Source organism: Saccostrea echinata, unplaced genomic scaffold (genome assembly GCF_033153115.1).
Source record: "Saccostrea echinata isolate AGI-Se365-2 ecotype Australia unplaced genomic scaffold, CSIRO_AGI_Sech_v1 ptg000009l, whole genome shotgun sequence".
In the NCBI taxonomy this organism is placed as follows: Eukaryota; Metazoa; Mollusca; class Bivalvia; order Ostreida; family Ostreidae; genus Saccostrea; species Saccostrea echinata.
The window spans coordinates 7,463,104-7,607,282 of record NW_026889758.1 but is presented as its reverse complement, the minus strand read 5'-3'; the positions used below and the strand labels follow the sequence as shown (position 1 = coordinate 7,607,282).

Genomic DNA, 144,179 nt, shown 5'->3' with positions numbered 1-144,179 from the left:
CAAATAATTTCAATTCCCAAATACATGTTGTTTGAAATTCATATTTATATGAGTTTTCTAGCCTATATTTTTTTAAATGGACACGTAAAAGTCATAGAAGACAGAGATCATTTTTTCAGGGGACGGTCATTTGATTCTAGAGGGGCAAAAATTGTCGAGTCAGATCATGCCTTCATATGACAAAATATATTTATTTCTAGGATGACATTAGCTATTTTCTTTTGTTCATTGAAAAATGTTTGACAATCAAAAACAGGGAGAGGTTGTCCGAACTAAAAAGAAAAAAAAACTTTCTTTTTTATTTCCAAGATTGTTCAGCTCCTCCATCCCCCCAACACACGCATGCACATACCTAACAGAAATCAAATATTTGTCCCTTTATATTTTTTTTTAAACACTGGACAGAAATTCTGATTTATATAAATTTCAAACTATTCCGAAATTGACTTATTGTCTGTCTTCTGGGTCAATCAGTGACACCGTGCCTTCTAGCGTAGCTGAGGTGGATTGAAAATGAATTTCAAACTAGAATTTCAATCCAATGTTTTCTCGGACGTTCGTGTCGAATTGTACCCGCCCATTCCATTGTCTATCATTAGATGTTTTCATTGTAACAGATGGAAATGATGTATGCTGCATATTTCCAATTTTGCCAGTTAACTTAAATACGCATGCTTAAATAATTTATTAATGGCTTTGACACGACGGCTTCACTTCGATGTACTAATGAATCCTGGGCGGGGCATTTATGTCCTATGGACGTATCTCTAGTTTTTTGTTGTTGTCTTGTGTGTGTGTGTGTTTTTATTTGTTTTGGGTTTTTTTTCTTGTTTTTTGTTTCTTATCTCATCACCTACCTTGACCTTGATGTTTGAACTACTTAAAAAATTTTAAACCTTGGCCGTAGCTTTTGCACCTGAAGAGACAAGGCTTTCATATATACATTAACCTGTGACGTCATTTCCAAATATGAGTTTCGACGTCATGACCTAGACCTTGAAATTTGACTTCAAAGACTTTAATCTTGGTCATGGCTTTTGCACCAATACACAGTCAAGGCAGGACAAGCCTTTAGACAGTTACAACACGCCACAGATCACTACACTGCTACTATAAGACCCCCTCATCGGGGAACAAGATTTCTCTCTGACTTTGTATGTTTTCTCCAGTTAGGAAATTAGAAATGTGATTGTTATTCTGAAAAGTATGCAGGCACGTAGTATTGCCTCTGAAAGTCAAGGGCCAGCCAAGGAAATAATTTGGGGAAATTTTTACAAACAAGAAAATCCTATTTAGTTGGGGTCGGGGTTATTCCAACTTTTTTCGACAAGAAAATTTTAAAATACATTACCGTCCGAGAATACTAAGCTGAGGCCAACCAGTGTTTCAATCAACATTAACAGTAAAAAAAAATGTCTGACAAAGGGGTCAGTCCTTGCCACTGCATGCCTGAGGATGGTTTACTGTTTTGAAGTTTTAGAATCAAATTTTGGTAATGTCGATAATGTACACAGAATAATTAAACCTGTTACATTTAGCTTGCAGTGAAGAAAGGGTGTCGAACCAAATTTTTTTTAAAACACGTTTTATGTGCAATGTAATGTTGTGCTTTAATATTTGTAGTTTGTCATTAAAAGTTAGCCCTGACTATCAGACTGTTTAATTATCAATGTAAGACTTTATTTTTAGTATTTGCACATTAAACACGATATGCATTTTCTGTTGATATCCCTTAAAACATCAACTGACATGAGACATCACACTATCATTTACATTATTATGATTGCCTGCAATATGACTTAGAATGTCAGCAATACTCTCAGTCTGTCAGTGTCATATAGTATCTGTCATGACTTCAGAGTGATCAACAGATTATACATAAACAATGGAAGCACATGATTGTCTATTTGTGATGTGGTGGCCTCAAGAAGGGAAGTTACTGCGATGATTCCTGCCACAGACAAAAAGTGATTGTGTAATACTCCACCTGGAACTAACAAAAATATATTGGCAATATATTTTAATTATCCAAAATACTTGAAAAACTTTTATATTTCCAAGCAAAGGATTTAACTTTATCAGGCACATTTCATACATCTATAGCAATTGAAATCAATTATAATCAGTGTTAAGTCTTTTGCACATAGATCAGGGGTCAGATGTCAATAATCTGACAGGTGCTCCAACCCAGCCCACCCCCTACCTGACTGAAATCTGCTGTTATAGAACATTCTACTCTGTTCTGCTCACTAATGGTGCAGAGTGCACAGTACAATACAGACAATTTTAATTAGAAATCTTTTATTTCATCAACTAGTGACTGATTCTTTAAACATCACACAATAGCACTTTGACAGATATAACATTTGATAACATTTGCATCCTAATATTTGTACCTAAAAGACATTTACAGACACACTCTAATAGTATATCATCTCTCTCTCTCTCTCTCTCTCTCTCTCTCTCTCTCTATATATATATATATATATATATATATATACTTACTGAAATGACCTAACATGAAGATAAAAATGAGCTGGAATATTATGGAAGCTACAGTTCCTTCAATTGACTTCTGACTTCCTATAAAGGTGAAAATACAAAACATGAGTAAAATCAACAGATTTGACTACCAAAAATACAATCTCTTCCTTATTTACATACCAAATATCTTATGCTTTCCAAATGCACTGCCAACAATAGAAGCCATAGTGTCTCCAACCCCAATGGACAGAACTCCAGCAAACAGTGGGAGGACATCACTGAAGTCACACCCTAGTAAACAGAGAATGGGCAACTGAAGTCTAAAGCTGTCATGAAAATAAAATTACATGTGGTACAATGGACAAAACTCCAGCAAACAGTGGGAGGACATCACTGAAGTCACACTCTAGTAAACAGAGAATGGGCAACTGAAGTCTAAAGCTGTCATGAAAATAAAATTACATGTGGTACAATGGACAAAACTCCAGCAAACAGTGGGAGAATATCACTGAAGTCACACCCCAGTAAACAGAGAATGGAAAGTTGGGAGTCTAATGCAGTCATGAAAATAAAATTACATGGTACATGTATAATGGAAAAAAACACCAGTTAACAGTGGCAAGACTTTATTTAAGACACACCCTGGTAAACAAAGAATAGAAAAGAAAAACTGAAGAACAAGTCATGAAAATTAAACTAAACATATCTATTTATTCAAATCCAGACTATATAATAAACAATTATGAACTCTTTCGATGGTGAATATTGTTTGAAAAATATCAATATTGATACTTATCTGGTGAATATCAAACCATATTCACCATGGAAAGAGTCCATAATTTTATAATATTCTATAGTAAAAGAATTATTGACCTAATCTCTTACTCCATATGATAAATCAAAATGTTCATCCTCAGCTGCATATCTGATTTTTCAATAATCAAGACTTACATGTACATAAATATTTACAACAACTTTAGATCAGAAAATTTTCTTGACAGCTTATTTTGGTGATATAACTATTAGGTATATTTATCTGAGATGACTATTTGGTATATTTATATGTGATAACCATTTGGTATATTTATATGAGATAACTATTAGGTATATTTATAAGAAATAATTATTTGTAATATTTATATGAGATAATTATTTGTAATATTTATATGAGATAACTATTTGGTATATTTATATGAGCTAATTATTTGGTATATTTATATGAGCTAATTATTTGGTATATTTATATGAGCTAATTATTTGGATATTCATATGACAGACAGAATTTTTTAAGCATTCTGGTTATTCTTGTATATAATCTTGATGAAAAAAAGATATGCAAGAAAAACAATTTTCCTGAACAGACGGTCTCACGTACTTATGCAAAAATAAAGTTCTCCACAATAAAAAATTATTTACAGTATTTGAAGGGAATTAAGTAAAATGTTACAGATTTATAAGTGATTTCATCAGATGGTGTACAGTGATATGTATATTTTTATTTATCATATTTTTCAATGGTGATACTGTAATGTGTCCATTACATAAAATAGATATTTTCACAAGTGTTATTTTACAGTGCGAATGTACATATGTATATTAAAAAATCCAGTCTCACTGATGAAATGCAAGAAAAAGTGAACAATATCATATTCCATACACTCCCACATTGCTTGACAATGCTACACATAATGAATGGTAATGCTATGCATTAATGATTACATCCTCTTGTTTTATTGCTATTTGTGAAAATCAATCTCATCCAAGACACAATTAAATCAAAATGTCCTAAGAATGCACATCTTTCCACATAATTTCATATTATATCCTCTATATATTCATGCATTCACAAATGTAGTTTCTACTGATAATGTGTGTTAATTTACAGCAGCATACCGGTACTTGTGTACACATTGGAAAATATGCTATATTTTAATTTTGCCAGTACCTGGTATATGTCTTCATATATAAATACTGGGTTATCCCTAGTGTTAGCTTACATTGGTAGGTGTGGATCCAGAGAGGGAATGAGAGGCCACACAGAAGGTATATAGGGGTCAGGACCAGTCTTCCTTCATCCTGGGAATCCAGAAACACAGAGTAACACTTATGGAAGAATGGACCAAAAACAGGGACCTCCAGGAGTCTCAAGGTCTGAAAAAAGAATGTGTTCCATCTTTAAAATATTGTACCAAGAGATATAGCTGTAATCAACAAATGGGCAATAAATCTCAGTTACTTCAAAATAAATGTATGCACTCAGAGACCTACTTGTATGTATTTAGAAATCTATGCTGACATTATACAAAAATATTATTAATTGTCAATTTTAAAACATGCCAGACACTTTTCCAAACTGACAACATGAGAACAGTGTTTAATAGTCATGAAATAAACAAGTAATAATAGCAAACATATTTATTTTATTCATCTTCAAAAATGTAAAAATAATACACAGATCTGTACAATTTGTACAATAATGCAGATCCACAGAAACCTCAAAACTTTCATATTTAATGGCTGGTCTGCCACCTGGTGGCCAGTTATGACAAATATGCATTCTATAACTTTCTAATAATAACCATCGGCATATAAATACATGTAACTAGATATTTTGATCCATATTGCAAACATGACAGGATGAGATCTTCAGTAAGTCAAAGAAAAATTAAAGCTACAAAATAGTATGTACCATCTTTGTTCAAATTTATTAAAAAAAGTAATCCTCAGGAAGCTAAAAATAATCAGCTTAAAAAAAATAGGAGATCCATGTTACAGGAAGAGTAAATGTTCTCAAATTTCTACCTGTTGAAAAGCTCTTATCAAGGGCAGCATTCAATAGAATAAGATAACACCAAATCAAAAGAAAAGGTGAAGGTTAAAAAAAAGGTCAAGGTCTCAAATTTATAGCTGCTAATGAGATTTTGTGAAAAACAAATTCTTGCCGCTATTTTAGAAAACTATCTCAATAAATCTGCTAGGGATATTCAAAGTTATAAGAAATAGGGATGGTATCTCAAAAAATTTTGTGTTGTGATATATCACGATTTTTTTCCAAAATATCAAGATAATATCATGATATTTTTACAAGCAATTTTTACAATGATTTTATACATGAATATTCATAATTTTTCCTAAAAATATGCTGGAAAAGCAATTTTACTTTTTTTCATTATTTTTTTATTTATATAATATAAAGCTTGTTTGCTTGTCAATGACACAATAACCTGTAACAACAGAAATGCACTACTGCATGTACATGTTTCAGTGTTTGAATTAAGTTGCATGCTGGAAATCATTGACAAATTTATGATCACAGATTTTGAGGATAATCTGAGCTTTTCAAACAAAAGTACAAATTTTGATTTAAAAAAAAGAACTTTTCAGTCTTTCAGTGGGTATCAAGACATTAATTATTTGTACCTCTGCTATGATCATGCATCCTAGAGCCACCCAGGAAGCTGCAAACAACAGTGTGGCATCATATATCAATCCTGGTACATATACACCAAGTACTAGGAAATGGAACACTTTCCGTACACTCGTTGACCTACTTTTGGACGTTTTATTGTTCTGGTTTATCACAGTAATGCAAAGACTGACGAGCACAAGAAAGCTCCACCAACCAAGTAGATAAACCTATAAATAATGGTTAGCAGTACAGTGCTTGTAAATGATAAATCGAAATAAACAAATATGATTGAGGTACAACTTTCTACCATTTACAGGTACATGTATTAATATGCATATATAATTGTAATTGTTCATTTAAATTCAATTCAAATTACAGGAAACACTCATAACAGGACTTACCCTGGCCTGAGATTGAGTCAGAAACAGAAAAATTGCTCTGTAGGGCAGTGGTGTACCAAACAACTTGATTAAAATTGGCAAAAGAACGGCTACAGCTGCCAGACCATAGGACAACACAAAACGCAGACCACTGTTATTTATGCGGATCACACAAATAAAAACAGTCCCTGACAAAACTCCTACATAAGCTAACTGCAAACAAAGAACAGGGGAGACATTTACCAATGTTAAGTTTCTAAATGTTTTTGACTTTGCTTCATGAAAAAGTACTGCTTTTCTTATAATGACTGCTGAATTATAAGACAACTTACAAGTGGTATAGAAAGACTTAATGGTAAACTTATGCTTTGGACACCTTTCTTCAATGCCTGTAAAGAAATATGAATCAAATTTAGTGTAAGTTAGAGAATGATCTTCTCTCTATTTAAAAAGATAAGAATACAATATTTAAAGGTTTAACGGAATTGTATTTTAAAAAGATACTGTGACTTAATTTTTTGTTTGGAGTCTTAATTCTCCGGAATTGATTTTGTGGAATCACAATTTCTGTTCCATCCGCAGGTAGAAAATTATGCGGATCATTTGGATTGCCATCAAATACCTTAGATGTACTTTAAGTAAACTGTGACTTTTTGCAAAAAATTTGTGATAAAGTGTAAACTAATACCATGAGGAAAAAAGTATGTCTACAGTATCTTAAAAAAGGTTTTTCTCTTGCCTTGTATGAGATAACCAGAACAGGATAAAGAGGAATGATCAGTGTTTGTAAACAAACAGCAAGCTCTCCCTCAGTGAAGGACTTAGGAAACACAGCTGGTATTTTACCAAGCAGAATGTAGACAACAACACATAACAAAACAAAAACAATCTGTTCTGGTCTTCCTGGAATAGATAAGACGGTCAGTATTGTCAGCATTTAATTCAAATTGCAAGAAAGTTTGAAAATTTCTACAGCATTTTTTAACATCAGAAAATATGAATATAAAGAATTATACCTTTAGAGAGAAAGTCTTCCCTGAACCAGTAGAGCAGTCCAGCACATGTTAACTGAGTGATAGAAGACGGATTAAAATGTACTAAAACCAACACCACAGAAACCATGGCCAACATCACTGGCATATTATCAACTTCCTTCTCTGTGTAAAAAATATGTTAATCATTCAAACATTATTCTACATAAAGGGCAATTCATATTGAAGAATTATGAAGGTTTCATAGTCTATTTTCAGAACTTTTTTATAAGCTTAAAATCAATGAATAAATCTGTTTCAAAACCAAGAGAACATAAATATATATATATATATATATTTACATTTGCAAATGTTTTCTTTTATATAACACTATTAAAAGCAACTCGTATCTATATCCGTATAAACACGGGTTCCTCGCGTCATAAACGTTTGACATAATTTCTCAGTGACGTCGTAAAGGGTCGACGCGCAATTCAGTGGATCAAACACGTGCCGTTAGGTTTGAAAAATAAAACTATTCACGCGTTAAAGATTATAATCAGGCAAATATCAAATATGAATTAGTCACAAATGTAAATATAAGTAATAAGGTATCATTTTAAAACATCTATCGGGCTATAAATATGGGTTGGTACGAGATCAAATTTACCATAAAGCCCTTTGGGCTTTATGGAATTTGATCTCGTGATCAACCCGTATTTATATCCCGATAGATGTTTAAACATAGGTAATCAAAGATTACGAAGCTCACCTCGACGAATGTTATCTACATGTAAGGCAAATTTCACATCATATTTTTTTCTAGTTAGGGTACATCCCAAGATCAATATCCATGCAAGTTTGATTTAATTATAGATCTGCTCAAAAAACTTTTGACCTGTTTAGTAATCAAGAAAATTTTGGTCAGTTCCAACATCCAAAGCAAGTCTGGAAGTTTTCATCCTTAGATGCACCATCTATGCAAGTTTAATCATAACAGGCCATAATATTATATAGCTACTCCAAAAAATTACCCTGGTCACTCATCTGGAAAATGTACGTCAGATTCAGAATCCAAGGCAAGTCTGGAAGTATCCATCCCTAGATACATCATCCATGCTAATTTGGTTAAAATATGGCTAAAATTCACTCATGTGGAAAATCTAGGTCAGATCCAGCATTCGAAGCAGGTTGGTTAGTGTACATCCCTAGATGCATCATCCATGCAAGTTTGGTCCAGGTAGGGCTTATAGTTACTTGGGAACAAGACTACTCCTAAATCTAAACCTGGTCTCACATGTGGAAAATCTAGGTCAGATCCAGCTTCCGAAGCAAGTGTGGTAGTGTCCATCCCTGGATGCATCATCCATGCAAGTTTAGTCCAGGTAGGGCTTATAGTTACTTTGGAATGGACCTGCTCCTAAAACTTTAACCTGGTCACTCATCTGGAAAATCTAGGTCAGATCCAGCATCCGAAGCAAGTGTGGAAGTGTCCATCCCTAGATGCATCATCCATGCAGGTTTGGTCCAGGTAGGGCTTATAGTTACTTGGGAATGGACCTGCTCCTAAAACTTTAACCTGGTCACTCATCTGGAAAATCTACATCAGATCCAGCATCCGAAGTAAGTGTGGCCATGTCCATCCCTAGATGCATCATCCATGCAAGTTTGGTCCAGGAAGGGCTTATAGTTACTTGGGAATGGACCTGCTCCTAAAACTTTAACCTGGTCACTCATCTGGAAAATCTAGGTCAGATCCAGCATCCGAAGCAAGTGTGGTAGTGTCCATCCCTAGATGCATCATCCATGCAAGTTTGGTCCAGGTAGGGCTTATAGTTACTTGGGAATGGACCTGACGCCGGGGGTATAGCATAAGCTCATCTCGACTTCGTCGAGGTGAGCTAAAAATGATACCTTATTTCTTAAATATATATATATATATATATATATATATATATATATATATATATATATATATATATATACTCTGTAATTATGTACATAATGCACCATATGTGAGTGACCTTATGACTTACGTAAAAACAAGTTTGTTGTGAAAGCCAATGGTATCAGTAAACTACACCATAGTCCAGGATCACTCTTGCTTCTGTACAAACAGCAGTGTACATGTAATTGAAATTCAATAACATACCTATACAGGGCATAAATTTAGTACTAACTACTTAAACAATATGATTAAGAAGTAAATCCCTTTTATAATTGATCTTGAAATTTAGCATTAATGCATGTAATTGTCTGTTTAATCTTTATATACTCCTGACCCTTGAATTTCAGTTTAAAGAATATTTGAATATTTTCTAATTTTAAATTAATATCAGAAATAGTTAATCAAAAATTGCAAAGCTAATCATTAAATATTATACTCATTTCATTGATGTCATGTACATGATGTTATGTATATACATGTATTTTATACAATCTATTTTCTATTCTCGTATTTATCTGTCTGTGAATATGTTTCATAGAGGACCACAGTGTAAACTAGTCACTTGTTACTAATTGTGCTATCCTGTCTGAATAAGAAAAATTATTATTATTACCTCAACGAATATTAAGGGTGCAACGATAAACCGTTTGACGGTATATCGCGGTATATTTTTCCACGGTTCAATTCACGATACGCTAAACTGATATCGCGGTTCGGTTCAATCGGTCCAGAAATATCCGAATCGTCCGTTTTGTTTCCTTGTCGCCGATAACGCATTAACGGAAGTTAAACTCATCTCCAGCATTTTACAGACCTCAGATTTAACACTGAGAAGGACTTAATGTGATTATATGTTATAGATGTTAAGACAAATGATAAACCCTTTAGATCTAAACGTATTCTTTGGTAATACACGATATTTCATCATGTGTGTATTTCGATGAGAATTCACTGTCTTGTTGACTAAAACGTGTTAACACGAGAAATATGACAACTGGTTTTCTACGTAAATAAAAGGAATAAAAGAATGAATGTCTTCCTTTTTCATTCCAATTTAAAAGGAAGATTATTAGGAAAGGTCCCCGTAGTTCCCTGTAAATGTTCATCATTTGGTTTAGAATTATTGTCAAAACTCAAAGATCATAGATGTACCCAATAATCCAATTCAAGTTAACAAAATTTTATTTTAATTATTATCAAAAAAATATGAACATTTTATATAACCCTGTCAAGTTAAAGAAAAAATATGGTGACAAACTTGGAAGACTTTTTAACCTTGTCATGTATCGTGATACGTATCATATCATTAACTGAATACCGTGATACGTATCGTATCGTGAGGTTAGTGTATCGTTGCACCCCTAACGAATATAAGTAAGGCAAAGTCTCACACAAAATGAAAGTTCTGGTGGTGTGCATCTCTTTATAAGATGGTTTATTCATAGGGCTTTTAATTACTTGGGAACGGATCTGCTCCAAAAATTTTAACCTGCATGGTCACTCATCCTTTAAATTTAGGTCAGATCCAGCATCCAAAGCATGTCTGGTAGTGCATTCCTACATGCTTCATCCATGCAAGTATGGTCACCACAGGGTTTATAAATTTGTTTCTAAAACTTGAAGCAGGAAGCTGATGCAGAAAGTATAATAGAGGCTTTATATCTCTGCTTTGTCAGGGTGAGCTAAAAATGAAATGTTGCTATTGAATACTGCATTTTACGTTGGAATCATGTGGCAAGATTTTTCTGTAAATGATTTTCAAATAATGGTATAATTTTACCTGTAAACCTGAGATTGTTCGGTGGTGTCTGTAGTCTCTGCGGCCTTTCTATGAATGACTGGGACAATTTGATGAAGGGACATAAGAAGCATTAAACAAACTGAACAGCCTGTCAAGAACAAATTGCATGCAAGAACATTGTTTTAATTTAACCCAATAAAAAGAGGATTACATGTACTTTCTTAAATGTTGAAGAAAAAGAACAATGAAGCATAAAAATACATGTATTTTGAATTAATGCTAATTACGGTACACCTGCTTAGCCACCTATGAATGATGCATTAAGAAACATACCCAGAGTTTTTAAGTGATGTGCATCATTTGTCGACTGTTGGTTCCAGAAAAAGCATATGTAACTGTAAAACCCAATGATCACGCCTGCCTCAACGATTTTGAACACCATTTCTTCACAGAAAGCGACGTAGTAATGAATTTACGCCAATATTCAGGAAAACATAAAGTAACATGCGCTTTTAAAAGCCTTACTCAACTTCTTGCAGTTTCAGTTTGAATAAAAATACACCAAAATTCAAACTGGAAGCTTACATTTAGAAGTAAAAAGGAAAAAATTAAATTGTTTTGAACAACATTTAAATATCCGGAATGCTTGAGACAGTGCTACGGCATATTGCAAGGACGTAACCACAGGTGCTTGAGGACAGGACCCCCCCCCCCCCCAATAGACCCCGGGCTTTTTCGACTTCTTTTTATAAACTATCTTTTAGTAACATATTTGTGATATATAATCCATACCATCAGCCCGAAAAATTACGATAAACAAACATTTTGTAAAAATTCGTAACCCACTCTAGATCGCTAGCCAAGGGTTTCTGATACGCTTACTCTCCTCATATGAGGAGAGGGTTTATTCCCCGAACGTCTACTCCCTAAAACAACTATTTAACTATCACACTCAATTAAGAGGCCCTCTAAGGGGTCCAGGTAGATTTTACCTGTGTTACCTTGATTTAACAAAGTAGTATAGTTTAATATGTAAATTTTCATTAGATGCTGCCCCCTTACTTTCTGTTGCTGTAAGGTCGAGCGCTGGCGAATTCCAACACTTGAAAAAAAATCTACAAACAGTTAGAGAAAGTCCACCCCTTCCCATACACAAACACACAAAATAGGATTTTAAAGGGTTTTTTTAAATTATTATTTTAATTTTGCTTGTCATATTTCTTTGGGAGGTCGACCCTTCCCCACTGTTTAAACCATAGGTACCTCTTTGTTTGAAAGCAATATCTAAAGTTAGCACCGTTTTGTTTACATCAAATTCAGACACTTAGTATCATTTTTGAAAGAGGAAGTGGGGGGGGGGGAGAAAATTTTTTGACAACTTACTTTTAAAAATATTGTCCACAACCCAATTTTATTGGGGGGGGGGGTTAAAATTCAAACTAAAGAGTTTTTTTTTTCCCAAAAAATTAGGGATGTCAACGAATATTCGAACATTCGAATATTCATTCGATGAGTTAATATTCGAATATGAATTTGAGATTCGAATATTCGGTGGTTTTCAGATTTCACAAAAAAGGTAATAAATTTTAATTAGAACAGTTCTGGAATTATCCCCGTTTTATTTACCAGCGATCCCCTGATTCCTTTCGCTACTTTCTTGTCTTATAGATCTTCCAATTTTTTTTCATTTTGAGTAAGGTATAAAGAAATAGTAAGGTATATAGAAATAAACAAGGACTATTAATGTATGATACAAAAAGTACTTTCAGTAGTTTAATATGATCGGATCTAGAACCGAGGACAACGAAATGAAACCTTTTTGAATGTCTAAGAGACGTGAAGGATGTACTTATGAAAATAATTTTTATTGATCATTGAATTACATCTTTGATAGAATCAGCCTGTAATATTGTAAAGGGCTCATTTTCAGAATAATGCATCAATAACTTGATTATCTCGGGTTAAATATGATTTTAAAAATTTAAAATCATTATCGGGAAATTAATGAGCTAGGAAAATTGTCCATGGAATTGTTTGTTTATATTGTCAAAACATTGTATCAAAGATTATATTACATCTTTTATTAAGCAGATAATTGTAATTAATTACGTGTTTTTGAATCTGAAGAGTAAACGACAATCTTGCCCCTGGTTAAACCACTGGTTCGTTGGTTTGAACTTGTATAGATATCATTTGTTACATTTATATTTCGGTTGTATACACTTAAATCAATCATTTATTTCAAACATTGACAGATGTCAAATGTAGAATTCCTTATTGTGCGCCTACAAAAGTCTATGTCCAATTTTACTTCCAAATACCGACGCAAACCTGCCATGAGAGTATAATGATGTACATTTGAAATTAACTAAATTTTATTTATTTTATCGAATATTCGAATATATTCGAATACTTTCATTGAATATTCGAATATGAATAATGGACAAAATTGACATCCCTACAAAAAATCGTATCTTACGCTTCTTGATAAATTTTTACCAAAATAATTTATATTGAGATTTGAGTTTCATGATGCAAACTAACAAAGATTTTGAAATCATTCATTGTTATAATATTTAAAATTTATGCTCTGAAACAGTGATTAAAACTAAATTAAATTAAAAAGTATCTAAAGCAAAATTTATTTAACTCTTTATAAGATATATTGAAAAGAAAAATGACATATGATCGATAGATTTTTCCTGTTTTAAAAAGAATGCTACTTACATGTTTACCGAAATTTTATTTAGCCAATCTTTAAGACATTCTCTGAAATATGGCTTAAGTATGGAAAGATTGATATTAACTTTAATCAATTTTTATGAATTTTGGGTTTTTTTGGGGGGGAGATAATGCAAAGATTGTTTTAATTGCAAATAAGATCCTTTAGTGTTTAAAGTTTGCCGTAAATAAATGCACAATATCAATATATAATAAAACATGTCAAGAAAAGTCAGATAAACTTATTTTATTTTTGCTAAAAAATATTATTTATGGAAGAAAAACGCATTATTTTTAGCATTTTTTTTTAATCAATGGATAAAATCTTCAAGATTTTTATATTTCCTCTGAAAAAAAATCATGTAAAAAAATTTATATATTTAATCAATTTTCCCATGCTGAAAGCATTTTTTCAGAAGAGATGCCTTAAAGATCCCAAAATTAATGTTGCTGTAGAATTCCTCCTTCAATAAATACAGGTATAGTTAGTTCATAAATGATTTTAAACTCTACCTGTACCCCTTAGAGGGCCCCTTAATTGATTGTGATAATTATGTTCCCCAAACGAAGTTTGGGAACATATTGTTTTTACTCTGTTTCTTCTTATTATTATTATTAAGTCTTCCGTTCACAACGGAAGACTTATAGTGATTGTATTGTTTCTTTTTATTATTATTATTATTATTCCTCCCAAATTTTGTGAGCGCGATTACTCAGAGATGGTTGGATAGATTTTCACAATTTTTCACATGATAGTAGGCTGATATATGAAGTTTATATAAAATTCCGTTTTTTGAAAAATTCACTTCCGGTCCGAAGTTACGGCCGAATTTCCAATTTTTAAATGGACTTTTGTCCGGAATTTTTCTCGGAAACGGTTTGAGGTAAAGATGTGAAATTTACAGGGGTATTAGATCATGACATTCTCTTTGTTTCGAAGTTGTTTTCGTGTGTTTCCGGTACTTCCTGTTCGAACCGGAAGTGAACTTGTGTTTGGTCAATTTTCAACTTTTTTGTTTTTTAATATTTTTTCAAGATATTATTATGTATAACAGAGGTTATTCTACAAATACTAAATATATAATTTGTTTTGAAATCAGATTCCACATTTTGCAGATTTTCGGTACCCTCATTTTCCCTATTTACCTAGTGTGTAGACAATGGGCAAAGAAAGATAACTATGACTTGTAAGTGAGAATAGAACTTTCGAGATAAAGGCGGAAATAGTATCGATGACGTTAGAGACATATACACTCTCCATATCAAAATATTTAGACGTTCTATATTCACTCTTCAAAATTTAAGAGGACGTTGGTTACCGCTTCCAGTGCATGTAAAGTTTGAAGTTGCCAGTGTAGTGTAAGTCTGTATTGACAGTTAGTTAATTTACACATGAATATATCTAAAAAAATTAATATATATATGTTAGGTAGCTAATTCAAGTAAATATATTATAAGCACTGAATATACATTTATAGTGATGGACAGGCATGCAGTTTTATCTATTTCGTATATTAAGTTCAGAATACGATAGTTATAAGCCTTCTATAATGCAGACGATTTATTATTCTCTATGATCTGAATGCGAAATTATCCCGATTTCCGAGTTTTACTTTCGATATTAAAAAATATTACATACACTCAAAAAAGGAATTAAGCGATAGAAAATTGTAATACAGTACTGTTTTAAAGCCTTTATAAATAAATTGATATCTGCCACTTAAAGAAAATCAATCTATAGATTATATTTGGTTATTACATGTATATTTGATAAAAAGTTGAATTATTTATGACACATGATCTATACTCTATATACCCAAGGAGTTATAAAAGATGTGAAAGGCGATTCTTGGATTCTTGTGAAATACTCAAAGAGTTAAAAAAAAAATATGTGAAAACGCGATTCTGTGTGAAATAATGCTTCGCTATATCTTTCTTTTGAAAAAAAAACATGATAAAAAATTGCACAGGTCTGTTGATATGTGGGATGAGTATACCTGAATGAACACAATTTTATGCAATTATATATAATTATGTACATGCAACTGACCTGTTCTTTTCCTTATAATTCATAAAACATAAAACTATCTAATTCCTTTGAAGCCGCCCCCGCCCCCCCCCCCCCCTCGGTCTTGATTAATATTTGGAGATGTTAGTGCAGCTAGGCATTTGAATTATATAATCGTTTTAGATTTAAATCTGGAACATGTGGTTATAAATACATTACATGTATACAGAATTTCATATTCTATAATGGTAGATTTGTCATTATGATACTGAAATGTTCAATTTACATGTCTGAGAGAGAGAGAGGAAGAGAGAGAGAGAGATTCCCTCTTAATCCCGATCCTCCTTTCCATTTACATAGACCAAAAATTAGTTCTATATCAGTGACACCCATTCTTTATTAAATGTTTTTTGATTTCATAGTCAGTCATGGTCACATCCTGTATATTTTTCTGCTTAAAAAGTATTACACGAAGTGCACGTGTGTTGACCTGTCAATCAAAATAACCTGACGCTGTATGCACTGCAAAAAAGTAGCCTGAGTTCGAAATGATCTTGAAGTATGATCTTTAAGTACATCTGATGCAACAAACTTGTGAAAAAATAAAATAAAATAAAATATCGCGGTATAATAAACTTCGATTGTGGGACGTGGAGACCGGTCCTTGGGATGAGATCGTATAAATCGAGGTCCCGTGTCGCAGAAGGTGCTGGCACAAAAAAGATTATTCACTGCTCAATGGTGATAAATGCCAAAGTATAAGTATACTCCGGCGAGCGGTGGCGTCTCCATGTGAGTGAAAACTTCTCGACAGGGACGGAAACAACATATAATAAATCAATCAATTAATCGATTGCTTAATAATTACTGTTATTGAATAATCTTTCTTATAGGTATGCTGTCAAATCTTGATAGCTGATAGTACGGTGTTCGTTCGTCTGTTTGTCTTAGAAATGATTGCAAACAATTTTTTTAAATTGCTAATCATCCTTGCTCTATGATATACGTATATCTCTCATAGGTGCCAAATGCATTATACAAGATTGATCATGAAAATCAAAGTACCATAAGTACTGAAAGGACTTTTTTCCAGTTATTTTTTCTTTCACAGTTAATATGATATGTATGTTTTTGACACAGAAAAAAGCAAATTCTTACAGATTTAGAAGAACGGAAGACTTTTTTGTTGCCATGGCAACAAGAGTCTAGTTAAGGTCTTCCGTCTGCAGCGGAAGACCTTCTTGTTTTTCTTCGGTCTCTTTTCCACTGTTTTTCTTATTATTTTTTTTCTTACCGATTTTGTGCACGCAATTTCTCGAAAACGGTTTGCTCGATTTTCATGAAACTTTCAGGCCTGATAGAACATTAAAAAATCTTTATACATATTTTTTTATTTTCAAGACGTCACTTCCGGTCCGAAGATTTTTGCAATTTAGTTATTTTTGGAGGGTCAGTTTGTCCGCAGGTTTTCTAAGAAACCACTCATCATAGGAACATAAAACTTTTAGGGAAGACAGAGCAATATATGTAGATCTGTAATATGTAGTTAACTTTCACCGGAAGTGCCACACGTCGACGCTCGCTATGGCCTGAAAAAAGTCGTATCGAAAATTTCAAAATTTCGAACACTTTCTGTACGATATCTTTTTACGTAGAAATATTTTGTTAAAACATATATAACAAAAGTTGTGCAGAATTATAAGATCTTTTAAATGATATCTCGAAAAAAGGGCTGGCCCCTAAAATAAGGAAGCTAAAGGGGCCAAAATATTTTTCCTGATATCTCAAAAGTATTTAGAATTTGTAATACTTCAAAGAAGCAAAGTTGTTCAACATGACAAGTAGCAGCTTGCGAGATCATCAAAATACATCGGATGACGTCACTTCCGGCCAAACAGGAAGTAGTAGAAAAAAGCTTATTTTCACAGATATTGGTACAGTGCTGCTATCCCACAAGTTGACATGGGACGGGATTGGATAGGATTCAGGATTGAGGATTCACGATAGAAACATATAGTAGTTAATCCAATCCTAGCCTATCCTATCCTATCCTGTATCCTACAGCCTTCAGATTGGAGTAAAGGTTAATTCATATTTCAAAATAAATTACAATAACGCAAAAGGACATAAAACGTTTACAAAAGAAATATTTATAAAATCACAAAAGAAAATAAACATTTTTTTCTTAACACACATTTATTCCATTACCTTCGAGTAATATGGCGTACGATCTAACCGTGAACGATTACCGGAAGAAGTTTCGCATGTAAACAAAGAAGAAAAGATCGTATTTCTTCAGCATGTTTGGATGATTAACTCGATTCCTACTTGTGTTACAGTTCAATAACATGTTTCTCTGTTAAATGTGCTCTGTTTGTCTGGATAATTCCACTTGAACCGTCAGCGGCGGACTACAACAGATCATAATCGCAGTTGTTTGGTGCAAGACCATGTAAGTATACTACACACTGTAAATGTGTGCATGTTTTTACATATCTCTCCCTTTAAGCAATGTTTTAATGACTTGAACTATCAAAATTTTATTCTATTGTAATATACACAGAAATCGGATGCGGAAAAAAGAGGTTGTGTAGAAAGGGGACGGGTAGGGGGGTTAAATATTTACAAATACTTTGTCACATGATCAGATGTATTATACCTTTTTCAGTTTGTTATTGCTATATAATCATTTCCCTACTGTGGTTAAAAAATATTTTTTCTTATCTGATCGCAATTTAAAATAATTAAATGCAGAATCATCATGATCATTTCTTATGCTACTGTCAGGTCTGGTACTAGATAGAACGTTCTATCGTTAAAATGATATTATCCTACGGACCCGGTTTAACGATAGAATTCGTTCCGTGTATTCGCAATGTAGCAAAATAAACACGGGCGATAACTCGTACTCTGTGCATTTTCTATGAACAATCCAGAGAGTTCCGAATGTCAACATGGCGTTAAATTTGAAGCGAGGAAAAAACGATGAGAAAATGAATTGAATTTTCGTATTTATATGGATTATTTTTTAGGTTAAAAGGCATATACAATGTCAAAAAGGTTTGTTATGATTAATTTGGTAGTTATTTTCAGTGTAACTCCTTTTGTATTCTTCAATACCATTTCGGAGTGGATCCACTCCGATTTGCTACATTGCAAGTCTATGGGACGTATTCTAACTGTGGCGAGGGCTTGTCCCGAGACACAGTTAGATTATTCTAACTAGTCTAGTACAATCACTAGATTTTGCTACATAGCTTGAATTACCTACATAGCTTTATTTACCTACCTGGAGTAGCTTTATTTACCTACTAACTCAAGCTTATTTCTTAAAGAAGAATTTTTCCCAGAAAGTGTAGAAAGTTGCACTTTTATGCAGTGATAATTTTCAACTTTGAACTCATCTGAAAACAATTCATGAAAAAAATAACTCTTGGAGATGTGTCTTTTTTGCGCAATTGCAATCAAAGTTCTAAAAGTTTTGGGGCTACATACAACAGTTAATTTGTGACCTTACAATTACTTCTTGAGTGTAATAATGAAGAAAACCAGTTTTGGTTAACATGAGCACAATGTGAAGTAATCATACTTATCCATCGCGCACAAGGTGTGTACAGTTACTCAAACAATGGGAATACATATTTTCCTTAAAAGTGATCAAATACAGCAATGTTAAAACTATCTCTGCGTTAGATTGCTTTTTAAATGTTACCGAGAATAAATATTAGTAGACATTTTCTTGTGACTTTTTGTCATTTTAAAATAAAAAGCAAAATTGTGAAAAGTTGCCTTGAAATAGCTAAATAAAGCTACCTGAGGTAGGTAAATAAAGCTACGGTAGGTAATTTTAGCTACGAAGCTAAATGTACTGATTGTATTGGACCTGACTGTGTATAATAAGCTCACTCAGCACTTGCATGTACATTGTATGTATGACCTATTGTGAGTTAATTTAAACATAAAACATGTAACATAAATTAATCATTTATTATTCTTCTTCATTCTAGAGAATGGTACCCAATTTTGCCTGCCCTCATCAGTCATCACAATATAATGGAATTTTTTATTTGGAAGTAGGTATGATTAGATTATTTTTTTTGTGTTTATGCATGTATCATTAAAATACATAAAAATCATTATCTAAGTTGAGATAAAGTGTCTGCAGATTTTATGAATAAGTGATTTTCTTCTTTTTAAAATGTTGACAGTAAAACTGAAATTAATATATAATTGTTCTGGTCATCATGGTCATGTTATATGTATTTTCATTTTTTTTATATATTCAAATTTTAAGCAAAAAATGAAAAGAAATTAACAAACAAGATATTAAATAGATTAATACAAGCAGAAAATAGAGAGAAAAAACATGTACTCATACTAGTTAGCAAGTCGATGAGATGAAATGAATTATAATCTACAAGTAAATTATGTAAATTATGATTGTTTAATTAGGAAATGAGTTATGAATATGAAGTTGCAGTATAAGATTTGATTTTGCTTGATTTCTTTAAAATTAATGCATTATTCTGGGAGAGAAAAAGGTGAAATCAAGAACATTGTACATGGAATGAGAAAGATAATCACAATCAAATACAGTTTTTATGTATAATGTATATGACAAAATTTACAATATACATGCATATAATGGTGTGTGTTTTTTTTCATCAGGACAATCCTGCAAATATGCAGCTGTACAAATTGCACTTCATCTCATCTGCTGCTGGAATAAATAATGAAAGATTTTCAAACCAGTGTCCAAGAGCCCCCTAGAGTCTGAAATGAAGGTGTTCTTTATTAAGGAGATCAGTGTGTGATGTATTTGTTTTCTGTGCATTGATGACATTTGTGAAACTGTTTGGTTACTTTATGACCATCTCTCTGACAACTACTTTGACATTTGAAATTCAATTTGAGCGACACACAAGCAGACCAAAAAATATGCATGTAAAACATTATACAATTGTAATAAGACATTGATAAACTTCAATTTAAACAAACTAGATGTACATGTATCTTTGAGCTTGGCATTGAAATACATGTATACTTTACATGGACACTTTAATGAATTTGTCTCATGATAATGAACATTCAATTGTTATACATTGTAAATATAAATTGTAGATAATATGTATTTAGTCCAATATATATAATTATATTTATATTCACTGAAAAAAGGAATTACCCTGAATAAATATTGTGAACTTGGTCAATTATTTTTATTCCTCATTTAGACACTGAATAACATTCAAGATCAAATGTCAAGGTCAAAAACAAGATTTACTTAAATCCTTTGGGTTATAAATACTGTAACAACTGTGGACTCTTATGCATGTTTTATAAGATCTAAGGAATATGTGTGAGCTGACCACAATAATTATTGCTGTCAACCTGTCTGACTATGAAGATTTAGGAAAATGTTTTCTGTTAAACATAAATTGATGAATTTCTCACACATAAATATTTTTTTTTAATTAAGATACACTTGTACGGCACTGAACTGACCATAAATAGAGAACAAACTGAAGCGAAATAAGAAATTTTGACATTTTGAATATCTTGATTTTTATTTAGCAAACATGATGAAAATGTTGCATGTTTAAAATATTCACATGCAAATAAATGATGAACTGAACATTTCAAACAAGAATAATAATAAATATAAAACAAAGAGCTAGGTTCACTTTACGCATAAAATGGCTCTTAGGTATACCAATTTATTGACTAACACCTTATGTTCCATTTCAAACATCAAGATAAAGTAGAGACTTAGTGCTTTCATTTCCTATTAAATTTTTTCTCCTTAAAGTCCAGGTCTTGGAAAACAAGCTTTATGGAATTGCAATGTTCTTGAATTTTAAGGCTAACAGGATATTTAAGTACTTTCAGAGAAGAAAAATAATATGAGCGCACCCTCTGATCTAAAAAATAAAATATGTCTTGTAATCCTCAGAAATGGTTCTATCAGTAAATAATTGCATATTTTAGATCAGAGATTGCGCTCTATATTAAATATCGAAAAAATAGCTTTAAAAATTGGCTGTTTTTGTAGAATTGTTCAGGATATGAGGAAAATGACGCATTTCATGATGTCATAATGCATTGACTAGCCAGAAAATTACCTCATTTTTGGTAGAATCACAATCGCCAAAGGTCTAAATGAAATGTAATGCATTGTCAACTAAAACTAAGCAGTTTCAGTTTTTTCAGAAATTCACAGGGCCAAAAAAGACCCTAAGTGAACCTTGTTCTTTTTATCATACATTTAAAATTGAATATAATATTAAAGACAATTTTAACTTATTTAATAAATGAAGTCAACATATTCTAGATCTAAATTTTGACTTGTCTGTTCTCGGTTTATGGTCTTGTCATATCTTGAAGTTCTTATTTAAATTAGATTTATGTCAAAAGCAAAATCTAATATACAGCTGATATAGGTGCAGTTAGATCTATATGTTATTTTCGTGATGCCCAGTTAAGGGAAAAATAAAGTTTTGCATAAATTTTACATGAACAGATGAAACATACACTTGTTTAAACATCAAACAAGTCCTACTTTTGTCATTATTTTGTATGTGTAGACATGATAGAGAAATTATTTCTTCAATGGGTATGGTTATAATTCAGTGTACCTACCCTGTATGAAAGATTTGGTATTCATGGTCTAATTTTTATAAAGAGTTTAAATTTTGTTCCTTTTGTCTACTTTATCATAACATTAGAAAAGTATCTGCAATCTTTATTGTTTCCCCCTTTTTCTCTCTCTAATTTTAACTCCATTTATTTTTCGTAGAGAACAAATTCGAAAAGAAATCACAAATACCTTGGCGTCTCCTGATCATTGTTAGTATGTAAAATTAAACACAAATAAGTTTAACTATATTTTTTCTTCAATTCTTCCGAAGTTCCAATTTCTTCACATGTTCGCTAGATCAAGTAGTACTTGCCTACGTTTTATTACAATCCTTTTGTTTACATTTTTACTGGTTACTCGCAAATTAATTCATGAGAGGTGTCGGAAATTAATGGATGTCGATCTCGATTATTTTTTCTCCATTAAAATTTATTACATTTAAATTAATTACATAACTATAATTGATTTTTACTTGATGGTCATTTTATAATTTTTTTTCGTTTTGTCAAATTAACTCTTTAATATTAAAAAAAAACTGAGAGCAGCAGGATAGGATAGGATAGGATTAGACTGAAATCACAGGATTGGATTGTGGATGCAGGTTTCACGATAGGATAGGATAGGATTGTCAACTTACAGGATAGCAGCACTGTATTGAATTGAATTATGCATGTCACAGAGGACGTCAAATTGTATTTCCTGTCGAGTATCGTCTCTTTTGTCAACTTCCGGCTAAACCAGAAGTAACTATAAAAGATGTATTTCTGCAGATATCAACATAAATTCAAATGATTGAATTCAACCAAGATTTTTTACCCAATTTTCTGTCGATTGGGTTCACTTCCGGTCAAAACGGAAGTAGTCTTCATTTGTTTTATTTAACGAAAATCAGCATAAAAATCATAAAAAACTAAATACAGATCGACATAATTTTTGGTCTGGAGGCCTTCTTTTTAACGAATACTTTACTTTCATTTATCCATCTTACAAGCAGTGCTTCTGAAAATCGGATGGAAGACCTACTCGTTGCTTTGCAACGAGCTTTGCTCTAGTTATTATTATTTTTCTTCCTGGGTACTTTTTTGTCCGTGAGTGATCTCCGAAACTACACATCCGATTGAGGTGAAACCTTTTTAGGGTTAATAGGAATGTTATGTAGATTTGCGGAACGAAGGTCATTTTGCGCGCACGTGCATGCACGTGCGTGCGCGTGCAATGAGTAAAATGACCAATATACTTGATATAGCCATAACTTTCATATCTTTTGATGAAATACTTTGATACTCAGAATATAAGGATATATTAATAGTGTAGACAAGATGACATGGTCAGAATGCGCATGCATGCGCGTGCGCGCATGCGCATTGATTGAAATAACCAATATAATTGATATAGACTTAACTTGTACATTTTTTGATGAATTGCTTTGAAACTCAGAATAAAAATATATATTAGAAGTGTAGACAAGAAGACTTGATCAGCGCACACATGCATGCACGCGCGTGCACGTGCGTGCGCGTGCAATGAGTTAAATGGCAAATATACTTGATATAGCCATAACTTTCATATCTTTTGATGAAATGCTTTGATACTTAGGATATCAAGATATATTAATAGTGTAAACAAGATGACATATCAGAATACACACGCATGCACGTGTGCGCATGCGCAATGATTAAAATAACCAATATAAAAGATATAGACTTAACTTGTACATTTTTTGATGAATTGCTTTGAAACTCAGAATATAAATATATATTAGAAGTGTACACAAGATGACATAATCAGCGCACACATGCATGCACTTGCATGCACGTGCGTGCGCGTGCAATGAGTTAAATGGCAGATATACTTGATATAGCGAAAACTTTCATATCTTTTGATGAAATACTTTGTTACTCAGAATATAAGGATATATTAATAGTGTAGACAAGATGACACCGTCATCATGGACATGCATGCACGTGCGCGCGCTTGCAATGCGTAAAATAACAGATATACTTAATATAGCCGAATTTTTTAAAAATCTTTTGATGAAATTTGAATATAAAGATGTATTAAAAGTGTAGACAAGTTGACATGGTCATTTTGTACATGCATGCCCGTGCGCGCGTGTGTAATGCGGAAAAAAACCCCAATATATTTGATTGCCTTATTTAATGAAGCTTACAGGGAATAAGACACCAAAAGGAAGTCGGGGAGCGTTTGGGGAACATCTGTAACGGTCTCCGTTACAATTAATACTAGTTAGATGTTGGTTTAGTCCAGTAGACATTCGGGGAACACACCGAGGAGAGTAGCGTATCAGAAACCCTTGGCTAGCATCATCTTCGCTACCCCTGGCTAGCGAAGATGACTCTCTCTCTCTAGAGTGGACGTAACAACCATTTAAAATTATTTGTGTCAGTGTATACTTTTAAACTAAATATTTTCAAAAAATAATTTCTATCATTTCTGTTTTAAGGACCCTTTATACACTCAAGCAAAATATATTTTAGACACTGAGAAAATTATAATATTGAAAGAAGGGATTTTCCTCATATTTCTCTACGTGCTCCTTCAGTGAAAATAAGCGACTTTATTTTGATAACAAAATACCAAATAAGCAAATCCAAAGAATTGTGGGTCCCCGCTGTCGGTGTCTTAGTGGTTGGGATACAGTTATTAATGGCATATTGTAACTGTCTTGTCTGTGTGTCCTGTCTTGTCTGTCCATCATATAAAATACATATAATCCAAAAGATCTTGTCCAGGGTAATGCACGTGTGAAAAAAATATAAAAACAGCGTATCTTCTGAAGCAAAAGTTACGGCCAAAGATAAAACTTTTTTTATAAGTAGGTCAAACTTCTAGGTCTAGGTGAAGGCCATGAAGTCAAAAATGATAGTCCTTTTTGAAAGGTGTTCTCCCAGGTATGCAAATGTAATTATGAAATCTGTATCTTTTCTCATTCAAACGTTATTACCAATGTTAAAAATTTTGAAAACTATTGTAGGTAACACTAAAATGTTAAGTTATGAGGTCAAAAGCCATATTACATTATGTGTACTTTTGGAAAGGTCTTGTAACCAGTGATGCACGTGTCAAATTTGAATGCCCCAATTTCTCTCATTCAAAAGTTATCTCCAGTATTAGATTTACTGAAAAGTAGGTCAACCTTCAAGGTCAAGGTCATATGGTAAAAAATATAAGTAAACTTGGAAAGATCTTGTCACAACTTCACTCACAAGCAATGCACATGTCACATACAGTGTATGAAGACCCTAAGTTATCTTCTCTCGTTCAAAAGTTAGGACAAAGGTTAACGTTTTGTGACAAGGCAGACTGACAGACGAATGGAATGTAATGCCCCCTCGCTTTCGCAAAAGCGGGGGACAAAAAAAAAACCCCAATGGTATAGGACATTCTGAGAGGGGGCGGGCGGGAATGAAAATTTAAACTTGAAATTTATCTGGTATTAGTTATGTAGCCTATGTATTGGAAGATATATACGAGTTTATTGGTCTGTAGAGACGACTATAAAGGGTTAGGAGGTGAATAAAATACATGGCCGTAGGAAATGGGGGGGGGGCGTGCCCCCCCCAATGATTTTGCCGATATATAGAATACTATAGAAAATATAGCTACTATATGCTTGTCCCCCCTCAATAATAACGTCTGATGACCTTCTTTTTTTCTTTTTTTTTTTTTTTGCTTGTCAATGAATTTTGGTAGTTAATAATGCCCCCCATCTGAAAATGTATGGTTGTGCCCCCTCAAAGTGAAATTGCTTCCTACGGGCCTGAAATATACAGGTTAGTTATAGAATATGTCTAGAATTAGGGGATGAAAGGTCTTTGATTGGCCATGCTGGAAAGTGAGGGAAATATATCCCCAAAGTGTGCAGAAAATCTTGCGCCGTAAATTGCACTTAATTTACATTACGGGATCTGTAGCGTTATGGTCAAAGACTAAAATATAAAACCATTACGCTACAGTTCTGCAGCCAGCCCCCCCCCCAAGAATTAATCTCCTGGGATCTGAGGAGAGGGGTTGTCAATGGATCATACGAACCACTCCCCCCCCCCCCCCCCCCAATGATTTTCCTTACGAAGATAACAATAAGTCTTTCGAACGAAATAATATTTCGTGTAAGAGAAAAATATTTGCACGTCCTAAATATACCACCGTGGACAAGATATAGGGTGACAGCAAACATTTCGATAAATCATGTCGGTCCACAGGTAGATTAAACTGGCGCTAGTCTACTGATGTCAGATTGTACAGAAAATTAAGGTATTTGTTTTTGTTTGTATATATAATAATGTTGTTGTAATGTTGATGCATACAAAAATGAAATTCAGTAGCGGATCCTGCAGGGATTGAGGGTGCACGGACCCCCCCCCCCCCCGGGATTTGCAAAGTTGTCAAGGTTATATAGTAAAATAATTTAAATAGTGACCTTATAGACTCCCTCCCGCGGGAAGCACAGACATCTCCTAAGTTGTAAAATTGTATACAAAAGCAGCTGGTTCATGAGAAGTGTCCATTCGCGAGAAATATCCACCCCTCCCGAAATTTATTTCTTATTTTTGTTCGTTACATTTTTTTTTTGAGAGGGTATCCCCCCCCCTCCTCGGGAAAAATCCTGGATGCTTCCTTGAAAGTAACAATGTACTTTAAAAGTACTACATGTATAAACAATGTTTTCACATATATTTTGCAGAAGCAAAAGTTACGTTGACACAGTTTCTGGCACCTAAGAAATATGGCGAGTCGATAAGAGCTTATACAACAACATGACATATAATTATATGTGCAGTTTGGGGTCTAAACAGAGTGCCCAATACCTGAAGTAGCACTTGAAAAAAAAACTTGAGGGACACCTGAGTGCTTCAGCTAATATAGAGACCCTTGACGATATCAGGTGCCCCAATTGCAAGGGGAAATATAGCAGTGTTTCTTAGTGCAAGGCCTTTACTGCTCGATTCGAAACAAAACATTTTTTAAGAAACATGAATTGCATGTACATGTAGATGTATTGTCTTCAAAATGAATGGAGTATTCTTGATTAATTGTTCATTTCATTATCAGTAATGATTATAGATGTTATAAACAACGGTTAATGTGGAAATATCCCTTTGAAGATCTTGTTAACCTGAATACTTATGACTGTATAGATTTTTCTGCAAATGATTTTATTATTATAGCAGACTCAACCATAGTACTAGCTCATAGAGGCCACCCCTCCCAAGAATTAATGAAACATAACCTATATATTCCTACGTAAAACTTTAAACACACATTGTGGTCCAAACCTATCCCCCTCAGAAGGTGCATGTTTTGAACAAACATGAATCTACACTATGTCTTTTACCCAACCTTTACGTATCAACAATTCATTTGAACAATCTGAATTCCCTTCACCAAGGGATGGTCTGTGGCAAATTTAATTTGGTTGAAATTGGCCCGGTGGTTTCTGGAGAAGAAGTCAAAAATGCATGAAGTTAAAAGACGGACAAACGGATAGACGGACAGACAGACGATGGACAACAGGTGATCAGAAAACCTCACTTGAACCTTCGAATCAGGTGAGCAAACAAATCTGGATAGGCCATCCTCTATACAGATGCAAACAGAGTTTCCACTGACCATAACCTTTGACCTTGCTGAATGAATCAAATTAATATCCTTGTCCTTTATTGTAGATGAAGTACTGCCTAACAGTTGGCTTGCGCCTCTTGCGCCTGATTCGATTTTCCTTCCAAGCAGCCTTTATGACAATGTTTGGAAAATACATTCCTTCTATCGACCAAACCATATTCAGAGAATTCAGAGAAATAATGGCTGACTCCTATCTTAAAGAAGATGACTGGAAGGACACGGTTTACACCTTTGTTCATTTGAAGGCAATGATAAATTCCCGCTTTTTTGACGTTTTTCGGGAAGCGGAGCTACACGGCAAAGCGCCAGATGGTGACGTCATTACTTCTAATTTGAAGAAGAGACGTCTGCTTGAATTTGGCAGACAAGGCAGACCACTTGTTATAAATTTTGGGAGCTGCACTTGACCCCCGTTTATGAAGAAGCTAGAGCATTTCAAGAAATTGATAGCTCGCTTTGGTCATGTGGTAGATTTTTTAATTGTTTACATTACAGAAGCACATCCTAGTGATGGATGGAAGTTCAAAAACAATTTTGACATAAATAATCACGAGGGGATTCATGATCGAATAAAAGCAGTAAAAACCTTAATAAAATATCAGCCAAATTGTCCAGTCGTGGCAGATGATTTTTCAAATAGTCTGAATTACAAATATGGCGCCATGTACGAGCGTCTCTATATCGTCCTGGATGACGTTGTGGTGTATCTTGGAGAGAGGGGACCACAGGGGTATCACGTGGAGGAGGTGGAGGACTGGCTGGATAAATACACGTCATAGATTAATTTGTCATATTTGGATTGCATGTTGAGAGATGAGCCTCCAAATCGAAGGAAATGTATCTGTTTTCTGTTGATTGAACGCGTATTGAATGTTAAATTACGTTAAGTTTCTGTATATGTAGTCAACTGAATGGAATCACAAAATTTAAGACCACCAAAAAGGCAAGTCACAGATATTGAATACTGCTGAAAATTATAACCCGTTATACAGGCCCGTAGGAAGCAATTTCAGTGGGGGGGGGGGGGTCTAAAAATTCCTTGGCAGAAAAAAGGTCATCAGATTATTATTGAGGGGGCACAAGAATATATATAATAGTAGGTATCCTACTGCCATGTTATACATTTGTTCTTTTACAATAAGAATCAGTAGCCCTTTCCACAGAGCAGTAGGCTTAAGAAGGCTTAGATAGGACTGATCTCAAGACCACATGATATACATTTGGCAACGTCCTGGTATATTCTCTGGTTCTCTTTTTGATTTAGAAATATTTTTGAGAGGATGAAAAAGTATATACGTTCATGTGTAAGCGATGGAATTATTTTTACAAAATAACTAGAAAGTATAAGTAATATTTTGCAACTTATCAGTGCAGCATTTTCTTCATCTAATGCAAGTCAAATACATGTTCATTGTATTGGTTGACTATCTGTGGTAGCGCCTATGACAGGGTCCTTGAAAACTTTTAAACAAGGACTTATTGAATGTTGATTGCTATCATATGATTGCGTATATACCTGTAGATCTATTGTACTGTAAATGTTTGGCGTCTGAATAAATATGGGTTGCAATCATTTAGGAAATTTTATATATTATCCTTCATTTCACTTTAATTGGCTTGAGCTGTACAAAGCATACAGATATGTCCAGGACTAAAATTTTATGTCTTTCTTAAACGATGCAGCGTGTCTCTTGATTTTGATGCATTTTCACAGTTTATTCAATAAAACCCCGTCCTAACACCAGAACCCGTGACCGAGGGAAAAATGAAATTCACATTGATGGTTTTAGCCCCACCACTAAGGCCCCAGAGGCAGAGGGATGGTTCAAGAGAAGAAGCTGAAAACGACCGACGCACAACGCACGTCGACAGACAAAAATAGATAGCAATAGGGCATTTGAGTGATTCAGGTGACCTAAATATGAACAAGAGGCCCATGGGCCATAACGCTCACCGGAGTCAATTTGGCCCTGCTGTTCTGCATCAGATTTTTATCCAATAAACCTGTATTCCTATGTAAGATTTTGATCGCCTTTTGTGGCCTGACCCTATAGGCAGGGACCGTGATTTGAACAAAAATGAATCTACACTACCAAAGGATGCTTCCAAAGTAATATGATTCATGGCTTTGCTGTTCTTGAGGAGAGGAGTTTTAATGATTATTCCCTTTATAATCCCTATTGTGGCCCCACCCAATCTCCGGGTACAATAATCTAAACAAATTAATTAACAATCTATACTACCTCAAGAAGCTTTCACCTAAGTTTGATCTTTTCTGGACCAGTAGTTCTTGAGAAGATTTTTCCTAATATACACTGTATTTCAATGTAAAACTTTAATTCCCTATTGTGGCCAACCCTATACCCGGGGACCATGATCTGAACAAATCATAATCTACACTACCTCAGGAAGCTTTCACCTAGATTTCATTTTTTCTGGTCCAGTGGTTGTTGAGAAGAAGATTTTTTAAAAGATTTTTCCAGTATATTTTCATGTAGAAATTTGATTCCCTATTGTAGACCCATCGTACCGCCGGAGACCATGATCTAAACAATCTGCAATCAACACTTCCTCGGGAAGCTTTCAACTGTATTTCATCTTTTCTTGTCCAGTGGTTCTTGATAAGATTTTATCTATATATTTCAATGTAAAATTTTGATTCCCTATTGTAGCCCCACCCTACCCCAGGGGACATGATTTGAACAATTTACAATCTACACTACCTCAGTAAGCTTTCACATAAGTTTCAGCTTTTCTGGTCCAGTGCTTCTTGAGAAGATTTTTAGTGATTTTTCCTATACATTTCAATGTAAAAATTTGATTCCCTATTGTGGTGCCCCGCCCTACCCTCGGGGGCCATGATTTGAACAATTTAAAATCTACACTACCCCCAAGAAGCTTTCACGTAAGTGTCAGCTTTTCTGGCCAAGTGGTTCTTGAGAAGAAGATTTTTGATGATTTTTCGTATATATTTTAATGTAAAATTTTGATCCCCTATTGTGGCTCTATCCTACCCCCAGGGGCCATGATTTGAATAATTTACAATCTGCACTACCTCAGAAAGCTTCCACATAAGTTTCAGCTTTTCTGGTCAAGTGGTTCTTGAGATGAGAGATTTTTTCAAGATTTATCCTGTATATCTTAATATAAAACTTCGAATTTCTATTGTGGTCTCACCCTAGCCCCGGGGGTCATGATTTGAACAATTTAGAATCTAAACCACACTACCTCAAGAAGTTTATACACGGGTTTTAACTTTTCTGGACCAGTGGTTCTTTAAAAGAAGATTTTTATAATGACTCCGTTCTATTTTTGCCTTTTCTTGACTATTTTCCCTTGGTACGAGGCTTGGCTCTTCATTTTAATTGTTTACAATCCCTTTTACCCCAATATGCTTTGTACCAATTTTGGTGAACATTGACCCAGTGGTTCTTGAGAAGAAGTCGAAAATGTTAAAAGTTTACCGACGGACGGACAATCGCCGGACAAGTGATTAGAAAGTCCCTCGTCTCAGGTGAGCTAATAAATGATATACCACGTATATACCTAATTATCTATTTTATTTTAAAATCTATACGATATGAAAACACAAATGAATATGTACAAGAGATAGCAAATGAAAGTACATCATGTCGGATAAAGAAAGCAGAAGTAGACATGAAAACAAGTATACAATATGAGTTTTTATCTTTTACAAATTACCAATTTTCAACTGTCAGAGTGCATGAATAATTATAATATGTCATGTACATGCATTCACTGACGATTGAATATTGTTAAATAGTGAAAGATATTAGTAAATGAATGCATTTTCAACTGACTATGAATTAGAGATAAAATATTGCATGATTCTAAGACTACAGACATATTCTTTTTATTCAAATAGAAATCACTCCCTGTTATTTAGCAAAATGTGATCACCAATGCGACGTTAACATTTATGCGAGTATAATCAGTGCAAGTGACATCGGTCACTTCAGTTTATTTTGGAGTTCCTTTCAATTCTGAGCTATATTTTCCTATGTGTGTGTGTGCGTGTGTTTCTCCGCTTTGCTCGATCATCTTGTATGAAAATTTTGCAAGTCTTATTTGAATCATGCAATATATCAAGTGCATCTCTAAAAAATGAAGAAAAGTTGCAGACGACTATGGTCCCATATTTACAAACTGTACAAAACAGTATAAAATTGTCATGAGTATTCTTCAGTAAGTAGCACTTAGCTCCAGAGTTTATCTCCCCCCCCCCCTCCCAAAAAATCGAAAATGCCCTGTTATTCTTCTTTTCTAATTTAGCTCAATACATGTATACACCATTAGAGTCATACAGCAGTGTCGACAGTCCCAAAGCTTTCTGGTCGCCTCTGCTCGCTATAGCCATTGGTGGTTATCGGTTGGGACTCAACGGGTTCTGATGGGATTTGATATGATTTGTTAGGCATGTTATAGTCCTGAGGTGGTACGGGCGGTGCCTCCTCTCCGTCTGATTCATCATACTCTTCCCCATCAGACACCGGAGCGGTTGGAGGACTTGGGAGGGTGTCAGAATCAGGAGACATTGGGGGAGATGGTAATGTGTCGTCAGGGACGGGATCCTGTTGGTCGTTTTCAATCTCGGAGGGATCATATTGATATTCGTCATCTATTCCAGGTTCTCTGACGATGTATGTGCCTTCATATTCCTCATCTTCCAACAGAGGCGGAGGGGTCTGGTTCAGTTCCGGCTCCTCATCCACTGGCTCATTCTCTACGTCAAAATCCTCCATCGGATCGTCGACTTGCGCTGTTGTTGAATTGACAGACTCATTATCGATTGGCCTACTTTCTCTTTCATTTTCTTTGGAGATTTGATCTAAACTATTTAGGTCGCTTGGTATCGATGATTCTATCACAAACTCTGATTGGTTAGGTGCAAGACTTTCTTGCTCATCAACGTCTATTAAATTTTCTGGTTGGTTTGCACATTCGATGTCATCAGATACTTGCTCAGATGGATTTAGTTTGCTTTGCACTTCCTCTTGCTCTGGTACAGTTTCTTGGATTGTCTTTTCCTTTGTGTGACACGGTACAGTTTCCCCTTCTGGTTGTACCTCGAGAGTATTTTCCTCACTTTCCTCGTCTATCGGTTCTTCAATTCTTTCTTCCAGTACGTCTGGTTGTAACACGTCGTCCTCCGCTGTTTCTGGTGTAGAATTCTCCTCTGGCAACTCTGCTTGCTCAACTTTATCATTCTCCTCCTTTTCAACCGCGACACTGTTGTTGTCAAGATAACTTTCTTCCATTGGTACCTCCTGTTTTGGTGGTCCCGAAGTTGTTGGAATAGCTTCAATGGCGTTCGATTCCACTGCGTCGCTGTGGACAATAACAGTGTTCGTAGCATCTGCTGCTTGTTCCTGCATTTCTATTCTGTTATACTGAACCTCGCTTGCTGGTACTAAAGGACATTGTAACGGCCCTTTGCTAGATTCCAAATCATTTTCGGATCCAGATTTCTGATTTTCATTTGCGGTGTTGACCTGTTCGTTCTCAACGGCAAATGTGACGCATGTTTTATTTTTCAATTCAGTGTTCTTTTCATCGTCAGTCTTCTCGGTTTTGTCCTCGATACTTTTATCTACATTTTTCTTCATGTTACTTTTCTTATGTCTGAAGATCAAGAAGATGATCTTGACAGTTATACATAGCAGTGCAAGCACGCTACAGCAGAAAAGTGTAATGGTGTCTCTACCCCATTCGTCAAAGAGACTCTGTAATTTCCATATTAGTCCGCAGCATATTGCCAGCCATGGGATATAAGGCAGAAGGATATACCTTGTGTATCGGTCAAACACGAAGACGTCCAACCAGAACCATGCCAGTTCTAGCAACGCCATAGCGCCTATTAATGCTAGAAAGATGATTTCATCAGAAATGCCCACTTCATACCTCAGAACCACTCCTAGGTTCATGAACATGACAATTGTCTGCCATGCAGAAATAAATCCAAGACTATTTTGAACGAGAAATCTCACAACCCATATTTCGCTTTGAGTGTCCTCCTGAATAAGTACTGCAAAATTGTTGAATAGTTGTTTTAGAGAGGTGTAGAAGCTGATGTACATGGTGACAGGTAAAGTGAAAACGATGATGAAAGATGCCACTGTGTATTCCCAGTTCCAAAGATACAACCATAGCACCACCGCCAAATTGTTGGCTACCAAAAGACCGTAGATCCGCGGAGGAGTAAGGGAAAGTAGGTAAATACTCCTTCCGCCCTTCGTTTTACGACAGATTGTCGTAATACCGTAAAGAATTAGAACTAGTTCCAATGCGAACACTATGTACCATATAAAGTAGATCGGCCATGGCGGAGTAATCATTAAGGGGTATCTTCTGGAAACATCGCCAGTCGACCGGTGGAATATGCCTGAAATAGAAAAAAACAAATCTTGGATCACAAACACGACAGCTGATTCTATACATATATTAAAATTTCCTAAATATTGCTGATTTAAGATTCAATGTTCGTGCGACTCACCATGCCTAATGGATTAATGTAATTACATTTAAAGGGGATGTGTGCGTGTACATTATTAATATTGTTACGCAATATTCAACAGAAAACATCAATTAACATTCTTGGATGTGTGCAGAACTATTGAAATCTACCACGGGGGCAAGTAATAACCGTTATCTGAGAAAATAATAAGTTCCCTTTGTCAATCACAAACACATCCTGGATTGTAATTTGGCAGCTCTTATCATTAAAGACTTAGATTTACATTGATATAAAATTCTTCTACAATAAAAGTCGGAATAGATGTTAGTCTGACTCTGTTCAAACAAAAAATGACTTGTATTCCTACATAAAAAGCTTCAGCAGTACTGAAGAATATTTGGTTACATAAAATTCAAAATATGAGATACGTTCCTCTCAATGGAATGTGAGTGGAAGGATATGAAATTGACGGAGGGTTTTTCCTGAGAAAACGAGATTTTATAATAATAAAGAATTTCGCGTGTTTTCCTGCACAGTGTAGATTCCCTCATCTGTTTTGTTGCAAAAAACCGTTCATCGTCTGCTAACTATTGATAGACAAGTACAGCTATTGGTTTCAAAAGAAGATGGATCTGATAATTATCGAATGTTTTGATAGGACAGGGATGCAAGAGTGTCCGTAAGCAGATTAAAACTAATCTCGTTTACACAATCCGTGATCGTAATAAAAGCCTGTAATTGGACATTCTATTCCAATTATGGTCTGTCGGCTACATCATTAGCCTCGAGTTTTTGTGGTAGCAATTTTAACGTACCTAAATCCTTCCCAAAATATTTGTTCAGTATGGAGAGCGCTGTCATTGCGGCAAACAGGAATAGGGTGGTGAAGATGAGAGCAATCCTACCAGGCTTAATGGTTGCCATGGTTATCTAGAAAAAATCATAAAAATATGAACTTTACGTTTTTTTCTTCAAGTGCAGAGCACCTGACTTTTAAAGATTTCTCAGTGGTTTACCTGCGAAAAAGAGAAGAGTTTTATACCTTAATGTGGTGCATGTGTTTTCCTTCGTCAGTGTAATATGACTTTAATGAAGATCAATTAAGTGTTAATAAAGATTCGTTAAGTGTGTTCTTATTCTCCTATATACAAAAAGTGAATGTGAATATTTACATCCAAAAATGTTACCAATTGAAAGTTTAATAAATCAAGCTTCAAACTTTTTGGTTTTTGTGAACATACAACTGAATGATTGAGTTAATGACATTAAAAACTATAAGATTTGCTGCCAGAATAAAATTGAAATATTATACAAATTAATTTGCAATAAAGCGTGATGAAGATAACAGAGGATAGACACCGCGGCCAGTCCGGTGTCCTACTGTGACCTTACGACTGTAGTCGCGCCATCCCCGGGGTGACCTGACAAATCACAGCTGTGGGAGGTCAATGTTATCTCCTACATAATGTTTATCCTCCTCCACAGACAGTAAATAATCAACAAAGAGGCAGAAATTCACTAACATGTGAGAGAGCTTATGATATAAATGTAAGATTGGTGAAAGCAGGTTTAAGTGCATTACATGACGTTCTCGTCCGGTTGTCTTTGTGAAAGCAGGTTGAAGTAAAGTTATTAAATCCCCAGGAAACAATTACCCCTACTTCATATAAAACTATATATATAATATATAAATCTCATTCAAAATTAAGATGTAAAGGGGAAGTTAAAGGAGTTCCTTCCTTCCAAATCGCACTCATTAAGCAGTGGTCTAGGAGTGTGTAGCTCTTATCCTCCTAACAGTGTTACACATTGTTACATCAAGGATAATGAAGTAATGCAGGATTTTTTTTTTTTTTTTTTTTTTTTTTTTTGAAGAAAACAAAAACAAAATACAAAAGTTAAGATGTTAGCGAGTGCTATACGTGTTATTGCTGGCGTGAATGTGAACATTACTGATTAACTTTATCTCTTATTTGGTGCATGTTCAGTTAGTTCGATTAGAATTGCAAATCCAAACTGAATGACAGAGACGGCTTGCACAGCGGGACCTGGCTGGGCGAAGAGAGATGGAAGATTGATGAAGGGGGAGATACGGCGGGGGGCATTAGAGCTATATATCGGGCTGTTTCTTCCTTGAGATTTCTTTTTTATCACTTACTTAGATAAATATATCAAATTCTTCCTACAGAATATGACTACCTTGATGATTATCAATTTTAAGGTAACGACGTACATCTCTACAACTTAAATATCACTGTTAAGAAATAACTTTATAGAAAATTAATTTAGAATTATTTCTAAAGTCAGTGTATGATACTTAACTTCACCGTTAATAATCCTCCAGAAATAAAATAAATATAATTTTAAAATTTGTTCAATGATTTGGAAAACCCGTTCTTATGATCTATCAAGCCTATGATCTTGTGACATATATATGTATAGATGATAAACTAGAGTGATTAATAATGAATTAAGTACTGCATTAAGTGAATTACTTGTATAGCGCATAATTCTGTACAACATGCAACAGGACACTTTTCTGACATGTGCCAATATTTTGTTTGTAATGAATATCCGCACGTGTTGAAGAAACAGTACTCTTCTGAGTCACGAGAGCCCCATGGATTCTCAGTCGAATTTCTTTACTTTTGAATTAAACGACTTAACAATTAATAAAAACCATTATTTCGTACGTTATACTTTTTAATCGGACACATCGCTAACAATAAAAAAGAGTGAATTTCTCTTAGGTTTTTATACACACTTTTGCGAACTGAACTTCAAAACTACATATGTATATCAAAGGACTATCCCCATTTCTTTGTGTTTACATATATTTTTCTAATATTCTAACCATGAGAGCTAGTTTGGCATTAGCGCGAAAGTTTCCCAGTAATATAAAGCACAACGAAACAATCAACACACATTTAGGATAAATATTGAGGATAGAACGTAAACAATACAGACCTGATTTTTCTTCAGCGAACTTCAACAAGCTTCACAAAGAAAGCCCCACCGCCGTTTCCTTATCTTTGGCTAAAAATAACTTCTGTGAGGTCGAAGCGCATTGGTGGAGCATCTCGAAGCCACTCAATATACTAAAAGCTTGATTATAAATTCAGATTGGGCATAAGTTTTTATCGCTACACCAAGTTATCAGAGCGAGGAGTGGTGCTCAGCACTCTTGCTTCTGTGGCTGTGTAAAACACTATTGCAACATGTGGGAAGAACGTCGAGCAAAGTCTATATATCATTTGCAAAAATCTACGTGCTATGTTGAAAGTGGCCAGATTTTAGATCGATTTTTCGGAAGCTGTATATATTTCATTCCAAGGACGAAGTTCCCCAGTTAATTTGAATGTCAAATTATTTTTCCTTGGCGTTATTCTGTCTGACATTATAGACCAGGCATGTAGCATCGTTTTTCAAGTGTGTGTGTGTGGGGGGGGGGGGGCTTTCCAGTTACATGGGAGAAAAATAAGGGAAAAAAGGGCAAAAAATACCCAAACTCGAAAAAACCTATTTTGTTGGAGGGAGAGGGTATAGATTCAAACTTTTGTTTTCCATAAGAAAAGTTTTGGATACATTCACATGGGAAGGTTTGTTTATGTCGGAATTTAGGCTGGTCTAAGGACATCGGCCTGAATAGATCAGTGGTTAGAGCACATGACTAGGAATGCAGGGGTCCCGGGTTCGATTCCCGGTCCAGCCATATGTTTTTCATTATATATCTATTTATGAATTTTCTATATTAACTCATTCCTCCTTTCCATACTACAGATGGTGCCGTGGCCTACCTTGTTCAGGCAATATTATAATTATATAAATATAATAAATGTTAAGTCCTGACAAGGTGAACTTGTGTTGTGTCTTCGAGGGCGAAGACTATTTAAGGAGGGAGGAATGTAGGAATTTAGGCTGGATTGAGGACATCGGCCTGGATTGCTCAGTGGTTAGAGCACATGACTAGTAATGCAGGGGTCCCGGGTTCGATTCCCGGTCCAGCCATATGTTTTTCATTATATATCTATTTATGAATTTTCAATGTATATTAACTCATTCCTCCTTTCCATACTACAGATGGTGCCGTGGCCTACCTTGTTCAGGCAATATAATAATTATATAAATATAATAAATGTTAAGTCCTGACAAGGTGAACTTGTGTTGTGTCTTCGGGGGCGAAGACTATTTAAGGAGGGGGGAATGTAGGAATTTAGGCTGGATTGAGGACATCGGCCTGGATTGCTCAGTGGTTAGAGCACATGACTAGTAATGCAGGGGTTCCGGGTTCGATTCCCGGTCCGGCCATATGTTTTTCATTATATATATATTTATGAATTTTCAATGCATATTAACTCATTCCTCCTTTCCATACTACAATTAACATGGGAAGGTTTGACCATTTTGCAACAAAGGGGGGGGGGGGCAACAGCTAGGTCTTTCAATGAAAGTATCCATACAATATTTATATAGCCCAACAAAGAGGATAAAAAGTTGGGGACCCATCCCCATGCTACGTGCACGTGCCTGCATACAGACTGTACATTTTTAGACCAGACGATGGCAACTGAAATCATTAAAACCTTTTCACAATATTACTGAACCCTTCTCAATGCTTTTCACTTATTTTTATTTTTCTTTGAATATTGCAAACATATAATGAGGACATCCACCCCCTCTTTATTCTCCCATGCATACAATTCAATTCAATTAAAACTGTTTATTTACTAATTAAGGGCCCTCATGGGGAAAACGGAAGTACATTGTAAACACCTGTATATTTTGATATAAATGTAATACAATATACATATATACAAAAGAGCAAAAGTTGCATGATTGGTAGGAAAGTCATAAAAAGGAAGAATAAACCAGATAGTTTTTATACATATACATAAGTTCTGAGCAAAAATATTTTTGTATATACATGTACATCATATATATGCATACATACTTATATCATACATCGTGCAAGCCATGAGACCTTCAAACGAAGTGCGCTACATGTATTTTGGTTGATTTGTAACAACTGGTATGAAGAAACACATAGGGTCTACTAACTTACATGTTATATTATATTATATAGTGATTTTTTTAATTAATGCTTCTGATTTTCTTTTAATTGCATGTGTCCTTACTCCTTAACCAAAAACCAATATGCGGTTAGATATGAGATAACGTTTTAGGTATTTTTGAGGCATTTGTGATGGCTAATTTTTAAAAATCATTAATAGAACATCTTTTTTCTATTTATCAACACTAGTCTTAAATCTACATTTGAAAAATACTATACTGAGTATACATTAGTTCAACTTTTTGTTTACTTCCTTATTTCTTCATGGGGGGGGGGGGGGCATATTATTCATGTTTTGCAAGGTCTGAGAAGAATTCGTCTTGTTTATGAATGAACACAGCCATTTTTGTTGTATTTTATATAACAAAATCGATTTTTTTCTATCTGAAAAAAATTATTTAAAGTTATTTTTTCATTAATTTTTTTTAAATCAAACGATTTTTCATACCCCCAAAAATGATTTTTAAAAATATTTGTCTGTTTAAAGTACAAAGTATTTAGAGTCAAGTAATAGGATGTAGAATACATAAAAAGGTAGCTCATTTTCTGATAGAATTTTGTTCTGATATTAGGAATTAAATATATACTCAAGAAATATATATATATTCTGATATCTGAAAGCCCAAATTCATTTTTTTTAATATAACAATAAGTCAAATTCAAATTTTTGATTAAACAAAACAATTAAAATGTTGAAACAGTCCTCATAGTTGGAGTCATATGATTTTCGTTTCCTAATGAGGACTAGTTTAATTATTATTTTATCTTTTTCGTAGATATCTAAGAATAAAAATATGAAATAAATGTAAAATATCAAAAAAAAAAAAAAAAAAGAAAAAAAAGGAACTGGAAAACGCCTACATTTGAATCCACACTTTCCATTTTATGTCCCGTGGCCGCCATCTTTTTTTTCTTTTGGAAAGGGGGGGGGGGGCACGTAAAAAGAATCCTCACATATGTCGACCGAGGTCTTTGAAATCTCTGTAACATCATCTGATTTGTCAGTAGCATATCTCGGTTTAAAATTGATCGTACTTAGAGCATGCTCTTAAGTATATCGAATAAGTTGGAAGACATAAATCCATATTCGGGTGATAATGAAATATTTACTACATAAATAAGGAAAGATGAATATGGAAAAACTGAGGTTCATCTTGTTTGTCATATATTTTAGTTGTTAGTTGGTTCTTTTCGTCTATAGTCAGTAGAACATTCAAATATGAAACGGATGTGACAGACTCTATGGTGTCTTATTTCGGGTTCTATTGAGTCGATATATGAATAAAAGTGAAACATTGTAGATACTAATATATCTGAATGTCGAATTGAGGGCCACAGCAAGTGGAGTTTTTTTTCTTCTTCGTCTTCTTATATTGGAGTTTTTGAAAAAAAAAATTCTGCTCCGTAGGCATATGAAACTAACAAACTTGAAGGTGGATCTAGCACCCCTCCCCCTTATTCTTTTTTTTTTTTGTTTTGTTTTGTTTTGTTTTTGTTCTTTTTAACTTACTCTCAATGTAGCCCCCACGTGCCGATTTTTTAAACATTCTAGTCGAAGAAGTCTGAATATTTGAACTGCGTCCCCCTACCCCCCCCCCCCCCGTTCCGAAATTTCTGGATCCGCCATTGTAAAAACACTAATAAAGGAGATCGGATTTCCAACAGAGTGTTTGAAGCCCATTAATGCCAAAATACCCCCCCCCCTTTTCAAAAAAAAAAAATGTTAATCCGCAAAGAATTTCGGAATTTTGATTTCCTTTCAAATTAACTCTTAACACTATTATTTGACCTGACATTGATTTGTTTACATCAGACGATCTGTCTGAGAAACTTTCCTTGCTAGTAAGAATTCTCAATGATAAGCAGTGAATATGTACATGTGTTTTTTTCTCAGTAAAACCTGAAAGTATATGATTAACATCCCTGTTCGGAATTTTACGACCCATCGGCAAAACCCCAAGCAACAGTAAACACTTCCGGGTGGAGGGAAACTTGCCGTGAAAATGGCAACAGAAGCTCTGAGGATTGATAATCAGGACACTGTGGATGCACTGAGCGCCGAGGCTGCGAATCTCAAGAAAAAGTTAGAAGAAGAAAAGGCAAAGCTAGCAGATATGGACAGTAAGTGGTGGGATTTTGGTTTATATGGGGATGCGGTAAGGGCTTCTGAGGAAAATGTCGCTCAATGTCAGAGAAAAGGGAAGTAATGAAATGAGTGATTGATTGATGAGATGCACAGATGTATGGACATACACATGCACACACGCATACTGCACAAACACACACATTATACTGTTCAATTTACTTTGAGTGTCAGACATAAATAGGAAGGGAGAGATTGAGTAGCTTATATCAGGGACCTATAAACTAGTATATAGGTCCCTGCTTATATGCATAGGAACTCAGTTTTCAGGATGGTTAATTTTGTATATTGTGTGTTTGTGTCTGTCTTAATACATTGATTAAAATTAAACTTTAGAATTTAGAAGTTTTTTTAAAAATAAATTGTATTTAAATGTACATAAAAGAAAATACAAGGGACAACACTCAGAGTCATGGATTCCAGGGGGTGTCTTGATTCACACTTGATTTATAAATCAATATCTTCACATTTCTTTCTGATGTTGGGCAAGATCAAGCTTGGAAAATATTAATTTGGCTGATTTGCACATGCTGTTTAAAACAAAGTGAATCAGAACATCCCTAGCAGGCTAGCACATAAGATTGAAAACAACGGATTTCTAATATGTAAAATACAGATGTCTTCCAGAGGTACATAGAATGTCTATAGAGAACAGAAACCACACTAAACTTGTTTTTTTCTCTAGACAGACATGGGTACCATAACTTTTTCAATGGCAATCTGAATCCAAGATGGCGAATGTCAACCTTGTATTTTTTATGTACATTGAAATACAATTTATTTTTCTTTAAAAACTGCTAATTTCAGCGATTTTCAATTTTTAGATGGGAAAAACACACACAATACACAAAAACACCATCCTGAAACCAAGCCCTTATGCCTTGTTTGGTCTGAGGTCTTAGGATAAAGTCCTACATGGAAGCTTTTAAAATCATTCGTTAGATCTCAGAATTTGTATTAATAAATCTATGTCTATGGCCTTAAGAAGAAATACCCCCCTTTCAGAATCTTACTATCAACCCACCCTGAGACCTTAAACACCAAACATCCCTAAAATTGCCAGATCCTTAAACACCTAGAGATTTAAAATTCTTATAACTGCACCAAAAAACTTTGCATGAACTTTCTGACATAATCTGTTGATTGTAATTAAAACTGTAAGTTAATCAATTCTGTGCAATATGTCTCTGCAATGAAGTTCACCAAAAAACGATGGGCTAGCAGACAAGTACTATGAGAGAAAGCTGAAAAGAACTTTGAAGTTAGAGTTGTTGTGAGGCTTCTGGCAAAATTTTAGATCTATAGTTTTATTCAGATTGTAATCTGAATTGTATAAATTTATAGAATCAACATTTGTACATTTTTATTTATTCATTCTTTGCTATACAATGATAAGTACAAGTTCTGATACATTTGTTGTCATCAATGTATAAAATTCACTCTCTTTTATCTTTTGTGATCATCTGATTTTTCATTACAAGAATTTTATTACAGTGGGTGAAGTTACAAAGAAGATAGATAGCATAACACAATTTAATATGAAAGCCAGAAAGGTATTAAAGGGACATCATGGAAAAGTGTTATGTATGGACTGGTCCAAAGACAAACGGCATATTGTCAGTTCTTCACAGGTAATTCTTTAACAATACTGAGGGGTATTTTAATGTGCCTTAAAATTAACTGTGCCACAATGAATGATCTACAGTATTGTGTCATATATTTAATATGAACAAATGTAAAAATTATGTTATGATTTTTGAGAAAAATCATAAAAAAAAAAATACATGTTTCCTCGAAATTTCATAGTCATACCATACAAGTGTCTTGCTTCTATAAATACTGTACGTGTTCATAAATTGGCACATTCAAAATTTAGCGCAATCACTGGGTATGGAGATGTTGGCGAAATCATGAATTAGCACTTTACATGTCCATGCCGTATATTGTATTTATAAATGATTTCTTTGCGGTATTCATGAATTAGTGCATCGTTGTCTGTGCCAAAGCCGCTAAAATATGAAGCCCACTTTTTTTAAGTACACATAGAGTAGCTATTAAAGCAATTTCCATTTTCGATCAATGGCACCATTTGTAAAATGTTATGTCAGCTGAACACGAAAAGGTCTTGTGAATGTAAACATGGGGAAATGCAAAGAATTTACGACTCCTGTGAAACAAATGATTGTTGACAAATCTCTTTCATGACAAAAATATGCAACTATAGGCCATGAGTTAAATATATATCAAGGTAGAACATCTAGGCAACTACTTCTAAGTCATGTATGGGAAAGGGGATGTCCAAATCTTTTGATATGTTATTCCAAAGACATTCAAGGACTAGTGGTCCTAAATAATGATTCTCAAAATTGAATTTATATTGTTTGGTAGGGGCACTTCATCTTTTGCAGTGTCAGATGTGTACATTAGTACAAATTGTGGCTTAAACATGCAAAACAAAGGGTTTTTATGTTTAGTCCAAAAATACATATAACTTTTTAATCAATTTTTTGGGAAAATTTTGTGTCAAATTTTGCATAGTTGTCTAGACATGAATGTAATTACAGATACTTGTTTATCCAATATATATCAATATAATTCTTGTAAGTAGATACTATTGTTGAATTAAAACAAGAATCTTGAGGTATACTAGGATACATGTATGTGATTTTTAAGAAAGTTTGTCTTAAGCTCGGTATCACTGATTATTTCAGGATGGAAAGATGTTGGTTTGGGATGCATTCACAACAAACAAGGTACAGAAGCCTGTATTTTTTTAACCTTTGCATTGCTTTATATTTAGACACAAAACAGTTAAAGATATTTAGGCACAAAACAGTTAAAGGCATGGTATATTCTTTTTTTACTTTCTTTTTTTACAGGAACATGCAGTTACTATGCCAACAACATGGGTGATGGCTTGTTCGTACGGACCGACTGGAGAGGTTGTTGCTTGTGGGTTAGTGAATATAATATAGATACAGCTATATTGTTAGTGAAAAAAATATACAGCTATATTGTTGTTGCAGTTTGTTTTCCAAGCATTTAGGCAGGATAGATATACAAAATTAACATTGTAAATTAAATAATAGATTAAGTTCTGTCAATTCAATTTGATTAATATATTTTGGAAAGGAAATGTGAAAATAATTATGAGCAAAGTAAAATCTGTTAATTTTTCTGTATGTTCATATCAGAATTTAAGATAAGCTTCTAGGCTTTTAACAGTTCAGAAACTACAAGTGAAAAATAATTGATGGGTAGTGAGTGAAGACAGTGCTGTGTGGTAATATTTTGTTATTGTTTTTAGGTGAGTTAAACATGACATGTCATAACTTATGCATTACTTTACATGTACAGTTGAGAACAATTGCAGCAATAGTTGTGATAAAGATCTATACTGTCACTTATCCCAAACATGTGTGGTGCAAACAAATAATAGTCCTGTATAATTTATCTATATAAAATTCAAAATCTTGCAGACTGGTTATTTACATTGTAGAGGGTTAGACAATAAATGTACAATTTACCCTCTGAGTATGGATGATGACCCAGCAACCAAAAAGAGAGCAGTTGCAACTCACACTAGCTACCTGTCCTGTTGTACCTTTACCACCTCAGACAAACAGGTAATCAGTTACCACTCACACTAGCTACCTGCCCTGTTGTGCTTAAACCACATCAGACAAACAGGTAATCAGTTACCACCCACTCTCCCACTGTGTTATCTGTCTTCTTGTACCTGAACCACCTCAAACAAACAGGTAGTCAGTTAACACCCACATTCCCACCTAGTTATCTTTTTTTTGTACTTTAACAACCTCAGACAAACAGATAATCAGCTACCACCTACTCTCTCACCTAGTTATCGGTCTTGTTGTACCTTAACCACCTCAGACAAACATAGTCAGTTACAACCCACATTAACTACCTGTCCTGTTGTACCTTTACCACCTCAGACAATCAGGAAATCAACCAATCCAATAAGTAATCAGTTGCCACCCACACCATTCACCTGTTACCACCTAAACACAAACAGGAAATCTGTTACAACTCACACTGATTACAATCTTTTTGTACCTTTACTACATCACACAACTCAATAAATCATTCAGGTAATCAGTTATCTATCCTATTGACCATTAAGACAGCTGATCAATAAGTCAAAAAAGGTAATCAGTTAACTGTCTTGTATCTTTAAAGGCTCAGATAAAAAGATAATCATTTACCATCTGTGCTATTCATATGTCCTTTTGTACATTTATTGACCTTAGACAAACAGGTAATCAGTCAATCAAACAGGTAATCAGTTTCCACCCACATCACTAGTCACCTGTCCTGTTGTACCTTTACCACCTCAGATAAACAGGTAATCTGTAACCACCCACAATGGATACATGTTGTATTTTAACAACCACTGATAAACAGGTAATCAGTTACCACCCCACTAGTTACATGTCCTGTTGTACCTTTACCACCTCAGATAAACAGGTAATCAGTTTCCACTCACACTAGTTACATGTCTTGTTGTATGTTACCCCTTCTGGTAAACTTGAAATCAGTAACCACCCACACTTAGTTACATGTCCTGTTGTATCTTTACCTTGTCAGATAAACAGAGAATCTGTAACCACCCACACTAGTTTCATGTCCTGTTGTACCTTTACCACCTGTGATAAACAGGTAATCAGTAACCACCCACACTAGTTACATGTCCTTTTATACCTTTACCACCTGTGATAACAGGTAATCAGTTACCGGCCACACTAGCTGCCTGTCCCATTGTATCTTTACCACCTCAGACAAACAGGTAATCAATCAAATGGATAAAATGTTGCCATTCACTTAATATGAAACTTTTATTGTTGTGTGTTTGCCTTCTCAGATCAACAGACAAGCAGCAAGACATTCTAACTATTATAAGATCTTAACGGAACAAACAGATCTCCAACACTTTGTGAGAATGCATAAGTGAATTTATTTAGTTGACCGGTTTCGACCAGAGACGGTCGTCATCAGAACTGTATTATTATAAGATCTGTTATCATTGGTAGCTAATTTTTCATTTGTTCTAATTTAAAATTAATTTACATTTACAGTGAATTGTAAACATAGAGTCAAATATCAACATACATGTGCCATTTGCATTGTAATTATTTTTTACATGTAATGTATATTGAATTCAATTCAATTCGTTTATTGACCAATTAAGGGCCCTCATGCGGCAAAAAGAAAGTACATTGTTAAAATGTATATAATGATTATGATCATACACACGAAATACAATATACATATACATAAGAGGGAAAGAATTGCTTGATTGATAGAAAAGACATACAAGTAGGGGAATACCCAAAATATTTTATATGAACATAAGACTTGTTTTATAGGTATATATATAGTACATCATATATATATGCATTCATTACTATGTGTGCATTCAAATACATGTATGATTTTATGAATCCTGCTAGGGTAGTCATGTATATGAATTCTCCTGTGTCAAGTTTAACATAAATTTTGTAAGTAGACAAATATTTTCATCATTACAGATTTTAACAGGAAGTGGAGATAGCACATGTGCATTATGGGATGTGGAGAGTGGTCAGCTGATACAGAGTTTCCATGGACATGCTGGTGATGTCATGAGTATTGATCTCTCCCCATCAGAGACTGGAAATATGTTTGTGTCTGGGGTATGTTTTGTTCCTCCTCATATAAATGAACTTAAAGTGGGAAATATTTAGAAAACTGTTGGGTTTTTTTTTTTTTCAACTGTAATGTTATGTTTAGAAAGATTAGTAAAGATAATAAAGTCTGCTTGGTGAATAGGGTTGTGATAAAGTGGCCAATGTGTGGGACATGCGGACTGGAGAGTGTGTACAGATGTTTGAGGGCCATGACTCAGATATCAACAGCGTCAGGTTTTATCCTAGTGGAGATGCCTTCGCCACAGGATCTGATGACGCCACTGTATGTTCAGTATTTTCACCATAACCTATATACATGTATAAGCTCTAAAGAATTGCTTTGCTGCTGTCTGTCGGTCAGTCTGTCTGTTGGTCCACCAACAGTTTCTTTATTTTCTTTGCAGAGGTTGCACATACTGAAAGGAAATTTGGTATACAGATTTATCATAAGAATATCTAGGTCAAGTTCTGTTTTGGGTATGATCGAGCAATTTTTGACAGAATTATACCCCATGGACTTAAGAAAATTCCAATTATTTGCAGTTTCCGTTCATTTTCTTTACAGAGGTTGCACACACTGAAATGAAATTTGGTTTACAGATTTATCATAAAAATATCAAGTCAAGTTCTGTTCTGGGTATGATTGAGCAATTTTTGACAGAGTTATGCCCCTTGGACTTACAAAAATTCCAATTATTGGGGGGCATAAGTGTTTCACAAACATCTCTTGTTGCATCATGAAGTTTGGTTTAACCAGCATAATATTGTGAACTAACTAGTAATTGTCAGAAATAAGTTTAAATATAGGCTAAATCTGTCAATAAGTGCAGTTATTGCATTACAATTTTAAATAATTGATTACAGTGCAGGTTGTTTGACCTGAGAGCTGACAGGGAGGTGAACTGTTATAAGAAGGAGAGTCTGATCTTTGGTTGTAATTCTGTGGATTTCTCCATCAGTGGTAAGTCAGACTTCATATCTGGGGTCCACATAAGTCAGACTTCATATCTGGGGTCCACATAAGTCAGACTTCATATCTGTAGTCCACATAAGTCAGATTCATATAAGAGGGCCCACACAGGTCAGACAGTAGATCACTTCTCCATCAGTGGTAAGTCAGACTTCATATCTGTGGTCCACGTAAGTCAGACTTCATATCTGTAGTCCACATAAGTCAGACTTCATATCTGTAGTCCACATAAGTCAAATTCATATTAAAGGACCCACACAGGTCAGACATTAGATCACTTCTACATCAGTGGTAAGTCAGAATTCATATCTGTAGTCCACATAAGTCAGATTCATATAAGAGGGCCCACACAGGTCAGACTTTAGATCACTTCTACATCAGTGGAGATTACAAGTCAGACATTCAGTCATTTCTCCATGAGTGGTAAGTACAAGTAAGATAGTCATTTCGCCATTAGTGTTCAGTAAAGGTCAGATGTCATATCCTTCTCCATCAGTGGTAAGTACAAGTCAGACATTAGATCACTTCTACATCGGTGGTAAGTACAAGTCAGACATTAGATCACTTCTACATCGGTGGTAAGTACAAGTCAGACATTGGATCACCTGTCCATCAGTGTTAAGTACAAGTCAGACATTAGATCACTTCTACATCAGTGGTAAGTACAAGTCAGACTTCAAATCTATGGAACACACAATTCAGACTGAATCAGTTCTCCATCAGTAGTTAATACAAATCAGACCTCAAATCAGTGACACATAACTCAGAAAGTAAAAAATCAGGTTTCAAATTGCTTTTCCATCAGTAAGTACTTGTACAAGTCAGACCTCTGATTACTTCTTCAAAAGTAGTGAAATATGTGATCAAGTACCAGAATACTCATGTAAACAGAGTTAACAGTTTTGAAGACTGTGTAAAGGCTAGCCAAATTTTTTGTTTATATCTTTGGCTTGCAAGTTTTATTACTTGTGTACATTCAAGTGTACATGTAAATGTTTAACCTCATTGTGTAGAAAGCATTAACATCTGATTACATGAACATTGTATTAACAAATGATTTACGTATACCTTTACCTTTGTTTCCTAGGACGTCTTCTGTTTGGAGGATATAACGACTACACTGTCAACATCTGGGATGTTCTCAAAGGTCACCGAGTTTCCATATTGTATGCTCATGAGAACCGAGTCAGCTGTCTGGGAGTGTCTCCTGATGGGACAGCTCTATGTACAGGAAGCTGGGATTACACACTAAAGGTCAGATTTTGATGGAAAAGTCATCTGGTACTATGACTTGACTCTATGACTCTGAATGTTCTGTATTGTTACCTGCAGCTTTTGTTTTATCATATTTCCTTAATTAAGATCAGGGAATGATTTTCTGCCTTTCATTTCAGTCTTTGCATTTGGTCAATTTGGAAGTCCACGATATACAATGATTTTAGTTCTTGTTTTGAAATATTTGGTTTGACATGAATTAACAACGTATATTTTGTGTATTAATAAAGCCATTACTTGTAATGTATCTTATTCTTCTTTCTCTTTTCAGATATGGGCATAATTATTACCAGCATATATAGAGCACATGTGAAATCCAGAATTATGTGAAGTAGGAATGCTTTCCATGTCTCAAGAAAGGACCACATTTTTTATAGGAGCAACATTTTTGTACTGTTTTATCTTCAGACATATTGTATTTAGAGTTTTTGTCATGTGTTGCATTCAGTGTGTAGGTGTTCAGGAAAATTTTTACTTTCCTGCAGTGTAAGGATGTATGGATGTGAAAAGTGTAATAGGTAAATGTATGATATACATTGTAGAAGTAGTGCAGAATGGGGTAAATTGAAAGGATATACTCTTTGGGAAAGGAGCGCAGCACATTACCACTACATTGCTAGAAATAACAACTCATTACTGCTACTTTTCACCTTGATTTCTTGTGTGCAGTAGCGCTACATTTTTTTTTTGAAAATACAACACATAACCAAGAAATAGTCAAACCTGCCTGTGAGGTATCAATAGTACACATGGCAGAGAACGACTTCTATTTAATAAAGTTTTCTCACCATATCATGATGTAAGCACAATTTAGTATGAATTCTATTCAATATAGTTCACTCACCATGTACAATTGGAAGTACAATTTTATATATGAGTTCTGTTCAATACAGTTCATCTATACACAGCAGAATATTTTAACTACATGTCATACTGTGGAATCATCATTGTTCGTGGGGGACCAATGTTCGTGGATTTCGTGGGTCACCCGTACCCACGAATTAACATCCCCACGAACGTTTTTTGCAAACATATTAATTCATTAAATCTTCCGTATAAACGAGTAACCCACGAAATTAAGTCCCCACGAACAAGTAAAATTTTGCTGGCCCACGAACATTGACCCCCACGAATTAAAATGATTCCACAGTACTATACAGGGAATTGTTAAAGGTACAATTAAAAAGGACCAACTCTATGTTATTCTGTAAATTTTATTTTAACAACAATGAAAAAATTGTATATACATGTATATGTTACTCCATGGAACATGATATTCAGTATCACTGTTGAAAACAAGTATTTCTTGATAATGTTATGAACTTTTATGTCACAGTACTTAAACATAGCAATGAGTCAAAACTATATCACATTTCTACATGTTTGAAAGCTACATGTTCACTATACAATATATCATTGTACATGTATGAGAAGGCATAGGGATAGGCAATTCATCTATGTTCAGCATTGTTACTTTAAAATAGCAGTATTTGATAGTTATTGCACTTTTTCTGAAATGCTAAAAATTTCTTTCATCACAAGTGTGACACCAAGACACCTTCATCACAAGGCAACAGTTGTGGAAAGGTGGAGGGAGTTGGAGCTTCATGTATAAGTTTGTTGTACTTTTACAAGTACTCACTGTAAAAAAAACTTAATTTTTGTTGTTTATAAATTGTTATTGAAACTTTTTCCTTTTCTTTTTATAATTGCATACTTGTCAAATTTTAGTGCAAAAAACCAGGATAATTAATTCCAATGTTTGGTCCACTCCCTTCAAATCTGATAAAGTAATAGAAAACTTCTCTAAATAAATATTCTGGTTAATTCGGTGTGAATAACATCATATGAAGCTGTGCAGATATGAGGGTTCTCATTGTGAATAAAATTCAAAGATCTTGTTGATTTAGTGTTCACATTTATTGGCAATTACTGATATTTTTAATAACCAGTTCATCAGTCAGATTAACTTTTTTATGTGTATCTCAGATTTCTTTATTTTTTGCACAAGAATTGTTTAATAATTGTATCTTTTTAATTTTGATTTTTTTATGGTGCTATATTATGAGTATACAGTATATGTATTTGTTCTAACACCTAGTCCTTTTACGTTTTTAAAATACTAATGTGCAATATACAATGTAGGATGCGTGTGTATAAATCAGTTATTACACAGTTTTAATATGATTGTTTGTCTCAGAAATCTCATGGTAGTCATTTTGTTAGATTATATTTAATGGCTAAGTATGAGTCTTTTTATTCTTGGAAACTTTTCCATAAAAATTGATAGATTAAATTATACAAGTACAGTATATTTAGTTTTTGTCATACAGTAAATTCCTGTACAGCAAAATTTACACAAAGGAAACCTAAACTTTCAGTGCTTGTGCATGAAGAATGAAATTAATAGTTAACTGTACTACAATTTAATGTGACAGAAATGCATTGAGAAAATAGAATTGACTCATTTGGTGATTCCAGAGCATAATCCTGTATTGAGATGTGGATATATTAATCTGAATATAAGGCCAGTATTGTTTGATACTGTTAGTTTTTGGATGACTGTATTGCAGCATAATATTAATTTTCATGCACTGTATAGTTTGTTGATCATTTGACATGGGTATGTATTCTAAGAAATTTTTATTTTCCCACCATTATTTAACCTGCATGTACTTCAAAATAAATTACAATTTGATTAATATAGGAAAGAGAAATTCTCATGCATCATGAGTAATGTATGTGTATACGTGTGAATAGCTAGATATCTGATATCATTAGATGTACATGTAGCTAGCTTGTGCCAGTGTACATGTATGGTAACATCATCTATTGAAAAAAAAAATAACTCCAGGCACAGCTCCTTTCTTCATGGATTATCAAGAACTAATTCCATGCATGTTGTATAGTTTAGTTTATATACATGTATTACATGTAGAATAACGTGCAGTGTACATTTGTTAAGGTATAACTTCAAACCTCTGTTATTTTATATCCTGTTCCTTGAATTTAAAACTTTTGATTATTGGTGTACTGTTGGTGAATGAATCAGTACAGAACAACATGGTTATAGCAAACACACTCATAATAAATTCATGCTTACTGCGAAGTGATTTACATTCCTTGTGGATTTGAAACATATTCTTATTGGATATAACAAATTACATTTATAATGAATCAATATTGTTCATCCCTGACACTTTGCTGTAAGTGTGTTTTACCGTGCATAATTGACTTTCCTTTAAAAAAAAAATGCAATTTTTTTTCAGTTGCAGCAAATGTAATTCTGATACACAAACTGTTTTCATGTCTTGTTTAATGTGTACTGTAAAGATTAAGAAATCCAATTAATCTTTCCATGTATTTGTGTTCTATATTTATTTATAGGGATTAACAAATCTGATTAATCTTATACTGATATATACATGTGTGTCTAGTAGTATATGTTACATTCACTGTTAGAGAATAAGCATTGATACAAATGTTAAATTTTGTAACAGTTAGAAATTATATTGTTCAATAAAATCATTACATGTAAAATTGATCAAGAGAATACCGTACAATGTGTATATTGTTATTACCCCTGCCAAGAATGTAAGGAGTGACCTTTAATGTTTGCCCGTGATGTCAATCTGTCCATCCATCTGACTGTAGAAGATCTCAAAAAAACTTGAGAATTAATTTTTTCAGCAGATCTCTATCTCTTTGGTCTGAAAACATTAGGATGGGCAACTGTCAATTTTTTCACACCAATGAGCTACAGATCAGCCGGCCTATGACTCTTATAAAATTTTAGGAAAAGTTGAACCTTAGAATGTTGAAGACATGGTTCAATTTGAGGCAAACCTGGCAAAATATTTGGAATTTTTTTCTTTTTTTTACTACTGCCTATACCAGTTGAGTCACATGTCTCCAAAAATGCATGTTTGTGCACTTTTAGTGGATTGGCTATATAATGAGATATTTTTATGCCCCGTCATGAATATGGCCGGGGCATATAGTGTTTGTCATGTCCGTCTTCCGTCCTTCTGTCTGTCCTTCCGTCACGCTTTGCGTTTAGCTCTGTTCAAAACTCGGTTTCAAAGAAACTATCCAAGATATTTTTATCAAACTTCATATGCTGATAGATATTGATGAGAGCTATGCAACTGCATCAACATTTTTTGACCTTGACTTTTCATTTGACCTTGACCTCACTTTTCTTAAATTAGTGTTTAGCTCAGTTTTAAAGATACCATTCAAGATAGTGTAATCAAACTTCATATGTTGATACATACTGATGTAAGCTATGCAACTGCATCAACATTTTTTGACCTTGACCTTTCCTTTGACCTTGACCTCACTTATCTTAAATTAGTGTCAAACTTCATATGCTGATACATACTGACAAGAGCTATGCAACTGCATCAATATTTTTTGACCTTGACCTTTCCTTTGACCTTGACCTCACTTTTCTTAAATTAGTGTTTAGCTCAGTTTTATAGAAACCATTCATAATATTTTTATCAAACTTCATATGCTAATACATACTGATGTAAGCTTTTCAACTGCATCAACAATTTTTTACCTCGACCTTTCCTTTGACCTTGACCTCACTTTTCTTAAATTAGTGTCAAACTTCATATGCTGATACATACTGTAAGCTATTCAACTGCATCAATATTTTTTCACCTTGACCTTTCCTTTGACCTTGACCTCACTTTTCTCAATTTGTGTTAAAATGTTGCATTACTAATATACCCTCGGCGGGGCATTCATGTCCTATGGACATATTTCTAGTTAACCAATACATAAGATAGAGCAGTTCATTTTTCAGTTATCTAGTGTCACGTATTCTATTAAGTAAATGCAAGTACCCAGCCCTGCCTTTATTGATCTGAGATGTACCCAGCCCTGCCATTGCATCTATCTGAGATGTATCCCAGTCCTGCCATGATGGATCTGAGATGTATACCCAGTCCTGCTATTATAAAATATTGATCTGAGATGTACCCAGCCCTGCCATTATAAAATATTGATCTGAGATGTACCCAGTCCTGCCATTATAAAATATTGATCTGAGATGTACCCAGTCCTGCCATTATAAAATATTGATCTGAGATGTACCCAGTCCTGCCATTATAAAATATTGATTTGAGATGTACCCAGTCCTGCCATTATAAAATATTGATCTGAGATGTACCCAGTCCTGCCATTATAAAATATTGATCTGAGATGTACCCAGTCCTGCCATTATAAAATATTGATCTGAGATGTACCCAGTCCTGCCATTATAAAATATTGATTTGAGATGTACCCAGTCCTGCCATTATAAAATATTGATTTGAGATGTACCCAGTCCTGCCATTATAAAATATTGATCTGAGATGTACCCAGTCCTGCCATTATAAAATATTGATTTGAGATGTACCCAGTCCTGCCATTATAAAATATTGATTTGAGATGTACCCAGTCCTGCCATTATAAAATATTGATTTGAGATGTACCCAGTCCTGCCATTATAAAATATTGATCTGAGATGTACCCAGTCCTGCTATTATAAAATATTGATCTGAGATGTACCCAGTCCTGCCATTATGAAATATTGATTTGAGATGTACCCAGTCCTGCCATTATTTAATATTGATCTGAGATTTGTACCCAGCCCTGCTATAATCAAACTAAGATATATTTAGCCCCTGCCATTAATTACCAATCTGAAATGATGCGTGAATATTTTACTTATAATAAATATATATACATATAGATGTTTCATACATCCAAGGGAACACAAAAAGGATGAGTATCACATGATAATTTTTTTTTACAAGATGACCAGATCAACTTTTCCAAAATTTACTTTGACGGCCAAGAAAATAACCTCTTTTAGACAATATTATCGTAGTTATTAACAGAATTAAGAGCTGATGAATGGATCAATATCAAAAGATTTTTTTTGTAAAAAAATCAAATTATCACAGCGTTCTTTTTTTTTCCAAAGTCAGTTGGTTAACCAGGCCAACACCACGATTTTCAAGTGAGTGAGGCAATTTCAAAGTTTGGATGCCAAATCATTTATTAATTTTTTCTAAGCATTTTTGAGAATACAGAAAGTTTTGGGGACTTGAACAGTTGAAGGAGCAGCAAAGGGGGAAGGGGAGGGGCTTTGGATTTTATTATATGCAATAGTGGATGTTGGGATATTGCAAAGAATTATTTATATAAGAAACGCTATGAACATTTACACACAAACGATACCTTTCTAAACCGGGAAATTTTATCCTTTCGAGAATAAATTTTCTCTTTTACATCTCTCTTGTTTCTTCGTCAATACTGTGTTTGAAGGTAGGAAACATCTCAAAATAGAATGGAAGCGTATACCTAACATTGACAATTTTAGCACAAGCATGGCTGCGATGGCAAGTTCGAGTAAACAAAAATTAAAGTCTGGAGAACAGTTTGAGAAGTTAGAACTTAATGAATGGCTATGGGCACAGTGTCATACAATGGGACTTCGTCAGCCCACTCCAATTCAAGTCAACTGTATTCCACCAATTTTAGAAGGTAAGATTTATATAGAAAAATTGGGACTCGTTCATACAACCACAGGCACCTCAAAGTGGGGAACCCCCCGTTTGTTTATAAGTTTTGTTTCTTACCATGTATTTTTTTTTGGTGCCGTATACTGCCAAATTTTAAACCTTAATTAATAAAAGTACAAACCGTTTGCAAACATTGACCATATATGGCAAGAAATTGGTACTGTGTTTTTAGGTCATACTTTTGTACCCTAGGGTACATCCCCTATTTATCCTTTAGCAATAAGGTTACAAAAAGGTTTCAGTATAAAAGCATTGAAAAATGAAAGTAGAAAATTTCTGAAGGACTGTTGACGTGACCTGGTTACAGACTTTACTTTACCGGTCCCCAGATCCGCAAGATCCGCGCGCTCATTGCACTATGACGTAAGATTTACGTCACTCAACTGATTAGGGTTGGTTTTGCACATTTTTCGACTGGTTAGGGTTAGTCTTGCACCCACCTGAAAGATTAGGGTTAGTCCTTGCATAAGTTTTCGACTGATTAGGGTTAGTCTCGCATATATCCGAGAGATTAGGGTTAGTCCTCGCACATGGGTTAGTCTAGCATGGTCTAGCATCCGCCTGGGAGATTTGGGTTAGGCCTCGCATACCATCCGAGAGATAAGGGTTAGTGTCTTGTTCTTTTAGATTAATTAAGAAATTCAGTTGCATCTGTATTTTTTGCAAGATCTTAATTCAGCTTCAACGACATCTCGTTGGTTTGTTTACATGAAAAAAATGGCTAAGTACGAAAGAAACGGCACTAAGCATGCGCCGCACGCGCTTCGTTCACAATTATTTTTTGTCTCCTTTCCACTGAATAAACAACATTTCTTACTTTTTTTCAGAAAACGAGGTTAAAAACTTCGTTTATAAACGAAGTTTTAAACTAAACTTTTAACCGTAAAATTCGAATTTGGGGTCAAAGAGGCTTAAAACCTCATATTTTTTATTTTTTTCGATCGCTCACGCGATCTCGTATATATTGAAGTCGCCTACGGCGACACTATATTTTAGCGCGTTTTTCTGGGGACCGGTAAAGTAAAGTCGTTCCGGGTACAGTGTTACTTAATAATACAAATTCTACTTTTATTATTATATATATTATCTGGATTCTGAATGTAACCAGGGTACAGAAGCTACTATGGCTACATGATTTACATTTCTAAAATTTTAAATTATTGACATCAGGGACTTAGTATTTAGGTCCCTGTTGACATATTGTATGACCTATGGCACGCAGCAACCAAGTTTCCTATTGACCTTAAGCTTTGGAAACAAAGGGTCACAACCAAACATACATAGCACAGTATAAGAGACCCAAAGGATATATTAAATGCAAATTTTAAAGTGTAAAATTTCAGCTCCTTACCTGACATTTAATTATGATTAATAATAATAGTCCAATGTTCTTAAAATGATTACCTGTATTCAATTGACTTCAGCATTGCATGCTACACTGGCCACCTGCTACCTATCACATATCATTTACCTGTGACCCCACTCTGATTGGCAAACACAAACTCACAGTGTCTGATGATGTACACTATACACAAACCCATTTATCAAATAATAATTATAATGTATGTGTACTATTCATTGTGATCAGTGTTGTTTTCATAACAATTGATATTATTGCTGGAGAATTTTTTAGTAACTGTTCTATGTCAGGTCAGATTATATATAGTTTCATTTATTTGATCTATCTTTGATAAACAAAACTAGCAATATCAAAATAATTTAAGTTTGATTTTTGTGTGAAAAAACATTTACCTAAAAATTACATACCTTAGATGTCAGCCAGAAATTATCACATAGTCATGTTATCTTTACAGAATCGAGCAAATCAGCAGTCATTATTATTTTTTTTTTCTACAATTTTTTTTTCATTTCTTGTAGTGTAAGTCATATTGGCTAGCTAGTATACCACTATAGTATAATAATACTATAAAAAAGTGTTTATATGAGTTGGCCTCTATGTACTTTCAAATAGTTATATATATAACCTTGAAAATATATTGAAATTTCAAAATTACTCTGGTATTGTTTTATTCCATCTAAATTTCATGCTAATTTTCTCTTCATTTTTCTTTTGTGTATTTTCTCTTTCAGTAATTTCTTCTCTGCTTTTTGTATACAAAACTATGAAATCTGATTATAATCGGTAAAATCGCATCGGAAGCAGTAACCGATTCCAACCGATGATCGATTATGAAAATTAACCGATGTCTCATCACTATTATTCAGGCAGTCTTAAATTCTAGATGCATCCCGAGAAATTTATATATAACCATTAGTTAATTTATAGGGATGCATCTAGATTTTAGGACTGCCTGAGTGAATTACCTACCTAATTTATCTTATTAATTGTAACGAATTGTATGTTTGTAATTTAGGGAAACTTTTGCATATGTATTTACCTTCCATTACAATTTATTTCAAAATTGTTCCATTTTTCATATTTTTTTTTTAGGGAGGGACTGTATTGGTTGTGCTAAAACAGGAAGTGGCAAGACAGCAGCATTTGCTTTACCAGTTCTACAAAAACTTTCAGAGGACCCTTTTGGCATTTTTGCATTGGTATTGACTCCAACAAGGTTTGTGATTCTTGTGTATCTCTCATAATTTTTGAAATGATTTTAGTACAATGTGATGTAATTGCTTAAAAATAAAAATCTGACCATTCACTAAAAATGATGGTGATCTTGACAGGTTAAAATTCAGTCAATATTACATAACAAGTGTGTGTTTGTATATTCAGAGAGTTGGCCTTCCAGATAGCAGAGCAGTTTAATGTCCTTGGTAAACCAATCAATGTCAGAGTTACTGTCATCACAGGAGGACTGGGTAAGATCTATATATGTACAGAGTTACTGTCATCACAGGAGGACTGGGTAAGATCTATATATGTACAGAGTTACTGTCATCACAGGTGTAACACAATGTTAAAAAAAAATTCAGATTTTTTTTTTTAAATCAGAAGCATGAAGATCAATGATAATGCATTAAATACTACATGTAGAATGGAAAAATTAATTTATTTTGAGTCAAAAAGAATCATGAACTGTTGTTGGGTTAAAATTAGGGCTGCGTATTGAGCAAAAAATTTTGATACAATATGATTTTTTATAAAGCAATATGCGATATATTGGATTCTTTAACAAGTCAATCAAAAAAGTCTTGTTAATCATTTAATGCATAAACTTTATAAAAACTGAGTGTTTCATAAACCATTTCAAAGTTCTTGTCTCACTCACTGTCATTACAAAATACACTTCAAATACACTTCAAAATGTTAAAATATAGTTGTCCATGTATTTTGTAATAATTATTTAAGATGTGCTATCTCCTTAATGTTTATATCATTATTGATCATTTTTCATTCAAAACACTTAAATGTATCCTTTGGTGATTGAAATTCCCAACTTTTTCAAAGAATTATGAGAAAAACTGCCTGCTCGATACATATTGGAAGTTTTTTTTTCATACGATACATTCTTGAATATTGGTATGTATCGATATATCAACAAAGCCCTAGTTAAAATCAGTATTAAATCTGAAAGAATGGTTCAAAAAGTTGTTGCCTATCATAATTCTTTAAGAATAGTTAACAATCATATCTACCATACTTCTATATGAAAAGTTTATGATCATACCTACAATAGTTAATTATCATATCCACAATAGTTAATTACAATATCCACAATAGTTGATTATCATATCTACAATAGTTAATTATCATATCCACAATAGTTAATTATCATCTCTACAATAGTTAATTATCATATCTACAATAGTTAATTATCATATCCACAATAGTTAATTATCATATCCACAGTAGTTAATTATCATATCCACAATAGTTAATTATCATACTTACAATAGTTAATTGTCATATCTACAATAGTTAATGATCGTATCTACAATAATTGACAATCATATTTACCAAAGTTAATGATTATATTTACTTGTAGACATGATGCAGCAGGGTATTGATCTACAGGTAAAACCCCATATAGTGATTTCCACACCTGGACGATTGGCTGACCACCTACAGAGCTGTGATACATTCAGCTTACGCAAAATCAAGTTTCTGGTTAGTTACCAACGAGAAGACAAATTAATGTTTAATACTTAATTTTTGTCATTTGCATACAAAGTTTAATATCTTTCAGTTTTTCTACATGTGTTACTCGTGATTTTCTGTAGGTATTAGATGAGGCAGATCATTTGATTGAAGATGATTTTGGTTTTCTGTAGGTATTAGATGAGGCAGATCGTTTGATTGAAGATGATTTTGGAGAGCAGCTAGAGACTATATTTAAAGTTCTCCCCAAAAAGAGACAAACACTTCTGTTTAGTGCTACAATGACAAAACATCTGAAAGATTTACAGGATGTGGCAATGAACAAACCTTTCTTCTGGCAACAAAAATCAGAGTAATTGTTGTTTACCTGTGTATTCTTCATAAGAATGAACAGATAACAAACAAGTTAACAAAGAAAAAAAATTGTTAGAGGTAAAATAAAAAATTCAAGGTAATATACCTTAAATAAGTTTAGTGACTTATTTTTGTTAACCAAATGTGTGAGTAATGAATATCCTAAGAAACATGCTTTATTGCTAATTTCTCTGCAATTTTTAATTTAAAATGTAGACTTTTTTCACTGAATTCATACAGTGATGACAAAGCATAGAAATTGGAAATTTTGAAACATCCCCATTAAGCAACAAACATTGACCATTTCCATGTCCTGCAATGATCATGCTCTTGCTTTGTGTCCAATTTAGTACATTTCAACTTGGTAAATACTTTTGAATAGGGTAGCTACTGTTGAGGGTTTGAAGCAGTACTATGTCTTGATGCCAGCAGATATTAAAGATGCCTACCTTATACACATCCTGGACAAGTATACAGAGGCTAACAAGAAAAGTTCTATTATGATCTTTACCAACACATGCAAGTAAGATCCTTAGATTACATATGTAATATTCATGTATGTTTCTGTTAACTAAAAAGCACCTCTTCTTTTAAACATTTCATAGTTCCCACTAACCTTCATGGTCTTCCCAATCACTGCATTTGGCAAAAAAAAAAATTGTATGCTTATACATATATATATCAAGAGGGAGACCCTTTTCTGTATATACTGGTATGCATAACTGATGATTGTTGAATATCATGATAAGGTTGGTGTATGTTTTATGTGTTTTAGATACACCCAGATTTTAGGAATGATCTGTACACAGCTGGGCCTTCCTTGTGTAGTTTTACACTCGATGATTAGACAGAAGGAGAGATTAGCTGCATTGGCTAAATTTAAATCTAACCAGATCAACATTCTAATTGCTACTGATGTAGCCAGCAGGTATGAGACTCCAAGGCTTTGTTTACTGAATCAGTTGATCACAAATTTTCGTGTTTAGTATTCATGAGTTTGAAAATTATATTCTCTATAAGATGAAAATCTGTATGCAAATATTCTGCACATACCATATAAATTTTACAAACAGTGAAAGATGTAAGAAACACATATCAGTTACATGTACATATATCATCACACATTTCTCAAATTCTCTAGAGCAATATTTCTTAAATCAAAAAAAATTCATAGAAGATTGATAATTTTATTAGAGGTTTGGACATTCCCACAGTGGACCTGATTATCAATCACAATGTTCCTAACAAACCGAAGGATTATGTACACCGTGTGGGACGTACAGCCAGGGCAGGTAAAACAAGGGCATTAGGAAATCCAAAAAATTTAAATAATTAATAAATGTCCAGTGGTTTTGGTGTAAACTCCTTTTAAACTACTTGCATTTCTTGTGTCAGTGTTCAACAAGCATGACATTACAGTCTATAATGTAACATTAAAGCAGGCTCAAATTCAACAAATACATGTACATGCACAAAAGTATATTAAATGGGGAAAAAGTATTTATGAATGCATGTACGGTATTTACATGTACCGGTATATTAGCATTTAAAGATTACTTTTTAATGTCATGATATTTTCATTAAGTTCCTAATACTTGATTTTTTTTATTTATATACACACTCCTTGATTAATGGTACCTTGAAATTAAAAAAAAAACCATTGAGTTTTTGAGTAATTCCTTACCATTACAGACAAACACAAAGACTGTAGATTGTAGAAAATTTAGATGCTGTAATTTTTAGCTCTTCTGAGCCCAAGTCTCAAAGAGCTAATGCTATGGCCATTTGTGTGTGTGCGTAAACTTTTTTAGAATATGGGCCATAACTCAAGAACCCCTTGGCCAATTATTGACAAATTTGTCACAGGGTATCCTTGGCCCAAGGGCTCCCATTTGTACTAAAACTAGGGTTGTGACCCTTAAACAAGGGGAGATAATTAGGAAAATAGAAACAAAAGTACTGGTTGCTAAAAAATCTTCTTATCAAGAACCATTGGGCAGATTAACACCAAACTTACACAAAAGAATGAGGATATGTTGTAGATTAACCCTGGGGCAAAGGGCGTGGTCTCAAGGTCACTTCAAAGTTGACCAAAAATGACATTTACTATTTGGCTTAGAATCATCAAAATTTGTCAGTTGATGTATCTTGGGTCCTCGGAGTAGGTCAACTGAAAAGTAGGTCACCGTGACCTACTTTTCAATTTATACATATGACTGTAATTAAATATTTCGGGTACTAATTGGCTTAGAATCATCAAACTTTGTCAGTTGATGCATCTTGGGTCTTCGGAGTACGTCTTCTGAAAAGTAAGTCACCGTGACCTACTTTTCAATTTATATGGCTACAATGAAATATTTCGGGTACTAATTAGCTTATTATCATCAAACTTTGTCAGTTGATGCATCTCTTGTCCTCGGAGTAAATCAACTGAAAAGTAGGTCACCTTGACCTACTTTTGAAAATTTATGGTTTTAATCAAATATTTCAGGTACTAATTAGGGCCCTGCAAGAATTTGCGGATGCCCTATAGTAATCACTCTCTCTGTCTGTCTCTCCGTCCGTCTGTCATTCTTCCGTCCACAAATTTTCTGTTTTTTTCTAATAACTTTTTTTTTAGTTGACCAATTAGGTTCAAATTTGGTATGTTGGTTGAATAGGCAGTAAGACATATTTTGAAGCTAATTTTGGTTCTCTATTTCATCCAGTTTGGAGCTGGGGTGGTGGGGGTAGATTCCTTAACTTTACATTAGAATGAATTCCAGGGCAAAGAGAGATAACTGCTGACAGTGTTCTTATTGTAAACTGTGAAAGCTTCAACTAGTCCCAAGGGATTAATTAACTTTCCTCTTGAACAAAATCTAAAGCATTATCTGTTTCTGTCAAAATGAGATTAATTAACACTTCTGTCTGCAAATGAAGTTTGTTTTGTAGTTAAGGTCAATTCTGAATGATGTTTACATTCTCTGAAATGTGGAATAAAAAATGTTTATCCTTTGTTTTGGTAAAATACACAATGAGTTATGATTTTATTGAATTCTAAAAACAAGATATACATGATGATATCTTTTTTATTTTTTTAATGAATTAATTTATATATATATATATATATATATATATATATATATATATATATATATATATATATATATATATATATATATTGCTGCCTTATGTAAATTCAAGAACACTATTAATTTTAACAGGTAGTCTGATAATAACCTTATTCTATCATTACTGAAAAAGTTCTCTTTGTAAGCTTGGAAGAAAAGGATGAGAGAGCAGTACAATTAGTCCCCTGGGATTAATTATCTTGCCTAGTGCAGAATATTTTAGAGGCTCATCTTTCTTTGTCACTTTAAGATAAATTAACGAGGTTCGCTCCTGAGCTTTTGAGCAGATTTTTATCTTAACCTATATTTTAAAAATTATGCATAATGTTTTAATTCTTACAATAAATTTGGATTCTACAATGCCATTTAAACTATATTAAGTTAAAACTCCATGATTAAACTCCATACCAAAGGCATTTAGTGAGGAACTATATTTTGTGGCGGAAGAGTTTTTAGAAGAATTTGATCATTTTTTTCTCTTTCGAAGTATTTAAAGTATGTTAAGTTTGGATTCCTATTTTTACAAGCATTCTGCACACAGAGTTATTTTGTGCAGTGAACTGTTTTATACTGGTCCTTAATTATATATATGGAATTAACTGTCATGAATTCTATCATCATATTTGATAAATATAGCAAATATACTGTGAAAAAACAAGAAAAAATAGCCCTAATTTAAGCTTAAAAATAGCACTATTTTGGTAATATCTAAAAATTAACATCACAGACCCCCACTTTTAATTTTATTTTCTGAATATATATCATACTTTTAACCATTCTTCTTAAATTCAGTAAAATGTCATTACTTTCAAAGATTTTTTTGCTTGTTAAATTTTTAATTCCAGCAAAATGAAATTTTTTGAGTGCAAAAAGGTCAAATAATTATACATGCGGAGTCATTCGAAATTTTTTTCATTGTCACAAATTTTAATGTGTCTATTCACGATGAAATAAGACTGTGTTTGTTCCCATAATTTATTTGAATAAAAAATTTGGAGGAAAAACTTTAAAAATTGATTTATGTATAAGACGTGTTTACAGTGCAAAAAGGTCAAACTAAATGCTCTGTAGCGTCAAAAGAAGCGCATTGACCCCCATTTTTTGTTTTGATTTTTAATTAAGCTATGTGTCTAAATACTAAAAATATACTTGCTAAAAAATTCTCATTACTTTTGATGGCAGGATCCAACCTCCTTAACACCTTTGTCTGCAACTGATGTTTGTTTTGAAGTTAAGGTCAAGCTTGGGTGTTATTTGCATTCACTGAAGGCTGGCATTTTATAAAACACATGCTTTATTTTTTGTTTAAATACATTTAACTGAGATATTATAGATATGGTGTTTTTTACTGCCTTGTGTAAATACAGGTATACTATTTACAGGTTGTTGGATATTTAGGAATTATCTTGAAATTTTATTAACACAGTTGTTGTTGCATATTCTTCTTCATATATTTTTTAATTTTTGTAATAAGTAAAATTCTCATTCTGTAAACTGCACCCTTATATTTCTACCCCTCGGCTGGGCCCTTACTGACTGATCAGTTTTCTAGTTGGCTTAGAATCATCAAACTTTGTCAGCTGATGCATCTTGGGTCCTCGGAGTAGGTCGACTGAAAAGTAGGTCACCGTGACCTTCTTTTCAATTTATATGGCTATAATGAAATATTTTTGGTACTAATTGGCTTAGAATCATCAAACTTTGTCAGTTGATGCATCTTGGGTCCACAAAGTATGTCATCTGAAAAGTAGGTCACTGTGACCTACTTTTAAAATTTTATGGTTATAATTTTAAAAATATTTTAGGTATTAATTGGCTTAGAATCATCAAACTTAGTTGATGCATCTTGGGTCCTCATGGTAATGACAAGTGATAAGTAGGTCACCATGACCTACTCTAAGGTACTAATTGGCTTAGAATCATCTTGGGTTCTCAGAGTGTTTCATCTAAAATGTAGGTCATGATGACCTACCTTTGGAATTTCAAGGCTTTATCTAAATACATGTATACAGGATACTTAGAGGCTTCAGATAGAAGTGATAGGTTGTACAGTTTATCAGAAGAGTGATTCAAGGCCCTTGGGCCTCTTGTTTTGTTTACTTAACAGAATCTTCATTACATGGTGCTATATTTTGGGCACCTCCTATGTTACTTTTAGATAACAAAATTCTTAAAAACAAATTCTTATGAATGTCCATTTAATTTACTCAGATTACATAATGTCAAAAGAGATTAGATATGATAATAGATTGAATAAATGTAAATATATTTTCAGGTCGTCATGGAACAGCTATTACCTTGGTAACCCAGTTTGATGTCAAGCTAGTTCATGCCATTGAGGAGTTTGTCAGTATGTCTGTATTTGTAATTAATACTTTGTGCATTTTTACAAACATTTTTGATTGAATATGGGTATAACTTTGTACTGATGTAATTTCAAACAGATTCCAAAATGGATGAGTATGATACTAAGGAAAAAGAAGTAATGAAAATTTTGGTAGAAGTTGCTACTGCAAAACGAGAGGCAGAGATTGTAAGTTATAGTAGAAAGCCAGTCTCTCTGACACTGATCATGTATCATGTACTCTGCTTTTCTGATACTGATTAACATACAGTCAAACTTCGTTATCTTGAACTCGATGGGACCGAGAAAAAAAACTTCGAGATGTCCAAGGATTCGAGATATCGAGAGTAATATACTTAAAGAATAAGTGGTTGGGACTTCCCAATTAGTTTGACATATCCATGGTATTCGAGATATCAGCGTTCGAGATACCAAAGTTCAGCTGTATGCTGTACATTCATTTTGAGATTTAATTCCTATACACTGTATTTTTGATCATGCATAACAAACTGTATGCTAGTACCACTATTTTTGATGCTGGGTAATGTAAACTCTGTCGCACCTTGTCTCAGTCCTGTATCTGACATATTAGACCATCTTTGTCTTGTATCCCTTACATATTTACTGTATTTCTGACACTGACTAATATACTATATACTTATTTGTAACCCTCAGTAACTTACTGTATTAAGCAGTATTTTTGGTCCTTAGTATTCTATGGCTTCATGTATTTTTATGGGGATTAGATTTCATGGTTTTGAATATGTAAATTGATGAATATTTATCTTACCCTATTCTACCACCTAATTTTGTGGTCCAGCTCTACCACAAAAACAATGAAAATTGGTGTTCAATGAAAAATGATGAAACCACAGAACATTGTATTTCTGGCCTAAACTAACATACCATGTAGTCAGTATTTACCTTTAATTTTAACTAAGTGATGTTTTTTGTACTAAATACCCTTTATTTCTTTTGCTGAGGAACATATTGTTCTTGTATACATGTATTTGTAATCTGTACTTCTGATACTGAGTAGAAAAAAATATTCTTCGTATTTTTGAATCCGAGTAATGTAATGTATTTCTACTTTAATGGTTGTTAATTAACCACCAGTATTTATATTAATTTTTCTTTCATGTCTTTATAGAGATTGGATGAAAGAGACTTTGGGGTCCAAAAGGAGATCAACAAAAGGAAGAGACTGCTGATGGAAGGAAAGGTAACCATTCTTTAGCTGTATAACGAGGTATTTTGTTTTGCTACTCAAGTAGAGCATACTCTGTAAAGTACTGGAGCTTTTCTGTAAAATACAATAATGATGAGACATTATATAAAGAAAAGCTTTAGTAAACATAAAACCAAAATAGTTAAACAGGTAAGAATAAAAATCTGAGACAAAGTCAATGGAACAAAAACCATCATAGTATTGCAAACTGTCAGTCACTGAGAAATTCTTGACTGTTTGATGTTTAAGTATTAAGATTTTTAATATACTGTATTACATACAGGTTGTAATCAAATATAGATTCTTGTAGAACTGTTTGATGGTGCATAAGCGGAGCAATGTGGTTAATTTGGACAGACAGATTGAATTCAGATGCTATCATACACATGTATAAATTCCAATAGGGTAGGGTTTAAAGATATAAGATGAGAAGGGTTTTGGTCATGGCTAACTGAGTTTAGGGTTCAAATGAGCCTTTCTGATTTAAAGTGTGTGTTTACTGTAAGTCTTTCACATGATTCACTTCTTTAATACCACTGGTTAATTTCAAACCATTTTTTTTTTGAAGAGTTATTTCCCTTTCAAAGGAAAAAGCATGAAAGCTTCAATTAGTTAAATCAGTATGCAGGCAGATCCACTTGTTTTAGGTTGAGGTTTGTTTTTATCATGGCTTTAATACTAGAGCAAGACCACAAGGGGGTTCAGAGTTTTGCTCAAGAATACAAAAAAGATTACGATTAAAATTCCTCTCCTCTCCTTCACCCTGTTACTATTTAAAGCAAGTATCTTATATGTACATGTATATAATTTTTATTCAAATCTGCTCAAGTATTTGCAATTCATACTTTTCCCAATAAAGAAACAGACAACCATTCCTGAATTGATGTACTTTTAAAATTGGATCTTAGTTAGTTTTTGACCATAGTAAGCTTCAGTGTAAAAGGTAACAAGTGAGAAGGCAGTGTAAATAGCACCCTCCCTCATTTCAGCAGTTTAGTCTAGCAAGTATGTGCAAGAAATATCAATAGTATCTTTAAAGTGTGTAAAAAGCACCCCCTCCCACACAGAATCAGGATTAAGACACTTGGTTTACAACGTACCAGTATTGGTATTAGTATTAGGTTTTTATTTTTAATTGATCTCTCATCATCTGAATCTTGTGCCCCTGCCATTGGGAAATAAAGTGTCTGACCTGCTAAATTCATTAGTTTTAATTTGGACTCTGTACCTGTAATTCTCATTATGAAAACAATTACCTGTATCTGAAATATTTACAGGATCCAGATGAAGAGGCCAGAAAGAAACAGAAATACATCAAGGCAAAAAATCTAGAAAGAAAGAAGAAAAGGAAAGAGAAACATGAACAAAAGACTTGATCAAAAGGTTTAAATCCTTTGGAAGAAAATTGGTGCAATATTAGAATGTTACAAGTTGTGAGCTAACTGTGATTTCAGAAGCGTAAAATGAACTACTGTCAACTGTCAATGTCTCAAAGATCATGTCAGAGCTGTCAAAAAAACTTCATGTACTTGTAACCTTCATGTAGATGAACCTTGTATATGAGAGTTCAAGGTATGAAACTTAAGTCAATATTTTATATTATTATATGATTGAATAATTCCCATCTCTCTGATTGGCTGAGATCCAACAATGTTAGAAAAATTCTATGTTACATTGACCTGCATGTGATCTTCCAGGTCAATATAAGGAATTATTTCCAGGTCAATATAAGGAATTATTTATTCTACATTGGACCAAAAATAGATAATCATATAATAAAACAATTATTGCTGTTTTTTGAGGTCAATACGATGATTTAGACACTTTCGGGCTCGGTGAATATTGTACTCCTCAGGTGTTTAAATCATCGTATTGACCTAAAAAAAAAACAGCAATAATTGTATAAGATCATGACTGACTTTATATATACATATCCAAGATATAAGACATCAAATGCTTGAGATAAAAGTTCAACAATATTTTTGAAATATGAATGTGTAATGTTATGTATAAGGCTATGTGTTAGGGCTGACAGTAATGTAAGCTTTGTGTACAGTGTACATTTATTGATATTAATTGTAAGCTGTGTGGATTGACAGAAGTGTAATGTTTGCTGTGTGTATGAACATGTAAGCTATGTATAACTTAGTGTAATGTTAGGTAAATTTATAGTAATGTAAGCTTTATGTACGTTGTACAATTATTGATATTAATTGTAAGCTGTATGGATTGACAGAAGTGTAATGTTTGCTGTGTGTATGAACATGTGTAACAACTTAGTGTAATGTTAGCAAAATTTATAGTAATGTAAGCTTTATGTAAAAGTGAGTGTAAGATATGTTGTAGGATACAAGTGTAATGTGAGCAGGAGTGTAATGTAAACTTAAATATGTAATAACTGCTATTTAAGCTACTGTAAATTTAACTTACAGAATTTTTGAAGTTGGGGACTGTTTATGCCATACATCATGGAAAAGATGTATTCATATGCTGCATAGAAATTTCTTTTTCAATAGTTTTAGACACACAAGTTGTTTATTTTAAATTTTCGGAATATTTAATTTGAAAGGGAATGATAATAATATATTCTTTTTTTTTTTTTTTTTTTTTTGATATTCATTGAATGAGTTTTGCAGTGTAATCATTCAGGGTACATTACATGTTCATTTCTCTGAAACAATCAGAAATAAAAGTTATAAATAACACATATTTTTTCTTTCTTTCTTTTTTTTTATGAGACTAATTATATTTAGAAAATTATACAAAAACATGGCTTTGATTTTGTTGTTTTGTCATATTCACATTTATCAAAAGTTAAAATTGGCTACCATGCTTGAAGTGTCTTACTATAATGATGTCACTATGTAAACAATTAAACCTGATGTAAAAAATGGCATCACAATTATAATGTGATGCAATGTTTTTTTTCCCATATTGGTTTATTTCAGTCGAAGGGAATCACCATTCCCTAAAGTTAACTTTAATTGTCTTTATACCCAGAAGCTTGGGTATAATTTAAGCGAATATTAATACATTCAGCATCCTCAGGGAGTGTCGATTCAAGTTAATTCATTCAAATCATGGATCCTGGATTAGGATTGGACCACAACAGGGGATCAAAGTTATACAATTAGGAAATTGTGTAGGAAAAAATCATCTCGAGAACAGCAAACCAAAGCCATGATTAGTCATATTAATACAGAAGCATCCTCATGTAGTGTAGATTCAAAGTTTGTTCAAACCATGGCCCCAGGGGTTATAAAGTTGGGCCACAACAGGGGATCAAAGCTAGACATAGGAATATACTGGAAATATCTTTTAAATATCATTTTTTGATGATCAGCATTAGTCAAATTAATATGGAAGTATCCCCAGGAAGTTTAAATTCAACTTTTTAGAGTTGGGCCACATTAGGCAGTTTTACATGGGAATATATAGGGGGAAAAGGCATTTAAAATCTTCTCAAGAACAGCAAAGCCATGATTAGTTGATATTAATTGGAAGCAAGTTTGTTCAAATTATCACCCCCTGGGGGTGACCACTTACAAGTACTAGCTGAACTGATTTCACTTTAAACCAGGGTGCTGAGGTAAGTGACGTGGCCCATGGGCCTCTTGTTAAAAGGGGCATATATGTTTCTCGAACATTTCTTGTTATTTCCCTTGCAGGGTTGTCGTTCGTCATATTTTTTCGATCGGGATCGGATAACATTTTAAAGCATCTTCATGACCCTGATTTTGTTAACAGAAAGTCGGTCAGGATTTGCAGTGCTAGGCCTTGACATTTATTGTTTATATTTTGATTTACTACGATACATGCAAGATTTCTAATATTTTACAAGTATATTTCGACATTTTAGATTCATCATACATCTGTTATTCTTTGGACAGGACCAGAAGATTTGAATTTACAGGAAGCAAAAATCCATTGACACGTTCGTCGTTCATGATTGCTTTTGTTGTGTAACACTAGATTTGTTTGGAGGTTGCAGGGACTCGTAAATGTTAGAATTGAAACCTCTATCATCATTTTGTATATTGAATTATGTCGCTAGCGTTAAGATGTGGAGTCAGAATTAGCATTCGAAGTCTATCCGGGAAATCGCGCAGATCACTGGCCACTGCTGCAGGTATGTCGTAATTTGGTATTGTATAAGTTCAAGTTATGTTGAGGTTGAAAAATTCAGAAAAACTTAAGCATAGAAGTGTTTCCATGAACTGATTTACTTTGCAAGGAATTAGAGGATAAATTATATCATGCTGTATCCTGTCAAAATATGTGTATCATAACAATAAATTGTTATACAATAGAAATGAATGGTCAATATATTCACATCAGTATGAAAAGATGAATGACTAATTGGTGCCAAAATGTTAGTGCAAGTAAATTTTTCAACGGGAATTGCAGTAGGCCTTCAAAAATGAGTCCAATATCATGGTAAAAATAAAACAAAAAGGGGTAGAGGCTGTGAACCCAGATCCTCTGACTTGACATTCCAGAGCTCTTTGATGCTTCAATGATCTTCATTTTATTCCCCAATTCAGACAGAAACATTCCTAATGCTCCACTGCAAAACAACAGCCCTAGTAGAAACACCTCCCAATCCTGACACTTGCATCTGTGTTAAACATGCTTCTCACCTAACTCCTATAAATCAAAATTCTGACATAGTTTTGTTTTTTTTTTGTTTTTTTTTTTTTGAATTTCATTCAGATCTATGTTTTTACTCATCATGCTTATATTTGCAAAAGTGCAGAGGAAGGCATTTTAATGAAGTAAACATAAAAATAATGTTGAAAAAGTTTTTAAGATCTACTGTCTTATCAATTTAACCATTAGTAATCTTATCATTAAGGTCAACCCTTGTTGCATTGTTCTCTTATAGAATATTATATTAAGCAATATTCTGTAAATATTGTCAAACTGTGCTTAAATCTTTAACATTGTTTCATAGGTGGAGTTAGACATCAGAACAAAAAGAAGGTTCTTGGTCAACTTGAGCTGTGTCACAAACATAGACCTTTTCATGTGACCTCATCTCTGCAGTCCAAGGGAGGAAAGGAGACTGGAAATGGAGGAGAGACAGAGGGACCAGGTGAAGGGGGTGGTAGTTTTGGGGGAGAAGAACGTCGGGTCAGGCCTTGTTCAAACTGTGGAGGTGCACTCAACATTGACTCCAGTGGTAAGTTCGTTTATCAAGCGTCATCTGAATGATAACATATCCACATTTCAAACACATTTTAGTTGTATATACAGTACTTTTTTCATATGGTATCAATGAAGGCTATGTAAGGGGTCACAAATTTTCCGCAGAAATTTGTCCCAGTATACTATAAATACATTAAAGGCATATAGAGGCAATGTAAGAAATCCACATAATTTTCTACCCGCAGATTGAACAGAAATTGTGATTCCATGGAATAGTTGTATGACCCTGGTGAAAAAAGTACGATTACAGTATATATATATATATATATATATATATATATATATATATATATATATATATATATATATATATATGTATATATATATATATATATGTATGTATTTCATTTTGATTTGTTTAAATTTTGTTTCTTTAGTGATGATCAATGGATTTGTAAAGTGTGACAACTGTAAACAGATGATCATGGTATCTGAGGAGCAAGTTGACCAAGAGTTTATTAGCACAGAAGAAGAGGACAAGAGCAGTATACCCACCCCTAAAGAGGTAGGTTAGAGCTGTACATGTATATACCCACTCCTAAAGAGGTAACTTCAATCTGTACATGTATACCCACCCCCTAAAGAGATAGTTAGAACTGTACATGCATACCCACGCCAAAAGAGGTAGGTTAGAGCCGTCCATATATACCCACCCCAAAAGAAGTAGGTCAGAGCTGTACATGAATACCTACCCCTAAAGAAGTAGAGAAGAACTGTACATATACACCTACCCCTAAAGAGATAGTTAGAATTGAACATGTATACCCATCCCCTAAAGAGTTAGGTTAGAGCTGCACATGTACACCCACTCCTAAAGAGGTAGATTAGAACTGAACTTGTACCCACTCCCTAAAGAGGTAGGTTAGAACTGTACATATATACCCACCCCCTAAAGAGGTAGATTACAGCTGTATCTGTATTAGTGGATCAGAATACAAGAACAGAACCATCTGTACCCCTGCAGATAAGTGAATCGGTACGGCCATTAGAAAACTGCAGTCAAAGACAAACATTCTTTGTACATGTTGTAAAATGAATGCTATACTCATTGATAAATGAAGGGAAGAGAACAAGTGAAGGTAGACTATATTTTATTTATTCTTTTCTTAGTCATTTGTTTCATCGTTCATTAAAGTTATTAGCTATTATAATTTGATTTTACAGGGCAAGTGATGTAATGTCAATATAATATACTCATATCAAATTCAAAGTCAGTATTATCCCCTTGCAACAAAGTTGGAGGGGATATAGTAACACACTTGTGAGTGTGTGGGTGTGTGAGTGAGTGCATGGCATAACAGAAGTAATAATTTACATTGGGGTCAATATACTATTTTACAAGGGGATTCTAGGCTTTGTGATGCCTTTGTTATATCCAATAAATTAAGTCTTGGACAGTGTTAAAAATCCTTTAATTTTCTTGGTTGTATACTTAGATTCATAGATTTCTGGATGAGCATGTAATTGGTCAGGAACTGGCAAAGAAAAGTCTATCTGTAGCTTCCTATAACCATTATAAGAGAGTCCGGTGGTGTAAAACTAGCAGCCAGACATCTCAACCAAAACCCAAACTCGGTGAAAATCTTTTTGCAGGTAAATTTGATATTAAACTTCTGATTTCATTATCCTTAAAAATGATAATTAATACTGACATGTAAGTGTGTAATATGTTTATCAGATGAATTGTAAATGTGAACAGAGGATCTGAAAAGTATAATGCTATGGATCATCAGTTGTGGTTACTAATTATTACAAGTGTATTTCAGTGTATAGTGCAATTGATGAGGTTGTGTCACTTGTATGTAGGACATTTGTTGATTGTTAGAATTGATGTTAATTTTTTTTCTCAGAGTCCTTGGAGGCAGCCATCAGGGGGCATTCCTCCAGTGCCCTGGGGTTCAACTCTCACCAAGAAGAGGAGAGTGACCCCCCAATGTTATCCTCAGAGACTGACTCCAAACCAATTGCATTACAGAAAAGTAATGTTTTAATGCTAGGACCCACTGGCTCAGGTAATCAGTGACTATCTTTGAAATGTGGGCTTTTTTTTCAAAATATATATGCAATAGAGAAACATTTAAATCAATAGTAAGAAAGCTGGTATTGTTAGTTTTAGAAATATATCCCAAAACAGCTATATAGACAACAAAGCAAAATATTTCAAGTAAATTTACTAGCATAATTCATGACTTTTAATGGAACCTGTAACTGCTTGAAACAGCAAGGACAGCAATTAAATGGATATGCCTTTATTTTAGTTCACCTCGAAGTCGAGATGAGCTAATACTCTACCTATAGCGTTGGTGTCCATGTTAAACTTTTATTAGCAAGTCCATTTCCAAGTACTAAATGTAACCAAACTTGCATGGATGATGCATCTAGGGATACATATTTTCAGACCTGCTTCAGTTGCTGCAGCTTATTACTGTCTTTCTGGAAGATGGTATGCAGAGTTAAAGATTTTACAGTCTTCAGACTATGCACTACTTTGTGATTGGTAGAAATTGCATGATATGAAAATTTCAATTATTTCATTGGTTGAAATGCTGTTCAAGACAAGGGAGATAATTTGCTGGTGATCTAATTTTCATACAACTTTCATATGGTAGGGCTAATGTCTGTAAAAAGCTGATGAAAAAATACAAAGCCAAGAAATGCTCAAGAATAATACAGCCTGATTGGTGTAGGTCGATCAGTTTACTGTTTAAGGTTGCTGCTTAAGACGGCAAAGCTTTTTTAAAAAGCTATTCTTTTGTACATTTTCTAGATAATTGACCAGGTCAAAAATTTTGGAGCAGGGCCATTCACAAGTTACTAGAAGTTCTAACCAGACTAAATTTGCATGTATTTTGAATCTAAGGATGCACAATACCAGAACATTCATTTGGTTTGAGACTTTGCATGACATAGAATATACATAGCCATATCTAGATGAGCTTCATAATCTTTGATAACTTCCTTTTGTAGGGAAAACATTATTGGTGAAAAAGTTAGCTGAGTGTCTGGATGTTCCGTTTGCGATGTGTGACTGTACGTCTATTACTGCTGCTGGTTACGTCGGAGAAGATGTTGAGTCTGTCATCTACAGGCTATTGGAGAATGCAGACTTTGATGTTGAAAAATGTCAACAAGGTAAAATCAACTTTTAATGAGGAATTGAAAGAATTTTAATGCACACATTCAACAGACTTTCCTGACAAAAAAAATGGATTTTTTAGGTAGTTTTGAGGTCACCTGAGTCACTCTGAATCACAGGGGCCAGAATAGTTGAAACTTGTATGAAAGCTTCCTGTCATAGTGGAGATTCAAATTGTTCAAATCATGGCCGCTGGGGGTAGGGTTGAGTCAAAATGGGGGTAGGGTTGAGTCAAAATAAGCGATCAAATTTTTATGTAGGAATATATTGGAAAAAATATATAGAAATCTTCTTCTCAAGAACAGCAAAGTCATGATTAGTCATTATATTTTGCAATATTCAAGTATCTTCATGTAGTGTAGATTTAAGTTTATTCAAATCATGACCCCTAGGTGTAGGGTGGGGCCACAAAAGGCAATCAAAGTTTTACGTAGGAATATATTGGAAAAGATCTTTAAAAATCTTTTCCTCAAGAATAGCAGTCATGATTATTAATATTAATATGCAATATCCTCAGGTAGTGAACATTCAAATAGGGTGGGGCCACAATAGATAAACTTTTTCGATAGAAGATAGTTGAACTTTTTAGGTCACCTGAGTCACTCAGGTGACCTATTGCTATCCGTTTTCGTCCGTCGTCGTCCGTCGTGCGTCGTGTGTTAACATTTGAACATTTTCAGCTTCTTCTCTGAAACCGCTGAACCAATTTCAGCCAATTTTTGCATATGGCATCTATGTGTGAAGGGGAACAAAATTTGTGAATTTCATGGTCCCTGCCCCCCTGGGGCCTGAGGGGTGGGGCTAAAACCATCAAAATTAATGCAATCTTTAAAAATCTTCTTCTTTACTCCTGGACATCAAGCAGTCAAACTGTTGACATGATTGTAATAAGCATTGAGCCCTCTACCAAAGTTGTGAAATTCATGGCCCCAGGGTCAGGGGTTCTGGTGCTAGGGCGGGGCTATATAGATCATATAGTGAAAGTGCATTATTTCTTTGAAAATCTTCTTCTCTACTCCTTGGTATTATTGAAACAAATTGAATACATAGTTATGATAAGCAAGGGTGACTCTACCAAAATTGTGAAATTCATGGCCCCAGGGTCAGGGGTTCTGGTGCTAGGGTGGGGCTATATAGATCATATAGTGAATGTGCATTATTTCTTTGAAAATCTTCTTCTCTACTCCTGGGTATTATTTAAACAAATTAGATACAGAGTTATGATCAGCAAGGGTGACTCTACCAAAATTGTGAAATTCATGGCCCCAGGGTCAAGGGTTCTGGTGCTGGGGGCGGGGGGTATATAGATCATATAGTGAAAGTGCATTATTTCTTTAAAAATCTTCTTCTCTACTCCTTGGTATTATTGAAACAAATTAAATACAAAGTTATGATAAGCAAGAGTGACTCTACCAAAATTGTGAAATTCATAGCCCCAGGGTAAGGGGTTCTGGTGCTGGGGGGGGGGGGGCTATATAAATCATATAGTGAAAGTGCATTATTTCTTTGAAAATCTTCTTCTCTACTCCTGGGTATTATTTAAACAAATTAAATACATAGTTATGATAAGCAAGAGTAACTCTACCAAAATTGTGAATTTCATGGCACCTGGGTCAGGGGTTCTGATGTAAGGGCGGGGCTCTATTTATTATATAGTGAAAATGCATTAATGCTTTAAAAATCTTCTTCTCTGCTTCTGGGTATTATTTAAACAAACTAAGTACATTATTATGATAAGCAAGGACACCTCTTCCAAAATTGTGAAATTCATGGCCCCAGGTACAGGGGTTCTTGTGCTAGGGTGGGGCTATATAGCTCCTACAGTGAAGGTGAATTATTTCTTTGAAAATCTTCTTCTCTGCCCCTGGGTACTATTTAAACAAACTAAGTACATTGTTATGATATGCAAGGATGCCTCTTCAAAAATTGTGAATCTCATGGCCCCAGGGTCAAGGATCCTTGTCAAAAGGGGGGGGGGGGGCTCTATTGATTATATAGTGAAAAATCAAAATTTCTTTGAAAATATTCTTTTCTGCTTCTGGTTAAAAAACAAAGAAGCTAAGTATATAGTTATGATGAGCAAGAGTGCTTCTTCCAGAGTAGTGAATTGCATGACCCCTGGGTCAGATGTGCTGGTATAAGGGTGGGGCTGTTGATAATGTAGTGAAAATGCATTAATTCTATTAAATGATCCTGTCTGCTCCTTAATGTTAAGCAGTTAAACAAAGTGATTACTTATGATGAGCAAACTTGAAACTTCTGGTCCCAGGGTGAGAGGCTCTGGTGTTTCTCGGTGGTGAAGGGGGGGGGGGGGGGGGGAGGGGCTCTATTGATAATATAGTGAATCTGTAGTGAAAATGCATTATTTCTTTAAAAATCTTCTCTGCACTTGGGCATATCAGACGCAAAAAGTGTAAAAGTTGTAATAAGGAAGGGTATTTTTACCAGATTTTTGAACATCTGGACCATTTGGTCAAGTGTTCTGGTCCTCGCCAGGGCTCAATTAATTTGCATTCTACTGAGAGGAGTTATTCGCCTTTGCCGTTTACTTTTGATAATTAATCATTGTAAATAATGTACATGAAAAATTAATAGAATAAGAGAATTATGCAAGAATTTTTATTGTATAATACAAAAAGTATTTTCATAGTTTTAATGATCATGTGGACTTGTAAGTAATAGATAAATAAAAATGAGACAAAAATAACTTGTCTTATTAAATGTTCATCAAAGACCAAGAGAGGCCAATGTAAGAGATTACAACAAGGAATTAAAATAGTACAAAAGCACTGATAGTTTGGTAATATACTGTATGGTGATAGTGATAATTGGGGAACAGATTAGAACCTAATTTATGAACTGTTAATGAATAGTAGACTAATTATTTTGTTGATCCTGGTCACCCTATTTTTCTTGCTTTTGGGCAACAAAGCTTCACCTTTCATTTCATTTTAATACTCTATGGATCCTCTAAATTGTTGTATTGTACTCAGGTGACCGTTAAGGCCCTTGGGCCTCTTGTTGAAGTTTTACATAGGAAACTTTTCTTGAACAGCAAAGCCATGATTAGTCATATGAACGTGGAAGCATCATTAGGTAAAGTAGATTCAAGTTTGCTCAAATCAAGGCCTCCAAGGGGAGGGGGTGGCAATTTTACAAAAGAACATATTGGAAATAATAACAGGGCCACAGTGACTCAGGTGTGGCCCATGGGCCTCTTGTACAAAGATGTAAATAAAATTTAATGTAAATTATATTTAAAAATAAATTGAATATTCTTGTGGACCTTGAGACTTGGCCATCATTAACGTGGGCCCATGTAATTGAAAGAGAAAACAGACTGTCGAATATTTTTGAATTTCAGGGATATATAATTGTAATTACAATACCAGGTTTAGAAAAATCAAAATAAAATGTTATCATCTTGCCTTGATTGTAGTGAAATGGGGACCATTTTAAAATATGAACTCATTTTGCATGGATTTATAAACAACTTTAGGCAGGCAGTAAAACGGCTTAATTATCAAAGGAATTAAGAAATTGAAAAATTAAAAACAATATATTGAAGCTCCTATACGAATTTAACAATTTGAATTTAAATATGTTAGTAAATAGCTGTTTACATTTATTTATTAAAGCATATGGGTAGTGGACTAGATAGAAATGCCAGTATACTAGTAATCTCTCTATATGCATTCAAGACCTGATATTTTAGTGCAATTTGATGCAACACGTTATTTCAACTGTTACATTGTATTCAGTTATTCAAGACCTGATATATTAGTGCAATTTGACGTCATTTTAACCGTTACATTGTATTCAGTTGTGATGACTGTACAGTCTACTGTGATGTGTCTGAAGGAACACTGCGTGAAAATGTTTGTGCAGATCAAGTAGAGGGGGCATCATTAAATTGATCTGAAATATGCTCATTGTGAAATTGTGTATGTTCAATTTTTGTAATACATATTCAGTAAAGACATTATTCATTTATAAAAAAAATTACATCTTGTAGGTATTGTATATCTTGATGAGGTGGACAAGATTCGAAGCATTGTACCTGGAAATTCCTCCAGAGGCATTAACTCCTCCCGAGATGTAGGCGGGGAGGGTGTACAGCAAGCTTTCCTCAAACTCCTAGAATCTAATGTCGTCAGTGTGACTGATAAAATGGGGAAGAGAAATGCACATGAGACCACCTACCAAGTGGACACCACTAACATTCTATTTATAGCTTCAGGGGCATTTACTGGTATTTCAGACATAATACATGGCAGAACCAATCAAAAGGTAAGAGCAGTATGACCACTGTGATATTAAAGCATCTCCAAATAGTGTAAATTCAAAGTCTGTTCAAGTCTTGACACAGATAAATGCCACAACAAAGGGCCAAATTGTTAAACATAGGAATATATACTGAGACAACCTTTGTAAATTCTCTAAAGAGCAGTCACACTGCTTTTAGTAAAATCTATACACAAGTATGGTACATTCAAATCAAAACTATCCTGGTTAGGGTGAGGCCATGAAGGGGGTCAACTAGAGTGTTTGGCTTGATTTAAGATAATTATGTGGGATTTCATTTGGTGTCTTCATTTCATCTATTTACATGTACCGGTACATTGTTTTAGTTTTAGCCATATGCCTTGGACATTTGTAGGAATTCTACACTGTTGACCTCTTGTTTTACTTGAATGAACTGGATTTCATTTTCCCTAAAGTGTTATATTTATACTTTAGAGAATACCCTATCTACCTTATTTACATTTAGCAATATACCTCTTATTTTGTTTCTGTTTCAGAGTTTTGGCTTTGGTAATCGAGATGATAAATCTATTCTTATGGAAGAGGAGGAAAGAAAACTATCAGACATAGAACAGTTAAACCTAAAATATGATAGGCTTCTAAGTGAAGTAGAAACAATGGATGTGGTTAAGTTTGGACTGATTCCTGAATTTGTGGGCCGGTTCCACATAGTGGTATCCCTACACAGTCTCAATGAGGACCACTTAGTGAAAATCTTAACAGAAACTAAGAACTCTCTTATAGCACAGAAGGAATTCTTGTTGTCCTATGATGAGGTACTTAATCTATACAGATTATGATGCCAAATCATGAATGGTAGATTATGAAATAATGATCAGAGTATGAACTCTCATAAAATTTCATCAAATAGGCCTTATTTAAAGAATATATCAAGGTTGTTGAAAACCATCAGTCCTATTGGCAAGGCCTGTATATTACAAGAAAATGTCGGTCAAAATGTAATGTAATGTTTATTTATTTTTGAGGGTATATCGCACACGTTTGGAAAATGTCTAATTCTAATATAATTTTTTTCCTCTAGAAGTAGCATTTGCTGATTGGTTTTTTTTTTTTATTGAACTCATTTTGATGGATGTTTTTTATTTTATGCAGTGCCAGCTGATTTTTACTGACAGTGCTTTAAGAGCCATAGCACAAAAAGCCATCAAGAAGAAAACAGGAGCCAGAGGAATTCATCACATACTGGTTGGTTTCCTATTACTATTTATATATCAACAGAAGTTAAATCGTGTTATGCATGTATGACTTGAAAAACTAATCATTAATAGATTTTTTTAACAAAATTGTTTCTTCTTATATACATCCTGTCTTTTTTTTCATTTTATAGGAGGAGGTGTTGTTGACGCCTATGTATGAAGTACCCAGTATGCCTGACGTGGAGAAGGTCATCATTACGGCAGACACTGTCAACAAAAAGGAACCACCCACCTATATACGCCGGGAGAAGATAGAGGAAGCCATTCAGAGGCCAATCCAGGCCACTGGACTAGCATGATGATGTCCTGTACTGTTGTTGTTTATTTATTGGTACAGATCCAGTGAGAGAGGGATATTTAACATGACTTGAGAGGAAAAATGATTGTGCAAAGAGGTTTTAGTAAGATTTTTTGTGACGATTGATGCAAGCAAAAGCAGATATATGAAAAGACAGTGTGCAAGGGAAATGGAAATAAAATCTTTTTAAATGACTGTATGCTATTTGTCATTACGGATTATGTTAGCATACACACATACCTATGAAGTTTAATGTATTAAGCTACTGGGTTTACAAAAACACCAGTGTTTGGCACAATTTATTTTAATTTTCAAATTCACTTTGTGGTAATTAACGTAATTCTCAAATTACTATTACATGGACAAAAGTTATCCTTAGCAATTTTTTTTGTTTTGTTTTTATGTTATTGTTTTAATGAAAAATACTGTGAAAATGATATTGTATATTTCTGATAATGTATAAATTTGCACTTTCATGAAGCTAGACATAAATATCTCTTCTTCTTACAATGTAATTTTAAAAATAATTATTAACTGACTGTTATTGTAAATTCTTTCAGAAGTTGGCATCATTTACTTGTTAGATGCATCTTTCCATATTAAAAGGATTTAAGAATAATGTTTTAGTGTTGTTCATCTTTTCACAAATCTTTAAAAATAAAAATCCGACTCATTTTGATATCTTTGTACTAAAGTAAAGCAATAAATATAACATAAAAGATAAACTTTCAATGCAAGAAACCAGCAGTCCAAAAAAAACAAAATTTGTTAAGTTTTAATCATAAAATATCAAGTGTAAGAAACTTTTGCAATAATGATGGGCATTTAAGTTTTTCTAATTTCTCTTCCACTTGTACACCATGCATTTGACTCCTAATTGTTTTTCTACAGAGATGTCTCAGACACATTGGACTGTTGGTACAGCTTAGAATACGTTCATGTAAAGAGTTTGAATTTGGGTTTGAAACTGATCTTATCCAGCTCTGATCATTTTGTAGGTTGTACCCTGCCTCTAATAACAATGTAACATTATCTAGGTCATTTTGACTTGTCAGAGTTTGTAATGGTGTACCTTTTCCAACCAAGGCAAAATTGTTGGAAATGCAACCAGCTCGAATGAGGGTTCTAGTTAGATTTTTATCACCGTGAATGCAAGCGTAGTGGAGCGCAGAACAATGCAGCAAGTCCACCTGAAGGACACTTGCGCCATTTTTAATCAAAAGTTTGACCATGTCACAGTTTCTAGCAAAGGCAGCACGCAGAATAGGTGTCGTCTGCTCTTTATCCACGTGGTTGACGTCAGCTCCGTGTTTGATGAGGTACGCTGCTACCTGATACTGGTTCCCCAAACAAGCCCAGTGTAGGGGCGTCCGTCCCTGACAAGGGTCGCTAAAATTTACTGATGTACCAATGTCTACTAAATATCTGACAATTTCCATATGTCCTTCGTTCGCTGCAGCGCCAAGCACGCTTGCGCCCTCCCACCGCATGGGGTGGTGTGTGACAACATGTTTATCCACTCCTCCCGAAATCAGCTGTTGTACTTCGTTCTTATTTCCGTAGAAGATGGCATCAAAAATGAGGGAGTGGGGATCTTTTCTTCTTTCTATGAAACAAAAAAAATCGCTAATAAAAAATAAAATGGTGTTACGTTAAAAATGTAATGTAGGCCTGCGCGGTGACAGCTTGCGTAAAGAAATCTGTTTAAGGACAGACGATACGTTCCTCAATAATATATAATTTTTTCTAAGATTTTGTCACTGAAGTATTACTACTTTAACATGTTCACTCGCAAAAAATTGAGGTACATTACCAGGCATTTGTGCAAGATACCAGAGGATGTTGTTTCCTATAAAATCCTTTTGGAAAAAACTTAATTAGCCAATAACACAATTTTTAGTGTTTCAATTTTTTAAAGACAATTAGAAACCAGTTTAGAAATCAGAATGTAACGAAAATTTTGAATATTTTCCACACAATACGAAGATATGCAAAACAGATATTTGAGGAACGTATCGTCTGACCTTAAGATATTTAACTTTTTTAATCATAATCGGCATGTGTACCTGTGAGTAAGTGAAAATGATTTGACTACGATCCATCCTGTCGACAAAAAAAGAAGAAAGAAATAAAAAGAACCCATTTAACCATGTCATGCACTGCACTCGGTAACTCGATGCACTTTAACAGGAAAATGGATATTTAAAAGGATTCGTGATGGAACCAAATAGTTATTTATGGTCTAACATAATATGAGTAAAACATCTTCAAACTGTCTAACTCAATTAATCATAATTTCTCTGAGCACACGTTAAATTGATTTTGATTTTAAAAAAATGCGAACTGACATGGATTGTATAGGATTTCCTTTAATTTTGTCAGGTCCGACACTGTTCCATTGACTGAGCTGTGACGTGAGAAGGTGTGTGTGTGAGGGTGTGTGTGTGTGTGTGTATATATATATATATATATATATATATATATATATATATATATATATATATATATATATATATATATATATATATATAACAAAGCCTATACATGTATACAGCAAGCAATAAGCATATATGTATACAACAAAGATCCCTTTGCACAGGAGTGATATTTCTAGTGTAATACTTTATACCCCCCACCCCACCCCCCGGGAATTATACACTACAGTAACTATGTCATGCCAGTTTTCAGTCAGTGTCCTCGTTGGAATGTCTGAATCGGACATTTTAACAACCAATCAATCGTTTATCTGTGTTGACTTTCTTCCTTAAGGTCGGTGAATAACCTCTTCAAAACTGATTTATTTCTATACAATCTGTTTTCGTCTTTTAACCAACGTTAATAGAGATAATGTTTATATAACGTACTCACCCAATTGTCTTGTGAACCTGTCGGTATACAATTGGCCATTAACAACGTTTAACCAATACATACTTGTCTATCATCTTATTTTGCCATGTGTTTTGTAACCTTTAAAACCACGTGATCTCTTTGTTTCCCCAGTATAAATATATCACACACGTAACGCGCTAAACATAAACACATGTTAATTGTATTAAAGAATATGCATGAGTGTTCAATGTTCCAGAAAGTAGCAAGCATGTTCCAGAAAGTAACCAGATAAAGTTAACCCAACGAGCATTGGTATTGGCAGGTACGAGTGTCAGTAAATAATTATCCACAACGGGAATTACCCTCCATATTGTTCTTCGTACATGCCTACTAAAAAGAATTTTTTGATAAGCAAAGAAACGAAAAACCTTTGCAAACATAATTTATAAGAGGTCCATGGGCCTTAACACTCACCTGAATCACCTTGATGCTGCTATTCTAAAATTCATCAGATTTTTAAAAAGACCCCCCCCCCTCCTTATTCCCATGAATTGTGGTCCCATTCATAGCCTCAAGGGCTTATGACTTAACCAATCTATAGCTAAGGTCCGGTACACACGATAATGCTTGCCTTATAAGTCATGGAACTTAAGTTCTAACCTTACCGTGTGTGTACGGTTAGTCTGACTTACAAATAGAACACTGCTCTAGCTATTTCTTAAAACAAGACTTAGCTGAAATTTTCTTCTCAACCAATGAAAATCATTCGCCCAAATGTCATTCTATTTTTATCAAACCATACACGTGGGTATATTGAAGTGAACACAAAGTATATTCGAATAAGCTAATGAAAATATCCACAAAATTTAATGCTTCTGTTCAACCTCTTCCTCTTTTTTTAAGAAGTGTGAATGTACTTGTTGGTATAATTATTACAAAGTCTAGTAATCTATTCTTCTATTTTAATGACTGATGCACTATTTATGGCTGAAAACATGTGGAATTTATGGATGTTTGTATATAATCTTGTAAGTCTTGCCTTAACGTGTGGACACGAGAGCCGTACGTCCTGCAAAACGTAAGGTTTTAAACTTAAAAGGCAAGCCTTACCGTGTGTACCTAGCCGAGATGCTTCATTATCTATATGACAGATATGTCCTTGCTGTTCAGGAGAATTAAAAAAAAAAAAAAAAAGAGAAGATTTTAAAGATTTTTTTCCGTTTTCCCATGTAAAACTTTGATTTCCTATTGTGGCCTCATCTTACCCTGGGGGCATAATTTGAACACAAACTTGAATCTTAACTAACCGAGGATGCTTCAATATTAAAATGACTAATCATAGCCCTGGTGTTCTTAAATAATTTCATTTTTTTTAATATGTATTCCCTTGTAAAACTTTTACCCGAGGGCCATAATTTGAACATCATGTACTTGAATTTACACTACGTCTGGAAGCTTTTATATAAATGTAATTTTTTCTGGTCCAGTGCTACTTGAGAAGATTTTTCAAAACAACCACCCTAATTTTGCCTTTTCTTGATTATCTCCCCTTTCAAAGGGGTGTCTCGGCTGTCTCCTCGTTAAAAAGTATTAATCCCCAACACCCAAGAATGCTTTGTGGCATGTTGAAATTGGTCATTGGTTTTAGAAATGAAGTTGATAATGTAAAAAAGTTAACATACAGACAGACGGACTAACTTCGATCGAGCCTTTATTTGGCTCAGGTGAGCTAAAAATCTGCCTTGGGCTGGGGTGGGCTTCTAATGATCAAACCCCTTTTCATCAAATGTATGACTCCTCCCCAACTTTTTCATTGAGGAGGGGGATTCCAATGTCATAATTTGGTTACGCACTTTAAAAACAAATATCCCACGATCCCCTCTAAACATCCACTCATGAAGTATTTAATGTAAATTAAGTTGATCGACGATATTTGTTTGTTAAGCTTTAATTTATTTGCGTTTATGATAAACCCAAATTTCGCTAAAAATCCCTTTTAAAGTTTAAATTTTATTTATAAATTCTTAGTCATGGCATATTAAAATCCAGTTAAAAATGTATTTTTACCTGACTGCATTAAGATTCCGGGGATATTCACAACACAAAATCATTAAAAATAGGGCACTGCACTGTTGTATATAAGTATGTCAGAGTGTCCCGGTCAATGACATTCAGTAGATAACCTATTCTCTTTAGAGAAGTATGGCCTCAGAAACTGTGCCTTGTCTATAGCTGTTGGGCAGCGATGATAACAAAATCTGGGTCAAGTCTAATGCACGTCCTTAAAGTGTGTATTATTTTTGTTAGCCCCATTCAGTTTGAAAATAATATAAGTTTAGAAAAAAGAAAGGAGACCCGTTCTTTTCACTCAGACTCGCTTTGAATGCAGGATGCAATTTTCACCACAGACATAATTAGCTTTCCTCTAAACACACGACACGCAGCAGCAACATAAAGAATTAATCATGCAATGTTGGTGTCTCGACAAAATAAATCATGGGAACATTTATTATCATATTATTAAGGCAGCATATCTTCATACCTTTCATTTGAATTTTCGAGTGGATGAAGGCTATTCCAAGTTAAACAAAAAACAAAAACAAGATGTGTTTGTGAAATACTGATGCCCCTGTATAGCAACTTATATCGAAGGTTAAACTTTCTCAAATGCAAATCAAATATGTTGGTACGCAAAGCAAGATCTTGTCTCGAGGAATATACCTGTGAAATATGAAAGCCTTAGCAGCAACCTTTGAAAAAAATATGGAAAAGGTTAAAGTTTTTCAAAATTAAGTCAAACATCATGCAAGCCCAAGGTCAAATGGTCGATATTAATGGTGCCAAAGGATATACCTTCTAACAAGGAACACACAGATAAAATATGAAAGCCCTAGCACCAACCGTTCAAAAGTTATGGTCAAACTCTTAGGTCAAGGTCAAAAGTCAAAGTTGTTGGTATCAAAAGGAAGGTTTTGTCACAAGGATTACATATTTGGAGTATGAAAGCCCTAGCACCAACCGTTCAAAAGTTATGACCAAGGTTAAAGTTTTTTCAAATGTAGGTCAAGCTCTAAGGTCAAGGTCAAAGGGCCAAAGTTGTTATTATCCAAAGTAAGGTCTTGTCACAAGGATTACATATGTGAAGTATGAAAACCCTAACACCAATTGTTCAAAAGTTGTGGCTAAGGTTAAAGTTTTCCAAAAGTAGGTTTAACTCCAAGGTCAAAGTTGTTAGTATCCAAAGGAAGGTCTTGTCATAAGAATTACGTATGTGAAGTATGAAAGCCCTAGCACCAACCGTTCAAAAGTTATGGCCAAGGTTAAAGTTTTTCAAAAGTAGGTCAAGGTCAAATATGATGGTACCCAAAGAAAGGTCTTGTGACAAGAATTACATATGTGAAGTATGAAAGCCTTAGCTCCAACTGTTCAAAAGAAATGGCAAAGGTTAAAAGTTTTCTAAAAGAAAGTTAAACAGGGCTATTATTGTTGAAATCTAAAGGAAAGTCTTGTCACAAGGAATACACATGTGAAGTATGAAAGCCCTAGCAAGCGTTCAAGTCATGGCCAAGGTTGAAGTTTTTCAAAAGTAGGTCAAGGTCAAAGGGTCAAAATTGTTGGTACCAAAAGGAAGATCTTGTCACAAGGATTACACAGTGGAGTATGAAATCCATAGCTCCAACTGTTCAAAACTTATGGCCAAGGTTAAAGTTGGGTAATTTTTTGCTTAAATTGGGTCAAACTCCAAGGTCAAGAGGTCAAATATGATCTTTATTTTTAATAATTTCTATTTGAGCTGACCACTCTTAGATTTATTAACTTTTAATGAAGCTGCAAGGCAGACGACACATGCGTTCCTTATAACACTCTAGTATTACTTATTCGGGGCCATATTGGCAAAAAGAGAACAAACATAAAGAGGGAAAAGACCATACATACATATCTATATAAGCATATACATGTAAGAGGGTCGTTCAATAAGTAATGCAACATACGGTTTATCATAATAAATGCTGTAGAAGTTAGTTTTATTTTTTCACACTATAAAAGTTTCTAATCACCGAAAACCGCATGTTTTCCTACATGTACTGTCTTCTCAAAGAAATTCACTTAAAGTACGCATGGTCACTTCGCTGAGCTTAAGTTGTTATTTTCAAGATAAATTTAGATTAATCTTTGCTTCACAAAAGCAAGGACCCAATTCCTGCCACTGGAACATTGTTCGAACCAAATATTGGAAAATCCACAAGAGGTTAAAATTTTGTAAATAAAATCTACCTATACTAAATTACATCTACACGAATATCATCAATGTGGTACTGTACATCTTCCATATACAACTCACTTTTGGAAATTATTTATATTTTAAAAGGTTAAAATTTTGTAAATATCCGATCTTCAAAATTTCGTATGAAACTATATCTATGCATTTCTTTTGAAGAAGTGCTTTATTTTCTTTTTACATATTTAAAAAAAAAACTTTTTTTAAATACTCCATTCAATTAATTTGAAACGCTTATATATATACAACTGAACTTATGTTCATGTCAGAACTTAAAGCGACAGTACGACTGCAAAATGTGTGCTTTTTCATTCAAATTTACCCAATATGTCACCAAGAAATAAGGTATAAAGTTGTTGTAAGCAGTTTGAGAAACAGAAATATTCTCTACTCAAACAAAATTAACGTAATTAGAATCTGCCGGAAAATCAAGGGTCGTACGAACTGGAGCAATCTTAGATCTGTTTATTAGTACCACGTGAATTCTAAAATGACACGTGCCTACACTGTATAGTTAACAATTATAATGAATATTAGGTAAAAGCAATTTTCAAAAGCAAATTATCATAACTTTCTGATAAAATAATCTAATATAATAATTGTAAAGATTTTAGTCTGCTTTCAGGCGAATTTAAAAGAATTAAAAGTACAAATGTTGACGTTTTGTGTATTGGGGTCCGAGAAAGGAAAAACCAACTAATAATACGTTATCGCGGCAAATGTCAAACAAAATATTTTTCTGCACAGTTAAAAAAAAATTAGCACTTCAAATGGCAACAATGTTTATAAGTCAAAGGTGCATTTTTATGTTGAGTTTACACTAATTTTTTTTTTCTTTGAAAGCGATGGAAAAATGAGAAATGATAACAAGTATCAACAAGCCTGTCGAATAGAACCTTCGAGAGCCCTGCACGAGTGTCGCCGAGTTCCCGTTTCTTCCTTATCCAGCGATTATATTAATCCCCAAACTAAATTTTAGTCAGGAAAGTTGCTTTTTCCAAGTTCTATTTTCAGTTTCTTTTTCTTTTTGGTCGACTTTGTCAATGTAGCAGGCCTACCGGGCTTCCCTCTCTAACCATGCTGTTTTGTTTATGAAAACTACGCATGCGTGCATAGCAAGGAATGTGGAACCCCGAACACGTTGCGATGTATATATTTACGTCCCATAAATAACTATTAATTTTAACGAAATAATCTAAATTATTTAATTGTGACAGTTGTAATTTTCTGAAAGTTTATACATTTATGAGCAGTAAAAAAATACCAAATCTTGTCGGAAAATTTTATCAAGTCAGTTTTTTGATGAGATGCGCCGTACTGTCACTTTAAATTAAACTGAATATGTTTCGTTAAATAATTACAAAAATATTTACATACAAATTCATGCCATCAAGTCAACAAGTTACATAGTCAACTGTCAGTTCGCTTCTCTAGCACTGCCAGTTCTCAGTTTTTCGGATGACTCCTGGCCTCAGATGTTATGGGATGCAGGTTTCATGCACCCATGATTTGCATGATCCATCACAACCAATCCAAACACGTCTATTTCTTCCTCTTTGTAGACTACTGGTATGTCACAGTGACCACACCTGACACCGCTTTCATCATGGTCAAATTTAAGACTTTCCTCTTCAGCAAGTGTTAATTGAATTTTATCCGTAGATTCAATTGTATTAAACGCTTGGTCCAGTTTACTGCACAGTTTTCTCCTGGTCCTAGTCGAAGCTGAGTTATTTTTCGGCTGTGTGGGGAGCTGGTCTGCGGTGTAAGACTCCTTGGCCTGGTGATCAGGAAGGAGAACAGGGTGTTGTTGCCAATGCGCAGTCAGTTGTCGGCTGTGTGGGGATCTGGCCTGTTGAGTTAGACTCCTTATAGTCTGGTGATCAGGAGCACAAGATGGTTTGTCATTTATTGGTGAATTGTCTGATGTAGTGTCAATGTTGATCTTAAACGCATTCTTTGGAACCAGTTATCTTTCAAAACTTCTTTCCAAACTTTTGAAGGAGAGATCGGGAAAGTTTTCTTGCACATCTTGGATCAGTGTCTGTCTCGGCAATACTGTCCTCAGTTTCCTGTGACAAGGCACAGGATGTCACTGACTCCATCAGTTTCCTTCTCTTGAACAGTAATGCTAGGTGTACTAGAGTTGATGTCATCATAAAAGACAGGTATAAGGCTCTTCAATGACCAGGCAAGATGGCATTCACTGTGGATTTCTAGTCCTTTCTCAATTTTAAGGAGAAAGGTTTAGATGGGGCTTCTCCATTGAATGGGAGTATTTCTTGCAGGGCAACGCTTTTCATTACATGATGGCTCGAGTCCATGGATACATGTAGTCGTAGTAGAGATCGTCTGTGGCAAAGACCTTTGACCTCTTACAGTCACTGTCGACTATCAAGATGGGGTGGGGTGGGGTGGGGAGTAGTTTTTGTTACATAGTTAAGTTGAATTAAAAAGTTGCAGTAAAAATATCAATAGTGAACACATATGCTGGGCAGAATCAATTGTCAAAGAGCAATAAGAAACAATTTGTTTTTTTTTCTTTTTGTCAATGAAATGTTTAAGTTCACTGTTAAATTAAAAACTTGCAATAAAAGTATGAAAAGTGAACACAAGTGATAGGCAGAACCAATCGTAGCAGACCAATAAAACAATGAAAAACAAAAATATTTTTGCTTTTTGTCAATGAAATGAAATGTTTCCAGCGGAAGTTATTTCAAGGATCGAGGCAGGAGGCAATTCCAAACAAACAATTAGTTTTCTTTTCATGATTTTGGCGATGTGGATCTGGACCAACATATTTGATTTGCATTTGAGATAAAACCTTCGTGATAATAAGTTGCCATTCGGGGGCATCAGTGTTTCACAAACACATCTTGTTTTCAAGAATAGAAATACTTATCTATCAGTTTGATATCTTTATTTTTTTTATTCATATTCAAATGGTACATTTCAGCAGCAATACAACAGAAACAAAATATTGACTCAGAGGCTTTTTGTAGCAATTTCATTGATCTCATTTCAAATGTCAAAATGAATCAAACTTTGAGCACTACATTTAAAAATTCGGATGATAAGGCCATAAAAAATTGATTAATAGTTTCTCAGGCCAAAAATTTCAAAATTCAATACGGCAGGCAGGTTTTTTTTTTAACAGGTATTTTTTCATGTCAGTCGTTCAACAAAATGATGATATTAACTGATTCTCACTTTTTTTTCTCTTAATATACTAGTTATAATGTACTCAACTTTAAATTATGCTATTCTAAACATTTCTTTAAAAGTTAATTAATAAAGGACTGTATAGACTAGAAGAATATTGTTTATCTAATAAAAACGTCTATTTATTATTTGTTATGAAAAGGGAAATAACTCAATTTTCTTTTTCAACTTGGAAAAATAGAAAATTGAGTTATTTCCCTTTTCAAAATATCAATAAAATTGATCAATTCGGCCGTTTTTGACCTGATGCGGCGGTGCCTGAGAAACTATTGATTAATTTTTTTTTGGCCTAACGAATCTATTTTTAATGCTAAATGAGTACAAAATCCCAAACATAACCAAAGTTGTCAATAATTTTACTTAAAAAGTTTGAAGTGAAACATTTTGTTTTTGTTGTTCTAAAAATGACATTTTTCCCCTAGGGTAAGTCAGGGTAATTTCGACCACCGTTTAATTTCGACCACAGGAACACAACTCCACACAAAGAACTACAGAAGTGTTAGGACAAGTTTAATTTATTCGGAATTATAGAAAACTATTCCTCAAATAGTGTTTCCTAGTATAATTATTCATCGCATATATAGCTTGATCAGTTATATAAATAATATTTTTACTATTTATTTATGTCTCCAGTTTGACGTTCGAAGTCCCCGTCTTCAGTGCGCTTGATTTGATCAAGGAAATGCAAGAGAGACAACTCGTACAACCTCTTTTTTAAGTTTGACCTTGTTTAACAGTCTACAGCACGAATTATATTGAAATTGTTTTATTTTTTCTTGGAATATCTTTAAGTTGCAGAATTTTACAAATTTATCTTGGATTTCTCTCAAAATGCACAAGAAACGTCCATATGATTTTGGTCGAAATTACCCCTACTGATATTAAAGACGCGGGGTAAATTCGACCACTTATTCTGAAATATGTGTAAGTTGTCTTTAACAGCTGTTTAATGCAATGCAGAGTTAGATCTTCCAAAAAAATGATTATACTGTATATTTACAATATTAACTACATATAACCTTTTATATTTAAAAAAAATATGTCAGATTAATTAACATATGCATGCCTAGCTATATATTTTGTCCGGGCCGTTCACGAGGGTGCATCACTGATCATGCTGATCCACGTGCGAGAGAACACGGAGTCGGCACTGGCTTTGAAATAACACATGGCGAAAGCAATCCATAAGATTCCAAACCCCTCAAATTAACAAAAGAGAGGATGCAGGCAATATTGAATATGTGTTTAAAAAAAAATCAGGTTTTTGTATTTTTTTTATTATTACGAATGTGTTTGACGGACAAGACTGAGGCTATCGAAAACCAACGAACCAGTCGTATTAAGATCGTATCACACAATCCAGTACACAAATTCAAATAGTACCCATAGTACCCAAAATATCAAAACAACACACCAAAAGAGTCGCAACAATCTTGAAACACACACAAAAAAAAACACTATGATGTTACGCGAAATAAATGATTTGTTTGAGTTTTTTTTCTTTTCTTTTCTTTTTTTTTTGGGGGGGGGGGGGTCAGAGGACTTTGCTTCTGTAAATCTTTATTGAATCATCGTCTGAAACCCAAGGTCGGTCTCGTCCGACCGTGGGTTTCCGACGATGTATTTAATTGACTTGATCGAATTTCTCAGGATATATCTCTCTTAAGAATTAAAAAAAAAAAACACGTAAAATACGCAAAAATATACGCAATTCTAATGCTATGCTCAAACCTTATGCATATATATATACAATTTGAATGATTCTGTTGTGAAAAGACGATATTAAATAAAATCCCTTTTGGGATAAACAATTTAAAAATCATAACAACGAAATTATTTGTGGAATCTGAGAAAATTTTATCTATTTGCATAACTTTATAACACAATTTTAAAATATAGAGTTAGCGAATTAAAAGCAGAACATTTAGTATAAAGAATAAGAATTAAGATGTCTATAAGACAACACTGAAAAGCTTAAGTAACCCAACCCAATTCTCTACTGTATGGATACTAGTACTTATCCATTTTAATCTTTTTATTGAGAGAGATAGATACACGTATTTTCTACATAAGGCAATACAGTTTCTCGGTTCATAAATTTTGAATAAAATGCGACAGGTAAAGTTTATATGCATTGCAAGAGTTATCTCTCTTTTTGATGTTTGTTGTGGTCGAAATTACCCCGAGGCGGGTCGAAATTAACCCATGCAACATGCTTACTTATTTCTAAATCAATTCATTATTTTTTATGCATGTTTTAACTCCTAAAGCAAAAAATATGAAGAAAAAATCATTCTCAATTACTTTGAATCATTTTTAAACTAGTACATTTGAAAACAGTCGCGATTTGTGGATTGAAAGCCACAAATCAGCAAAAGTGGTCGAAATTACCCCACTCTACCCTAAAAAGTTTCAAATAGTTCAAATAAAAAATATATATTTCTTTATTATAAATAAATATATATTAATGCTATTTTTTCCCTAAAAAGTTTCAAATAGTTCAAATAATAAATAAATACATTTGTTTTAAATAAATATATATATATAAACATATAAACCAAGTTTCTTTTAATTTCAGAGACATAAAAAAAATAAAAATTTGACATAGAAACAAATATTTAAGTAATTTTTGCTTTTTAGTTTTTTTTTTTTTTTCTGATTTAATTGCATAGAAAGAAAGACAACTCTAATTGAAACCCGTGTGCACTTTTGTTTTGAGAACACAGTCATGCGTCAGAGATGGCTGTGCAATTCTTCAATGACACGCGGTATTATAGCTTTAGTGTAAAACTCCAGTTATCAGAATGTGAAAACGCAGCGAAACCTGTAGAAAATACCAAGAATATTGATTCTGAATGGATAAATCTCGGGGTAGAGCTTTCCTCATGGGTGAGGAAAAACATTCTTTATACGGAGAAAGTGAAAGTTGATACCTCATGTTCGCAGATCAGCAGCTTTGAAGGCGAGTTGGACATACACAGTGGATTAATTCTTGCATGTATTTTTGTAATTTTCATCACGTTAGTGGTTCCTTTAACTTTCGTCAAAATTTTTGATTTCTTCGAAAAGAAGTCAGGGAAATTTTTACCAGAACAGATTACTAATACAGATGATACCTTTTCTGAAGACTCGGATGCTATTGAAAACAAAGAAACTGCTGTAACAAAACCCATACAAAAGGGACTTATTCCTCTCTCACACATTGCCTATCACACTGGATATGCATTTACCCCCAGCTGTGACTTGCCTTCTTTCCTGAGACGGACTGTGGACTGTCTGTTTCAAGAGCTTGACAAACTCTTGATAGGAAGGAATCCCACACAACACGAGGGTCCACTACACAGCACGGTAACTTCCTCTGTCCGCCTACCTCGCCGACCTGTACCAAGAGCCACAGGAAGACAGAACAGTTCCCCCTCATTGTCCTCACAGAACAACGAGGATGACACTGAAGCTGTCGCCTACAGGGAGTTCCTAAAAGATATAGTGTACAACAGCATTTGTACTCAGATGATTGACTTGCCAGATTCTGTCCGACAGTCCCTGCTAGGAAACAGCAAGAAATGGATGGACTTCTACCTTAATCGTTGCATGGTCAGCTTCGAAGAGGTTTGCGTGTCAAACTTAATAGTTAAGTATACAATTCACCTTTTAGACAAAATTCTTAAAACAATGAAGCCATATAATGGTATCAGATACATACACTGTTGTCCGACCGGAAGCATGCTGAAAGGAACAAAAGTTGGGGCTGCAAATCAAAGTGACTATTTCTTTGTATTCCAGTGTACACAATTTGGACTGTCGTCTGCTGTTGACCATAGTGTAAATTCAGATATTCCACCAGGTAAACTTGTGTTAATTGTTGCTGAAAGTGGAGATAATGAAGATGACCCATCAAAGCTTCTTAAACAATTTCAAAGTAGAAATTGCATTTCCCCTCAAGAATTCCTTAACTCAGTGTGTGAACTGACTGATATCGCAGTCCAGAAACTGTATAAAGAGGGCAGACCAATGATTGACCGTTTACCTTTCCGAATTCAGAGGATCACTAGCCCCGGCTTAAACCTGTCTCTTGATACAAGGAACGTCATGGGATTCCGTAACCCTGACATCAGAATCCAGCTGATTCCCTCCCTATTGTTAAGTTCAAACAAGTGGATAAACCCAGTGAATCTGTATGCTGTACCCTCTTGGTCAAATGTAGACTTTAAACGTAAAGTAACCCCAAGAGATCGATATAGCACACAACCAATACAAACAACAACTCATGATTTATTCTGGAGTATGTCTTTTGGCGAGTTAGAACATTTATTTTTCAACAAGGTGGACCAGAAATGTTATTATCATGGGGTCTTTGGATGCCATAGAATCGTTATTCAGATTTTGAAATTTTTGTTTTCTCCCCAGTCCAAAAAGACATTGCTTAGCAGGGGAGAGGTGACATCGTATATGATAGAGACTATTGTGAGTTACATGTTAGTAGAGAGTAAGGCTGATCAGTGGGGGATAGATAGCCTCTCTGACCGTGTATCGGATGCTATAAACTTTCTAAGGAGAGCCCTCCAAAATGGCCGCCTTCCCAGCTTCTTCATCAACAACCCACATCTCGCTGGCGAGTCTGAATTTCTGAAACAAATCAAACTTTTGTCTCCTGGCAGACAAGAGAACCTGCTAGGAAATGTTAGCACAGACACACTGGGTAAAATGCTGAACTTTGTCAACAGCAGGTTAGCGGAATATGATCTCGAAAACTGTGTCAAATCAGAGTACTCAGATGACATGTGGGAATATGAATATTTTGTTTATTTGTGATAAAGCTTAAAAAAGGATGTTTTTAAATACTTTTGGCTGCTATTTTTGCACAAGATCTGATATTAATTTATTGCATTTCTTGCCTTTGTGTTCATTCTTGTCAAGACTATATTTGTTATTAATCTCAATGTATTTAAATTAAATAATAAAACTACATTTTTATTTTCATTTGTATATTCATGTTAACATTTGAAAAAATGCTCTGTTATTGATAATGTTTATGTTGCCAGGTATGTTCAGTTTGCTGACATTGCACACATCATTGACCACAAACTGACTTTTGGTGTGATTTTGCTTTCTTACATTTTGATTTTACTTTTCTTGATTAATCTTTAATTTCTTCCTTAATATCTTCTATCAATACATCACAGATTTCCCGATTTTCTTGAAAATGAATGAAAAAGTTTAGTTCATCAACAAAGTGCAAGAATGTTGACAGCCAACAGACCCGTAGAAACAATTTTAAAAGGGGAATGGGGGCAACTTCCAAAAAAATCTGACAACCAAAAAAAAAAAAAAACGATGTGTTTGTGAAACACTGATGCCCCCGTATGGCAACTTTTAGCGAAGGTTAAACTTTCTCAAATGCAACTCAAATATGTTGTTACTCAAAGTAAGGTCTTGTCCAGATGGATTTTACCTGTGAAATATGAAAGCCCTAGCAGCAACCATTTAATAGATATGGAAAAGGTTAAAATTTTTCAAAAGTAAGTCAAACATCAAGGTCAAATGGTCAAAATTAATGGTGCCCAAATAAAGACCTTCTCAAAGGAAGATCTTGTCACAAGGATTACATATTTGGAGTATGAAGACCCTAGCACCAACCATTCAAAAGTTATGGCCAAGGTTAAAGTTTTTCAAAAGTAGGTCAAGGTCAAAGGGCCAAAGTTGTTCGTATCCAAAAGGAAAGTCTTGTCATAAGGATTACATTTGTGAAGTATGAAAGCCCTTGTACTAACCGATCAAAAATTATGGCCAAGGTTAAAGTTTTTTTTAAAAGTTGGTCAAACTAGGTCAAGGTCAAAAGGTAAAAAATATTTAAACCCATAGAAAGGTCTTGTCACGATGAATATACATGTGGAATATGAAAGCCCTAGCACCAACTGTTCAAAAGTTATGGCCAAGGTTAGAGATCAAGAGGTCAAATATGTTGGTACCCTAGGGAAGGTCTTGTCACGAAATATGAAAGCCATAGCCCCAACCGATCAAAAGTTAAGGGCAATGCTAAAGTTTTTGCAGACAAACAGACGGAGGGACAGGATAAAACTATATACCCCCGAATCTTCGATTACAGGGGCATATATATACATAAAAAAACCCATAAATTGACCAAAAAAGGGGGGGGGGCAACTTTCCAAAATAGTCTGACAAGTAAAAAAGAAATTAATTAAGTGTCCAAATCATGGAATTTGTCATTGCTTGGCCTTACAGCAACAAAAAGTGGGAGGGGGACCAGCATTTAAAGGAAAATTTACTATAGCAAAATACTATGCTCAGAAAAAGAGGTGCCCTCCCCCTCCCCATCCCAAGCGTTCTACGGACCTGACCAAACACTCCCAAAATTCGTAGGTTTTATAATTTTCAGATAAAAGTTTTTAAACAGGTTTATATAATGCACGTAGTTTGGTCTGAAAAGCTTTCCCAGTTGTTATAAACTGAGCAGTTAGAGTAATACCAATTTCTTTGTGTGGGTCGTTTTTATTGTCCTATTATGCCTTCATACCTCCATATTATCAATAATTCACAAGAAAGCTACTTACGGTGAGCAACTCTCGAATATTATTTCTATGGATGAGTATATATCTAGAATATTGAATTAAACGAAAATAGTATAACGATACATGACCCTTATTTGGGGGGGGGATTGTTAATCCCTAAAAATGACTATTTTCAGTTCGTCAGTGTTGAGGGAAACGCCTTCCTCCGAACACACAAAACTGTGGAAAAATCACTGTGCAATTGGATTAGGGAATTTAAACTTTACAGCAATATGGCTGGAATAAGGGAGACGCTCTGGACTAGAGACGTCAAAAGAACAGTCACAATAACTGAAAAGAAATCTTGTTCTGCAATCTTTGCGATTTCTGTGCGGGATTGAATAATACGTATTTTTGCTCGCCCTTTTAATTGTCACTTCTCCAAAGTGTTTTATTGTATTGGATTTCGTTTGGTTGAACATTGTGTCAGTGCATTTTATTTACGGACAATTGTAACACCGTGACTGTATACCTAACAGATTTTCAGTATCTGTTCCGTATAATTTCGAATTCCGATAGGTAACATCGATGAATATTATATATGTATAAGACAGTCTAGATGTTGAGCTGGGATTCAACAGTCTGGATGAAAGAGCAGTAATAGTAGGATAAGGTATCAGATCTGAATGACACATGGCGGACGAGGATTCTTACGGGGCCTGGAAGGACAGGTGTGATAGATATTTTACCTCCATATCGGAGTCTGAGAGTGTTGGAAATGGGGAATGTGATAAGAGTAAGCAAAAGAAAAAATGGAAAACGCTTCGTGACGTAACAAGTGATGACTTCACGAATTCTACTTCTAATTTCGAGGTTGTAAAGCACTGGTTTTCTGCTATAGATATCCATGGACTCAGGTTAGCTGGAACAACAGCAAACGTTTTGGAATCCATCATCTGGATCATTGTACCTTGTGTGGCGTTTGGTGGATTTGTGTTTTTCGTTTATCTCAATTTTTCTGTGTATCTACAGCAACTATCCAGCTATCAGATTGAATCCCGGTCCGACAGACCGTCCGTTCCGGTATATGTAACCGTGTGCAATAAAAACAAGCTGCGATTCTCAGTTGTTTCATCTTCTAGTAGTAGGTTTCGCGACCTGATTGCTCTTCCAGCTTCTGCACAAATGTTAATCCCACCTTCAAACAAAAAAGGAGTCGAAGCAATCAAGTTCACTCCATTTTATTCTTTTGCCCAAACTTTGCTGGACAAAGACAAGCTTGATAAATTGGTAGCAGAGGCTGATGCCGATTTCCTGCCCTTTTCATCCATGTCCTCTCCGAATGACTGGGATAACGCATACAAAGCTAGCCTGAAGTACGGATTCTGGGTTCTCCAAAGAGCTGCGAGTCCAAGCAAAGACGAATATCTAAAATACGGTCATCAAACGAATGAGACTTTAGTTCAATGTTTGTATGACAGACGATCTTGCAAGGAGTAAGTAGATGAGAGTTTAAAATGAATTATACTTAACTTGTATGTACATGTATTTTGCTCCTAGATGCAGTTGTCGGAAAATATTTGAATATGAATAATAAGTTCTGCAGGGAAGAAATACCCCTCCTCTTAGTTTTACAAGAAAGAAAAAGTACACCATCATTTAAAGAAGAGTTAATGGATGTTGACAAATATTACCCTTTGCAGTTGGTTATTTGTTAATTTATTTGTTGTTTTATTCAAATAACACTTATCTTCAGGGGAAGGGGGGACTCATGTTTTTATTCTCAGAAGTATAGAAGCATCAAAGAACAAGGTTATAACCATTCCAGAAAAAAATCGGCCATTTTTAGGGGATGGGGGTCAAGGATCATCAGAATATGAGCCCTCTAAATCCTCCACTGTACTCGGTATACTGAAACAGCTTTATGATATCGAGCATAGTTCAACCATTTTACATGACATATAAACAGAAGCTACGACAATTTGATGAAAATCAGACTCCTCTTTTTATTATTCAGTTGCGTCTTAATTATTTTATAAGTGTCTGACAAACAGCTGACAAAGGCATCACCTCACATTACAGGTATTAAAAAAGTATCAACGATGACTTTTAATACTTTCAGTGGACGTCACACGAAGGACAAAAAATCAGTTCCCCTTTTCCCCCTTTTGTTAAAAAAAAGTTCATGAATATTGGATTTGTTTTACATTTTTATAAAAATACATTTTTATCTCTCTCTCTCTCTCCCATATGAAGAAAATTTGTCGAAAGAAGTCGGTGTGAAACATGCTAAAATTTTGAAATCCTCAAGTCCAATAAAAATTATGTCATGCACAACATCAAAAATCAAAATAAAATGTCACCACGTACTTCTTCGTAATCGAAGGATGAAACGTAACAAAAGATTACAAATTGGAGGGTAGTGCGCGTAGAAAACCGCTGTCGAATTATGTAATATTTTTCTTGTTCTCGGAGGTGGCCTTTGTTGGATACCAAAATTGATAAAGCTTACTTACATAGACTTTTATTTGTTTTGGTGAACGTTTTTATCGGCTATAAATATTGATCAATATAATATACCAAAACAGTCTAAGCTGCTGTTGAACTTCTGAGTGATGTAATATCGCTCCATGTACAGACCCAATGCTTTTTCGCTGATTATTTAACATCATTACGTGTTTCTTTCGCAACTTAACTCTGATGTTTTAGTTAGTAACAAATGAACTTTATACAAAGACCCTATTTGCAATCTTAATTAGAATAACAATTAATGCACTATAATCCATATTACTCATAGACGGATTTTCAGTTTTATCAAATTTACACATATATTCAATTCAATTTATTTATTGATTCATCAAACATGTTGGCATACAACCATGTTACAAACAAAATGAAAAAATACAGTGTGTTTTCAGATTACTAAAACATACACTAAAGTACATGTACAAATCAGTGAAGTCAAGTACGTTTACAACTTCAAGTTATACATAATCATTATGCAAATAGTATAAACAGTATAATATGGACAGAGATGAACTAATTGATGCATTAAATATGTATTATTATGCTCTATTTTTAGAAGGCAATTCAAAACATTCATGTAAAAATTCGCATAGCCTTCTAGAATGAACTGCATTGTCAGGATTACAAAGTACTTTACAATGATTTTCCTTCAACATGTTATCATTTAAATTATAGATGTTCAAAGGGTAATACTTTTTTCGCAAATCTTTATATATAGGACAGTCATATATGAAATGTATTTCATTTTCTACAACATTTTTACAATAGTGACAAAAACGAGATTCTTTTGGGATACAAGGCTTTGAATATCTGCCTATTAATTTAAGAATAACCCCCACCTGGATATCAAGGTAAGCGGCTTGTCCACTTGCCCATGAGATAAGATTGTAACCCCCCCCCCCCCCTACGAGTCTCTTTTTGATTCAGTATGGAACATCCCTCCCCTTTCTTCCAGGAAAATGTCCTGAACCCATCCTTGTTACATAAATATCAATGTTAATATTTATAAGATACACTTTTAAAAAAAATCTCTAGTAGATGTACCGGTGTTGTATAATAGGATTTCTCCTATAGCCAGCTTTTCCTCCGGAATCTGTACTTTAGGATTTCCCCCGAGGGGAAATGTCACACTAGAGCCAAATCCCCCTCTTTCTTTCTCAGAGTAGGATTTCCTCTCTTAATTATCAATGCTTAAATCATATCAACAATATTTGGATATAAGTTTATATGAAAATCAACTGATTCTTTTATGGAAATATGAGTGTTTTTGACTCAAGAATTGTCGAATTTAGTATGAAATCTCAAAATATAAATCAAATCAAATATATAAATCAAATTGTTCAAATTATTGATCTTCAACCCAAAATTAGTCACTCAAAAAATCGTAAGCCTCGATGTCTCAACACCCTCTATCGGTGCAGAGGTACGTGTTTGCTCACGAATTTTAAAATTAAATCTGGTCACTTTTAGTTATTTGATAATTTGTTTGCCCTGTAAAGGCCCAGTATTTCATCTATGGACCCATCCACAATGGCGGATCCAACCGCCAGTGATCCATTTTACAAAGAGTGTGTAAGAAAATTCTAAAATTTATGCTATCAAAAGGTTCCACATGTCTTTTTGTAAGTATTTTAATTGGGTAGTTCTTCAAATGGAAAAAAAGCCAAAACAATAAATACAACAATACAAGAAATACTGCCTTTGCAAGCCGAAACATGCACAAGTATGTCCCCATAATCAAAGCGATGTTATATTGGATTTGAAAGCAATACTCTCTAATTTGTTTTACAAAATTTCAAATTGACACATTTTTAAATCCATGAACACTGGAATTTTGGAGAGACACTTATACATCAATATTATGTTCATGTAGTTTGAAATGAAATTGGAGAGAAAAAATCCACTTAATAAAAATTCCTTTTTGTTTCTATGAATACAGTTAAAATTTGTCCAACCAATTATATTGTACCAATTTATTTTAGAAACGAGGTGTGACCAGATGAAAAGAATAAGATTTTAAGCTAAAAAAAAAGGACCTTATGGAGAAAAACTTCGTATATTGCAATATGGAAATGGTCGCCATTTTGTAGAGGGAACACTTGTAACAATATGCCTTCCTCTTTCCCCTCATACATAAGTACAGCCATGGTATTTTTTTTTGGGGGGGGGGGGGGGAGGTTGGCTCTGTGGGAAATCGCACGCTATAACTATTACACAGAGTAGGACCCCCCCCCCCCCCCGAAATATTGAATCTGGTGTGGGATTTCCATAGGGGAAATCCTACTCCAGAGTCATTTTTCCGTGGGGGAAATCCTACTCTAGAGCCTACTTTCCCAGGGGGGATCTTACTCTAGAGCCAGTTTTCCGGGGGGGGGGGTTAGAGGGGAAAGCTTACTCTACAAGACCGGTATGCTTTTTTTCCTGATTCGAAAGAATATGTACATTGTATATGTACATGTATATATATATATATATATATTACTTCTTTCCCAATCATTGAATTTTGCGATAATTTTTTTTCAGTAGATCATGTTTTTGCGATATCAATACCCTTTCCTCATTTTAAATGAAGAACAAAACCCAATCTCTGCATGCTTAATTTGAAGTTTGTCGGAAAAGGTGAGGACCTGTAGTATATGTGACATTGTCTAAATTAATACGAAATATCATTCAATTTAGAGCGTTTGCTCTAGAATCACGGCGTAATGAGTTGATCCTTACGTCGCGGGTTCGAATCCCACTGCGGAACGTGGAGACCGGTCCTTCGGATGAAACCCTATAAATCGAGGTCCCCTGTCGCAATAGAAGCACGAAAAAAGATTCCTCACAGCCCAAAGGCCGTAAGTGCTGGGTACAGGTCTATATTTGCAGCTCTCCACCGGCAAGTGGTGGCGTTTCAATGTGAGTGAAAAAATCTCGAAGGGACGTTTAACAAACAAGCAAACATTCAGAATAATGATGACGTTGTATATAGCTTTGTTGAAACAATACGAACATCATTAAAAAATCCGATTTTCAGAAAGAAGTTTAAACCAAAATTTTTCTAAATCTCAAAAGGAGTACAAATTGTGGATACAGTATATCGAAGAAGACTCACCAAATACATGTAGCTTGTTTTTTAACTTATCCTCTCTTTATATTTTGTTCAGTAACTTAGAATGTTATGACAGACCCTCATTAGGCGATTCATAAACTACAGTTGTAAGTAGTTTACAGTTATCAAGGGAGGATCGATCCAAGACTTTTTCCGGGGGGGGGGGGGTGTTCATACCCACTCAAATAAAAACCCTGAGTCACTCAGGTGACCTATTAAATTGCTACTGCAATATCCGTTTTCGTTTGTCGTCGTGCGTTAACATTTGAACATTGTCAGCTTCTTCTCTGAACCAATTTCAACCAATTTTGGCATAGAACATGATCATCTATATGTGAAGGGGAACAAAAATTGTGAATTCCATGGTCCCTGCCCCTCTTGGGCCTTAAGGGTGGGACCGAAACCATCAAAATGAGTGCAGTATTTAAAAATCTTTTTACTCCTGGACATCAAGCAGTCAAACTGTTGGCATGATTGTAATAAGCATTGAACCCTCTACCAAAATTGTGAAATTCACGGCCCCAGGGTCATGGGTTCTGTAGTAAGGGCGGGGTTCTAATGGTCATATACTACTGTAGTAGAGAAATGTGAAAATGCATAAATTCTTTAAAAAATCTTCTTTTCTCCCCCTGTATATAAAGCAGATAAACTAGATGTATGGTTATGATGATCAAGGGTGCCTATTCCAAAATTGTGAAATGTGTGGCCCCAGGATGAGGGATTCTGCAGGAGGTGGGGCTCAATTGATTACATAGTAAAATTGCATTAATTCTTTGAAAATCTTCTTCTCTGCTCCTAGATATTTAGCAGATAAAACAAGTACATGTATATAGTTATGATGAGCAAGGATGCCTCTTCCAAAATTACGAAACATGTGGTCCTAGGATCAGAGGTTCATATGGGGCGGGGGAGGGGTGGGAGTCTGGTGAATATATAGGTTTAATGCATAATTTTGTTTTAAATCTTCTTCTCCGCCCTTGGGTATTTAACATAAAATCTAATTGCTGGTTATGATGAGCAAGGATGACTATTCAGAAAATTTGACATTCATAACCCCGGGGTCAGGGGTTTTGGTGTTAGGGTGAGGCTTTTTTGAATATATAGCCGTAAAAATGCATTATTTCTTTGAAAATCTTCTCTGCCCATTGTTATTAAGGAAACATACAAAGTGCATGATAATGATTAGCAAGGGTGCCTCTTCCAAAATGTGCTTATATTGGCTCTTTTGTCAGGGGCTCTGGTATTAAGGCAGGGCTATATTGAATCTATAGTGAAAATGATCATTTCTTTAAAAATCCTCCCTGCTCCAGGGTGTCTTGGATGCAAACAGAGTATATAAAGTAGAAATAAGCAAGGGTGTTTTTACCAGATTTTGAAATTCTGTACCCTTTGGTCAATTTATTCATTTCTACTGAAAGAAGTTATTCCCCTTTGCTATTCACCTATGATAGTTAATCACTGTAAATAATGTAACTGAAATGGTCAATTGAATAACAGAATTATACAAGAATTTTAATAATATTTAATACAAAAAGTACTTTCATAGTTTTTAATGGTTAGCCTTCTTCACATATTTGTATAGTTTGTGGATTTTTTTTTAGATCGATCACTGTTCATTATCTTTACCTTTTACTTTAGGTAGACTTTTAAATAATAGATAAATGAAAATAGGACAAAAGTACTATATCTTTATTTACTAAATAATCTTCAAAGACTAAGAGAGGCCAATGTAAGGGGGAATAAAATGTGTTAACTTCTAATGCTCTTGAACTATTGCTTTGTCCACATGGGGAAAGTACAGGCAAATAAATAGATCAACTTTACTTGCATTATTATGCCTTTCAATTGATGTCTCCTCTCTTAATCCGAGTTTTTTTTTTTATTTCTTTCTTTTTTTTAATTTGACAAATAATAAATTTTCAGGGTCACTGAAGAGATTGTTAAGGAGAATTATGGACGATGTTTTACAATACCCTCTTCTAATATAAAACCTCTAGGTATGTGTGGCGGATCACAATTCAACACACTGTATTCAATTAACAGTGCAAGTGTTTCATCACAGTACTTTTTTTCATACAAATTAATGCTCACATTCAATTTAATATTTTTATTAACCATTAAATTACTCATTATAATACTTACAATATCTCATACAATATGTCATATATGCTTTTCATTTTAACAGTAATCTGCAAAAGTTGAGAAAAGCATAATATGCCTAAGCGCAGAAAAATAATGAAAAGAAAACAAGGAGTCCCATAAGAATGACAGTGATTTACACACTCTTAAGCTCATTACATTGACAATGATTGGATTCTTTTTTTTTTCTGTAGGTGAACTTGAACTAAGACTAAACATTGAGTCGGATGAGTATATTGATGTATTGAGTCCAGACCGAGGCGCCATTATATTCCTCCACACACAGAAAAATGACGTCACAGAAGGATCACGATATTCAGTGGCCCCTGGATCACATTACGTCATTGACCTGCAAAATGTGGTAACATATTTTCATTCTAATAATTCAAAACATAACTTTTACGCCCAATTAAGAAACATGAAACTTTTTAAGAGGGCTGGGTGGTTGTGGCCATTTTCAGACTATATTGATCTCCTTTAGAAGAAGAGCTCCATATAAAGATATACAAAAATGATCAAATTTTAAAACTAAAATGTATGAAATTTTTGTTTGCCAAATGATAGTTGACAGCTTAAGATATCATGTCTAAAAAATTAAGTTATATCTGATGGTTAATTTGTTGACCCCCCAGCCTCCTTAACTTTAAGAATTGATGAAAGTATACACGTTTTAACTTTTTTTTATTTTTACGTCATGAATAGATTGTCAGAACAAAACAGGAAGGATGTACAAATATGCGGCAATACAACAAGCAGGTAAAGTATCAGTTAAAAACCCTTCTGTTTGTATCCTATCTCTTACTAGAAATTGATTGACTGATGGTTCCTAGACTCTGTGTATAGTATATCCCAAGGTACCTTGTCTGGGGCTGTTATCGATCATCAAATTAACTTTCGGTCTTTTAATGATCACCGTATATACATGTACCAGTGCGACAAAAACACTGTACTGATACGAAAATTTTTAGCTTGGCAAAATATTTAAGTACATGCGTGTAGCATGTAAATTCATTTTGTCTAATAATAAAATTAATGATAAAAATTTAATTTTCAATGGAAAGAGGGTGGGGTTAAAGTCTCTCTCTCTTGTATTTTGTTTTCAAAATATAAATCCTTGATTCTGATTTTTTCTTCTTTCAGAAATGCATTTCTGGCTGTATCGACAATTTGTCCCAAATCTACTGTGAATGTCGACAGTCTTTTGAAATGAACAGCACACAGAAATGCCGTCTTAACGTGCAGTTTGAATGCAAGTGCTATAGAATATTGTTAATACATGTATTTGAACATTTTAATAAAGTAAAACAATTTTTACTACTGCTAAAAATAGTGTACTTGTACATACGTGCTGTCTATTATTATATTTTTTTTGTTTACAGTCCTGTGTTATTCGGTTCTCTCATATCTGGCCTCAGATGGAAAGTTGCCATGCTCATGTCCCAGTCCATGCAGGTACATGTATATTATAGAAAACTAGAGATGCTGTGTCAGGAAGCTTAGCTCACAAAATGATACCCTCTCCCATATGAGTATAATGGCAAAGTCCATGTTTTGCTGTGGTAAATAGTCCATGTTTTGTTATGGTAAATAATCCATGTTTTGCTATGGTAAATCCCAAATATATGTCCAATCAGAACTGAAAATAGGAGGTGTACAATGACACTAGGGATGTAACAAAGATTCTGTGAATGTCTCATTAAATCATTCATTAGTATAGAAAGAGTTCCGGATAAGAGATGGGTACCCCAAGTATTATAAAAAGAATGGTAGTGTCCAGGTTTTGCTACGAGAAACACAGGTACTTGTTTCGTATACGGGGCACCCCTTACTTATTTTTACCACAAGGTACCTAACTCAATTTCAGGCATACCGCTTAAAGGTCGTATTTTGTTAATATATCAATCATTAACCTACTTTAAAATGACATCGTTCGCTTTGAAAGATTTTTTTTCTTGTCAATTAAATCGTTTCAGACGTCTCTGGTCGTAAAAATGAGTTGGGGGTGCCCCGTATACGAAAGAAGTGCCTGTGGTAACACCCTCTCCCCTCATATCATACAAAGAGTGGCAGCGTGCATGTTTTGCTAAAGAAAACAGCAAATACCTGTCCAGTTGAAAATTAAAACACTAGTAGGTGCACAATGGCACTATGCAAAAAAGATTCGATGAATGTCTCATCAAATTTTATTAGTAATATAGGGGTTGTGGATAAGAGATAGGTACTCCCAATGTTATAGAAAGAATGGCAGTCTCCATATTTTGCTACAGGTTGAAAATTTAAATAGGTGTACAATGGCACTATGTACTAAAGATTCTGTGAAAGTCTGATTAAATTTTATTCAGTGATATAGGAGAAGTTGCAAATGAGAGATGGGTATAGGCTCCTTGAAGTGTCATGGATGTACAGAAGAATGGACAACCCAATCACTACGGGTGGTATAATAAACATCACAGAGAATAAAATAGATGGAAAACTGGTGAATAGCTATTGCTGCCAGTTACTAAAAGAACACATCCATTTAAATCTTAACTAAAGTCTTTAATATTTCAGCACTACGCTTGTAGAATCTCGAGATATGTCCCTGCCCTGGCCATCTGAGGGGAATCTAAAGCATGAACAAAACTACTTACAAACTCAGGGATTAGTCAGGACTGCCAGTCAAATAAGGTCAAACTATCATTTTTTCCTCATACCTCATACTGCCTTGTTAAGTCTAGTCTTGAGGTATGTCACTCGTCAGCCTTTTAGAAAAGTTCAGTCAGAACCTCTTACTTAAAAACTATTTATATCAATTCAATCTTTATAACATATTTCAATTAAACAATCTAAAATGTTCAACATTCAATTTAAAAACTGCTCAAAAATTCATAAAGAAGCAAGATTTGTAAGGGACTATTTCTTGTGGTGGAAGGATATTAAGCAGAAATTCTGCAAATCTACACATTTATTAAATCTAATATCTTGGAACTTTAGCCTCACATACTTTTACTCAGGGAATATTTTCCGTTATGATATGCCTGGAATATAAAATAGAGGTCTCAATTTATATTTTTATAACAAAATTTACACCTTCTGTCAACAAACTTTGCCAAAAAATGAAGATATATTAAAGAAGCCGAGATAAACTTTACACAGTTTTTTGCCAGAAATCCATATTTTGACCAATATTTCAAAATTTACATCACTGGCCCCAACTTTTTCTTTCATTATTTTAAACTACTTGATACTTTTGACCGATCAGCACTTAAGTCGTAAAAAGTTTGATACAAGAAAATATTCTATTGCCTATTTAGATTTTTAATACCCCAAATATGAGACTTTTTTAGTGCAAAAAGGTCACACAATAATTTACGCGCATTAATTTGCATGATTTGTTCAATGATAAATCTTATTCAAACTATTTTACGTAAAATAAGATTATGTTTATTGCCATGGTTACATCTGATAAAATATGATAATGGTTAAAGTGATTAACCAACGAGTTACAATTTAAGTGCAAAAAGGTCAACTTAATTGTACCGTAGCTCAGTTAGATGCACACTGACCCCCCATTTTCTCAGCGATTTTGAGTCATACTATATGAGTACTTATCCAAAATATACTTCTCAAAAAATCCTTGATATAACAAATTTCACGAGTGACATACCTTAAAACTGACAATTTGTATGTTTTTCATGTGCTACATCTAAAATCTTGCAGATCTTCTATGGTGAAGGTATCAATTGACATGCGGAATGCAAGAGAAACAAGAATAACAGAGAGCTACTCATCTTCTGTGAGTTTTCAAATTAAACTTAATGTTAGTCACACATCTTTAAATCTACTAAATATTGAAGCCAAAAGAAATCACAACTTGTTCTAAAATGTAACCATGTTTTGTTGAACTTCCAGTTGCTTCAGCTGCTTGCAAACATTGGAGGCGTGTCCTCTTTATTGATAGGAGTCTCAATCGTCTCCATTCTTGAGGTCACATGGCTTTTCTTCCGAGCCTGTATCATAGGATGTGTGGACTACTGTAAGAGGTATACCCAACTTATCAAACATATTGCTAAAGGTAAAAAAAACTCTTTTGAGGATCATATAGTCCATATTCCCCACAATTTAAAGGCCCTGTTTCTGACCAACAATGTAGGATAATTTTGCCAGTTAATAACTATGGGTTTATTTATAGAAAACAGAGCCAGGAGGAGAACATTGAGAAGCTGTCCGATTCCGACATCACTTCTGTCACATGGGCAGCTTATAAAGATCGTCTGAGATACGAAGCTCAGATCAAGGATGAGACTATTGGCTGTAAAGGTCTCTGGTCCCAGGAACCAATCAGAAGGAATAGTGGCAGACGACAGGCTCTACAGCCAATCCCAGAAGAGACAAAATCTCCAAAAATGCACAATATAAAAATTTCAACACCAAATCAAGGCTTGTATACAAAGTACACTCCATATAACAGATACCCAAGTCAACCAAGCTTCTTCAACAGCGTCAAAAAGGGAGATCAAGTTACAGGAAACGAATTTCCTTTGTTCCATTCGCTGGATCAGAACAATGGGCCTAGTTCCATGTCTGAAAACAAGGAGAATCTTGGAGCATCTTACCTTTCACACAAGGACTTAAATGTCAGGAATAACCCAGAGAGAGGGAGAACCATGAAGCCAGCTGATGCTATTCAAATGTACGGACCATCAGCAAGGAAGTATTTCATTAGTGAACCATTCAAGGTGTAGAATGTATTGGTAATGCATTATAAATTTATGGCATGGATGATAGTGATTTTCATAAAAATTTGGTTTTAGATTTATGAATTTTTCTTTTGGTACAAATAAATACTGAATGTGTCTAAAATGTAAAGAATATTTTGAGATAAAACTTATACACAAGTATATTTTGAATATAGCAATAATCTGCCAGCGATAAGCTTAAGATGTTGTACAAAATATACTGAAATAAAGACTATAAAGTTGTCTACTTCTGTGTGATTATCTTGTACAGTTTACCTCTACTCAAATCCACACTGCATGTAGAAGAATCCTAGGAAGTTTTTATGAGCATCAGTGGTCTGTCTCTATCTGAGATCTGATCATGCCCAGCACATCTTCTCTGCTCTTACCAGTGATTGCCAGGGTTTTCAAGTGAGACTTTGAGCCCTTTATAGACAAATAATGACAAAATTTTATACTTGGAACATGTGAGCCTTAAATTAACATATAGTTTATTTAATGAAAGTAAAACCCTAAAAATAAATTCATTTTCACTGAGGACAAACAAAAAATTATTCTATGATTCAGATACCATTGATTGTTAAAATTTGTGCAAATTGCTGTAAATAAATTCAAGCATTTCGTCATTTCAAGTTACATGAAATACAAATTCTAAATACTACTGCACTTCCTACCCTCTCCAGCACCACATCAGATTTCCTGACTTCCAGTGTCTTGGCCATGAACTTAACCAATTCCATGTTGGCCTTACCATCTACAGGTGGTGCTGCTACTTGTACACCAATACCTGCCTCAGAGATATCTTTGAGAAAAACAATGTTAAAATAGTCATCATACATTTACTGTATACAGTAAAAAATTTTCACTCCGTTTTAGTTTCATCTCTTTTGCCCTTGTTGTAAGTGGGCCAATTTCAAATGGGACAAATTCAAAGTAAATGGCATTATCTCTATAATACAGCTATACCTGGGTGAATTTAAAACTGGGCAAAATTGTCTCCAAGTTGAACAAGATGAATGGGTGAAAGTGACAAAGGACTCTGTATAATACAAACTTTTTTACTAATAATAGTTTTTCAGTTGTATATACAGTGGAACTTCAGTATCTCGAACACTGATATTTCGAATACCATGGATATTTCGAAGTGATTTGGAAGTCCCAACCCCTTATTCTTTAAGTATTTTACCCTGGATATCTCAAATCCTCGGATATCTCGAACTTTTCTCTCAGTCCCATTAAGTTCGAGATAACGAGGTTTGACTGTATATAGGCAATTTTTCAGTGGATATAGATAAACTTAGTTTTCCTATTATGAACATATTCATTAAGATGATTAAGTATCCATGACTGTGTTTACATTCATTGTGTCACTTAGACTTACCAGTAATTGCATTCTGTTTGGCTCCTGGCTTGGCTAGAATTATGACCATGACTTTACCATCAGTGCTCTGGTGAACTGGGCCCATCATTTAGTTCTTTTCACTTCCAGGATTATCATCTTTTGATCCAAATGTCTTCACATTTCATAACAAATTATCAAAATGAATATTTCTATAAATTTATTAATAATTAAAAAAGTGTCAAAGATTCAATTTTAAATATACTTTCAGATGTAGTATTTACATAATGCACGTGCTGTCAGGGCTATTGGTAGAATCATATTTCAAGGCAAGGGAATATTGAAGTTGCTTATGTTAGAAAAAGTTCAAATCCAATTGTCAAAGCCCTTGAATGCCTCAGTGGTAGTTTTGGCCCTCTACTTGTCTGAAAAAACTCCTAGTTTTGGCCCTCTACTTGTTTAAAAAAAAAAATCCTAGTTTTGATCCTCTACTTGTCTAAAAAAAAAAAAAAAAAAGCTCCCTTTTCACCATTAAATCATTTCAATTTCAAATGATAATGTTTTTATAACTTGTATTACAATTTTTGATTGTTATTACAAATGTTACACCTAAATTTTCATCTAGTGTTGACTGCATCAAGTTTTAATATGGTTATTTTTCAAGTGAGTGTTTACATGGTTTGTTATAATCTCTGGAATTAGCTATAGGGGGCCTATTGCTTTATTCAGGTATTGAAAATAGGCATATTAATGAAAAAAATAAACATTTCAATAGATTAATCTAGCTATACTGAATAGCCAAGTTTATGAAAGCTACAAGTTATATTGCTTAATCAACAGATCAATTGATGGATAGTTAGTAGGTAAATTTTATTTAAAGCCGCCTGTCGGCATTTTGAACATAGCATAACCATGATAACAACATGAGCTCCGTAGAGCTCTTAAACCGACTAACCGGATAGTGCTGGATCTGTTTTACTGTTCGTATTCAGACCACAAGCACATGATTTTTTATCAGTAAGTAGCAAATAAAACCCCAGAACGAAAAATCTTCAAAAAAGAGTGATTTTTTTGTTCTAGCTTTAGCAGGTCCAGTACAATCAGTACATTTAGCTACATAGCTAAAATTACCTACTGTAGCTTTATTTACCTACCTCAGGTACCTTTATTTAGCTATTTCAAAACAACTTTTCACAATTTTGCTTTTTATTTTAAAAAGACAAAAAATCGCAAGTAAATGTCTACTAATATTTATTCTAGGTATTATTTAAAAAGCGATCCTTGCTGCGTTTGAACACTTTAAAGGAAAAGATGTATTTCCATTGTTTGAGTAACTGTACACCACCTTGTGTGCAATGGGGCATGAATAAGTATGATTACATCAGATTGTGCTCATGTTAACCAAAACTGGTTTTCTTTGTGTAACAGGGATTTGTGTAAATAAACAAGCATGCCTCTGTCAGGTTCAGGTCTATTTTATTGACACAGTGAGCAGTATATATTAACATAGCCCTGAAATATAATAAAACAACAATATTATATCACATCAAATCAATCCTATTAATGCATCATTTATACATACATCTAGCTCTCATAGATAACATATTGATAATGATATATTATAGACAAGATGTATCTTTATATGTACATTGACTCTCAATTAAGGGAGATAACTCTTACAACTGATACATAGACTTTACATATTTTCTCCCATATAAAGGCATAAAAAATATTACTAATTAAAACAAATAGTTCCTCACCATTCTGTGGGAAAAGGCTTTAATTACCACATGTATGTATGATGTCATAAACATGTATATGGATTCTGTAATTTAATACAGTATACATTAAAATATATATTCCATTAAAATAAAAAAAATCATCTGTTCACTTTGAACAAAGTAACCAAATATCTTGGTCATAAAATATATAGTGTAATTTGAACATAACAATTTACACTTTCAATATATAACATTACTGATCTTCAAAATCAATAATTCCAATCATAAAAATAAATATCTTTCTCTCATGGTCATTCATTCTATTAATATAAAGTGTAGAAGGGATTTATTATAATTGCATATTTACAGACTGCACAAGTTAATTAACTATTAGCAATAAAGAAAAGTTAGTACTTACCAAAAGTGGAAAAAAAGTCAGTCTCCAAGTCAAGGTCATGAGAGAGTCCATAAAATGAAGTCTTGGTAATCTCTCAACAAGACAAAGAATGAATATTTTGGCGGTAAAACCAATGACCAAAAGAATAAAACCAATGAGATCCAACTTTATAAACAAACTACCAATGAAAACCAATAAAACACCAAAACCTCTGACCTGCCCTAAGGTAACTAATTATCTATATACAGGTGTACAAGTTTACAGGTAGGGCTAGGGAAATAAAGGGGTGGATCCAACATTTTATCTATTATGGTAGTTTAATTTATTTACATTTAATTTAAAACATTTATTTATTAAATATATTCCACACTACTACAACCTCCCCCTGGTTGCAGAATGACGTCCACGTCATTCAACGGTGAAGTTTACGGCATAAAATAACAGATATGTACAAATATTAAAAACACATTACTGAGATGATGACACAATATTTAAAAGAGTCATCTGGCACAAATTAGAGTCCACACTCTGTAATAATCCATCCTTCATCATCTCTTTTACAAAGTTGGCTCTACGTAGCCAGTCTGGTTCTGGTTGACCTTGTGTCATCATAACATAGTCCTTGGTCCATTCTGGAACCTTTCTCTGTCTTGCCGACTTCCGCGGAGCGGGAACTGGGTTATCGTGATTTGGTTCATCTTCATCTATGGAAGGCTGATTATCGTCTGCTTCTTCAACAACTTCATCTTCTACTACTTCATCTTCTTCTTCAACCTCACCCTCAGTCTGATTCGCAGGCTCCTGCTGCTGAAGAGCGTCCTCTTCTGAACCAGGTGCTGAAGCTTCTCCGGTCGAAGAAAGGTCGTCACCTTCTTGACAGGAGGTCTTTGTTAGTAAATTCTCGGACAATATAGGGTTACCTATAAATGAGAATTCACTGTCAGTATCTGAAATATAAAGAGAATCATTTGTGTTAATAATTACAGTTTCTTCTCTTTTCTCTGCCTTCCTTCTTTGTCTAGGTTTGGGTACTGGAGGTAAAGAGGATGTAAACTTGGATCCTATTGGTTGCGGTGTAAAACTCTACATCGTCCTTCGCCATCCTCTCGCCTCACCTTGAAAACAGGAATGTCCTTGTTCGGTTGGGATAGAATCTCATATGGTACATCTTCCCATTTGTCCGATATTTTGTGCTTGCCATCATAAGCCACAATTTTGACGAGCACTCTGTCTCCAACATTCAATGTGGCTGCTCTGGCTCTTATGTCGTAGTTGGATTTTTGTCTTAGCTGAGAAGATTTTATAGCTGTCTGCGCTTGCTTATATGCTTCTTGCAATCTTTTTCTCATCTCAGCAATATATTTGCTAGTACATTTGTCTTCATCATAGGATTTTGACAGTCCAAAAATTACATCAACAGGCAACTTCGGTTCTCTCCCGAACATCAAGAAAAATGGTGTAAATCCTGTTGTGTCATTTACGGTAGAGTTGTATGCATGTACCAGGCTATTGATGTGTCGCTTCCAATCAGCTTTCTGGTAGTTCTCTAGTGTTCCTAACATGGACAACAATGTTCTGTTAAATCTCTCGGTTATTCCGTTTCCCATTGGATGGTATGGAGTGGTCCTGGATTTGGAAATACCTAAAAGTAAACATAATTCTTTAATAATATTGCTACAAAAATTTGTACCTTGATCAGAGTGAAGTTTCTCAGGAATTCCATAATGAATGATGAAATTGTTGAAGATGGCCTCTGCTGTTGTCCTAGCTGTCTGGTTTCTTGTTGGAACTGCAATAGAAAATTTAGTAAAATGATCTGTAATAACTAAAATGTTCTGGATTCCTCCTTTTGATGGTTCCAAAGTAAGATAGTCCATGCATACTAACTCTAACGGCTGAGATGTAGTGATGTTTACTAGCTCTGTCTTCTCAGCTGGCCTCTTACTCTTGATGCATCTCTCACAATTCTCAATCCAAGTTATTACATCCTTTTGCATTCCTGGCCAATAAAACCTTTGTCGTACCAATGATAAAGTCTTATCACGGCCTAGGTGTCCCATCTTATTGTGGAGATACTTCAATACTGTTGGAATAGATGAGGCTGGAATGATGTGCTGTTCTAATGTGTTTCCGTCATTTCTAACTTCTCGTATCAATATTCCATCCTTTATCTTTAGTTTTGAAAAATTCCGATGAAAAATAAGGTCACTTTCAGTCTGGAGCGAGTTCTTACTAGGTTTTACTCCTGTGAGGACTTGCTGTTTCCAATAAGAAATAGTACTGTCATCATCTTGTAATGAAACAATATCAAAATGCTCTCCAGGTTCACTGACAGGTTGCATAAACTGGCATATCTCTTCATCTACACATAATGTCTCTGCATAAGGTTGACCTATCTGGCATATGGCTTTGATGGACTCTGAAGAAATAGTTTCAGTTTCCTTGAGTCTAGATAAGCTGTCAGCATCTATGTTGGTTTTTCCAGGTTTGTAAAGAATTTTAAAGTTGTAACTAGCCAAAGAAGAAATCCATCTGTGTCCTGTAGCATCCAGTTTAGCACTGCTTAAAACATAAGTAAGGGGATTGTTATCGGTGTAAACGGTGAAGTCTTTTCCTTGAAGATAGTCTGCAAATTTCTCAGTGACTGCCCATTTCAGCGCCAGAAACTCAAGTTTGTGTGTAGGATAATTCTTCTCTGAGCGGCTTAATCCGCGACTGGCATAGGCGATGACTCTATCTGACCCACTTTGAGTTTGGTATAAAACTGCGCCTAATCCTGTTTGGCATGCATCTGTATGCAGTTTGAATGGTTGGCTGAAGTCTGGATAGGCTAAGATGGGTGGTGATGTCAGTTTCTCTTTGAGGATGTCAAATGCCGTTTGTTGTTCCTGATTCCATTTCCACTTGGGATCTGCCTTTTGCTTACTGTTGCTTCTGGGTTTCTTACCAACAGCCATTACATCAATGAGTGGTCTAGCAACCTTAGCGAAGTCTTTGGTGAATTTCCTATAGTATCCAGCAAAACCTAAAAATTGTCTAACCTGTTCAGAATTAGTAGGTACTGGCCAGTTTTTGACTTTGGAAATTTTATCTGGGTCTGGCTCAACCCCATCCTTTGAGACAATATGTCCTACATACTTGACTCTGCTCATGAAAAAAGAACATTTTTTAGGAGAAAGTTTAAGACCATAATTTCGAATACGTTGGAAAACCTGTTGGAGTCGGTCAAGGTGTTGTCTGAAAGAAGAAGAAAAAATAATTAAATCATCTAAATAAATAAAACAAATTTTGAGATGTAAGTCGCCTAAACATTCTTCTTGTAGACGTTGATACGTGGCTGGGGCGTTTGCTAAACCGAAACTCATCTTGTTGAATTCATAGAATCCCAGAGGTCCTACAGTAAATGCGGTTCTCTCTTTATGATGTTCCTCAATCTCGATCTGATGGTAGCCGGACTTCATATCAAGGACGCTGAAGTAGGTATTACCAGAGAGAGAATCCAAAATTTCCTCAATCCTTGGTAATGCATAATTGTCCTTTTTGGTCCGAGAGTTGAGTTGTCTATAATCAATGCAAAGGCGTAGTGAACCATCGCTTTTACGAACTAAGACCACATTTGATGAGAAAGGAGAATGAGATGGTCTAATTATCCCAGCAGCCAAGAGATCCTTGATATGGGACCGCACTTCCTCTATCATGGCTGGTGGTATTCTCCGGTATTTCTGTTTAAATGGCGTCTCATCAGATAATTCAATCCAGTGCTTTACTTTATCCGTTGTTCCTATGTCTAAATCGCCAGTTGAAAAGATGTCTTGATAGGATTCTATTAATTCTCTGCAAGCCTGTCTTTCTTCTTCAGTGATGTCATCTGGTAAATGAATCTTGTTCAATATTCTCTCCAACTCAGGTGATGCAGTTGGTTCACTCTCAGAGAATTTACCAGGATCCTCTATGACCACAGGCTGAATCTCACAGACAACTGCTTTTGGTGAAATGGAAATGGTCCTAGTAGTAATATTGTTGATTGTCACGGGCAATATCTGGCATTCATCATATAGATATGGATGTAGTGTTGCCTCTATATCAACATCATCTGGTATGGAAGACTTAGACGACTGGTGCATCATCACAGTAACTTTTTGGTATGGAATCTTCTTATCCACATATCCAGTGATAGTGATGTTACTGTTAGGGGGAATTATAACTCTTGTTGTCTCGGCACTTTTCACCAGTCCTAAGGCATATCCATTCTTCTGTAGGTCTCTTTCCCTGAGTATGATGCAACGGAAGGCTAAATACCATGGGGTCTGAATAGCTACTTCCTGTAGAAATCTAGAACCATGTTCCTCTCTGGTCACATCAATAAGGTTCTGTAAAATGTTTGTCCCTATTAATACAGGTACATGAGAGTTGTATGTACTATTAGGCACAACAAGGAACAAGCAATCATGTAGTTTGTCTAGTCCAGGGATGCCGAATGGTGTCAGATTAACACTGACATATCCAATGTAGGGCATAAGTTGTCCATCTGCACATTCTATTCTTATGGCCTCTTCTATAGAATGTAGCTCAACATCTCTGCTAAGATTCTCATAATAAAAGGATTCGCTAATCGTTGAGACCGTAGCTCCTGTGTCTATAAGTGCTGTACACGATATATCATTGATGGACACTCTGATCTCATTCGATGATCCAATTATTGGAACTTTGGGACTCCTTGTTCTCTTGCCAACCCCTTGTCCCCAGACGCTGGCTTCTTGGAGTTTAAATACGCTCTTCTATGATCCATTCGTACACGGCATCCAATGGCTATATGACCCTTCTGCCCACATTTATAACAAGTAGGGACTTCATACTCATTCCTATACCTAGGTGTGTCTGAAACAACATCTGACTGTGGCATCCTAACTGCCTGAGTGGAATTTCCTCTATAGTTTCCCTGCCTTCTTCCTCGCTGGAAGGATTGTCTTGTTGGTCGGTATTGCTGAGGCATCTGTGGGTTATAACTATAGCTATATTGCTGCTTCATTCCCCTAACCTCACTAGTCAGTTGTTGGATCTGGGCTTCAAGAGTTTCAAAGCTCTTTGTTGATGAATCTGCAGGAACTGCAGACTTTGCAGTAGCCAGCTTTTTCTTTTCAGTTGGAGGCTGATGCTCCAATTCCACCTTCCTGACCGCTGATCTCAATTTGTCAAATGTAAGGCATTTGTCATATAAATGACCACAAATGTCCTTCAATGTTGGGCGTAGTCCTTTAAAGAACATAGTGCGCAGCATTTCTTGTGATTCTATATAACCTACTAGGCCTTTCTGTTGTGCTTTACTGATGATATCTTCCAGACGACAACTCCATGTGGCACATTCTTCATCCTCTTTCTGATGAGCACTATAAAACTCTGCCAGTATATCTTCTCTTTCAGACACTGTTCCATATATGCTGTCAAGTTTATTCATAATGGCAGCGATGGAAGCTCCTGGGCCAAGATGCATAATAACTCGACTTGCCTCTCCCCTCAGAGAACGTCTAATAGCATGATGTATGACTTCTGGCTTGTACGATTCTCTAAGTAAGCACTCAACCTCGTATTTCCATACATCGTAGGTTGTGTCTGTCTTGGTGTTTCCAGAGAAGAATGAGATTTTTGGATAATGGATGTTAACCACTGATTTTGATTCTGCTGTGGTACCACTAGCATACTGGGGCTCCATTTTCACTTCAGATAACTTGCTCATGGATTCCATCCACTGTAAAAAGTCTTGTGGAGTGTCGGCTTTCGGCTTTATTTTCATTGTTGATAAAGCATCTACAATATTCTGAACTTCTGTCTGTGTGAAGGATATTTCCTCTTTCTGTGTTAAGTCTGTTTCCTTGGTGTTCGACATGATGACGAGTGTGATAGAAAACAATAAACAATAAACTAAGTTCATAAATTACATTCAAAATATTTGAAAAATGGAAAATTTCAGTTATTCACTCCAGATGTAACTTTAAATAATTTTCAATATGTAAGGGAGGGTTGTTCTAATTGAACAAATGAAATGCTAGACTAATATTGAAGAATAACTTTTTAATACAGGAGGGTAGTTCACATGTGGAACTAAAATAAATGTGGTATCGTATTTATAAACCTGAAAAACAAAAATAAATTTCTACTTCCGGTTAACTTAATATACTTCCGGTCAAATGATTGAACTATGCAAGTCACATAAGATTATAAATAAAGGAAAGATTGATCAACAATACAGTCTAAAATTTACAAGTGCAAGTATGGTCAAATTTCACTGAAATCAAGAAATATGCGTTTAAATAATACCTAAAGAGTAAATGAATGCAATGCAATAAACCCAATTCTTACCTGAAAGTCACATATTAATTAAAATAAATAACAAACACTTAGAAAATAAACGAAATTTTTAAGTCAAACCAAAAACGTGTTTACACAGGAAGCTGCAAACTGAAAACAAATTTCGCGCAGGTCGAGCTCGATCGAAAATGCGTAAATAAAGAAACCGATCTCGATATGAATACAAGCGTAAAGGCGGTAATTTCAAAACACAAATTTATAAATACAAGACAGTGGGAAATTTGGGGTTTTAAAAGAGCTGTTTTAACTATATCTAGTGAGTTAGACTACTATACACTACAAACACCACGTGAATGAACCAACAGCACAAAACACCACTGACAATAAATGAAACTTAAACTTCCACTCAACTTATTGACACCTGCTATAAAATACTACATAAAGACTAAAACAACTATGTCTTGTCTGTAAACAGTCAAATGTCAGAAGATATAGCAGTTAAATATTGTAGTTATTAATACCTGGTAGGTTCAAGGGTATAGGGCTATAATGTGCACTGTTAATTATACCACTTACCCATCCTGGCACTCCTGCTTTCAGTCCAGTAATTAATTCAAATAAAAATTAATGTGCACAGTATATACAAATATAACCCAAGCTAAATAAGATGACAGACGGACAGACAGGTCATGATCAATAAACACGTGTATCTATCTATATATATATATGCTAGCTAGCTACCTCAAAAATAAATAAACATGCATGTATCAAACTAAGAAAATCTTATCTAAAGAAAATCTTATCTACTGCTGTCTTTGGTTCTGGTGCACCAATCAGGCCGATGAAGCATGCATGCTGATGCAAATCATTACACTGTCACTATCAGTTGATATCACAAACACACTAGTGTAAATGTTCTGATCAGTCAAGCACGAATCAGTAGAATCGCATACACTGTTCAGTGTTCACTCTGAAGTGTCGTGCACGAATCGCTGTTTATTCAAGGTACCAGTCGTAATTTACGTCTCCTTGGAATACCATGGTGTACACGATTTCCAGTCCTCTCCGTTCACTGCTGTACATCACTGTGTCCCAACGTGGGCGCCAATTTGTAACAGGGATTTGTGTAAATAAACAAGCACGCCTCTGTCAGGTTCAGGTCTATTTTATTGACACAGTGAGCAGTATATATTAACATAGCCCTGAAATATAATAAAACAACAATATTATATCACATCAAATCAATCCTATTAATGCATCATTTATACATACATCTAGCTCTCATAGATAACATATTGATAATGATATATTATAGACAAGATGTATCTTTATATGTACATTGACTCTCAATTAAGGGAGATAACTCTTACAACTGATACATAGACTTTACATATTTTCTCCCATATAAAGGCATAAAAAATATTACTAATTAAAACAAATAGTTCCTCACCATTCTGTGGGAAAAGGCTTTAATTACCACATGTATGTATGATGTCATAAACATGTATATGGATTCTGTAATTTAATACAGTATACATTAAAATATATATTCCATTAAAATAAAAAAAATCATCTGTTCACTTTGAACAAAGTAACCAAATATCTTGGTCATAAAATATATAGTGTAATTTGAACATAACAATTTACACTTTCAATATATAACATTACTGATCTTCAAAATCAATAATTCCAATCATAAAAATAAATATCTTTCTCTCATGGTCATTCATTCTATTAATATAAAGTGTAGAAGGGATTTATTATAATTGCATATTTACAGACTGCACAAGTTAATTAACTATTAGCAATAAAGAAAAGTTAGTACTTACCAAAAGTGGAAAAAAAGTCAGTCTCCAAGTCAAGGTCATGAGAGAGTCCATAAAATGAAGTCTTGGTAATCTCTCAACAAGACAAAGAATGAATATTTTGGCGGTAAAACCAATGACCAAAAGAATAAAACCAATGAGATCCAACTTTATAAACAAACTACCAATGAAAACCAATAAAACACCAAAACCTCTGACCTGCCCTAAGGTAACTAATTATCTATATACAGGTGTACAAGTTTACAGGTAGGGCTAGGGAAATAAAGGGGTGGATCCAACATTTTATCTATTATGGTAGTTTAATTTATTTACATTTAATTTAAAACATTTATTTATTAAATATATTCCACACTACTACATTTGTTATTTCATTCAAGAAGTAACTGTTTGGTAACAAATTAACTATTTTATACAGCCCTAAAACTCTTAGAACTTTGATTGCAATTGCGCAGAAAAAGACACACCTCCAAGAGTGTTTTTCTCCTGAATTGTTTTCAGACGATTTCAAAGTTGAAAATTATCACCGATTCAAGTTCAAAATGCAATTTTCTGCACTTTGTGGAGAAAATGTTACTTTAAGAAATAAGTTTGATTTAGTAGCTAAATAAAGCTACTTCAGGTAGGTAAATAAAGCTATGTAGGTAATTTAAGCAAGCTAAATCTAGTGATTGTATCAGACCTGTTTAGCTAAGGGCCTTATTTGCAAATTTTGGTGTCTGCTCACCTTCGCCTTTTTCGGCATCGGGTTGGAAAATGAAGCGTGGATCGATTTAATTCGAACAAATGAAATCGGGAGCGTTGAAACAATAGTGAAATCTGTATTTGTTTTTCTGAAATGTATGTAATTGAGACAATATCTGATGCAAAACGATGAAAACCACATCTCTCAATTCAACTTTCCTTTTCATTACAAGCGCATACGTAACCTAGATCAAAATTAGGTAGTTTGTACAAATGTTATTCCTTAAAAATATTTCGTCCCTTGGGAAAAAAAACTGGGAAAAGAAAATATAATAATAGGTAGATATCATCAGTTGACTAAAAGAAAACTTGAAACATAATTACATCTAAAAAAAAAAAAAAACCCTCTATGGATAAACTTGATAAAAAAAAAATACACACACATTCCGAGGTCTCCAATGCGTTTTATTTACCTTATTGACAAAAACACATGTGAAAATGATGACGAGCAGTTTGACCAGCAAAGACACTAGTTTAAGGCAAGTATAACCCCAAAAGCACAATTTTGTTTCATAAGAAGTTGAAGTTACTTTATTTATGATGAGACAAAAGCTACCCCAACTGAGGTAATTTCGAATTCAATACATTAATTGCACTACTTTACAGAGTTAGTTCAGTGCTGAATAGAGCCATCAAAACATATGGACCAAGACATATGGTAGATGGGGAAGAGGATACATGTTGGAATTCTGATCAAGTAATGTTTTAACAGTTGCTATGCCTGATAGCATCCCCATTCTAATATCCCAAACACACACAAAACTCAAGAAATGTAGCTCTCCGGAAAAAAAATATATACTGACAGACAGACCGGAGAGCTGCAGTGCCACCCACTGGAAAAAGTGTATATTTAAATAATTGCACACAAAAAGTGCATCGTTTCTCAATTTATTTTTCTTTTCTTTTCTTCAAACTGCCATCTCAAAATATTACTAACCGTGTGTTCCTAACATACTAGTATAGTTTACTATTTCCACAACTAAACATTCCTTATAACAATTGTTTATAGCTCTCCTGGGACTGATATTGAGATCATCAAAGATTTTGCCCATTTATGCTGCCAATTTGAGTGGCAAGATAATTCGGTCCAGTGCGCTTCGTGCAGATGTCACCTAGGAGAGTAGTTAATTGATAGAGGTCTAATGAATTTTTTTGAAATAGAGCTTTTGTGCAGTTGAGGTAAGAATTTGGAGAAATTAATCCAAAACCGAGCGCAACTTTTTTTGCACAATAAATATATAGTTTTTTTATGGGTGGCACTGTAGCTCTCTGGTCGCCCATCTCATTAACACTACTGGTTAGAGACCAGAAGTGTTTATGTGATAGCAAGGTGTCCATCGTCCATCTTTCTGTAAACAATTTTTCAAAATGCTACTCCTCCTACAGTTTTGGTCTGATTTCAATATAACTTGGTACATAAGTAGACTACACTAAGATACATAATTCTGTGTATCGGTTTTTGATTTCAATGAACGATGTTGCCATGGTTACTAAAAATAGAGATTTTTGGGAAATACATTCAAAATGCTACTCCTCCCACAGTTTTGATCTGATATCAATATAATTAAGCACACAAGTAGACTATACTAAGATACATAATTCTGTGTATCGGTTTTTGATTTCAATGAATGGTGTTGCCATGGTTACTAAAAATAGAAATTTCTGTGAAATATTTTCAAAACGCTACTCCTCCTACCATTTTGGTCTGATTTCAGTACAACTTGGCAAACAAGTAGACTACATTAAGATACATAATTCTGTGTATTGATTTTTGATTTTGATGAACAGTGTTGCCATGATTACTAAAATTAGAAATTTCTTTGAAATAACTTCAAAATGCTACTCCTCCTACAGTTTTGGTCTGATTTTAGTATAACTTAGCACACAAGTAGACTACACTAAGATACATAATTCTCTCTGCCAGTTTTGGATTTAGATGAACGGTGTTGCCATGGTTACTAAAAATAAAATTTTTTTTGGAATACTTTCAAAATGCTACTCTTCCTACACTTTTTGTCTGAATTCAGTGTAACGTGGCATACAAGTAGACTAGACTGAGATGCATAATTGATGTTATTGTTTTTTGATTTTGTTGAATGATGTTGCCATTTTTACTTAAATCAAAATTTCTGTAATATTGTTTTAAAAGGCTACTCCTCCTACAATTTTAGTCTGATTGCAATAAATCTTGCCACAAAAAGAGACTAAACCAAGGATCATTATTCTATTTATTGCTGTTGCAAAGTTTCAAGTCCAAGTGCTACTTTTATCTTCATTTATAAGTACAACCAGTAGAGCTACAGTCTTGTCAGAGACTTCTGGGTTTTTTTTCAGACCAGCAAGCTCCAGATCTGTGTCTAGTTAAAACAAAACACTAAACAAAACCAGAAGTCTCTGATGAGACTGTAGCTTTACTGGTTTGTACTTATCTACTGGTTTGAAATCAGACCAAAACTGTAGGAAGAGTAGCATTTTGAAAGTATTAGAGAGAAATTTCGATTTTTAGTAACCATGGCAATACCGTTCATCAAAATTAAAAACCGATACACAGAATTATGTATCTTAGTGTAGTCTACTTAAATGCCAAGTTTTATTGAAATCAGATCAAAACTGTAGGAGAAGTAGCATTTTGAAAGTTTTTCAAGGAAATTTCTATTTTTAGTAACCATGGCAACACCGTTCATCGAAATCAAAAACCGATATATCAGGGCTCCACATGTTTGCTCAATTCATGACCCCCAAGGGTAGGTTGGGCCACAATGGGGGATCAAAGTTTTACATAGGAATGTTTAAAAAAGAAGAATGTTTAAAATCTCAAGAAAAGCAAAGCCATGATTAGTCATATTAATTCAGAAGCATCCTCAGGTAATGTAGGTTCAAGTGTGTTCAAATCATGTCCCTGGGAGTAGGGCAAGGCCTCTTACACTTTAATATTGAACTGATTTCTGCTTTTCCCTACCCAAAGTGCTCAGGCAAGCGATATGGCCCATTGGCCTCTTGTTCTTGTAATAGTTTGGGTCGTGGATATTGGCCTAGGTGACTCAGTCAGTAGAGCACCTGACTAGTGATGCAAGGGTCCCAGGGCTCATTCCAGGTCAAGCCATATATTTTCTACTTTCCTGTTACATAACTTGGTGTCATTCAGACCACCCCTGGACCTGCAGGTGAAAGTCTTTGAGGGCAAAGACAATTTCAGGAGGAAATAATGTAATAGTTTGGGTCATGGATATCAGCCTAGGTAGCTCAATTGGTAGAGCACCCGACTAGTGATAGAGGGGTCCCAGGTTCGATTCCCAATCCAGCCATAAATTCTTCTTTCTTGTTATATTGTGAACTCTTGTAGATATTATGATATTGAGTTGAGTTTTAGTGTGTGAGTGTACCTTGATGAGTTATACAGATCAAGTATGCATTTCCTTCTGCTTCAGTGATTTCTGACGGAAATATTTTTAATATTTTTTTTTTCTTTTTAATTAAGGGTAACAGATTTCCCACTTGGTTTTCCACACATTTTTCCTAAACACTCGCAGATACTGAGCTGATTTTTGTTATGTGAATCTACTTTGATGAGTTATAGATCAAGTTTGTATTTTGTTCCACTTCAATTAATTTTGAGAGAATTATGACCTTTTTAATTTTTAATAAGAACCAGATTACACTTGCAGGTAGGGGACTAATTATGCTTATGTAAATCTCTCAGAATGCTTGTCAGTCCCCTACTGACAAAACCAGAGAGGACTGTAGGTTTCCTCCTCGTCTTTTTTTCCTAAACACTTGCAGATATTGAGCTGATTTTTGGTATATGAGTCTACCTTGATGAGTTATAGATCAAGTTTCCATTTAGTTCCACTTCAATGATTTTTTAGGGAATTATGACCTTCTTAATTTTTAAAGTTTGAAGAGCCAGATTACACTTGTAGGTTAGGAACTAGTATTGCCTTATGCAATACTCTCTGACCAAATGCTTGTTTATAAAAAAAAAAATCCTATTTATTCTTAAGTAAAACTTTGATCCCTTTCTGTGTCAACCAATTATTATCTGCTTTATCTGAGGATGCTTACCTATTAACAAACTATTACAAACATTTGAAAACTACAGTCAATCATATTTCTTTTTTATCTCCCTTTTGGAAATGGGTTCTGCCCCATATTTGAACAAACTTAAAAACCCTTTAATATGTTTTTAATTTTGATTTCTGCCAAATATTTGGAAATATTTTGTAGGGTTCCCCCCAGTGGATTGAACTTACTCTGAACTCATTATCTAATGTGGAAGAAATCCAGATCCAATTTCAGGGTGGATTTGCAGGGAAAGATTGCTGTATACAGATGACTGATGAAAATAATGATAAACACACTGTCATGAAATTCTTCCCAGAAGATGTGAATTCCATACAAATATCCTTTTATAACAATGATACATAATCATATACATGTACACAGAAAAGTTGTTTTTGCCTGAAATAATAAAAAGGCCCCTGGGCCTTGACAGTCACCTGAGCATCATGCTTTTTTGCCTGATATTACAACATTTGGCCCACCTTGAACTGAAAATCTGTACATGTGACATGAATTTTAAACTTTGTTGAGGAATGAGGAATATATTCATCATCAAATTCATGAAGTTTGTTCCTAGATAATTGGGATTAGAAAAGATTTTTAAAGATAAAGTGCATTGTTAATATATGATCAACTTTGCTAACTGAACCCCTGGGGGATATAAATGTGATAAAGGTCAAATAGTTTACAGTCACCATGCATGAAGTTTTCTTGCTAAATGTCCAGGAATAAAAATAATTTTTCAAGGTACTGTATAACAAATTTTCAATGTATGACCAACTGAGTCTCACCATGGAGCCTGAATTTTGAATCCTTTAGATATGAATTGAATTTCAAAATCTTGATGAATCCTAGTTTCTTATTACAAGTATAATCATGCACTGAAACAGTTTGCCTCCCAGTATGCAGGAGTAGAGATTTTGTAAGATGTACTTGGTAATTGCATTTTCAACATATGACAAATTTTTTAATGTTTTTTTTTTTTATTTGTGCTTTCACTTAGATTAATCAACAATCAGTACGTACTTTCATTTCTTCTAATGAAGTAAATCGAATACACATTAAATGACATGACCTACATCAATTTTGTAACCGGAGTCCGGTCAGGTATAGATGATGAATTAAAAACCAAGACACCTGCAGGTTCGTTATTGCTGATTTATTATTTGTGAATATCTGTAAATAATAATACCCTGTAAATATACATATAAATAATATTAGTACAATTTAATATAGTCAGGATAACAATTCTTTAAACATACAATATACTCATAAAATCACAATACATTCTTACTATGCATACTTTGAAAGAGTTATTCCCCTTTTCACAGCATTTTATAAAAATCTACATTTATGCTTGTACAATTTATATATATTCCCTTGAAACATATATTGAATTGTTTTACATTATTTATTATAGTCATTAAGTGCATTATAAGTCCACTTATTAATTAAGAAAATATAAAAATGATAAGTACATTTGTAAAAATAGGAAATGTACCTGTTTATGGAACAGAGTGCCTGGTACTTTTGTATTAACAACAATTACTGGCACTTTATCATTGTATGTACTGTAATAAAATAATATCATTCACTCTCAACTCTTGCACACTCAATATTTTCATTAGTTTATTAATTTCAGATAATTCAGATAAATCAGATTTTGAAATATATTTTGTTAATAAGTAGAAGTAAATAAGTTACTTACATATTAGGATCTGGTTGCCAGTTCACAGTAAAAGTTATAATTTATATATAAGAATCATGTCTTCTCAGTCTGAAATCAAGCTGAATAATGCCTTTGTCTCATGCCCAGAATTTGGAGGTAAATGTTTTGACCAACAGGATTAAAGAAAGTTGAATTCTACTCAGGTAGCTTATTTCAGGCATAGGAATAGTACAAGGGGTGGATCTAAAATTTTAGCTAATTGTTTATTTTATTTCAATTAGTTTGTTTTGTTTAATTTATATTTAATTATTTTATTTGATAAATTATTTTATTGAATATTAACAATATTTGATTTTAAATTATTTGTCTTTGTCAATAATGATTGACACACAGATTAATACATGCACTTCAGAGTTTAAAATCAGTTGTGGCATATTCATAAATGTATAATTGATAAATTATACATTTGAATATCATAATAATTTAAGTAATATAAAACTATCACTATTACAATTTGACTCTTTACTGTGATAGCTTTACATATAGAAATAAGAAAAAAAGAGGGTGAAAGAGGGTATGTGCAAGAGTGTGAATACTTTAATTACACTTATGCATTTGTGTATAGATCTGGTAAATATTTCATATTATAATATATCACATATATGACAAATTTAGCCCTACCCTTGGGCCTTAACCCAAGGGTTATGAATTTCAAATTCTTGGTAATAAGCTAATTGCTCATCATAATCATGCCAACCGTCTAATTGCTTTAAGTCCAGAAGAAAAGATTTTCAAAGAACGCATCAATTTTGATAGTTTCGGCCACTTTTCTCAGGCTCAAGGGTGATTGTGCCCCTTTACCCATAAATGGCTTATAAAAAGTGTTTGAAATTAGTGACTCAGCTGACCTAAAACCCTGCATAAAATGCTGTAGAAATAAATGGAAATGCTTCGAAAGTGTGTCTGTAACATTCTTCCTTAACCTTGCTTACAGCTTTAAATTACCACGAGTAACCTCTCTGAAAAAATTCAGAATAATATTCAACAACAGTACAGACTTTTTTGGTAGAATAACAATTTATCAGTTAAAGGTTCTAGGTATTCCAGTTTGATATTTATTAATAACTGGGGTTTTCCTTCTTCTTCAATAACTTGCAAAAGAATTTAAAACTACAAAGTACATCTTATATACATATACTTTGAGCTACAAGACATTCATATCAGAGTCTGATTTCTATTGTGATTTCACATGAAAACAAAGAGAACATTTATTTAAATCTGCACTGTAAAAAATTAAAATTTATAATTACCAGTTAGGGGTAATACAAAATTAGTACAGGAATCGGATTCATCAGAGACTAATTTGGTTTGGAAATTCCAGATGATACAATGGACATATATAAAAATGTTTATTTTTTTTTATTTAACTTATTTCTTCATATTATATCAGTATATTTATGTTTCGAAAAGTGCAATCTTAAATGTAATGTTGGAACATTCATGTTTTAGATTTTCAGACATATTTTTTTTTTTTAAACAAATTTTTTAGCTCACCTGAGTTTTCACCTGAGCTAAAAGCTCAACTGAGCTTTTCTGATCACATTTTGTCTTTAGTCCGTCTGTCTGTCCATAAACTTTTCACATTTTTGACCTTCTCCAGAACCACTAGGCCAATTTCAACCAAACTTGCCACAAAGCATCCTTGGGTAAAGGGGATTTAAGTTTGTTCAAATGAAGGATCATGACCTCTTTCATTGGGAGATAATTTTTTAAAAAGTGAAAATTTAGTGGTATCTTTTAAAATCTTCCTCTCAAGAACCACTGGGCCATAAAAGTTGAAACTTATATGACAGCTTCTTTACATAGTGTAGATTCATGTTTGTTCAAATGATGAACCCGGGGGTAGGGTGGGGCCACAGTGGGGGATCAAAGTTTTACATAGGCGTTTATAGGAAAAAATGTGTAGATTCATGTCTGTTCAAATGATGAACCCCGGGGGTAGGGTGGGGCCACAGTGGGGGGTCAAAGTTTTACATAGGAGTATATAGGAAAAAATCTTTAAAAATCTTCTTCTCAAGAACAGCAAAGCCATGATTAGTCATATTGATATGGAAGCATCCTCATATAGTGTAGATTCAAATTTGTTCAAATGATGACCACCGGGGGTAGGATGGGGCCACAGTGGGGGGATCAAAGTTTTACATAGGTGTATATAGGAAAAAATCTTTAAAAATCTGCTGCTCAAGAACAGCAAAGCCATGTTTAGTCATATTATAATGGAAGCATCCTCAGGTAGTGTAGATTCAAGCTTTTTAAATGATGAACCTTGGGCATAGGGAGGGGCCATAATGAGAGATCAAATTTTTACAAAGAAATATATAGGAAAAAATATTTTAAGAAATCTTTAAAAATCTTCTGCTCTAGAAAAGCAAAGCTATTAGTTATATTGATATGGAAGCATCCTTAGGTAATGTAAAATTCAAGTTTGCCACCCCAACCCCCAATGTAAACTTTTCAATACTGAACTGATTTGTGCTTTTTTCTAGCCAGTGTGCTTAGGTGAGCGATGTGGCCCATGGGCCTGTTGTTTTAAGGGGTAGAATGACCTTGAGGTGAAAAAATACCTGTCATTCAATTTTTTTCATATTTTGTATATTTCTTATTAAGTATGTCCCACATATCTTAAAGCAGTTATATCATTAGGTTTCTAACCTTATTTTAGAGATATTGATGGACAAATACTATGCCCTACAGTATCTAGGTAGAGTTTTAGTTCTCCATGTTTCCGGGCCCATTACTCTGTCCATAATGGGATTTTTTAAGCAAAGATAAAAAATATGTAAGTGGACATGTCTCTTTTAAAATATTTCATAGTATGAATAGGGTTTAAAATTCGAAAAAGCAAGTTTCTTCTATCACATTGCATCTGGATAGCGAAAATTACATACTTCTTAAGACAACTTTAACAACAAAAAACGTAATTTACCAAAAATTCTATCATTCAATATTTTTAAATTTACGTTGAAATGTAAGTCCTTCAAATTATTGATTAACTGTAAAAATTTTGAATGGTGAAGCTGACCTCAATATTGCACAGGACATCGTTAAAGAGGGCATAAGCATGACAAAAACGTGTCATGTTTACATTTCTCGAGTGCGGGAAAAACCAACTATGACGTCACATGTAGCTAAATAAGCGAAAGAAGATATACCTACATAAGATTTCCGTCATCAGCCATGCAAAAATAATTTTTGTGTTCCCCGTGTCTCAGAATATTTTATCATATAATGATTAAGACCTGTTTTCACAAAGTAATACCGCCCCTGTATTCACTGAGTATGATCTTGCTGTACTAACAGATCGTGTATGACGTCACCGACTTGTTGGACGCGCAGTTTAGGGAAACAGAGGAGTGGATCAATCTTTTTCATAATTTGTTAATGTTTACAAGAACTTTAAAACTTTTTATTTTTTTAATATAAGATGGTTATCAAAGTTTAAAAAAATGTTAAAAAATTATACAAGAACATGCTTTACACGTTTTGCACTTATATAAACGGAGACTATGACGTAGTTAAACAGAGTCATGTGACCATGTGTCCTTCATCCCCTTAATTCAAACAGGGCTATAGTGTAAATGCTTTTTTTATTTGTTCAAAACTTATATATTCCTGAAGAAAAAGTCTATGTTATAGAGATTATTTTTTATGTAGAATTTCGATTAATATTAAAACAAGCAACATATGAATAAAAGAAGACTGGAATAAATATATAATTCGAATTGAATTTAATTAAACAGTGAAATTAATGCAGGATAACAGTTCTGACATTGCAGAAAAATACATAACCCACAAAAGTGGACGATGTAAAATTATGTCATTTTTTTCTGCAATGACTGCAACCATTGTTTGTACATGCATTTCTATCTGTGTAAGTTGGTGAAAAGTATGTAGAAGAATTTACATTGTATATAGGAAGCTGCATACTACCTATCAAAATTCTTAAGAAATCTTTCAGATGACTTTAAAAAAACCGATTGTAATTAGTTAATTGTTGATTGATAACAACAATGGGTTTTCATCAGAATATTCAGTGAATAATACTATACAAATTTTTTGATAATGTTTTTTTTTTTAATGCATGAATATTAATACAATACTTTATTCCATTTGGAATAAAGTGCATGTAATTCGTACATGTAAATGTATAATGTATAGATGATATTCAATGATTTGTACTTTGATATGGATTGTGAATTTATTTCAGGAACTGAACAGGATTTTTTCTTATAAATATTTTCATGAGTGCAAGCGCAAGTAAAATAAATTTCCATATTTAACCACAATCCAATAAATTTTCAATTTATTCATTTTGCACCTACCAACATTTAGCTGTCTCTTGGTAATGCACTGGCGTAGGCTGTGACTGATTAAAAACTGTAAACATGGATTTAGTGACAATTTGGAAAAACTTTGGCTGTTTTAGTGACAGGATGGTTTATTAACTCTAGCTGTGTACAGGTGTATTTTCTTTAACACTTTTGGGAATGGTAGGAAATTAGTGAATTTTCCCTGCAAAACTTATTTTTACTCTGTGAACATAACATTTTTTTTTTAATTTTAGACAGTAAAAATAACACTTGTTATTTTTACAATGTGGAAATAACATTTATTAATTTTAATTAACAAACAGAGTATTTTTCTATTTAAAATATAACAAAGAGATGTCAAGTCATACTATATTTCATTTATACTGTATCAATACAACAATACTGTAATCTTAATTGAAGTACATGTACATAAACACAGGTACTTAACATTTTACCTTATACAATAAAATACTATAAATATTACTTGTTTTCAATAACACAGGGAGTAATGGACTGACATAAGACTGTGACATTAAAAACTATTGCAGTCTCTAAAACTATTGTGTAAATTGTTTTTTTTTTTTTCAAAACAATAACTGCAGCATTGTTGATAAATTGTTCACACCAGAAAAACTTGTGTTTATTTTAGACAAATAAAATTTTATAATAGTATAAAATCTGTTGCCTTATGTCTTGGGTAAAAAATAATCTAATATTCAGTTAACTGTATCTGCCACTGAAGCCATGTAACAATCTGAAGAACTTCATCTGCTGAATCATCTATATATCCAAGTGTGACTAAATACGAGTAAATATCACTTCTACCAGCATCAAGGCAAGCTGCTATTGATTCTTGATCCCAGTGACTAATGACAGCTTATATCTGAAGGACTTCCCCTAGTTTGAGAACTAGTTCCTGAAGCTGCTGGTTCTCTGCCCAGTGTACCCCACTTCCTACAACAAGGCCCTGTAGTATACACCTAGTGATGGATATCATCTGTAACTGCTGGTCTAACTCCTCACACAAACTACAACAAGTCATAATCAACAACTTATACATGTATATCCATTTTTCATATTTAGGAAAATTTTACCTGAAAAACTTTGAAATTAAAAAAAGGAAAAGAAACAAATCTAGTATTACAGATTTACTTTTCTTCAAATCACAGCCTCAGAGCAAGGTGGGGTCATGAAATGGGGTCAAGGTCCTGCATGGTAAAAGGTTTAGGAGTGTTCATGCCTTGATACATCATCCATGCAAGTTTGGTTCAGATAGGCCTTATAATTTCTTGGTAGTGGACCTACGCCAAAAACTTATACCTGGTCACTCATCTGGAAAATGTAGGTCAAATCCAGCATCCGAAGCAAGTCAATTAGTGTGCATCCTTAGATGTGTTATCCATGCGAGTTTGGACAAGGTACGGCAAATAGTTACTTTAGAATGAACCTGCTCCATAAACTGTAACCTGGTCCCTCATGTGGAAACATAGGTCGGATCCAGCATCTGAAGCAAGTCCAGAAATGTGCATCCTTAAATGTATTATCCATGCAAGTTTGGTCAACATAGGGCTTAAAGCTACTTTAGAATGAACCTGCTCCAAAAACTGTAACCTGGTCACTCATCTGGAAAATGTAGTTCAGATCCAGCATCCAAAGCAAGTCTGGTAATGTGCATCCTTAGGTGTATCATCCATGCAAGTTTGGTTATAAATAGGGCTTAAAGTTATTTGGAAATGAGACCTGCTCTTAAAACTTTAACCTGCTCCAAAAACCTTAACCTGCTATAAAAACATTAACCTGGTTCCTTAGCTGAAATTGCAGCACCTTGACTGAAACCTTGACTGGTACAATGAAACACACTAGTAGAAGTATCTTCCATTCACTCTGATTAATGTAGGGCATAGAAATACATGTACTTAAAAAGAAAACTGATTCAAAAACTTTAACCTGGGACGCCAACTTCGTTGAGGTGAGCTAAGAAGTGTTGATGGACATCTACATTTCTCAGCTTACACAGGATCAAGGACAGAAGTTTATTACCCAGAAGCAATTCGTAACAAAATACAAGTTTGTGACCTTGACCTTTTCAACTCTTGTCAATATGGGCCATATTGTCTTATGCAGATAAGGCTGGTACACACTGCAAATAATCCCATACAATTTTTATGGCAGAAACCAAAGGCTGAAAGCCATTGAAGGGATTATAACTGCCTTTACATAACAATCTTCAATCTTTACTTGACCCTGCACAATCTCGTGTCACAACAACTATGTTGTAATATTTACTCGGTACACACGCTGCAATTTAACTCACGATATCAATTGCATGAGATTAATTGCAGCATGTGTACAGGCCTTTAGAGACAGTATTGAAGTAAATCTGAAAATTATTTCATACCAGACTTGTGACCTTAACCTTTCAACTTTGGCTTCAAAATCATTAGGGCTCATTGTTACAAAGAGTTTCATTGCAAACTCAAAGAGGACTTAAGTTATTACCTGGAAATCATTTTATGCTATACATGAATTTTGGACCTTGGCGTTTGCTCTTTTGATTTCAAAATCAAAAGGAAGTCTTCCAAGTCATAGAGAGTTATGATGTGAAATTTCAATGCAAATCCTGAAAAGGATTTTTCGATATATTATCCAGAGACTGCAGTGTATCTTTTCATAACATATAAAATTTGAAATATAAGCTGCTAGAATAAGAACAATGACTATGAGCCATTTTTTGAAATTGTAAAATTCTGGTCAACTGGGTCCAGGTTTTACACCTAAGGGCAGTGCTTCATTTGAAAAGGCATTAAGTCTTTAAATCTTCTTCACTCATAAACAGAAGGATGGAAAAACCATTAATACATGTACATATATTTCCATATTATATGCATATTTCAGGGAAATCAGAAGTATTTCTGGAGACTGCATTAGGTTTACTTCATAGTTTTCTCCAGATTTCATTAGTTTTACCTGTGTTTTTCAACAGACTGCACAAGTCTTTCCTCAGTGGTTTTTCAAAGGGTTTTATTAGTCTTTTTTCTCGGCTTTGAGAGACAGTGAGAGACTATTACTCTTACTTATGGGTTTTAAGAAACGTTATATGTCTTACTTCTGGGTTTTCTAGGTCTTATTAGTTCTACATTTTGGTTTCCAGAAATTAAATATTTCCCACTCTGTGGATTTTCTACAAACTTAATTAATTTTAGCTCTTTTTCCTCTGGGGTTTCTGAATTCCTCTAGAATTTTTTGAGAATGTATTTATTTCAACTCTGGGGGCTGTGAATTCCTCGTGGATTTCTGAAAACTGTATTTTGTTTTTTCTCTTGGGTCTCTAAATTCCTCTAGGATATCTAGAGATTGTATTTATAGTTTTCCTCTAGGGTCTCTGAATTCCTAAAAGATTTCTATTTTAGCTCTGGGTTTTCTAGAGATTGTATCAGTCTTACCTCTGAGTTTCCTGGTCATGCATCTTTTTCCTACTCTCTTGTTTCTCTTTCAACTCTTTTAGTAGTTGTCTGTTTTCTACCTGTATGTCTATATTTAAAAACAAAAAAAAAAACAAATGAAATTAGGCTTTTTTTAATAATAAAAATCACAAAATTGAAAATTTTTGCAGCATTTAATGAAATAAATAAAAACAAGAGGACCATGGGCTACAAAGCTCACATGAGAACATTGGCTAGGAAAAAAGCAAAAATCAGTTCAGTTTTGAAAAGTTTACGGGGGAGGGGGGGTTGAATTTTAAACTACCTAATGATGCTTTCATATCAATATAACAAATGGCTTTGCTATTCTTGAGCATCAGATTTTTTCCCATATATTCATTTGTAAAACTTTGATCCCCCATTGTGGCCCCCACCCTACCCCCGGGGGCACTCATTTGAACAAATTTCATTCTACACTACCCAAGGATGCCTCCATATCAATTTGAATAATCATGGCTTTGCAGTTCTTGAGAAAAAGATTTTATCCTATATATTCCTCTATAAACTTTGATCACCCATTGTGGGGGGGGGGGGGGGGGGGGGTCATGATTTGAACAAACTTGAATCTACACTACCTGAGGATGCTTCCATATAAATATGACCAATCATGGCTTTGCTGTTCTCAAGAAGTAGATTTTTAAAGATATTTTTCTATATATTCTTATGTAAAACTTTGATCCCCCATTGTGGCCCCATCCTACCCCCGGGCGTCATGATTTGAACAAATTTGAATCGACACTACCTGAGGATGTTTCCACATAAGTTTCATCTTTCCTGGCCCAGTGGTTCTTGAGAAGAAGATTTTTAAATGATGCCATTATTTTTTCACTAATTCCTAATTATCTCCCCTTGAAAGAGGGTGTGGCCTTTCATTTGAACAAACTTGAATCCCCTTTACCCAAGAATACTTTGTGGCAAGTTTGGTTGAATCTGGCCCAGTGGTTCTTGAGAAGAAGTCAAATATGTGAAAAGTTTGTAAGCAGACAGACAGATGGACGCCGGACAAAATGTGATCAGAAAAGCTCACTTGAGCCTTCGGCTCAGGTGAGCTAAAAATGAGTGGTGTACCTCTGTTTTCTTTTTTCACCTCATCCAATTCTTCCTGATATTTCCTGCACTCCTGTAAAAGTATAAGAAATTCTAGCAAGAGGATCATGGACATATTCTAAAAGATTATATACCAAATTTTGTTTCAACCAGATCAGCAACAAAGCTGAAAATGTTCAATACTTTATTCATGGATATACATGTCATTTTTTCCAAAACAAATAGGAATTAGTAGATTGATCATAATGAATAACTTATGTGACACCAAAAAGAATATTATTATGTATACAGAAAGAACAATGTAAAGGTAAGGTCCTGTAGACAAAGATCCGGGTGCGTATCATTACCACTACATTTTCAAAATTTTCATTTCCGCTACATGCACATTACTGCTACAATAAAAGATTCATTACCGCTACATTTAAAAGTATACATTACCGCAACATTGTCTTTTTTGTTAGCCAGCGTCTTATGCGTGTACAGTACAACATATATATACATGCATAAGACCTGTTGCCCCTGCTCACCACGGGAAGGTGAACGTAGGACTTTGAGCAGGATGGGTTTTTTTTCATTTTTTATTTGTCACAAAATTCTCAATAATAGTAGCCATGACATTCATCTGACGCTAAATCGACTACAGACTTATATATACTCATTTTGATCACTGTTGATTAGAATTCAGATCCAAATTGTACTTCACTACATGTTGAGTGAATTATATTGAATGGAAATCATATCCCGTGCCATTTCTGGCCGATTTGTTATGTAGCGGTAATGAGTTGTTGTCGGCATTAGTCCCTTTGATAAAATGTAGCGGTAAAGATCGCCCGAAAATTTGAGAAAATGTAGCGGTAATGAGTTGAAATTTTTTGCAATGTAGCAGTAATGTTGACCTCCCAAAGATCCATGTCTTCTCTTAAAGAATACACACCACTTTATGAGATAATACCTAGCATGAAGTCCATTTCAGTGTGTGTATTGATTTAATTTATACACATGCAAGTCATGGGAATTGTATATAATATTACATATAGATGTAAGTCACAGGAATTGTACTGGTATATAATATTACATATACATGCAAGTCATCAGAATTGTAATATTATATATACATGTAAGTCACGGGAATTGTATATAATATTACATATACATGTAAGTCATGGGAATTGTATATATTATTACATACAAATCCTTAGAACACTATGCAAAAGTAGTTGGGTATATAATTATATAGAGACAAACTGACAGGAAATAATATTATCCCATGTTTACCCCTTTATCCCGTGGATATGACTCATTGGATAATTTTTCATATTCCACAGTTAAGTGCAGTTGTGACGTCACAATGGTTTTTGCGTTAGAGTGATGAAGTAAAATAAAGTGGAGTCCTATATAAAACAGTGTAAAACATTGGTTGTGAAATATTAAACATGGGATAAAAAATATCTCCCATGATTTGTAGTTGGATATGACTTTTATCCAACTCGTTGTGTGTTTTTATCCCTTCGCCAAGGCTCGGGGATAAAAAACACACAACTCGTTGGATAAAAATCATATCCAACTACAAATCATGGGAGATCCTATATTTACATATACATGTAAGTCATGGGAATTGTAGATAATATTACATATACATGTAAGTCACGGGAATTGTATATATTACATATACATGTTAGTCAACAGAATTGTACATAATATTACATATACATGTAAGTCACAGGAATTGTATATAATATTACATTTTTTAGTCTGTGGGATAAATTTTCAGATACACTGTACAATTTCTATATCCTAATTGATTTTTATTAAAATAATTATTTTTAACTGAGGTCCAAGAAAAACAAGCATTCTGAGAGTATTGCATTAGCAATACTAGTCCCCTACCGGCAAGTGTAATCTGGTTCCCGTTAAGAATTGAAAATGCCATAATTCCGTCAAAAATTAATGAAGCGGGACGAAATGCAAACTTGATCTATAACTAATCAAGGTAAAGCCACATACCAAAAATCAGCTCAATATCTACAAGCGTTTAGAAGAAAATTGCGGAAAACCCGTAAAAATTGAAAAGGTCGTAATTCGGTCAAAAATCAATGAAGCGGAACGAAATGCAAACTTGATCTGTAACTCATCAAGATACACTCACATACCAAAAATCAGCTCAATATGTACAAGCGTTTAGGAAAAAAGTGCGGAAAACCAAGTGGGACAGACTGACAGACAGACAGAGGGACAGACAGACAGACAGACGGACAGACAGACAGACAGACAGACGGACAGACGGACGGACAGACTCAGAGGAAACCTATAGTCCCCTCCGGTTTCACCGGTAGGGGACTAAAAAAATGCTTATGTACTATAACATGTACTGTCCATGCTTATTTGTTCAAAGAAAGGCAAGATGAGAAGGCTTTTTTATCAAAACTTTGTAACTTCATTAAACACATTCAAAACAACACAACTGGGGAATTGTGAAGGGTTTTGGTGACTAGCAGAACATTTGGAAATGATTGGGATTCAGAGATAAAACCCGGTGATAAGCTACAAGAAATTTTACTCCAATCATGAAGAACATCAAAATGGCAGCTGGTTGGAGTTTGTCAATCTCTGACTTTTTATTAGTGATTATCTGTTATGTTTATCATCAGAAAATTTGAATGATTAACATTCTTTATGGTAAACATTTTCAACATTTTCAATTCTGTTTTTGTTTCACCTGCAGAGCAACACTTGGCCATCAATTTTCTTTTTGCTTGAACTGTCCCTTTAATATGACTACATGTAATAATCATAGCCTATCTTTTCCTCTCAAGAAGATTTTAATGGACTTTTTCCATATGTTCCATGCAAAACTTTGAACCCCCCCCATCCTTTGTGTGGCCCAAACCTTCCCCCAGGTTTGAACTAATTTGACACTATATATGAACTTTGTTAAGAAACTTTCATACAGGTTCTTGAGAGGAAGATTTTTTTAAGAAGCCCATCTTATTTTTGTCTTTTCTTGTTTATCTCCCTTTCCAAGATGGTGTGACAAAACTGAATCCCCTTTACAGAAGGCAGGGTTGTGGCAAGTTTGAGATGTTGGACACCAAGTGATCAGAAAAGCTCACTTTGACCTTCAGGTGAGCTAACAAACCTTAAGTGTTCTCATGATATCCGACACCAAACAACACTGCCGCTCCATAAGGTTCTCCAAATACCTGTTGAACAAAGAAAGGGAACAACTATAAAATACAAAAGGTGTTATTCTGGAGAAAAGATGTGTATATCAATGCAAAAATCACTAATAGTATGTGTGCACCACAAACATCCACAGTTTATTATCTTTTTTTTTTTGGAGCAATGACTTTTTTGAGCCAGTCCCTTCTGTGGTATCATCCTTGCCCAAGGGGTCATAGATTAACAAATTTGCATCTGCACTTTGTGGGAATGCATGAATGTAAACTTGGCATTTTGTAAACTTGTACAGTAAAAGTCATTTATAGCAAAGTCCTGGGGACCTGTGAATTTACTTCACTGTATCTGTAATTTGTTATATATCTCTTTATGAATTCATTAAAATATATATAGGGAATTCACAATATACATGCTTTCCTTCTTCAGGTGTGCCTACCTAATATGTTTAGTGAAGTAGTAAATACAAAACTAATCTTGAGATACGAAAGCATCCAAAGCAAGTCCAGTAGTATGCATCCTTAGATGTATAATCCATGCAAGTTTGATCAACATAGGGCTTATAGTTACTTGAAAATTAGACCTGCTCCAAATACTTCAACCCAGTAACTCATCCAGAAAATGAAGGTCAGATCCAGCATCCAAAGTCCAGTAGTGTTCATCCTTACAGTGTAGATGTATCATCAAAGCAAGTTTGGTCAACATAGGGCTTATAGTTACTTGAAAATGAGTTCTCCTCCATAAACTTTAACCTGGTCACTCATCCGGAAAATGTATGTAAGATCCAGCACTTGCTGCCAAACTGATGCCATACAATGTACTTACTCTTTCTCTGGGGTTTTGTGTGGGGCATCTCCCTTTCCTTTCTCAGGGTGCTGGAACAACTCGGCAACAATCAACTCGCTCCTCTCTAACCTATCAATTACATATAATCTGGATATAAAGCTGTTATAAATTATAATCTACTTCATCTATCATGATTGTCAAATTCAAAACAAAAGGCTCTACTTTAGAATACTCCCAAATTCAAGACTGAAGAATGTGGGATATACATGTAATGAGAATTTAACAGTTAGTTGTACACTTATCTCATAGTTTCAGAGGCATTTCAAAAGATCTTGCACTATTTTTGATTGACTGTATGTTGTTTTACGTCCCATTTGAGAATTTTTCACTCATATAGAGACGTCAGAATATACCGATAAAGGGCTTCAAATTTAGACCTTTACTCAGCACTCAGGGCCATTGAGCAGTGAGGGATCTTTATCCTGCCAACGCCTGCTGTGACATGGAGCCTCGGTTTTTAAGGTCTTATCCGAAGGACCCGCAATTTTCACTTCAAAGTGCCGAGTGCTTGGCGAAGGAACAGTCGCTACCTATTTTCTATCGACTTAGGTCAGTTGCAGCCGGGGCTCGAACCCATGACCTCCCGATCACAGAGCGAGCGCTCTACCAAATGAGCTACTGTGACCATTTTGATTGACGAGGACACCTTAATTGTATGTCTGTCTTATTAAAACAGATTTAATTTATAAGTAAATACCTCTTATTGAATAGATTTATCCTTTCCCTGTACATCGTCTGTTCAAACAAATCATCAAGTTTTTCAGACACCCTAAAAGAAGTTAATATTACTGATATGACATAAAGGAAAAGGTATGTACATAATACAAAAAAATACGATATTAAAAGTTTTCACACTGACTGTAAATGGAGAATAATATTATACTTTCTTTGGTGAACCACCTGCTTAATCCATAAATGAAGGCTTCAATAATATGTACACCATTACCAAATGATTATTTCAATGAGTAGTAGTTATATAAAATTAATTAAAAATTGTAAAGTGTTTTATTATTTTTTTGTTCAGGTGAAATTGTTTATGTCTAACATGACATGATTTTTGACTTTAACCTCATGTATTTCAGCAAAAAATAAAAAACATAATAGACTTCAGAATGAAAGAAAATTAGGATAAAGACAAAAGAATATTAATGTACATACTTACTTGTCATTTAGATCTTTCTCAGAAAAATCACCAACCTCCACAGATGCTAAAAACAAATGAATTTATTAATTGTTACCTGGCATTTACACATTCATGAAGATTCATAAATTCATTAAATTGAACAATTTTATAGCATAGATGTTACAGAAGGATAAACCTATATATTCTTATTTGTCACTTCCAAAATTAGACTGGTTTATTAGGACCCATTGCATAAATTGGATACTATAATAGCCTGTTTGGGATAAGCCCCCCCCCCCCCCCCAAATAAAAATGGGATATAAATCAACATTACAAATAATGAAGATTTTTCTTTTACCTATAAATACTGTAAATCTGCATCATACTGTAGCACTTAACTAGCTACAACATTTGGTTAACAAGGTTTTCTTTACTCCACTTTTTCAGGAGATTGATCCCTCAGAAGAGAGATGTAAACTTCTCTGAGATCAATCACTTAAACTGTAGGGTTATAGAAAAACTTGTGTGCTAAAAGTTATCTGCATTCAATGTATATTTAACAGGTCCAGTCCAAAGACTATTTCTACCTACATAACTACTTATAGCTACCTATATTTAAACCTACTCCAGATAACTATTTTTACCTACTTTTTGCTCTAATTACATTTTGTGGTCAAAGGCAGAAATGGTGCAATATGGTGAGCACCAAATTCAATAATGCAGTTACACTGATGATGAATACGACAAAGATTTTGGCAAAAGATGATTACTTTTTGCATTAAAAAACTACATCCAGTTTCATTTTCTGGTAGGAATGGATAAAAACTAAGTCTAAAAGACTTATAAATCTGTATCAATTTTAAAACTAATCTTCAAGCATTCTAGATAATGTTTTTGGGTGATTTTTAATGAATTTCTTCTCTAATCTTCACCCTTACAGACCTGTTTACCCATATTGTTGTCTCTCAGTATATTTTATTAGATTCGTCAGTGAGATTTGGCATTTGCCCGCAAGATTTCACTTTCCATCGATTTTGCTAGATAACAGCTACATTTCCTATTACAAAAACATGGTTTGGTTTAATAACAAAGAAAAACATCATGCTTTCCTTGGAGGTTTTCTGTCATTTTTTAAACCACCGCGCTTTAACAACCCAACATTTCCCAGGTTTTTGAAATTTTTCACTTTTTTAGCAATTAAAAAGCGTCAAACTGAGAGAGATCATAACGAAAACTAACTGCTAAATTACAAATGAACTGATTTCTGATTTCCATATTTTCAAAATAGCAAAACGTGAGACGTATTTTGGACTCAAAATCCATACAAAATACGGCAAAATCGTAAGAGTAAAC

The 144,179-nt window shown here is 34.2% G+C and overlaps 12 protein-coding genes and 1 long non-coding RNA gene across 16 annotated transcripts in view; 7 read left to right on the top strand and 6 right to left on the bottom strand.

Moving 5' to 3' along the window:
- Positions 1–1,652: 1,652 nt before the first annotated feature.
- LOC133183246 (dolichol kinase-like) lies at positions 1,653–11,463 on the bottom strand. Of its 2 annotated transcripts, none has more exons than XM_061318201.1 (12): positions 11,267–11,463; positions 10,973–11,081; positions 9,281–9,351; positions 7,290–7,430; positions 7,013–7,176; positions 6,606–6,662; positions 6,295–6,486; positions 5,905–6,120; positions 4,482–4,635; positions 2,665–2,775; positions 2,506–2,583; positions 1,653–1,987 (listed from the first exon to the last, which is right to left on the bottom strand). In XM_061318201.1, the coding sequence occupies exons 1-12, from the start codon at positions 11,373–11,375 to the stop codon at positions 1,848–1,850; spliced, it is 1,542 nt and encodes a 513-aa protein (XP_061174185.1). In that variant the 5' UTR covers positions 11,376–11,463; the 3' UTR covers positions 1,653–1,847. The 2 variants fall into 2 exon arrangements, with proteins under 2 accessions (XP_061174185.1, XP_061174183.1); XM_061318199.1 differs by having other exon boundaries at positions 1,654–1,993.
- A 15,046-nt stretch (positions 11,464–26,509) lies between these two features.
- On the top strand, positions 26,510–29,006 carry LOC133183245 (type I iodothyronine deiodinase-like). Its single transcript, XM_061318198.1, has 2 exons — positions 26,510–26,571; positions 27,984–29,006. Exon 2 carries the CDS (start codon positions 27,984–27,986, stop codon positions 28,716–28,718), a length of 735 nt encoding a protein of 244 aa, XP_061174182.1. The 5' UTR covers positions 26,510–26,571; the 3' UTR covers positions 28,719–29,006.
- Positions 29,007–31,480: 2,474 nt separating this feature from the next.
- LOC133181702 (probable serine/threonine-protein kinase kinX) lies at positions 31,481–37,604 on the bottom strand. Its single transcript, XM_061316261.1, has 3 exons — positions 37,382–37,604; positions 35,230–35,344; positions 31,481–34,342 (listed from the first exon to the last, which is right to left on the bottom strand). The coding sequence occupies exons 2-3, from the start codon at positions 35,336–35,338 to the stop codon at positions 32,259–32,261; spliced, it is 2,193 nt and encodes a 730-aa protein (XP_061172245.1). The 5' UTR covers positions 35,339–35,344; positions 37,382–37,604; the 3' UTR covers positions 31,481–32,258.
- Positions 37,605–41,377: 3,773 nt separating this feature from the next.
- On the top strand, positions 41,378–53,104 carry LOC133181701 (guanine nucleotide-binding protein subunit beta-5-like). The gene is made up of 10 exons (XM_061316260.1): positions 41,378–41,606; positions 43,123–43,259; positions 44,340–44,381; positions 44,508–44,584; positions 45,128–45,254; positions 47,178–47,321; positions 47,458–47,598; positions 48,180–48,276; positions 49,373–49,539; positions 49,832–53,104. The coding sequence occupies exons 1-10, from the start codon at positions 41,489–41,491 to the stop codon at positions 49,841–49,843; spliced, it is 1,062 nt and encodes a 353-aa protein (XP_061172244.1). The 5' UTR covers positions 41,378–41,488; the 3' UTR covers positions 49,844–53,104.
- A 2,842-nt stretch (positions 53,105–55,946) lies between these two features.
- On the top strand, positions 55,947–69,953 carry LOC133181707 (probable ATP-dependent RNA helicase DDX49). The gene is made up of 12 exons (XM_061316268.1): positions 55,947–56,103; positions 58,594–58,717; positions 58,882–58,967; positions 60,095–60,216; positions 60,381–60,559; positions 60,944–61,084; positions 61,337–61,489; positions 61,756–61,853; positions 65,950–66,024; positions 66,119–66,207; positions 67,169–67,240; positions 68,524–69,953. The coding sequence occupies exons 1-12, from the start codon at positions 55,947–55,949 to the stop codon at positions 68,620–68,622; spliced, it is 1,395 nt and encodes a 464-aa protein (XP_061172252.1). The 3' UTR covers positions 68,623–69,953.
- Positions 69,954–70,986: 1,033 nt separating this feature from the next.
- Positions 70,987–81,892, top strand: LOC133181706 (ATP-dependent Clp protease ATP-binding subunit ClpX-like). Its single transcript, XM_061316266.1, has 10 exons — positions 70,987–71,375; positions 72,201–72,428; positions 72,832–72,959; positions 73,891–74,047; positions 74,305–74,466; positions 75,422–75,586; positions 79,606–79,880; positions 80,393–80,671; positions 81,009–81,101; positions 81,244–81,892. The coding sequence occupies exons 1-10, from the start codon at positions 71,291–71,293 to the stop codon at positions 81,409–81,411; spliced, it is 1,740 nt and encodes a 579-aa protein (XP_061172250.1). The 5' UTR covers positions 70,987–71,290; the 3' UTR covers positions 81,412–81,892.
- Positions 81,893–82,171: 279 nt separating this feature from the next.
- On the bottom strand, positions 82,172–86,624 carry LOC133181708 (serine/threonine-protein phosphatase 6 regulatory ankyrin repeat subunit C-like). 2 transcript variants are annotated; one of them, XM_061316270.1, is made up of 2 exons: positions 86,307–86,624; positions 82,172–83,016 (listed from the first exon to the last, which is right to left on the bottom strand). In XM_061316270.1, exons 1-2 carry the CDS (start codon positions 86,314–86,316, stop codon positions 82,190–82,192), a joined length of 837 nt encoding a protein of 278 aa, XP_061172254.1. In that variant the 5' UTR covers positions 86,317–86,624; the 3' UTR covers positions 82,172–82,189. The 2 variants fall into 2 exon arrangements, with proteins under 2 accessions (XP_061172254.1, XP_061172253.1); XM_061316269.1 differs by lacking the exon at positions 86,307–86,624 and adding an exon at positions 84,279–84,474.
- Positions 86,625–94,467: 7,843 nt separating this feature from the next.
- LOC133181700 (uncharacterized) lies at positions 94,468–96,708 on the top strand. Its single transcript, XM_061316259.1, has one exon. It carries the CDS (start codon positions 94,480–94,482, stop codon positions 96,550–96,552), a length of 2,073 nt encoding a protein of 690 aa, XP_061172243.1. The 5' UTR covers positions 94,468–94,479; the 3' UTR covers positions 96,553–96,708.
- Positions 96,709–98,883: 2,175 nt separating this feature from the next.
- LOC133181699 (uncharacterized) lies at positions 98,884–110,755 on the top strand. Its single transcript, XM_061316258.1, has 10 exons — positions 98,884–99,745; positions 105,793–105,866; positions 106,203–106,369; positions 106,711–106,764; positions 107,149–107,257; positions 107,388–107,460; positions 108,559–108,675; positions 109,708–109,783; positions 109,900–110,030; positions 110,180–110,755. The coding sequence occupies exons 1-10, from the start codon at positions 98,943–98,945 to the stop codon at positions 110,730–110,732; spliced, it is 2,157 nt and encodes a 718-aa protein (XP_061172242.1). The 5' UTR covers positions 98,884–98,942; the 3' UTR covers positions 110,733–110,755.
- Positions 106,003–123,193, bottom strand: LOC133181698 (UPF0235 protein C15orf40 homolog). Its single transcript, XM_061316257.1, has 5 exons — positions 123,040–123,193; positions 112,108–112,240; positions 111,401–111,528; positions 111,003–111,152; positions 106,003–106,357 (listed from the first exon to the last, which is right to left on the bottom strand). The coding sequence occupies exons 2-4, from the start codon at positions 112,193–112,195 to the stop codon at positions 111,057–111,059; spliced, it is 312 nt and encodes a 103-aa protein (XP_061172241.1). The 5' UTR covers positions 112,196–112,240; positions 123,040–123,193; the 3' UTR covers positions 106,003–106,357; positions 111,003–111,056.
- On the bottom strand, positions 121,628–122,651 carry LOC133183244 (uncharacterized). The gene is made up of 3 exons (XR_009720609.1): positions 122,319–122,651; positions 121,940–122,004; positions 121,628–121,691 (listed from the first exon to the last, which is right to left on the bottom strand). It is a non-coding gene; the product is annotated as an uncharacterized LOC133183244 (long non-coding RNA).
- A 304-nt stretch (positions 123,194–123,497) lies between the features above and the next one.
- On the top strand, positions 123,498–130,763 carry LOC133181516 (nuclear receptor 2C2-associated protein-like). Its single transcript, XM_061316005.1, has 4 exons — positions 123,498–123,535; positions 123,663–123,753; positions 127,281–127,454; positions 129,777–130,763. The coding sequence occupies exons 1-4, from the start codon at positions 123,498–123,500 to the stop codon at positions 129,894–129,896; spliced, it is 423 nt and encodes a 140-aa protein (XP_061171989.1). The 3' UTR covers positions 129,897–130,763.
- A 2,748-nt stretch (positions 130,764–133,511) lies between these two features.
- Positions 133,512–144,179, bottom strand: part of LOC133181695 (zinc transporter ZIP3-like) — a 30,758-nt gene continuing 20,090 nt past the window's right edge. For both annotated transcript variants that reach the window (XM_061316256.1, XM_061316255.1), the window contains 7 exons: positions 142,866–142,911; positions 142,401–142,472; positions 141,683–141,772; positions 140,820–140,883; positions 137,705–137,756; positions 136,598–136,685; positions 133,512–134,182 (listed from right to left, as the gene is read on the bottom strand). In XM_061316256.1, coding sequence (XP_061172240.1) covers positions 134,032–134,182; positions 136,598–136,685; positions 137,705–137,756; positions 140,820–140,883; positions 141,683–141,772; positions 142,401–142,472; positions 142,866–142,911 — 563 coding nt within the window. In that variant the 3' untranslated portion in view covers positions 133,512–134,031. The remainder of the gene's footprint in view (positions 134,183–136,597; positions 136,686–137,704; positions 137,757–140,819; positions 140,884–141,682; positions 141,773–142,400; positions 142,473–142,865; positions 142,912–144,179) is intronic.

What these genes read in the sequence shown, in the direction of transcription:
- LOC133183246 (XM_061318199.1), bottom strand. Translation starts at nt 11,375, where the DNA reads ATGGTGTTCAAAATCGTTGAGGCAGGCGTGATCATTGGGTTTTACAGT. An exon ending in TTCTGGTTATCTCATACAAG is followed by an intron (nt 6,663 to 7,012) that starts GCAAGAGAAAAA and finishes ATTTCTTTACAG; the next exon opens with GCATTGAAGAAAGGTGTCCA. An exon ending in CTTCATGTTAGGTCATTTCA is followed by an intron (nt 1,994 to 2,505) that starts GTAAGTATATAT and finishes TATTTTTGTTAG; the next exon opens with TTCCAGGTGGAGTATTACAC.
- LOC133181702 (XM_061316261.1), bottom strand. Translation starts at nt 35,338, where the DNA reads ATGGCAACCATTAAGCCTGGTAGGATTGCTCTCATCTTCACCACCCTA. An exon ending in ATATTTTGGGAAGGATTTAG is followed by an intron (nt 34,343 to 35,229) that starts GTACGTTAAAAT and finishes TTTCTATTTCAG; the next exon opens with GCATATTCCACCGGTCGACT.
- LOC133181701 (XM_061316260.1), top strand. Translation starts at nt 41,489, where the DNA reads ATGGCAACAGAAGCTCTGAGGATTGATAATCAGGACACTGTGGATGCA. An exon ending in ATATTGTCAGTTCTTCACAG is followed by an intron (nt 43,260 to 44,339) that starts GTAATTCTTTAA and finishes TGATTATTTCAG; the next exon opens with GATGGAAAGATGTTGGTTTG. An exon ending in GAAATATGTTTGTGTCTGGG is followed by an intron (nt 47,322 to 47,457) that starts GTATGTTTTGTT and finishes CTTGGTGAATAG; the next exon opens with GGTTGTGATAAAGTGGCCAA.
- LOC133181707 (XM_061316268.1), top strand. Translation starts at nt 55,947, where the DNA reads ATGGCTGCGATGGCAAGTTCGAGTAAACAAAAATTAAAGTCTGGAGAA. An exon ending in ATCTTTACCAACACATGCAA is followed by an intron (nt 61,085 to 61,336) that starts GTAAGATCCTTA and finishes TATGTGTTTTAG; the next exon opens with ATACACCCAGATTTTAGGAA. An exon ending in GGGACGTACAGCCAGGGCAG is followed by an intron (nt 61,854 to 65,949) that starts GTAAAACAAGGG and finishes ATATATTTTCAG; the next exon opens with GTCGTCATGGAACAGCTATT.
- LOC133181706 (XM_061316266.1), top strand. Translation starts at nt 71,291, where the DNA reads ATGTCGCTAGCGTTAAGATGTGGAGTCAGAATTAGCATTCGAAGTCTA. An exon ending in CGGTGAAAATCTTTTTGCAG is followed by an intron (nt 74,048 to 74,304) that starts GTAAATTTGATA and finishes TTTTTTTCTCAG; the next exon opens with AGTCCTTGGAGGCAGCCATC. An exon ending in ATGGCAGAACCAATCAAAAG is followed by an intron (nt 79,881 to 80,392) that starts GTAAGAGCAGTA and finishes TTTCTGTTTCAG; the next exon opens with AGTTTTGGCTTTGGTAATCG.
- LOC133181708 (XM_061316269.1), bottom strand. Translation starts at nt 84,339, where the DNA reads ATGTATTGGTTAAACGTTGTTAATGGCCAATTGTATACCGACAGGTTC. An exon ending in CAGGTTCACAAGACAATTGG is followed by an intron (nt 83,017 to 84,278) that starts GTGAGTACGTTA and finishes TTTGTTTCATAG; the next exon opens with AAAGAAGAAAAGATCCCCAC.
- LOC133181700 (XM_061316259.1), top strand. Translation starts at nt 94,480, where the DNA reads ATGGCTGTGCAATTCTTCAATGACACGCGGTATTATAGCTTTAGTGTA.
- LOC133181699 (XM_061316258.1), top strand. Translation starts at nt 98,943, where the DNA reads ATGGCGGACGAGGATTCTTACGGGGCCTGGAAGGACAGGTGTGATAGA. An exon ending in TTCTAATATAAAACCTCTAG is followed by an intron (nt 105,867 to 106,202) that starts GTATGTGTGGCG and finishes TTTTTTCTGTAG; the next exon opens with GTGAACTTGAACTAAGACTA. An exon ending in TGTGTGGACTACTGTAAGAG is followed by an intron (nt 110,031 to 110,179) that starts GTATACCCAACT and finishes GTTTATTTATAG; the next exon opens with AAAACAGAGCCAGGAGGAGA.
- LOC133181698 (XM_061316257.1), bottom strand. Translation starts at nt 112,195, where the DNA reads ATGATGGGCCCAGTTCACCAGAGCACTGATGGTAAAGTCATGGTCATA. An exon ending in CAAACAGAATGCAATTACTG is followed by an intron (nt 111,529 to 112,107) that starts GTAAGTCTAAGT and finishes TTTTTCTCAAAG; the next exon opens with ATATCTCTGAGGCAGGTATT. An exon ending in CTGATGTGGTGCTGGAGAGG is followed by an intron (nt 111,153 to 111,400) that starts GTAGGAAGTGCA and finishes TTGTCTATAAAG; the next exon opens with GGCTCAAAGTCTCACTTGAA.
- LOC133181516 (XM_061316005.1), top strand. Translation starts at nt 123,498, where the DNA reads ATGACGAGCAGTTTGACCAGCAAAGACACTAGTTTAAG. An exon ending in AGCAAAGACACTAGTTTAAG is followed by an intron (nt 123,536 to 123,662) that starts GCAAGTATAACC and finishes ACTACTTTACAG; the next exon opens with AGTTAGTTCAGTGCTGAATA. An exon ending in CATGTTGGAATTCTGATCAA is followed by an intron (nt 123,754 to 127,280) that starts GTAATGTTTTAA and finishes AATATTTTGTAG; the next exon opens with GGTTCCCCCCAGTGGATTGA.